Source organism: Lipophrys pholis (assembly GCF_963383615.2).
Source record: "Lipophrys pholis genome assembly, chromosome: 10".
In the NCBI taxonomy this organism is placed as follows: Eukaryota; Metazoa; Chordata; class Actinopteri; order Blenniiformes; family Blenniidae; genus Lipophrys; species Lipophrys pholis.
Genome location: NC_137640.1, coordinates 18,483,632 through 18,627,810, shown reverse-complemented (window position 1 = coordinate 18,627,810; position 144,179 = coordinate 18,483,632). Strand labels below are relative to the sequence as shown.

The following is a 144,179-nucleotide window of genomic DNA, read 5'->3' as shown; positions in this document are numbered from 1 at the left end:
CTCCAGCATGATCGGTTTGGTGATGGTATGGAGAGGCTTTTATTTGGATGGCTGCACAGCCCTCCATGTGCTAGCCAGAGGAACCCTGACTGCCACTAGGTACTGGGATGAGATCTTCAGACCCATTGTGAGACCAGATGCTGGTGCAGTGGGTTCATTCTGATGCAGGACAATGCCAGGCCTCATGTGGCTGAAGTATGTCAACAGTTCTTCCATGATGAAGGTATTGATGCTATGGACTGACCTGCCCATTCCCCATACCTGAATCCAATCCAGCACATCTGAGACATCATGTCTCGTTTCATCCACCAACAACACGTTGCACCACAGACTGTCCAGGAGTTGACTGATGCTTTGATCCAAGCCTGGGAGGCCATCCCTCAGGAGAACATCCGCCGCCTCATCAGAAGCATGCCCAGGTGTTGTAGGGAGGCCATACAGGCATGTGGAGGCCACTCACACTACTGAGCCTCATTTTGACTTGTCTTGAGGAATTTCCACGTAAGTTGGATCAGCCTGTAATGTGATTTTCCACTTATTTTGAGTTTGATTCCAAATCCAGACCTCCATGGGATAATTTTCCTTTACACAGATCATTCTTGTTTTGTTCTCGAAGAATTCCATTATGTAATGAATAAAGATTTTCAACTGGAATATTTCATTCATTGAGATCTCGGATGCATTATTTTAGTGTTTCCTTTATTTCATTGAACAGTGTATATACATTCTAAAGGTGCAAGCACAGTGTATTGTCCAGGCTGTGAGGCAGCAGAAAGTCACTTGTTTACTTTATACTGTGTATATACGTGTGTGTCTGTAGGAGGATGTGAAAGGGGGCTTGAATCAGTTGGCTGTTGGAAACGCAACAAATTTCCCTATCACTACTTGGCCGGTTCACCTGAGGGTGAGGACCCAGCCCGGAATCTGATTGGACCATAGGTTGGTCTGGAGGGCATAGAAATCCCCAACAGTTGCTGTATTGTTTTCTTTAAACTTCAGCTGGTGGTAGGTTTACTTGGAAGCAGTTTGGGAGGCAGATAGGGGTTGTAAAGAAGAATTTGAATTTGAATGAAACAAACAAACCACCTAATGATGTTTAAACGTACAGGATCTTATTCTACACTAAGTTTGGTTAAGAAGCAAACACCTGCTTGACTGGTTTTGGCTAGATATCATGGCCCTGACAGCAAAACACTTGTACTTAGCCCACACTAGTGCCCAATCCTGATATGATTTCAAATCTACACCATGAAACTATTTTAATTTACATTAATTACCATGTGTGCCCCAGAAAACCACGATGGTAAAGAGGAATGCAAAAAACCCCAAACTGTACAGGGAAGCAGTCGTCGACGGATGTAACTGAGACAAAGACAACAACATGAGTAAAGGAGGCCAACCCTTACAAAAGAGGTATAATTTGTCGTATTATTCACTCTGTCATCAACATCTCCCTGGCTGCTATTTGGCGCCTCCTTCTGGTGGTCTAGTGGTTTGTGGTGGCGTGCGCGGAAGTGTGCGCGCGCCTCTGAGCAAAAAAAGAAAAGAAAAGAGCTTAATGGCTATTTGCCGTCTCGTTTAATTCATGCCAGTCACTTATCAGTATTCCACGAATAGACCGTGCTTTCAAGCCTCTAACAAATTGTCGCTGATTTTTTTTTTCTGAAACACGCCACTTCTCTAATCCACTGATGAACGTCACATCTCGCGAGACTTCAAGTCTTTGCGACCTATCCAACATGGCGCCGTAGGGACGTTGTTATTGTTCCGTCACTCCCAGAAGCTTGATAAAAAGTACCCCGAGAAAGCGGGCCGATTGTGTTCATGTGGGCATGAAAGCAACATTTGGAGACCATGTTAAGGTCCACCGGCTTCTTCCGAGGGATTGAATGCCCGTTTTACACGGACACCAGCGAGGGGAAAGGCGTCCGGAATGGGTGTAACAGACCGTACTGTCTCTTCAGACACAACCACGGGAGTCGGTCCAACGGAGCTCCGGCCCACCGGAGGAAGAGAGACGTCCACTCCGCTCGCAAAGGTGATCCTCTATCTAAGTCTTCGACAAAAATCTGCACGACACGTTCACTTTTCAACATGCAGACTCGGTGAAGTTGGGTGCTTCACATCAGCAGCAGCAGATCTGCACACAGAAAGATTAACGGGACACGAGAAGGATTCCTGCTGAATTCACTGCTCTTTGTAAAGTGATGGATCGTTTAGCCTCATTTTCAGTGGAAAATACAAGACGGGGCCACAATAAATCAGCGGGTGTCCCAACTGCGTGCATTGATTAACTAGTCTCACAATGCGTGACATCAACTGATTTATTGTAGGAAAATAAAGACGCCTAAGTGCATTAATCTTCCGATATTTCCTGGGGAGTCCTTTATTAAGAATACATACCACTCCTTCATAACCAGTGTGGATTAGCTCCAGACCCCCAAGACCCCTTAAGTTGGAAACATAATAAAGAAGATGGAAGGGAAACTAATTCTCCCCAAATGGTCACATGAAAATGTAGAATTAAGTTTTGCTCAATAATTATTTCTTTTCAAACAGCTTTTATTTACATGATTTTAATGAGCTACTGTTGCTGAGTCTTTCTCATCATGATTACTTCATGACTACATGATATAAATCTAATCGTGATTACATCTCTCTAAATTAGGAGTTCAGTAAGTGAGTAAATAAATAAATGCCCAGGCTCAGGTATGGAGGATAGATGAATCCCTCCATAAATGATTAACTTTTAAAAATATTTTATATTTCAGGAAATTGAGTCATAAACAAAATTACCAAATAATACGAATACATACTGTATGTTTTTCTATTATTGTAGGCTGGCACATATCAAAGATTAATAGCAGTTATTAATTTGTAATTTTTTTTTAAATATGTCTTAATTATTATATTTTTGTGCTTGGCCAAATATTCTAAATCAGTGAATAATGCTATTTAATATTAAGTCGTGATTTTATATATTTCATGGTCTAATTGAAGTTTATATTGTAAATCAAGGTCAGTTACAATACATATCAAATTCATTTTAAACTGATGATATGCCACGTTTTAAGTTGCTAAAATACTTTTCCCAGGCTTGTACATGTCAGTTGTTAACAGCAATATTGTTTAATTTGTGTTACTCTCTTCTAGGTCACATGTTACTCTGCATTCTCTGAAAAATAATATCTTCAACATGAAGTGCATAGTGCACATTATATACACATGGATGCTGGAACAAGCATTTCACTAAGAAAGGTAAAGAAACTAGTTAAAACAAACAAAAAAAACTTTTCCTTAAAGTCTACCTTCCTACTAAACCACATATACCACAGAGCTGAAAAGTGTGGACACTGGCACAACTTGCCAATAAAACACAATTATGCATTCTGGTGTATCAATAATGATGAATGATCAATAAGGATACTTGAAAAACAATGAATGCACCAAAGGGAATGTACAAGAATATCAAAAGATACATAATTTACTTGTATTTATTTATTTATTTATTTTGTGAATGATTTAATTAAAAACACAATTTCAATAAAAAAAAATGAGGATATGGACATGTAAGACAATACAAACCTTACAAAAAGCTCAAAAGAATATTAAAAATCATGCTTTTGTCTCGAGAGAACCTAATTTACGTGTCTCTGCAAAGTCTCAGACATTACGAAACATATTTTTGCAAGTATATATGCGTATTATTGAGCCTTACTGTTCATATGGAATCTTCATTTTGCTGCAATTGTAAATACATTTGTGGAGCACAAACCGCAGAGGAAGGCCCACAAATAAAAGTGCAGATGTATTTGAGTATGTAGACGTGTCGTCTGTCTGTCTGTCTGTCTGTCTGTTTCTGCTGGAGCCTTCGGTATTTCTGAGTATCTGCTCACAGTATTTCTCCTTTAGATGATGGATGTTTGTTGCAGTCTGGTGGTGGTGGTATGAAACAGCTCAGACTAATAAGACACTGTCACTGAATTCTGGGTCATTTGGTGCAGAAAGACTGTATTTTATAATCAGGAAGTCATCACAACTGTTATTGCAGATTTATACTGCAGCTTGTTTTATTTGTACTTCTGCGTTTTATTTTCTCAACCGTGTGTCTAAAAAATGAGAAACAACTTCAAAGAACAGTCCATCATCGGTTTTGGATGTGTCTGCCTCTTAACTGCAGTTTTGCCTGTAACCGTTTGTATGTTTCCAGCATAATGTCTGTTCCAATATAAAAATTTTACTTTATAAAAAAGAGATGTAGCTTGTCAATGTTAGTTGAGACATGTTTTTTTTCTTTCTTCCAGTTATTCTAAATCTGTTTTTGTATTGTTTCAGAACAAGGCTATGATCCCTTCTACCCTGAGGTTGTGAGTAAGCATGATCACCAGAATGGCGAGCCATCGGGAGACCTCAGTGGCGAGTTGGAGATGGTCAACAAGGCCATCGAGGAGGTCCGCTGCGAGATGGAGAGGGAGAAGAGGAAGCTCTCTCGGATTGGGGACGAACCGTACGACCCCAGTCAGAGTGCCCTCGCTTCTTCGGTGGACTCCGCTGAGAGCAGGGCGGCGGGTTCACACCTGGCCTATGATCCCGGAAGTTATGAAATCACGACAGCGGGGTACAATCCTGCCCCCGGCTGCAGCAAGTATACCCTGGATTCAGACAATCAGAGGCACAAACTTAACTCCATGGAGTACGTTCCCACGTCCGTTAAAAAGCCTTCGCCACAGAAATCCCCACACAAACTCTCTTCCGCTCTTTCCAGCCAGAAATATTCAAACAGCACTGCGGCCTCCAAGTCTAAATACACTTTAGAGAATTCAAGACCCACCACAGACATGGAGTATGACCCAATGTCCAACTACTCGTCTCGAATCACAGGGAAAAACAAACGGGACATCAGGACCCATCCCGTTAAATCAAAGAATCAAAAGACGCTCAAACTACCACAGACTGATCTACTTGATGGGGAGTGTGTCGTCGCTCCGAAAAAACCTCGCCTGCAGAGCCGCCCCGTAAAGATTTCTGACTCTGATGAGAGCCCTGGCTCGGAGTATCAACCCTCCTCGCTTATTAATTGCAAGCTTAAAAAAAGCAGCGGTTCAGTTGCAGAGACGTCGGGGATGGAAAGGAGAGAGCTGACAGAAAGTATATCGAACGCGCTGACGCAGAGAAATAGCAGAGACGTAGACACCCAGGAAAACATGAAGCAAACGGACAGTGTTGAGAAAAAGACAGTGGAGAATCAAAAGAGTCATAAGTCCGGTAGCAAACATGAAAAAATGCACAAAGCGAAAGAGGGGCTGCACAAGTCGTCAAACAGTGAGATAAGTAGCGGCAGTAAGGAAAGCAAGACGGCAAAGAGCTCGAACAAAGACTCGGCAAAGAAAGAGAACAAGAGGCATGTGAAGGGAGAGGACCAGAAAAACACAGGAAAGGTTGAGACATACGAGGTTCAGAGGGAGGGGAGAGACAACAAGAGAACTGAAAATAAGATAAAAACAGGGGAGAGAAATAAAACAGACCAAAAGAAACGGGATAGAGACACAGAGAACGGTGCAAGGGAAAGTAAGAAAAATAAAGAGCAAAGCAAAGATAAAGACCGCTCGCACAAAAACGGTAAGCTTGAAAGCGGCAAAAGAAGAAAAGACGAGAAGAAATTTAGTAGAACGAGTTCGAGTAGCTCGACTTCAGCAGCCCCGAAAGACATAGTGAAGCAAAGCAGTAGAAGCAGTTCAACTGGGAAGAGACTCGATCACAAGCGTCTGAGTCTCAGCCACGCCGATCTGTTCGGCGACGAGAGTCCAGACGAGTCCAACCCGATGGTGGACTATGACGACGACGCAAAGGAGGTTCCGGCGGGAAAATCGCCCAAAGCTACGAAGGGGAGTCGGCTGAACAAGAGCGCAGACCCCAAATCGACTCGATCTTCTTCTGAGGACGAGAGCGACGAGGCGGCGGAGCGCAGCGTGTTCAGCGACGACAACGGCGTGTTCGACGCGGCTTTCAGCGACGACGATTTGGACTTCAGGTCCGACCCCATAGAGGAGTGCCTGAGGATATTCAACGAGTCCAACGATGTGAAGCGAGAAGACAAGGGACGACAAGCGAATCAGGTGTGTCCGTCACACCTTGGTTGTACCTCAGATACATTCTTTGGCGTCTTTGACCAAAGTCAGAATGTCTGAATTTGAAATAAGCATGCCGTGTTTTGCCCTCCCAGGCCTCGAGGAATCTGGACGCGACGAGCACAGAGAGCACTTTAACGACTCTCTTTCCCGGCCAGAAGAGGAGAGTGTCCCATTGTGTCGCCAAAGGAAACGTAAGTTTCACCACGTCAGTCCCTTTCTTTGTCACACGTGGAGGAGTGTTCATGTTTCTGCTGCAGCTGGATCTTTGACAAGCCATTCAACCGTTTCGTTTTTCTATTATAGGGTTTACCACAACGCCTTTGTCATGATACAAGTATATAAACAATTGAAACGTAAGAAATTAAATGAAGTATTTTCATTCTAAATATAACGCCGTCTGATGCAGATTTACATTTACAAACCACGCTCACGATAGTGTTGTTATATGCTAATATAATGGCTTAACACTGTCGCCCCGCAATGAGAATATCCAAAGTTCTACTCCAGGATTGGGGACCTTTTTTTTTTATGCAGAATTGACACATTCTCCTTATGTTTGCCTGGGTTTTCTCCTCTTACTCCACTGTTTGGACGTAAGTGACAAGTTGATTGGGGTTTCTAAACTGCATAGATGTGAATGTGAGTGACTCACTTCCTGTCTCCATGTTTTCCGTGTGATAGAAAACACAGTCAGATGGAATAACTCCAACCCTTAGATTAGATCAAGAAGGTATAGAGAATTACTATACAACATGTCCTGTAGACTCAAAGCGGTTGTTCTCAAAGAAAAACCATCAAAAATGTTATCACATGAATGAAGAAACTTTGTTGGCGTTCACTCTGCTTTATTCAGCAGCGCCTCAATGCCACTGGACATGTAACACCGGGACTTGCTACTACTAGTACAAAATGATTACAATGAGGCGTCCACAACAATGTTCAACCTTTATCTGGAGTCCCATCACGATGCTTTGCAGTGGATGTGCAAAAGGTGGAGCGACAGAAATGTTAAAAAAAATAAAAATAAATTGGTTAAAAAAAAACATCATGTTGATCAAGAATCAGAAATATGCAAGATGTGAGCTTTTCTTCAACCTTAAGTACAAAGATCTTTCAAAGTCATGCGAGTCACTGGAAAACTTAGTGGGTATTCTGTAGAGTTGTGTATTTAGTGTAAGATACTGGGATTGTAAACAAGATGATGTAGAAGTGCTGAGCAGTAAATAAAAAGCAACGATTGTGAATTCAATTCGCTTTATTTTCACAGCACATTTACACATAAAACCGACCGCTCGTCATCAGGCTGAATGGAAACAGGAGATTAAACAAAGCATAAATACTGATTTAGGATCCTGAGATGATTTTTAATTTGTCATCAATCAGTACTAAAGGCCCGGTCTGTCGTTTTCTCCTGTCGGTACAAATCTTGTAATTCAGTTCAATGTAGAGATTTAGACGTCCTTCATCAGACTAAGTTGATTTATTCATCTCTGGAAAGGAGTGGGATCACAACTGTTTTATTTACATTCACAAAGACTTGGTAACCTGCTTGTGCTAAACCAAATCTATTCTTTTTTTTTTTTTAAATCACACTCATTCATCGGAGTTTGTGTCTTAATCTTTGATATTATTTCTCCTATACACCCAACTTGTATATTTGCTTTATCTAGACAAAGACATAAGGGCCTGTTGATGCCTCATGTCATAAGGTTATTTTAAAAAATATATGTAATTCTATTAATATTTTATCCGTTTTTCTCCTGTTACAGATGTTCTCAATGATGGAATTCCGCTAACTATTCTGCCTATGAGTTCACATTGTTAATGGGCGAAAGACGAACCTATTCAAGTGCAGTTTTTACATTTCATCATTTCGTGGTTGCAACACACAGGGCGACACTTTTGAATGATGACTGTACCTCCTCTCTGTCGGCTTGCTACTTTCCACAGTAAGAGCGCACGTTTTACCTTTAACAAAATCTTTGCTTTTCAGGCTGAAACACCTTCTCAGCCTGGAGCTCAGCCACAGAAGAGACTGTCTGCCCAGGAGGTCTGCTATCAGCGGATGCAGAAGGCGCAGCAGCAAGCCGCTCAGCTGACGGCCTCGGTCAATGCTCACTCAGACGCCTTGAAACAAGGTTTCGCCGGAGGAAAAAAGAGAATAGCGTACCTTCCGAGCTCGAAGAGGACTTCCTCTGAAACAAGTAAGAGGGCCTCAATCTGAATTTGATGTTTTGATGTGGAGCGCGATAACTTTCATCAGCTTGTTTATGTAGTGATTAGCTGAACTGAAAGGCGGTCTCCCCAAACAAAGACATGGGACTGTTGCATTGCTTGTCGCTTTACTGCAACTGTCTTATTGTCCGTGTCTTTTGCGGACACGATTTCATTTGCAACCTGTGCTTATGGAACTAGGTTCTGCCAGTGCCAGACCTGATGCCAGTCGGGTTTTATTCCCGAGTCAGAACCACCAGATTGTCAAGTCCCAAACCACGGCGGGTATTTTGTCCAAGACCTCGTCGACTGTCACGCAAAAGAGGGTGGCACACACGCCCACCATGAAGGTACGTCACCATTCAGTTTGTGAAGCCTTCACCTCATGTGTCTCACTCTCTCGCGTATGGTTGTGTGTGTTACCTTGATGGTTGACGGCAAAGATGTACTGAATGTTTTATCGATTCTTTCTGTAATGTGTGTGTTTTTTTTTTTTTAAAGAGTACGTCGCTGAAGCGCCCAGTCATCCCATCTGAGTTTGGGGCCAAAGTTCCCACCATCATCCGCCAGCGCTACCTTAACAATTTCATAGATGAATGTGTGAAATTCTGCCCAGCGGAGGAAGCTGCTTTCAACATGGTAGGAATAACGTGACCAGAATGAAATGTTGAGATGGGATTCCTGATGTTATAAAGCGACGTGTCTCTGCAACTTCGCTTCATTTGGCAGGAACAAGTGTTTTTATTGATGGTTGGATAATGTTCAGATAACACTGACATCATATATCAATTTCATACAGGTTACAGCAAAACACAAATAACAGCAGACAAAATGTGTCATTATGAAGTTCGTGATGCAGTTACCGTGATTGAAGTTTCAGTTATTCTCAGCTTGTTACTTTTATACATGGAAACAGTTTAGAGCTGCAGGGCTGATGTCTGATTTTCTTTTTTCTCTAAGTTAAGTGCAAAGTTTAGCACAAGCATTATGTGGTGTTGTCTCCCGATTAAGAGAAGCGCTGTTGCTATTTTGCTTAACTGAAGGAATGCCTCATCATTCACAACTAACGGCGCACTTTTAAATTCCAGTAACTTGTAAAATATCTACGACTACTTTTAAAATGTAACTAATTGATCTCATATCCGGTACCGTGCTTAACACGGGTGATGTGTTCCTGTTCGTTGGCAGACCCCTAAACCAAGTTGGGGAAATGATTCTAAAAAAGTCTTTTTTGGGACAAAATGTGTTTCCGAAGGATTTTCGGATGTTTTTTCATGCACACTGAAGTGTAGTTCTTTCCCCAGGCTCTTGATGAAGAGAAGCTGGTGTATGATCGGAGTAGCACGAAGAAGATCTACCTCAACATTGCCGTGAACACGCTGAAGAAGCTCCGGAGCCAGGGCAGCGCCATTTCACTGCCTGCCCCGAGTATGTCCTCTCAGGCCCGGGACAACACAACATGCACACGATTGGCTTCCGTTCTCACGTCTGCATTTCCAAAGAAGATTGATCATTTCTGTGTTTGCCTTTCCCACAGACTCTCGAGCTTTAGTTTGTAAAAAGAAGCCACAGTCTCACCAGGACGTCCTGGGAGGTCGACTCGCTGCCACAACCAGCTTCACTCTAAACAGACGGGGCAAACAGCAAGAGGAGAAACTCGCAGGTGAGCAACCAGCCGGGTGTTTCTTTTAATATGTACTATCATCTTCTTTTACGTTGATCACCCAATTCAATTCTTCACAACAACAAAAACATTCATATCAGAAGAAGTTAACGAAAGAGAAAATAGAGTTCACATTCGTGTAAAAACCTGTAGACGGTTGTTTTCCCTCTGATCTGTTCAACAAATTTCACAACCACAGTCAGGCTGTTCAAAGAACCATGTGAAAACCCCAAGGCATTGTTTACTGCCGTCCAACTGCCTCAGGACCAGGCATGTGATGGGGCAAAATTCCAGTTCTACCTAATGGCCTTTTGAGTGTAGAACTTTACTGATAGTGTCCTGGAGTTGGAGGATGGAGCACGTTGAAACTCCTTGGTGCATCACAACTGGGGGCAGCAGCAACATATTTCTTGCTGTTTATCGCTGGTACCCTCAACAGATTGACACCATGTGATCTGAGTTGATTTTTATTTTTTTTCCCATCCACTGACGGGTTGGACCTTGCTTTCTCATTTGGAGTTGAAAGCAAAAAGAACTGATTTAAAATTGATTGAACTGACTTTTGCGAGGTTTCTCCGATTCCTGAGGTTTTTACCAGCGTGGCCCAGATGTGAGGTTTCCATGCCAGTGACTCAGGACCTGAGTTGTGTCTTGCCATTCATTGGCATTCGAAGGGTTAAAAACATTGTTTCTTTGGTGCGTTTGGATTAAAAGCAGCATATGAAACGTTTTGTGATCAATTCAGTAAAGAAGCAAAACAGAAATCAGAGCAGATCTTTAATTTATTTTCTTTACCTCACAGCACAAAGTCACTGCTCATGTTTCTGTGTGTAGGAGCCACTCTATACAGAAAGCTGAAGACATACCTGATGACAGACGAGCAGCTCCAGGAGCACGGGTACCCGAGGCTGAACCCCGAGGCTCCGGGCCGGGCCGTCATCAACGTCACGGGCAAAAAGGCCTCCTTGGACCGTGAGTAGCAACGCGGGCTCTGAGATATTCTGAGCTCCAGCGTCTTTGACCTCACGGCGCTTGACTCCTGAGTTGTTTTTTGCAGCTTTCACAAAGGTCTGCTGTCGATGTGGTGCAGAGTACAAGATTAACATCAACGGTAACTGTGTCCGGAAAGAGGAATGCAATTTTCACTGGGGGCGTTTACGCCCACATAAAGGTGAGATTGTTCTGTTGTTGTTGTTGTTGTTTCTTTTTTAATGAAGATAAAGATGAATTTATCGTCCCAGTTTCTTTATTATTATTAATATTCTTATTATCATTACTACCATAAATTTCTGCTTGCTCTTCACTAACAGTTTCTTTTGTCTTTTTCCTGATTCCTTTCAGTTGCGGGAGGCTGGGAAAGGATGTACAGCTGCTGCTCTGCAGGCGTGGGCGTCCCAGGCTGCCAAATCTCACAGGTATGACACTGAACCACGCAGTATCGAATAACACACTCCCTGATTGGTTTCTCTTGTCTAGGTGCAGTTGAATGATTAATCAAAGACGTCCACATTACTGTATTTAGACATTCTCTGAGTATTACTGTGCATTTGCAGCTTTGAATCTTTTCAACACTTTTTCAGAAATAAATGGTGTCTTTAAATCGTACGTTATATTGCACCCGTTAGTATAATAAAACCGCTACTGCTTTTATTACTACTGTTGAAATTTGCTATCTGTTGGCATTTATTTCCACTTTGGTCTTTCTCTTTTATTACGTCGACCATGAGAACTACTATGTTCTTCATTGATCTATCTATACATTTTATTTTTAAGGTCTTTTACTTTTTCCTTTTTTACATTTTACATCATGTCAGCATGAATAATGGGACAGCCACGTTCTGAGTGGAATAAAACACATTTATTGCTGTTTACATAGGTTAAAATCTTCTGCAGTTTTATGTGACAGACCAGGTGAACCAAAAAGAGCAGACAGTCATTGAACACATAATGTGTCCATCATGGTCCATTTTCTTTCAGCATTGTTCAATGAGCAGTGTTCACAGATGACTGAGAACCATAGACACCTTTACTCAGGAATCTGCCAGCAGCCCTAGCATATATTGAATTAATATTGGCGCTAATCCTGCACGGTTTTAAATTACAAGATGGTATTTATTAGAATATTTAGGTTTTCATTTCCACGTTTATTATCACGATGTGTTGTGATCCAAACTCCTCAAAAAGGCCGTCCGTTTTTATAATGTCGGAGTTTTCCTGTTCGATTTTTAAGTGCTTTACTAAGATTGTTTCCTTGATTCTGAAAAATGACTCTTCATTATTTCGCGTCTTATTGCTTTAACCAATTCTTTATTTGTGCTTTACTGTTAATGTTCATTAATCTCAGCCCTAACAACGTTTTACATTCCCTCAGCAACATGTTCAGGATGGGCGTAAAGAGTCGCTCGATGGCTATGTGTCGACGTTCAGCAAAACTCTGCCGCCAGATGGAAACGGAGGCATGTTTGCGCTGGACTGCGAGATGGTAAGTTGGATGATATGAAATACTGAAATGGTGTGAATTCAAATTTGGCTTTTCGCTGCTATATGGTTTGTGATTCTTCTCTTATAGCTATTCTCATTTTAGTCATGATCTAATTTTTTGATTGTTTTTTTTTTGCTTTTGCCCGCAGTGTTACACGAAGCAGGGCCTGGAGTTAACGAGGGTGACGGTCATCAACTCAGAGTTGAAAGTTATCTATGACACTTTTGTCAAACCTGACAGCAAAGTCGTCGATTACAACACAAGGTGAGTTTCTCACCTTGATCTGAGATACTGATGGAGGTAAGCCTGTGGGAAAAACTCTGGCTTGTGTGATTTTTAGACGATTCAGAGGTGACTAAAGTACAGAGTTTTAGAGCTAAAACATAAGATGATGCAGGTGGTGAAGAAAGTAAAAACTATAATGTAAAACCAGCACCATAAGACGATTGTATGCGACACATAGTTACTGGTGCTTTATAGGTGTTTGTTGTACCTTGCTGCCTCTGGAAACTTCTCCCTTTGATACGGTCGGCGTTGCACTGATGAGATTGCTTTTCTGATCTGCAGATTTTCCGGGGTGACGAAGGAGGACTTGGAGAACACAACCATCAATCTGAGGGACGTGCAGGCGGTTCTGCTCAACATGTTCAGTGCTGAATCCATCCTCATGGGACACAGCTTGGAGAGCGACCTTGTCGCTCTGAAGGTGAGACGATTCCTCATTTCAACAGATACGCCATGACTAAAACTGCACTAAAGTACTCGTACAATATTCAATGGAATAAGGATCAGTGTGATTAATCAGACAAATGCGCTTCTCCCCTGCCATTTTTTGTTTTACAATATCGCAACTGCGTTAATGCAGGAAAACTCTCATCTTCTAACCTGCCCATGCAGCTTTCCTGTCTTCTATCGCTCGCTCCACTTCCGCCTGTCACATTTCTTAAGAGGGCTACACGCACTCATGACAGAAAGGAAAAAAAACAGCCATGCCTCTCTCTCTCTTGTTTAATGTCGTTTTCCTCCAATAGAGGCCAAATTTAATTCAGGTATTTTTCCGTCACAAAATCCATGTTTGAATTCCGATTATGACCGGTGCACTGGAAGGGTATTGGTTAGTGTACTTGATTTTATAGGTTCAATTCCCGGTTGAGGCATTGTTTATTTATTTTTTTGATCAGATATACCCCTGGTAATGGAACGAAGAACCATTAATGTGGCTCTTTGATACTGACAGTGGTGTCGGCAGTCGGGCTGCTATTGTGTCATTCAAAGCTGGGGTTGATGCGGAGAAGATGTCCTTTAGCCTATGGATGCACAGATGCAATTTTATTTATATATATATATATATATATATATATATATATATATATATATTCAATATATTGACCTGATTTTATTTGTATGCCTAAATTGGAGGATTTATTTCTTTCTCTTTGTTTTTGACTTTGATTTTGCATTAATTGCAATGTGTTTGATGTTCATCCATGTGAGACACTTGATTTGTGGTTGAAATGATATTCTTACAAAAAAAGCCTGTGTTATTTGTTCTGTTATTTATTATCAGCTAAAATGAAAATGAACACACGCTGACTTAACTATTATTTTTCAGCTCATCCACAGCACAGTTGTCGACACGGCCATTGTTTTTCCTCACCGCCTTGGTCTGCCCTACAAGCGTGCGCTGAAGAATCTGATGGCTGACCATCTGAAACGTATCATCCAGGACGATGGTGAGCGAGCTCAGGCTGGAAATCAGCTGCGTTGTTGCTTTTCAAGACCTTTTAAAAAAGGTTAAAAAAATTACAGTCATGGCAACAAAAATCTGAATTATTTCTGTTGTATACAGATTGTAAAATTTCTGTACATTTGCAAGGTGTCCAAAAAATTTGACAAAACCACTCTAGCATATTTATGCTGTTATGTTGAGGTAATGATTTTCATCAAATTAGCGATCTCGTAGCGTTTGAGGAGGTTTGATGGACTCAGCAGCTGCAAATCACCACCAAGTGAAAATTCTGACACATCCTGGAGAAGATGTAGAAATGTAAATACTTACTACTAAATACTGTTTCAGCTAAAGGAAAAATACTTTCTCTAGTTGGCTTTATCCTTCCATCTTCTATATCAGGCGGGCTCGAGCCGATCCCAGCTCACTGGGCGAGGACAGGACGCACCCTGGACTGTCCATCACAGGACTAACACACACAGAGACAGACAACCACACACACTGGCATTCACACCCAGGGGCAGTTTAGGGTGACCAATAAACTTCACATGCATGTTTTTTGACTGGACTAGATGCTGAGTCCCTGGAGGAAACAAACACACACACACAAGTAAAAAACATGTAAGCTCGACACAGAAAGGCCTGGCTGGTATTTGAACCCATGACCTTCTCGCTGTGGGGCGAGAGTGCCAACCACTGTGCGACCATGCAACCGAGCTTTACACGTCCCTTTATAACACATTTGTTGTCTCGCTGTTCATACAGCCTTCACAACAACAAACCAACCGATTAAAATGTGAGAGAAACATTAAGGACCCTGGAAAAAATGACAAAATATAAAACCAATAACTGAAATGATAACTTACCTCAGATTTTGTGACTACAAAATGGAAAGGAGTGGCCAATCACAAAAAATATAGCAGATTTTATAGCTAAAGACCTATAATGGGAGTCGAAACAGTCAATAAAACACTTTATTAAACCCAGTAAAAATACAGTGAACAACTAGAAAGTGAATCTCATAACTTCCACTTCTCATAGAAGTGTGTGGCCTTCAGAGGAAGCCTGTGGCTCATAAATGAATCCTTGTCATATCTGATGATCCACTAGTGATCATGAAGCACTTTAAATAAAAAAAAAATAAAATCTTGCGTTTAACTGCACTTTAGCTGTGTGGCCTGCAGGGGTCACTGCTGAAGTCCATTTTCAGTTTCCAGAAAACCCTTAAAGCTTCAGACAGACAGCAGAAATGATGAATGAAACAATATAAAGCTTTGTGTGTGGCTGGAATAAACAATTTCAGAGACACTGAAGTTTAAGATGTTTTAAGAAAACAGCCTTCGCTAATTTCTCCTCCACGTCACACTTTCACCTCAGTGTAAAAATTACTTCCTGTCATTTATTGTGACATGTTACGCAGCAGTGTCACAGGTTCTAGTCGTTCAGTCACAGAATGGTCTAATACCTTTATGACTAAAAGAGTTCTTTCTGTAATAACGTGTATACTGAATATTCTTTCTGCTGTGACTTTTAACAAGGTGACATTAAAGGTAAAAATCAAAGAGATTGACGTATTTGTGCTTGTGTTTCCAGTGGGGGGCCATGACTCCAGTGAAGATGCTTCAGCCTGCATGGAGCTGATGATCTGGAAAATAAAGGAGGATGCAAAAGTGAAAATGTCCTCTACAACTTGACCCCCTTCAGTGTGACCACCTGCCTTCGTGACGAGACTCAGAAGTTCGAGGAGGTGCATCGACGCTTCCAGGAAGCCGCCTGAGGGTCGACGCTCCTTTTCCCACAGTTTTTAACAACTATGTGGAGCTCAGCCTCGTTATCATCTGCTGTGTGTGACGAGAGAGCCTCAAGCCCCTTCAACGCATTAGTTGTCTAAACTATGTTTTCACTTGCTTAATGAGGTTGCCCAAATTCTGAACGATTCTAGTTACAATTGACTTCTGCTCATTTGAGTGACATCTGTTTAAAAAGTACAACTTATAAGTAGAACCAACTTGAAGCATCGAGGCAGAGTCCGCCCAGTAATGATACTACGCTCGTGTCAGGCTGCCTACAGCCTAAATTGCACTATAGAAACGCTCTTGTTGTTTAGGGCCCGAGTCTGAGTACCTCATGTGTGGTTTAAATCACTTCATATGAAAATATGGGCTACTTCTTTATTCGTGGAATCTTGCTGTTGGATTCAGTCTCTCACGGGGTTTATTTTGCTTTTTTTTTCTTATCTCGTCACTGCTAAGAAACCCTGCTACCTATTTGAGCACAGTGATGTAATCTATATACTTCACTGGACAGAAATGCCAACTATTTTCAACTGTGGGGAGATAATGACAGCAGCTCTCACATGATATTCTTCAACTAAACAATACCATTAAATTGAACTCAGTGTTTACTTAGATCTGGGCTTTTTAATGCAAAATAGTTAATTAGTTAACCTGTGCTATTTATGTTAATATTGACTGAATATAGAGCTGTAAATGTGCTCTGAGCAGGTTACATTTTGTATTTGTCCTTTGGTTTTAGTATTGTTGGTTGTTTATTTTTTCTAATAAATCACATATTCAAAACTCTGGGACCGTCTGCACGTGTAAATCATTTTAATCTTCTATTTTTCCAGTGATACAAGAACCTAGTAAAGGTTATTATGTGTACAGATCTATACAATATATCCTAGTTTTGAATTTCTTGTCAGCAAAACAATTAAATGCTAAGGAAGCTGGGACAGTGTGTCCTCTATCAAGGTGGTGCCTCCAAGGTTTTGTTAATTAGTTTCATATATGGATCACAACAGATAATTTAAGGAGCCTTGTCAACTCATGGTCACATGGTTACCATTCACCTTGGATCTTTGGATTACACACAAGCACCTGCACACAGGTGGGCACCCTCCCATCAGCAGACAATGTATCTCAGAATAAAATATAGAAAAAGATAAATGACAACAACCAGTCTGTCTGTAAACCATTGAATTAACGGACCCACTCTGGGTCTTTGATGTCCCGGTTGTTAACCTGTCACTGTGATTATGAGTTTGTGTAGCTGTCAGTCTCTGTTTTTTCCGTGATGAATTGATGTCCTGCACAGGTCCAGCTGGGTTCAGCTCCAGCCAAGATAAGTTGGATAAAGGAGCATCAAAGATGGATACTAAACCATGTTCTGCATATTTTACAAAACATTTTATTGAATGAGTCTGGATGATGGCATTGACCAGCATTAAGCCATTAAAAAACATCATCTGGTGCAAAATTTCAAAGGCTTGAATGGTTAAGCAGCTGAAGACCTACATCGTGTGACAAAAGGAAAATGTTTCGCTGTTGGGCTATAATTGTTCTCTTTTGTTTTTTAAGGCCTCCAGAGTGTTGCTGGATAAAAGTCAAAGCAGTCCCGGCTTTTGTTAGATGTGCCACTGTTTTGAAGGTTTAAAAAAGAAACTGTTGTTTAGTGTTTTTTTTCTTCATTTTTAATATCTAAATGGTACCCAAGGTTTTCATTCAAATCTTAAACCAAAGCAAAGAAAACATATCATTCATTGTGTCAGTCGCAGGTTTTGTCGGTCTCAAAGTTTTACTTTTATTCTTCTTTTTTGGAGTCATGGTCCCTTTTGAATGGTTCACCTGCCGTAGATATGTGTTCACTCTTGTCGGTAATATTAGTTCAGTCATATATCTGAACTCTTCTTTTTCCACTGCCGCACAAATAGTTTGTGACAGTGTGACAGATTTCTCTCTGTACAGGGCCGGGCCTCTTACACTATCTGTCCAGTCAACAGCAGGTGCAGCGGGTGTAAATTCTCTTCTCAGCAGATGTGTAAATTGTGAAAAAGAAACAGGAGAGAAATGCTAAACTGAGAGGCCCATCCTTTCTTTGGTGTGTTTGCCTATTAAGCTTCTCACCGTCACATGTCAGTATGCATTTCCCCAGGCCAGGCCACGGACCCCAGGTATTAAGAGCCAGTTAGCGGGGATCAATACCTACACAATGTTGCACTGACAGGGAGGGGGGCTTCCTAGTGTTTATTGAGTGTCCCAACGATTTCCAACATGTGGAGAAAAGCAGCTTAGCGGGGTCGTCTTCATTATCAAATTCGATCAGTGCCTCTTTTTGTTTTTTCCCCCCTCTTACCCATGGTCACCTTTAACTAGAGGGAGACACGAGGGGGAAACTGTGAGTCGGAGATCCAAAACTGACCACATGCTGGGAGATAGAGAGATGTATTATCTCCACAAAGCAAAGACACACTCCCCTGCACCTATCGTGGAACTGAAACAATGAGAAGAGGAACAAGCAACAAGTTTATCATCGATTAATCATCACATAATCACATGATTGCTTCAACTCTGAATACTTTGCAAATTAAGTATTGGAGACATTTGTTTTGATTCATAACATCTGCACCTTGAACTGGAAATATTTCACTGCTATGCAAAAATAGCTGATGCTGACATATTCAAACGTCACGGTGTTAAACGGATACCAAATTATATAAATTTTACAGTTTTGTGCTAATATTCAGGAATAATTATGTATGAAATAACAAAACAACGGTACAAATTTCTGATAATGGCTTTGCTGCTACTTATTACTGTGATTGAATATTATCACAAATAATTAGAAATTCATTTGATTGGTCATTTGCTCCTCCAAGATATCAGAAAATTATTAAAAACAGAAATAATTATTTTAGTTCCTATCAGCAGTTAAAACATACTAACAGAGAGATAAAACAATAGGAAAATGTTTGCATACCCACTTGCTGAAGGCAGAGAGAGTGATGAGAAAGAGTAGTTTTACATCAACATGTCGTAATTCAATCATCTAGTTGTTGTCGCGCCAAACACATTTTAGAGACACTGGTGTTTTGTGAAATGTACAAGTCTCTAAAAGATTATTATTTTGATATGAGAATTCCTCACTTGTCACATTATTTGTTTACAGATTGATTACTAGTCACAGCAAATTAAAAAAACAACTTTAATAGAGGGAAAGTGACACTTATAACTGTACTCCACAGCGTGTCCTGTCCAATACTGTGCACATAGCTCTATGACTGTCGTCTGCCCAGACACATTAACTGAGCAGCAGTGTGTGGCTCAGTCTGATGACTGATTCAATCATTAGGGTCAGGTGACGTTATATAAACTGAAAGAAGAAGGACCACATTCAGAATGGAGTAACCTAACAATTGTTTAAGGCTGTGAACGCATCATAGGTATCGTGGATAATACAGCCTAATGTTGATGTCAATTACAGTCTTCCACGTTGTTGTCAAGAGGGCTGACTTAATGCGACGCTCCTTCAGTTAACTGGAGCAAACAGAAATAGTAACAAAGCTGCTCTCCAGTGGAAACAACCGCTCTGTGCAGAGAAAAGGAAGCTGCAGCTCTACAACTGTTTTCATCTGTGAACAAAAGTAACAAGCTTGATGAAACGTCAGTAGTTTCAACCACAATATTACTTTATTACTTAGTTACTAAGTACTACCAAAACTATCTTCTTCATAAGTCATCATTTTCAACGCTGGTCTTGGATTATGTAAAATTAAAGTCTAGGGAAAACTTTCACATATCCTGCTTTAGTTTTTCTTGTTCTTTACCAATCTACCCTTTTCAGTGTGACGTCGATCTTCCTCAGCTCATATGAAGCACAGCTTGAGTTGGAAGCTGATCAAAGTCTCTGTTTACATAGTGTGTGTTGTCTTTGGGCTTTTAGAAAAAGATGTGTGTTTAGCTTCTCGGTCTGACTGAGCTCACCCTTGCCCCCCAGTCCAGCCCATTGTGGGTGCCTTTGACCCCGGCGACGCCCACAGCTGCCCGTCGTTCCCCATCGATCTTTAATCTGTGGCACTCTCCCCCAATTAAGAGTCTGATCTTTACTCAGTCTCTTATATTGATCTGCTGCTGTGTTTAGCTGTTCTTTGATTTGATGTCAAGGGCTGCACAGGAGATCACAGGAAGATCATTAGAATTCAACAGCGGGGAGTTCATGTTGCATCTCTCAATTTTACATCAATAGAATTGGACTTAATGGCTCTGTTAGTTCATTTAAATGTTTGGAGTAAGCTGTCATAAAACCGGAGCCTATGACTATCTTTGCATCTGTATTGGAGCTTTATTTCTGTGTTTGAAGGCAGGTCAGTGTCACAGCCAGTGTCAGGCCTCACAGCATGAGCCGTGCTTAAGAAGACCTGCTGCTGCCATCCCTCTCTCCCTCAGGTCAAAGGCCAGCGGGCCCTATCGATTCCCCCCCCGATGATGAAGTCTTTAGATCCTCTGCAGACCCTACCCTCTCTGGCCCACATGCTCCCAGACTAACATTGCAGTCCCTGAAGGCCTCCCAATTGTTCTCAGCGTGCCCATCGATCTACTTTGTGTTGGAGGGGCTTTTCTTCAAGATAACTGACAACTACAAAGACCCTGTCCTGACAGGCCCTTGTCAATACAAATTTCGACTATTGATAAGTAATTAAAGAAAGACTGGCCAGCTCTATAAAACATCTGTTTAACAGGAGACATTAACAATGACTCCGAAGTGATACAAAAGAAACCAAGACAATTTACAGCCTTTATTCCCTCACTTCCCTCAGCTGCTTCCCAGCTTCCTTCAATGAAGGTTGTATGTAGAGCCGAGCTTCAAACTATCTAATATTTGATAGATTTTTCATGGGAATTTTCTCTTTTATATATATATATATATATATATATATATATGTTTCTTGCCATAACACTTTTAAAGGCTACAGAACAGAAACTACATTTTCTTTAGAAGAATTACACAATTAAAAACAATGACATGGAATGACACAAAATAATATTGTTTTGTCAGAAAATGAATTATTCAAGATAAGTAATTATTGGATAAAAATATAAAGAAATAAAAAAAATAAAGCTCGGGACCTCTAAAAAAATTGTTTGCACACATGATCATTAGTGCTCCATACCTCCAATTCCTGTCTCCCACTGTATTGTAAATAATGGTTACGAATGCTGACAGTACTTGAGCCACGTTACTCTCGTAAATACTCTTTTCTACTTCTGATAGCTGTAGAACACATGTCAACACTTAAATCACAATGTTGCCTGATGTCATGCGTGGAGTAAACAACAACGATTTCAATCAATTATACAAAAAACAACAACAACAACAAACAATCACCTGAATGTTCTGTGTTTAGGACAATATTAGGATAAGACAACAAAGCTGATCAACAATAACATTAGGACCACAGACAGGTGATTTGAATAACATTGATCATCTATTCATCATATCCTGACCCTATATTTGGTAGCAACTAACTATTTTAGCGACAGAATTGATGTGGTAAGAGGTAAAGGATATAAAGGAGTTTTACAAGGAACACATTGTGATGGACGACTCGGTCAGAGCATTTGCAAAACTGCAGTTCTTGTAGGGTGTTCTAGGTCAGCAGTAGTCACTGTCCAACAGGGGCTTCAGGAAGATAAAGCTGCAACAATTAAAGCTCTGTAGTGCATGGGGGGGGGGGGGGGGGGGGGGGGGGGTGAAGCTGACCTAATATGGTCTAAGCGAACAGGCAAACACTGTAGCCTCAATTGCTGCTGCAAAGTTAACTTTGGAGACATAAAGTTTCTTCTCCTCACATCTCGGTAGCAGATACCACAGCAGAGGCTCAGAAATTTACTATATTTCATGACTTGACAGATCAAAGGTGTTTTGGCAACACAAAAGGGGACCTGCACAATATGAGATAGGTAATTATAATGTTGTGGCGAATAATGGATCAATCAATCTTTATAGAGTATTTTTCTAACATTATAATGCTGCACAGGCTGTTTGACATGTTCAAACCAGAGGCCCTCCTTTTACCCACAGACACACGGTCCCCCGTGTCCCCCGTGTCCCCCCCCCCCCCCCCCCCCACCCCCTTCCCATCACCCATCCCACTCTCTCAATGTCATATGAAACAACAAAAATGGAACTATATGGAAATGGAGAACGCAAATGTCAAAGCCCGATGTGTATAGCTACTATAGGTCCTTTATAAGAGAAAGTCATACAAATTTGAATTTAGACTTGTTTTTATGGATTTGTGAAAAACTGTTGCTCGGATCCCTGAATGCTCAGACATCAATAATGATCAATCATCATCATCATCATCATTGAAATAAATGCAGTACATGGTTTTTTTTTATAATTGGGTTGCTAACTAATTTCCATAACACTTTTTATTAGCTAACAATAAGTTACAGAGTTAATAACTTTGACTTGACAGTTCCTGTTTATGCTATCCTTTACTTAGTTTCAGCAGAGCAGTGAAGTCTCAGTAATTCCCTCTGCTATTTCACAACAGTTTTTAAACCTGCATAACACCTGCCCAGGGGTAGCACTGTTGTCAGTGATGTGCCTCGCCTTTTGTCTTCTAGTCGCTGTAATCCGTGCATGTGTAAGTGGAACCTCTAAGAGCAGGATAACTCCTACTAAGCGGTTTTAAACACTACGGGAGGTACCAAAATCCACTAACTTCTCCTTTACCTCTTTACTTCACTCTTAAATGTAAGATACTTATGTCCTGGTGATTAGACCCACTGCACCAGCTGATTAACATGAAGGACCGATGGAGTGTGATACTGTCTTTCGAAGATTCCCACATGTTGAGAGGTTTGAAGACAAAGTGTTGCATGGGATTGAGCCAAACGAAGTATAGGACACTCATTTCCAGTAAATCCTGGATGTCTTGCGGGGTCGGAGGTGAACCTGGACGAGCCCCGTTGGCCCGCAGAAGGGGAAATGATCCGGGCAAGGGGGTAGCAGTGTGTGAGTTAGTTGTGGCGGCTGTGAGATGGGGAGGGTCACACACAAGCACACTCTTTGTGTGCCTCTAATCCCCCCAGCCAACACAGCTTTGGCCAGGTTTCATCATGAAAGTGCCATGAAATAACTACTTTTTTTCTCTGCTTGCAGTAAATCTCCCCTAATCCTGCAGGCTGCGGAGACAAAGGCCTCTGGGACCTAATCCTGGAGCTTTTAGTGAGACTGAGGGGCTGGCCGACAGAGCCTCTTCTAAATGACTTATTTCTATCGGACACTAATATAGCTTGACAGCCAAGAACGGTGAAAGGAGGAGGAAAAAGCCAGGGGAAAAAAAAAGAACACAAACATTTTCACATATTTTGGGAAGTGTGAGCAGCTGATTTTGTTGTGTGAATGTGAACAGAAGAAGTGCACTAGAGTGATTGGTCTGCCACTGTGATGCAGACACAAACCACATGTTTATCTCATTAGGGGAGCTGCAGCTGACCCTCGTGCAGGAATGTACCTGTGGGAACTTATTTTTGTATGAAATTGTGTAAGATACAGACAAAACCAACTGCTCCTACAGTGCATTGTGCTCAAAAGGGAACAGTAGCAAAGCTTTCAGGATCATTTTAGGGCTCAAATTGTTTATTGCATCCTAAATACAGACCCACAATTCCCTTGTGGTCCCTGCTTTTGTGGTACAGATTAAAGTGGTTAAATGATATTGGTCTTTGACTAACACACTGCTGTACCTGTTGGATATATATTCACAGCATATTGTGTTATTCTGAGGGGTTTTTCCTTTAACTTGAGTGTATTCAAATACATGTATTGTTGTACATATTGTAAAGCCCACCAAACAAAGCCAGTGACTTTGTTCTGCATAAAAAGTGACTTAATTTCGGTGGAATGCACTGTTTGTTGAATGAAATATCGTATTTAGTAATTTCCCGCCTTTTTTTTCATTGAATCCTCCCAGATTGATTTCAAAAAAGGCTGTTGATTCCCTTTCACTTATAAAAACAGGAGCCACCCATGTTTTCCAGGTCTGCTTTCGAGCCTTGAACGTGCATTTCTGAGGTTCTCTTTGATATGAGCAAGTCCTACTTTGACAAACTCACAAAAGCAAAGACTCAGCCCCCCTCTGTAATCTCTAGCACCCGCTAAAGGTGTCCCACCCACAAGCATGGGAATTATAAGTTTGTTGGAAAAGAGGGAACAAATTAAATCTATCTATCTATCTATCTATCTATCTATCTATCTATCTATCTATCTATCTATCTATCTATCTATCTATCTATCTATCTATCTATCTATCTATCTATCTATCTATCTATCTATCTATCTATCTATCTATCTATCTATCTATCTATCTATCTGCAGTGCTTGCAGAAAACCTACATAAGCGCAGGGAGAACTTGCAAACTCTTGGCCAATTTTACTGTAATGTGGCACTGAAAACCACGAGTCCAACATTGTCACCAAGGGAAGTACTTCTGGTTTTAAAATATCACGTTCTTAAGCATTATAAAGCAAGACAAAACACATTTATTTAGCTTCCATCACAAATGTTTTATCTGAGCATGCTGGTCATGGTTCAGTTTGTCTCAGGAAACTCAAGTTGGTCTTTAGGTAATGGAAGCGCTGGTAAATCTATCCTTTCTCATCTGGACTCATCTGCATATCATCATCTGTGGCTCTGAAAGGACTTTCAAATGCATAAATTTCCATTTTGGATTCAGAACTTCGACACTCACACATAAAAGGACCTCGAACCTAATTTGAAGAATGGAAAGAAAATGCGAATGAAGAAACATGAAACATTCATTTGATTTTCCGGATTGTGTTCCAGACTGGAGAAAACTAAATTGTCAGGATTGAGCAACATCTTGTACTTTCAGCGTGGTTTTCTAGGCAAGGCAAGGCAAGGCAAGGCAAGGCAAGGCAAGGCAAGGCAAGGCAAGGCAAGGCAAGGCAAGGCAAGGCAAGGCAAATTTATTTACAGGGTACCATACAAACACTCTTTTCAAAGAAATAACGGAAAGACATAAAAGATTGACAAAGAAATAAAAGACATATCAATAAAATGAATACATTAAAACTTTAAAATAAATACAATAAATACAATAAAGTAATCAATGTGAAGAATCTTAATCTTAATCTCCATATTTTTATGTATTTTACCGAGTCTTTCCCACAACCAATGACCATACGGTCACTTTGGGACCAATTAGATCCTTAGGATCAACTTTACTCTGCTCTAATCCCAAAAGGTATTGGCCGTCCCAAATCTCCGACAAATAATAATAGTGATAAATAAATAAAAAATTCTAAAACTATAACCATCAGCGAGATATAATCAGATGAACTTTTATTCATCCATTCATCCACTGGAATAGATTTTGGGAATTGTTCATATTAACTAACAATCCATCATACTTCACAAATGCACAATAAAGAACGTAAAAATGCAAAAAGTTTAATTGTGAAGTTTATTGTCCGAATATGGTCCAAAACTGACATGAAGGGGCTTTAGAGTCTCTGTTGATTTGATTTCGCTTTTCTTTTTTTCTTTTTTCTTCTTGACTCTGCTCCTGAGAAGATTTCTAATTTAGCTCAGCTGGATCTTAAAGAAATTGTTCTCTCTGAGTGGGGTTCAGATTAACTTCACATGGTGACAGCTCATAGGCAAAATATGGTGCCTGTTAGCAAAACAAACCCTCAGAGAAAACCCCCTCCGAGGGGAGACTGTCAAAACCAGCGGTGTGGGAGAAAGAGGGCTGGGAAGGGGAGGACAATCAAAGGCTGTTATTTTAATCTGTGCTGCCTCGGAGATTAGCCGACCACATTGTTTTAATTGTTTTAACGGGGAGAATGAAACGCTCGCTGATAGGGGGATCCTTGGCATAAATCTCTCAAGTTCAATAGTTTCAAAAACTTGAGCTCCTTGCAGCCCCCCTCCCTTCCTTCATCCCACATAATCCCAGCTAATACCTTTCTTTCTATTGGCTAATGGCTGAGAGGAGCCTGGGTAAATGCTACTTAAATAGTCGTGGGTGAGAATGATTCCGGAGAATTAGATCCGTGCTACGACAAAGAGTGCTAGTGTGCGAGGATTCGAGGCCCAGATTGGACTAAGAAACACTGGACTACTGCTCCGCTGCCTGTGTGGACTTCTGTGCGTAAAGGCGCGCCTGGATCTCACTCTCCAGGCTCCGCATTAAGGAGCCGTCCTTCAGGTAAGCACCGGAGGAAACGAAAATGCTGGGCCAGAAGTAATTTTCTTAAAGCTGATTCAAATCCGAGAGTTCTTATTAATGAATTCACTCTGGGGTCTAGATTTGCCTTCTTAACAATCAATGTATGCATTTCGGACACACATCTAAACAGCTGCAGTGAAAATGTGGCAATGCGTCTGCCCAAACCTGAGTTTCACTTTAAATATTTAGGGCCCACATTCCTTTAGGGGCCACACAACATCACTTTTAAACTGTAATTTATCTAGAAATTTACATTTAAGAATTAGAATTTTTTATTTTTATTTTTTTTATCATTTTTCAACCAAAATATTTGCACCAATAAGAGCTAGGAAAAGTGACTCCCAATCACAGTCACCGGTTTCACTTCATGAATTTAACAAACATAGACTTTCTCAATAACTCTCACCCAATTACATTTCCTTGTTGATGTTTAGTTACAAACTAATGGCACTCGTGCAGAGACTGCTTCTCCGGTGTGAAGAGACAGAGTGTTTCAGTTCTGTAATAAGATCCACAGTGTCGTGCACCACCATGAAGTGAATGACCACGAGCTTTTCTCTGTCCTCAGACTCGGCATGAACTCGTTGAATTTCTGCGGGACGTCCGGCGGTGCGGTATATCCGCTGCACGGTGTGAGCTCTGCGCTGTTCGACCCGCGCCACCAGATGGCGGAGCAGTACCACGTTTATTCTGCAGCGGGCCCCACAATGCACACCTTGTCCGTGGCGGAGAGGTTGGCAGGTGGGTCATCATGGTCACCCATGGGTGTCACAATTTTTAATGTATTGTTTTATCATTTATTTCTCTGATCATTGAAGTTATTCTGCCCACCACTGTAATTATAATCCGCAAATAATAGCTTTTGATATTAATCTGAGAAACGTGTTTGCTTGATCCTCACAGTGTATGCAGCTAGAATGCAATTGTTCCATTTTTTAGCAGCTGAAAATATTTAGCTATAAATGCATCTATAACCACATTCTTTTCAATAGTGTTAACTGGAATCCTCAGAAAGGTAGTCTTGGATACGTAATGCTAAAATGTTGCTGTATTCCTTATAATGATCCCTGGCAGATGTTATAATTTACCACAGATAAAAACAAAATAAAAGAACAACAACAATTGGTACCTTAATTCCCTCTGCTTAACACGGAACATGATTCACAATATTCACTTTAAATGAAAACAATGTCAAGTCTGTTTCTTTTATAATGCCTAATTCGTACCTTGTAATTGCTTTATTTAATGTCATATTTATTAAAGCTTTCCTGTGCATGATAACTTCCTTTGTGACTTTGTACAGATTGTTTGAGTGAACTGCAAAACCACAAAGGAATTAATTATAAAGGATATATAAAGTAGTCTGAACTGCAGAAACTCCCTAATTGTTTACCACTAATTCATTTCTGTTTCCATTTCATTATCTCTTATTAATCAATCAAGCTTGATTTATATAGCCCTTTTAGTATAATAAAATGAAGCATAAAATGCTTTACAGGGTAAATACAAACTAAAATCAGAGTGATACCCACCCATGCGCCCACTCCCTGCCATTATGAATACATATCAAAGATGAATAAATGAAAAAATACAAATTCTAAAATCCTACAAAATGTAAAAAGTGGACATTAGTTAAAAGCCTTTTTTAAAATGGACAGCGCCCTGAGTCTGCTTTAAAAAACACATTCTCTGCAGCCCTCAGGTTATCTGACACCCTATTATATAAACTTTGTGTGTAGTTCTGGAAAGCGGCCTCACCGTAGCTTCTTGTATTAACAGTGAAATTCATTAAAAGACTGGCGCTGGAGAACCCGAGGGTTTGCAATGGTTTGTCAAGGTAAAACTAAATCTGTGTGATAAGAAGGAGCATTAAGACCTATAAAAACTATAGATACTATAACTAAGACACGGGGAGCCAATGTAATGCCCCCAAAATGTAATGTGCTCTCGCTTTCTGGTTCTTGTCAACACACGAGGAGCTGAGTTCTGGAGAAGTGGAAGGCATGAGATGCCAGTCTCGCACCTTGGGTAAACCAAAAAGCAGGGCATTATAGTCAATCTGCCTTCAGACAAAGGCACGCACCAGTATCTTCGTGTTGGCCTCGAGAAAAAAACTCTGGATATATTCCTAAGATAATAAATACCTGTTTTAACCACATGCTTCACATTTGGAATAAAACTAAGCTCAGAGTTGAAAATGGCGCCCAGTTTCTTGACCTGATCTAATGATTTTAAAGACTGTGCATGTAACTTTGGCATATATTTCGCTCTCTTGGCCTCATAGGACCAATAACTAAGACTCATTGGCTGAATGTCTTGTACGACGTACAGCGATGTGTCATCACCACAGCTGTGAAAATCAATGCCACGTGTCCTTATGACAAGTTAAAAAGAATTGGGCCTAAAATTGAGCCCAATGCGTAACTTATATCTATACTTACCAGAAATCTGTGAAGTAGGCCTTTATCCAGTTAAAAACAGTGCCAGAGAGACCAATCAGTTGCCGATGTCTATTTAAAAGGATTAGGTGGCCCACTGTATCAAAAGCTAGTTCCAGTAGCATCTGGACTAGGAAAGGTGAGTCAAAGTTGCATCTAAAATCCTTCCCAATCTTTAATAGGGTTGCTGTATTGTGGTTCATCTGAAAACCAAACTGAAGTCTCTCTCTCCAACATAATTTCTTGTTAAAAAAAAAATCCTTCAACTGAGTAATAATGCTTTAATTTCTATAGTTTTACTTTAAAATGGTAAGTTGGATACTGGTCTATAGTTACTAAAAACATTAGGATTCAGATTGCTCTTCTACAGAAGCTGTCTTAAAGCGGTCAAATGATGTAAAATTCACTTCCCATACCTGGGAATGACGCCCCAGAAGTGAAGAAAATCTGTCATCTCACTTCCCTGGCTTGTTTAATTTTTAAAAAGTGTGTGCTCCAATGAGTGAATCAGAACTCAAACCCTAAATAGTGTCATCGGGGGTTTAGCCAATCCCAATCAAGGTTGCCCTCTCTTAATTAGGCAGCTCTGCTCTGTCACTTGGCACCATGAGGGGAGGTACTGCCGCCTCTTCCCAAGATGGGCATGTGTGGGCAGAGCCAGTCCAGCTCACACAGACACAGCAGATTGTGAATGCAGCTCATATGATCCAAAATTCAAATGCCTGAATATCAAGGAAAAGCTGGATTTGGGGTAATAAACCTTGAATACAACGTTTTTAGACCAACGAGACCCATGTAAAAATGTTGAAAAGTTGTATAATATGACCTCTTTAAAGGCAGAAACAAAGACATTCGCAATGTTTAAACTCTCACCCTGAAAGGATCCATAAAAGGTTTTCAAAAGCAAAGTGTGAGTAAAAGGCAGGTGGTTGGATTTACTTGGTTGCAGAACCTTTTGTCATTGTTTCTAAACTGTTTCTGAATATTCTATATTAAATTGCAGTAAATTCTGTAACCCTGAGGTCAGTATTATCTTTCACATAGACTTTTTTTTTTCTTTAAAACTCTTTGTTTATGACAGCCCAACAAAGGAACTCATAAAATACTGTCAAACTTTGGGAAACCTCCTCTAAATCTATGATATTACATACTGACAAAAAAAATTTTTAATTTTTTTTTCAAAAGCACCTTGTAAACTTTTTTTTCTGTTGTTTTTTGCTTCCAGAGCTCATCTTAGAGGCTCGCTATGGTAACCACCAGAAACAGCGCCGCAGCCGCACCGCGTTCACAGTGCCGCAGCTTCAAGCCCTGGAAAAGGCCTTCCAGCAGACGCAGTATCCAGACATTAGCATGAGAGAGAGGCTGGCGGTCTGCATTAACCTGCCTGAGGCTCGCATCCAGGTGAGAGGAGAGCTCATCGGTTACCTAATCACTCACCGCCGTATCCAAAATGAACATCCCTAGAAAGGTGGGACAGTGACGAAAATATACACAAAAACAAACTACTTTAATGTAAAAATTATCATTCCATTCATTTGGAGGATTTTAGAAGAGTTCTGCAAAGGCTGGTGGAAGTCTGCATGTTTTCAGTTCTGAGAGACTTCTGCCTTTTTAGCCTTTGACAAGATTATTGAGATGTGTTTTCTACGTTGTGTGTGATTTATTGTGAAAAAATTCTGAGTTGTGAGAATGTCAGATCACTTCAGCTGTCTGTCTGTCATCATGTTTTATTTAATCTTTTGTGTAAAAACTTGATTCCAGTTTCTTACTGTTCTGTGAATGAGTTTTTGGTGGTATAAATAAGATTGTCTTCTGCTCTTCCTATTCCAGGTGTGGTTCAAGAATAGGCGTGCAAAGTTCCGCAAAGGTCAGAGATGCCCCCCTCTCTCAAAAGAGCACGGCCTGGAAGAAGCTGCATGTCGTAGCAGGACAGGAGAAGAAGACGTCACGACTGACAGACAAGACATTCCCACATCATGCACTGACAGAAAGATCCATCCTCATCCTCTTCCTGCTGCTCCTCCTCCTCCTCGCATTGATTTAAACAAGGAGTCAGACTCTGATCCTTCACAGTGCCCCCACCAGCTTCACTCTCCTTTGCTTCTCCCGTTCATGGCGGGAGAGCGTCACAAACACCCGCTTCATCAGCCGGTTGTGGGAGTGCTGTCGGCTGAGTTTGCCCTTCCCCCTCTCTTTTGGCCCATCTTACAGCAGCATCAGGAGCAGCAGCAGCACAGCTCCACCTTGGGAATCCCTCCATCATCTGTTACAAAAAACTGCAGTCTCTCCCTTCAGGCAGCTTTCTCCAGCAAACCGGTACATCACCCTCACCTGGGTCTGTAGCTGAGATGGACTTACATGCATCTTCTGTGCACTGGGAGGGTAGCTTTGTGTGGGAGATAAACATGACAGCAGACAGTGCACAAAATATGTGTTATTTTTATTGCGACCATTACTGAACACCTCTCTGTCAAATGAGATGAAGAACTGCACAGCTGTTTCAGTAGTTGTCACAGTATAATCTGAATCTGCTTTTATTACGATTCTGAGTTTTTGCTGAGCATTGCAAAAGGGCAGTCACATTTTGGCTCAAACAACCTAAACACCACACATTTAAACAAACTTGTGTCTTCAGTTTGATGGGTCCGGTTGCACTGCCAAGTGTTAATTGGGAATATATATATATATATATAGACACACAGACTTTGCTTTGAGAAAGGTTTTTCACTGTAACTGAGTACTGGGACATTATGATGTGAAATAAAATTATTTTGCACTTTTTGCTTAACTTGTTTCATTAATGTTATGGCTTATTGATATGAACGACTAAGACACAAAATTGCAGTTACGATTAGTGTTATGCAATACCATTTGTGATCTTTCTGATATTCAGGTGGTCAAATAACAAGACATAACACAAACTTTACTGCACCCAAGAGATGTACATTTAATGAAATGTGCATAGCTATATTTAATGTAAAATGATGGTATTATACATAAACCGTATTTATGTATTGATCGATCAATTATTCGATCAATATATTTTTGGTTGCCAAGTGGTTTAAAAAATGGTCAGTGAAAATATTTCTTTAAATGTGATCTAAAATAAAGAATAAACAACACATGGCCAAAAAAGAAACTAAATAATTATTTAGAAATTAAAAGCTACCACGCAAATATGTAAAATGGCCCTTAGTTAGATACAAAACTGCCAAATGGCACAAAGTAATGTTAAAAGATAAAGAGAAGCAAAGAGCAGCAAAAATACCACAGAGAAATGCAAGAAGATCGTCATAAAACAGTTATTAGGTTTGTCAGATTACCTTAAAACAAATAGGCCGGGTGAGGTCATGTAGGTGGATGTAACTGATACAAATCATGTTTTTCTGGTCTTGAAATGGGCATCAATCCTCGTGAGCATAATTAAATGATTCATTGACCGCTTCTGTGATTTCTACTTGTTGAATGGCTTTTCAAATATTTCAAGGAGTTCCTGGCTGACATGCAAAGAATTAAACCACAGGAAAAAAGTAATGTATTACAGTGGCGGCTTGAGTACATTTCTCTGGGCTCTTTGGCCTCATGACCTACCTCCATGCATGTATTTGTTGTGGACTATTTGTACTTTGTAGTTGCGCTATTCAAGATGTAAACACGGAGATCCGTGTCAAACATGCTCTACAGGGTAGAGCTGTTTGCTTAACCTCAGCCCGTCTGGACTTAGCTATATAAAATCTCAAGTTTACCAGAGAAAACTCAGCCAGTCTACAACAGAGTTGCGTATGTCGGCAACGCACGCCTCTTACCACTGCTATTCACGAAAACCTGTTGCGGCAGTTTCGTTGCGCAGAGCTGCGCAGCTGAGGGAGGCTTAAAGAGACAACAGTGAAATCGTAGCAACTTCGGGCACAAGAACCCAACCGAGAAAGACCAGGAAAGACACACAACCATGACGCCCTCTGCATGTCGATAGCAAACCTTTAAAAGGTAACAAGTTGTCTTTTCGGTGACCGGAATCCGTTTGGAGCGTGTGTGTCTCTTCGGTGGATACACGGCGTCGAGGTAGATTAGCGCTTTCGCCGCTTGTTTCGTGTGCTAACATGCTAAACGGCTAGCCTGTGAGAGCCGAGAGATCCCAGGCTGCTGCCGTCCGTGTGCAGTCGCTTGTTTAGGATTAAGGAGTTGCCCGGCAGTGCTTCGGGTAATGGCTGGAGCGGGAATCTGCTCTGGAAAACTACGTTCACTGGTGAATCCGGCATCTCGTATGTGTTGTTGTCCCTGCAGTCGACAACATCGGCAACCGCGTCGCTTGGGATGCTATTTCTCATTTATTAAGCGTTTACTAACTAGCCAGGTACGTGTAGCATGAAGAATGTCAATCAATGAATATTTTATGCCCTGTCCCGCTTTGGCTTGCTCAATTTTCTTCGATTTATATAATGTGTTTATTGTACATTAAAAACAACAACAACAACAAAAACAAACAGTCGGTAACGGATTAGTTGCTGTTACATCGATTTTTTTTTTCTTTTTTTAAACAAGCAGTAGGAGGAACCGTGTTTTTTGCTCGGTGGCCAGCTCGGTTTAATTCCCGTAACCGTGTAACATCTCGGCTTCACACCAAAATATTCATACCGGTTCAAATATTACATTTTCACGACCCGGTCCGCAACTTTACAGTTACAAATTGGCTACGATTGAACGAAAAAATGGAGACAACTTGCGCTTCCTAATCGTCGCAGCCGGGGAGTATCTGGCCTTGTCCGCCACCGATCGGGCTAGTCTGAGGATAGCTACAGCTCCTCCACACACACACTCACAGACGGTACATGCCAATAAATGTATACATATATTCGCCATTTCTCGTCCCAAGTAGGAGAACAATGATTATAACTAAAGGAAGTGGCCGTTTGTGGATCGGTCCAAGTCAATGTTAAGCGACAGCTGTTAGGCAGTATCCACTTGCCTGCTAGCCTTTAGCATTCATCAACGTAAGCTTAAAAATAACAGGTACAGGGAATAACTGGCAGTCCACTCCATGTACAGCTGTTTATTTTGTGTTGGATCCTAAGTGTACGGATTGTGATTGTTGTTCAGAATTGACAGGTTCATTTTATGATTGAATCTGTCCTACGTCGTGCTGTCGAGCTTCATTGACTGTAACTGTAGTATGCTGGTAGTGTTGTGTGAGAGATAATGTTTCTGTGTTATTATTAGTCTTTGTATTTTCAAATATAATGACCGCCCTGCCTGGGATGCATTGGCCTTCACTTGGTACACTTGGCAGGGCCATAGCCAGAGTTTCAGAAATACTGAGGTCCACCACTCATAGCTACCGAAATGAAGACCATCATATTATTTAAAATTGAAACATTTAAAACAAGTGATTTCAATATATGTTGTGAATATGTGTGTGTATCCAGTCATAAAACTACCTAGTTCCAAAGCATTGTCTTAACAATTTTTAATTCCATACACATTGGAAAAAGACCTAGGTCTAGACTTCGGTGTCCTCAATGGTAGCTACGGCCCTGACACTTGGTACACTTTTGTTACACCAGAACTTTCAATGTGGATTGAAGCCTAAATATGCCCAGTTTAGTAAAGGAACAGTTCAAATTTAGTTAGTTTTTTCCCTCTCTGATGGATGTTTGTATTTACTTTTGAAAGGTAAACAGTCACATGAGTTTATATTCTCTCAGTTTTTAAGAGCCCAAGGTATCAAACCACATAGTTATGATACCACTGGCTTTCAGGAATTGAGGAAAATTGAGCAGGTGAACTATGGAGGGGTGGAAAAGCATGTTTGTCCAAGCATTGCCCCAAGGGAAGGCTCACAGGCTTTAACAGACAGCTAACATGAAAAACCACACAGAACTTCCTGATTAGCGACAGACAAGACTGAAAGAGCAGGTTGTTTAGGTTATTTCTGCTGTCTCCAGGAACAAACTGGTAATGTTTTAGTTTGAATACACCTGGGCTCCTATTTTATTTTTCATTTGGGTCACCTTGACAAATGAAGGACTTCACAATTTCAGGAGCTGATCATTTGGCATGTGTGCTCTAATGGCTTTCACCCTTGTCATTTCTTATCTCGTGACCAGGTAGACGAGTTTACCCACAATTCCTACAAGTATCGCCATGTTTCATGCAATAAGGAAGACACAGCAGTGTAATGATTGATACAGTGTGGCATACCTGTATTAGTAGTGTGTGTGTGTGTGTGTGTGTGTGTGTGTGTGTGTGTGTGTGTGTGTGTGTGTGTGTGTGTGTGTGTGTGTGTGTGTGTGTGTGTGTGTGTGTGTGTGTGTGTGTGTGTGTGTGTGTGTGTGTGTGTGTGTGTGTGTGTGTGTGTGTGTGTGTGTGTGTGTGTGTGTGTGTGTGTGTGTGTGTGTGTGTGTGTGTGTGTGTGTGTGTGTGTGTGTGTGTTGGCCCTTGTAATGAAGAATGGCAGGCTCTCATAAGTTTAATGTGGATTGCTTTTGTGAACTGTCTGTTTATTTACTCCCTCAAACTGTGAAAACATTTCAGGCTTAGATAATATTTGTAATTCTAGATGAACTTAGATTGTTCTCACTAGTTAGAGTCTGAGGAAATAGGAATAAAATTTGGGCTAAGCAAAAAACAAAACAAACAAATGTTATCTGGTTCACTTTCAACCACATTACTACCAGTTTCCCCTTTCACAGACATCACATTCAGGAGGCAACGTCTCCCTGAAATGAAGCTTATTGATTTATACACAACAGCTTTTCTGTGTTTTTATTCCCGTTAATTAAAGTTGTAATGTTGCACATGCAAAAAGTGATGGAATTAATTATTGAAATCAAAGGAACAAACTTCCTTTTAAAAAATGTGTGTGAACATTTTTGTTTCAAAACGCAGCAAGCAAAAATAAACACATTTTCAAATACATGTATGTTGCCACCAAAACTAGTATAGCTTTTGTACATTATAAGTTTGTTCTTGTGTTTATTAATGATAGATTTGTCCTTGCAACCTTTGGAGTTGTTATATAATTATGCACACAGACACACGCATGCAATATATGTAGAATATGCAAGAATGTTCTCACATATGGCTGAGTTAGCTTTAGAACAGACTATATCCCAATTCTTCAGATAATATGCCTCCCAGTGATGTAAATGTTATGAGGTAAGGCATTACAGCAGTTATTGATCCATGTAAGTGTCTGTCTATAGGAAAGAGTGGCTGTTCATTGCTATTGTCTGCATTACCTGCTCGCTTCAGTATCAGCAGCTCCTTAGATCATGGACATCAGAGAGATAGGAGAGCGACTCTTAACAGAGGTGTCTGTGTGGTGTTGTTTGTAAAAAGCTGCTCAAAAACAGCCAAGTTACACAGTTAGAAACTGAAATTATAGCTGCCGCTAATTCCCAGTTTTGTTTCTGTTGTAGTATGTAGGTTACAGTGAAGCTCGTATAGAAAGAAATCAACGTTTTCTCATCCTACCCTTGTGTATTTTCCATTTGGTCACTTTCCCTGAGCTTTTTCACTGCGGCTCTGAAGAAGTGCACAACTGCGAAAACAGTGGCCGGCTCGCTCAGTGTCAGACAGTGAAGCTTACCTCAGCTGTGCTTCACACAATTAAAATAGGTAATCCTGTGTTTAGAAGAGCTTCTTTGTGATCAGTTATTTTCATTTTTAATGGAATATAATACACAATCCTATGGATCGCTGTGCACGTAAACGTCAGCTGTGGAACAGCCACTGGAGACATAATTAGATTTCCAATAAATTGTTAGGTTTTTGAAAAGTTTCATCTCCTCATGGCCTTCAGGTGTGTAGGGACAATGGTTGATTTGGGATGCTTGCTAGTGTTTGGTTTGCAGATTGTTCTATTGCTGTTGTGCATCACTGTGAGCCTTTGTTGAACTTTAGTGCCTTTTGGTATCATCCAGCCAAAACATTCTGGAAGGATAAGTAATGGCTTAGTTTGTGTGTGACATGTGACCCGGGTGGTTGTGATGACATAACATAAGACTGTATCAGTCACAGTGAACTAATTTCTGTCTTGTTTTTGAATTTGCAGATAACCAGCTGACGTCAAACCAATCCCGTTCCCCATCTGGCACATTGCTGTTTTTCGGTCTCCAGTTGCCTCTTGTGCCGCGGCCCTGCAACATGGAGAGTGTCCAGTGTGTCACTGAAGGCTGACCCGAAGGAATGAGGCACTTCAGGAGATGTTCCCAAGTGGCCTTGTGGATACAGTAGCTGGGTTTTGGAGTGCATCTGTATGACTTGCAGTGTATGTGCATCTGTGGGCACGTCTTAGCACAGCCTGCCTAATCGTTAGGCAGGAACATGCTATTCGGAGATTAGAACTGGAGGAACAAACCAGAAAGGAGCCCCTCCGTTAAACCAGGAGCACCACCAAAATAAAAGGGAAAAAGCTGTCTGGTTGACACACAAATTACTTCAGTGGCAGTTTTCACTCGTTTAAGTGTCTTTTGAGCCACTGCACATTTTTGCAGCAACACCTTTCCTCTGTCCAGCGAGACGTTCGCCCTCCCCCTCCTAAAAGTCTCCTCCATCGTTGTTACTGGAGTTTCTATGGTTTGCATGGCTGGAGAATAACCGTGGAGAGGCCAGGGTATCACAAGCTTATGGATTTTGACAAGAGAGGGGGCAAGGGAGAGACAGAGGAAGGGAAAAAGATGTCTAAGACAGCAGGCAGCAGGACTGGACATGGGGGAAGGAGTTCAGGAACCAATTCTGGAGTTCTTATGGTTGGCCCAAACTTCCGTGTGGGTAAAAAAATCGGCTGTGGGAACTTTGGAGAGCTGCGGCTGGGAAAAAATCTCTATACTAACGAATATGTGGCCATCAAATTGGTAAGTGCACCCTATTTTCTGAGATTGCATTGCTATTTTGCAGTTTTGTCCCTTTGGCACATTGTTGTTTTGCATCAGCTTCACTGAGGTGAATTATTGGATTGATGTTTTTTATTAAGAAGGGGAATCAACATGTTTTTGATCACTGTGTTCTCATTGTCAAATCTGTGGGTTTCTGCTTTTGATTGGATGCCTGATTTAAGATTATGTTTTATTTCTAAATGTAGAAGTATCTCAGTAAATGCTGCACCAACTGTATTTCAAGCATTTATCATTTAAGCAAAATAGACTCTGACATAGGGCTTGGGGATTTGGAAACATTTTCTGATTGTGATTTATCGGACAGATATTGCGATTAAGATTTGACTTGCTATTTATTAATTTTTTAACATTTTACCTGGAGACTTTAAATAGATTGCAGAGTGAACTTTGCCAGTCAAAAAAAAGGTTCTTGTGCTAAGATCAAGTCCCAGTAATGCTTACATGCTATTTATTAATGCAAATATGAGACCTGGAAATACAAGAATGACTTTAAGCAAGTATTTATTCTAACTGTGTCTAAATAGTAATAACTGTATTCAGTGCAATTATTATTTCAAATATCGGTGAAAAATGTCTATACAAATGGATAATAGACATCCACTTTCTATACAACTCTGACTCTGAAATAAGTTAAATTAACAAATGAAAAACACTCAGAAAGCGAAATTAAATCTTCTAGACGTTCGATTTACATTAAGGAGAGGCCTAACGGCTGGAGTTTCCTTGACTACTGGACATGACGACACAGAAGCGTCAGTCATGGAGTTACCGACGGGACAGTTTTGCCTTATTGTGCTGTTATATAGAGCAATTAAAAACCCTCTCAATGAGGAGCAGCCACTCAACTGTTGGTGTTTTTTAACACAGGTAAAAACTATGACGTTTTCCATTGCACCTTTTTTGTCGAGTGTCTGTTGCCTTTAATCTGAAGCGGTTCCAAATAATATCTGTACTGTGTTTCTTTGGTATTAACTTGAATGGCTGGCCTGCCCTGCAGACCCAGTTATTATTCACACTGTTCCCCAGCTTGTTCGTTGTTGGTGGGCAGATACACATGTGGTTTGTGTGATGGCGAATGATTGGCCAGCAACACACGCACTCAATCCACTGGTTAAAATGCTTTATCACTCAATGTATTTTTGGCATTGCAACATCTCGAATTGCAATAAGACTTTATATACGTTTTTCCGGTGAGAAGTTATGGTACCACGCCAAATACAACTGATTCTGCCTTTGCATCTTTATTATTTCTAGACTTGGGTTCATGCCAACATATTGAACTTTTTAACAAATACAAATCTGGATTATTATTTATTTTATTTATTTTTTAGGATTTTCAAGGTCATTCAAAGAGGAAAGTTGAACATGCTAAATAATAATATTAATAATAATAACTAGGAATTTTAGTGTTGCTGATGTTGAGGTAATGCATCTGGTGGTATCAGTTGTTTTCCATCTAACATTAGCTTTCTCTAAATGCTCAAATAGTTTTAAAAAATACAATTCATTTGTGATCTCTAGTTTACTGAACAAAATATTGACTGTAACAGTTCAAACAGTTGGAAAAAATATGCATTTTGTTGATGGGATTATGCAAACATGGGGAAATGCACTTGCAGTCTGCTTCATCAGTTGTACCACATCAAATACTCATGAATGCAAATAGTTAATCAGCCAATCACAACAGGGATTCAATGTATTTAGGCATATAGACATTGTCAAGATGAGCTGCTGAGAGCATATTAATAAGGGTGAAAGGGGATTTCAGTGAATTCGATTGTGATCTGTTTTGTAGATTACGGATGGGCTGGTCTCAGTATGTCAGAATCTAATGATCTACTGGAATATTTATGCACAATAATTTTAAGATTTAAAGAGAAAGATCTGAAAATACTTATTGAGTAGCACTTCTCGGTCAGATTGTCTCGTTGATATCTGACAGAGGATCAATCCAGAGTTGTTTGAGGTGACAGAAAGGCAACAGTACCTCAAATACACTCTCATTGTTAGCAAGGTATGCAGAAGACAATCTCTGACCAAGCAACACGTGGAACCTTGAAGCTGATTGGCTACAGCAGCAGAAGATCACATTGGGGCGTCATTCTTGCCAGCTATGAACACGAAATCGAGGCAACAGATTGCACCGGCTCACAAGAAATATTATACAAAAGTAATTGCATGTTGTCTGGTCCTATGATTCTCGATTTATCCCGGCACTCATTCAGCTGGTAAGGTCAGAAGTTGTCAAAAAAAAACCCAACCTAAAAGCATGGATCTATATCCTGCCTTGTATCAATGATATGTTCTTCTTGGCACACTATGACCATTATTCAGACTGTCCAGTCGTCACTTGTTGGGATTGCTGATGCTTGATCTGATCGCCTCTTCCTCAGTTACCCTGTTACCCTATTGTTACACTGCTGCAACCATATAAGTAACTTAACAGCATAATAGAATTTAGATTTTGAAAATCTTAGTGATTTCTTCTAACAAAATTAATTGATTTGAACATCTAAAAAAAAAAATGTTGTGCTCTGAAAATCATGATGTAACGCTGACACAGACCTCGCATGTTGTTGCCGTTCAGACAATAGTGCTGCGGGCACTATCGCTATGTTATATTTACAGTCAACACCTGACGTCAGCAATGACAAGCTAAAACTATGTATCAATTAAAAATCCAACTAAAATACTTTTTTTTTAATACTTTTGGGTCATTTTCTAGAATAAATATTTAGACACTTTCTACTATTACTGATGCATTTCATTGCTGCAGTACTACCAACTGTTGCATCTGTTTATATGCTTCGATTTCTGACATTACATTTCACTGATAAGTCCTGTGAATACTGTCTGTATTGAGTTCTTGGAGATTTGGGCTTTCACTTGTCGGAGATCTAAATGTGGCAGCAAAGTGCTCATTTAACCTCAGTTCGATTCATTTTGTTCCAGAAATGGACAGCAGTTCACTTTTTTCTTTTCTTTTTTTTTTTTGCAAACTCAGCATTTGAACTCTGACAAGGCTCAGCTGTGAAGTTTCAGAATTTCAGGTGACTACCTCATGAAGGGTTTGCAGCGCTGTCAACAAAGCAACTTTGAGGAATCTAAATTATAAAACATGTTTTGCGTTATTTCACACTTTTTGTTGTTGTTTTCTCCATAATTCCACATGTGTTCATTCCTAGTTTTTGATGCTTTCAGCAAGAATCTGCCATGTAAATAGTCCAGAAAACAAAGAAAAAAACCATTGAATGACAAGGTGTGTGTGTGCACATGCACACACGCGTGTTCACTTACTGTTAATGAGACACACTTGCTCTTCATGTGTTTGTAAAAGAGGTACAGGATCTGTATTGGATAATATCTACACACACACACACACACACACACACTTACACTTCATTGTGCCAAAATAATTAATGCAATTTCTGTGGTATAGTCACCCCTACCTTCATACTCTACCTTCGTTTTAGTGAGTACAAATGTGCATGGACTTCTTCTGATCAATATTTTATTGTGACTTTTTGTTTAAGGTCACCATGAATGTTTTTCTCTGCCACAGGTTTTGTATTTCCCACACAGGCTGTGACAAACAACACAAAACGTCAGGGACTGTTTGTTTTCAGGTCGTTGGCTCCGTTGGGCCAGATACTCAACAACTGCTCAACAATTTCCTCAAAATATTAACTTTACTCCCGTCACATTCTCATCTGTTGCCACTTTTACAGGTTTAATAACAATGTACACTAGTGTAAGACAAGCCTGATTCGATTAAGTGTTCGTACTGAACGTGGTGGCTGCTCTTGAGTTAGTGCCGTAACTACATGGGTGTATACAAGATCACCCTCTGAATTTCTATCTCTTAGGAAAGTCATTATCTCTCAATGGGCATTCACCAAAGACTTTGATAACCACATAGAAGGCAGAGGTTAGCAAACAGCTGTAATTGCAGTTCTCCTCTCCTCTGAAATCTTTAATTGTGCTTGCTGCCTCTCCCCTTTTGCCCGTGCACCCTTCCATCTGTTTGGATATTTTTATCCCATCGGTGTCCAGCTATATCTGGATTTGGCATTAGGGCTATAACACTGCTACATGGATCCAGCATTTATCTGAAGGTTTAATAGCCAAAGGAGGAAGTGTGTTAAAGGTGTAATCAAGCTGGACAACGCCCAGCTAATAGCAGGGCAAGAACGCAAGGACTCTGGATGATGTTAGATTTTATTTTTGAGGACTTATTTCAAATGAAAAATTAAAAAAAAATGTTCTTCTTTTTAATCGCACGTTTTGAATTACAGTTCCGGCTCCTTTTTTAACATTCAAAATAGTCATATTAATCACTTTGTTTTAAATAAGACATTTTACAGTTATTTCCCTTGCAGGGTTCAACCTGCATACGAGTGTTGCGGAGGTGGACGTACAAAGGGCTACTCCCTCATTGACTGTGGAGCTAACTGAGGCCTTGACGCATTTTTCGGTCCACATGATTCTGTCTGTCCCTGATCTCGCAGCACCCTGGGGGTAACCCAGTGAATGTCACTGCCTGTTGACGGGAGCTTCTGTTTTTTTCTGAGCAAGCTGTTGCAGAGCTTTTCCTTACAGACTAAAACAAGCAACAGCCCTGTTATCTACAACCACCTGCTAACACATGCTTGACATGAGTGGTTCATCCTTCTTTGTCTGTCAGTTACTTCAGGGATCACTTCCCACTTGTAGGGAGAATCTGGATTAAGTGTTGCAAAGCATACGCCAAAAATGACTGATATCAATCAGGAAAATAGTGACAATTGCTTACTCAGTGAGGATCATAATATATCTTGTGTTCAGTTGATGTACTGCTGCAAATAGTAGACAGTGTTTAGTGTTGAAGGCTTTTTTTTTTCTCAACTCATGACTTAAACTGGTGGACTGGTTTCCAATTAATTTCATTCTTAAATGTCTAATATGTGTTTAAAAAAAAATAAAAAAATTTTAATTTTCCCCCATAATTGATTAGCAACACTAAAACTCATTCCATTTCAGATTTATAATGAATAAACTTATATACTGCAAGCATTTATATTTTTAAGTGACAAAAGTGAGTTTACATGTCATAGGTATAGGAAGCTGGAAAAAAAACAAGCAACTATTGAATATTCTCGCTTCTTCAACATTTGTGCTGATGACGTTTTTCTTAAGAGATCTGATGTTGATCTCAGTGAAAATCTTAAGAATTGTGTGAATAATAACTTTTTGTCCATGTCAGAAATGTTTATTGATCTGCCAAGAACCCAATGAGCCATATTTTTTGCAAGGTAAGCGTGATGTGATTGATTAGAGTTGCTCTTATCTCACTCCTTTGTTGTACCGTAATCAATTCTAAATGGGGACCTGTGAAGGACGGCCCGTATTAGTGATTACCTAGTACTCAGCTGGACGTTTAGTATTGTTTCAGGGATGATAGTGTCTCCTGCTTGCACCTGGTACTGAGGCGACTACCAGTGTCACCCTGCTTTGCTACGTAATAACAAGTGCAAGAGATGCATGGCATTTCAAGGCACGAGAGCCACGGCCAGAGCGGCTCAACAGAACCGCTGTAAATGTTAGCCGCAAAAAGCAAGAAAGAAGGGGGAAACTGCTTATCGCTGAAAGGTTGTCTTTGTTGGCTGGCCTCGTCGAAACACAGTGCTTCAGTCTTTGCTTCAGCTGGGAGCTTTCTCACACTGACAAACGCCTGTGTGATGGAGGCAGGACTGTATAGCCACTGCTGTAAGTGCACTGCAGGCCTCGCTCCTAAGGGGAGATCCCAGTGTCTTAAAGAGACAGTACAACAGTACAAACGTGTCATATGGTTGTGACTGCCTGTGGATACTCCAACTGAACAACACCACCAACTACGTTCATTGTGTCGGACGACTGAGAAAATCAACAGCCCATAATGCATTATTATACATTTCTGATTAAAAATAAAACCACTTGCTGTTTCGATATTTCAGTTCCATGTCTGATTAAGGTCATCAGACTTCCATTATCCCCATCCCTATTTTTCACTCCCATTCTCATCAGTTCTGTTTGCAAATCATTTTCAACAAATGACAAATAGGAGGTACTTGTGGTGCTTGTAACACTGGTATCAAAACAAGCTGAAGACTCCTCTTTGTGAGATGATAACTACATTGGGCTGTGACAAGTGGATGTAATATCATCCACGCACAGGAGGGGAGTAATAAACAAATGTTATGGTGTTGGCACTTATTGTACAGCATGGTGACTCCCTATAGCTCTGTGAGAAGGGGCTGATGTTGAAGTTACGACCAGGGGAGATGGATACAGTAAACAGAGAGACCTACTGTGCATTGTGTGCCAGTCGTATACATGCAGTGCTTGTTCAGTGTGATGACACTTTTCAGATTTATTTTGCCATGAAAGTGGAATCTTTTATTATCCAGACTTGTTATTTTTGCCCAGCTATTTCAGTTACTCTTGATAAAGTGGCACCGATAAATCAATATATATATGGAAATGTTAACATACAATTGGACAGATTGGTTTGAGTTGAAAAGTGGCTATTTGTCTGTCTGCTGATTATAACAGGCAAATGGTAATTCTACTAATACTGGAGCTGATAGCCATAGCTTTTTGAAACTGAAATGTGTTTATGATGTTTCAGCCTTTTTCCAAACCCAATTGGCAGAAATGATATTCATGTATCAGGCCAACATGGTAATCATCCCGTGTGTATGGGGAAGCGTGGAATGACTCTGGTACTTTTTGTATTGTGTGGCTGACTCATGGATGCAGAGGCAGCAAAGTGAGTAAGGTGGTTTATGCAAGTGAAGCCTCTCACAGTGCTGGTCAGTCGTGATACTCTGAAAGAAATCTGAGGTGTTGTATCCAAACCTGCTGTCTGCCTCCCACTGAAGCATGATAAGCAGCTCTTGTTGCAGTCTCGCTCAGCAGCTTCCACCAGCTCACCATGAGGCAGAAGAATTGTGAAAGCACAAAAGCTCTATCAGCATGTTTCGCTGGAATTGAAGTGACATTTCGACGATGTATGTTCTCCACCACCTTTCTTGGGCTCTCCAGAGTGGATGCTGGACAGAATGAATGAATAAATCCTTGCATGTCAACAGCACGTAAAAGCCCACCTTCAGTCAACTAGTTAATCCCGTAATGAATCAGTAGCCAGTCGCAGCCCAGTATGCTCACACAGTTGCATATTGTTTTGTCGGGATCTCGTCGTTATCATAAAACTTACACAGGTTTGTCTTATTTGTGACTGGAGAGTCATCAAGAAGAATGTGGCTGTTTTATGTAGAAATAATCTATAAATTGTGAATTGTGTGTTATCGTGAATGGCATATGCCTTTAGGACAGCAAGTGCAGTGTAATTGTACTTCTATTCTTGTCTTTTGCACTTGTCATGTTTTCCATGTAAGAAAGGAGTTACACATGAAATTGCATCGTCTCATGTGAGTTTCAATGGTATTTCATTTGTCATCCGTGCTGCAGCCTCCAAGGAGTGCTACCACAGGTCATTCATACATGCCTCAAACTGTTCAACACTGATGGTCCAACATAATCCACTTAGTAAATTACTGTAAATATGTATATTTTTCCCTTTTGAAATGGTTTCCAGTGTGTTTGTTTATTGTATATTGTAAATACTTGCATGTTTTTATTGTAAATTCTTCTTTTCCTGTTATAATTCATAATGCTTAAATATCGTATGGAATATTCATAATATGTAATTGAATATTTGCAAATATTTAATAATATATATTATCTTAACTATTTTTGATTATAAATATTTGTGCCATAATTTAAAATTTTGAATAAAGTGTTATCTTGCCAAGAATTTCCACTTCTATGTCACACTATTGAATCGGAGTGGTAGAACTACGGTCAGAATAACCAAACCCGAAGTAATTTGAAGTGAGCTGAAGCCAAGTTGAACTTAGATGTATTTTGAGATTTTTTTTCTTCCCCAGAGTAAAGAAAAAAGTTTTGAGGTTTGAATTGAGACGGTTTGATGTTCTGCAGGAAATTCAAGCATTTTGGTACACAGCCAGGGCTTTACAAAATAAGTGGAAAGGATGATTAGAAGTGTAGCATTGTTTTTGTTTTTGTTGTTATATTAACTGATTTGAAAGCAAATGACAGTACATTTCAATATCAAATATTATTTTTCTAAAAACAAAGTGTTTATTTTTGAAGATAAGATATAATTGCATTATTCCATTCAGCTGGTCCAGAGCACTTTTTATGCCCGGTATGCTGCCATTTTTGAAAAGACGCCGTAGTAGCACAGCTTACTCTGCATCAAGTAACAATGCTGTTTTCTTATTATCTTTTATATGAAACTGTCAAGGTAGTTGAACAGTAGTTACAAAAACTGTTTCTTTTACAAAAACTGTGGTGTGACTGTATTTGTCACAGTACGAGTTGTCATTATGACGACTTCGTCTGACTTGAGTATTTAAAAAAAAAAAAAAAAAAAAAGAAAAGTCCTCTCCTCCGTCCAGGTTGTGGTAATGAACCTGAAAGCTGCCATCAACCGTATTTACAGAAGAAGAAGCAGCAGCACTTACTAAAACAGACAAAGAAGGAAGGTGAGGAAGAGTGTGGAGTTAGAGTTGCCGAGCCGCTGGCTTAGTTTAAATCAGGCGTATGGGAACACTTCGGCTTCCCAGTGCAACATAATGGCGTTGGCACACGAGTGGTGGACCGGACAAAGACCATCTGCAGGCGATGTTTCTTGGAGGTGCAGCGGTATGTCGCTGGAGACGCATCAAACATGCACATACGATGGCATCACCCCGATATGTCTATCACTGGCGCCAGGGAAAAATAACTTGTGTGTAACAACTTGTCTCCACTGCTTTAAAGCAGCCTGTTGACATGAACACAGACGAGACCAAAAACATCACAGAAGCAATTGGCACATACATATCCCCTACAAGAAATTGTCCTTTTCTCTATATGAACAGAATGAATGGCATGGGAGCTGTCCTAATGGATATTTTCAATGTTTTAGTCTTTTTCATTCTCTTCTTTTTATAACAGGAAATGGTATTTAGTGTTGCAGTCTGTTCAAAATAAATGGGAAAAAGCTACTCATGTATGTCTGACTTTTTGTTATGTTTTTCCCATTGAACTGAACTGTACTCCCCCCGCCACACACACACACACACACACACACACACACACACACACACACACACCAAGGTACATGCAGAACCTTGACTTGTGTGGACCGTTACGCCCGTAGTATTCGCCACAATGCGTGTCACCGATACACATCTACAGGCAACTGACTTAACCAGGTGTTCAGTTTTAGCTGTAGTTTTATTGTCTTGGCAAATATGGAAGCAAACAATTTATGGTTCAGTGAGGCCATAAGTCATTCATTGTTATAGAAAATACATGTAAACACACCAGTGAACTGTAGGTATTGTCGGCATTTAATTTTCATTTGTCCTATAGAGGACACATTGTCGTTGAATTAGAGTTTTTACTCCCAATTATGTCAAGGAGGCAGGACTCAGTAAAACAATTTTTATCGGTTATTACCAGAGTTAATTTACCAGGAAGTACACAATGTGACGCATTGGAACATCGCCACGCCTCACTCTTCTGTTTAGTGACAAAAGAGACTTGCCTCTTGTGTTCATGCGAGTGAAAGTTCACATGGTGGCGTGGATCTCTGGCAGCCTTGTTCACTGTATTTGCTTTTCTGCGACTGCAACAGCACCTTCTAAAGATTTCCTGGTATTTTTGGGGAAACCTTGTAATTTTGCTCTGTGCATTTGTTACTGGAACAATAGTAATTCATTTAATAAATGTATAGTCTAAGGAAGGCAGCGAGAATATCTGCTCATTTTAAATGTAGATATTATCTGTCGATACTGAACTTTGTGCCAATCCCTGGTGGACGTTAGTTATTTACATATTGCATCAGCAGCATATTTAGTTCAAATATTTTGGAATAAAATGTCTAAGTTAGTAAGCAATTGATTTGATTAATATCATACATTTACCAGATTGTAACTTGATAATAACCATTTAATGACTTTTAGTACATAATTCGACTAATCAATTCACCTATCATTCTTGATTCGCTTGGCAGCTCTGCTTTAATTGTATTTTAATAGCAATGTATTTCGTGTGTTTTGACCAGTCTGCTGGTGAAATAGCTTTAATCACTGAGAAGAAGAATTATAAAATGAAGAGTGAACACACTCTTCCCAGCAAATTGCACTGTGCTTACTGCTCTGCTGGGCTGAGTAAGTGTGAGGTTGAATGGTGCTATTTTGTTCTCGCGTGAGAAACGAACCTAAGCCCAAAACTTTATTAATGAATAAACATGAATAAATCCATCCATCTTTCATAATGTTTTATCCTGTGCAGGGTCACGGGGTGCTGGGGCTCCTCCCAGCTAACTATAGGGGAGGGCAGGGTACACCCTGAACAGGTGGCCTGTCCATCACAGGGCAACATGAAGCTGCTAGCAGGTCTAGTTAGCCACATTTAGGCTAATTTGACATTGTTTGTCAGTATAAGCCCTTTTCTTGTGTAGTCTGGGATGCCAATATAGCGCTCCATAACCTTAACTTTGCAAGATCTACAACCACTTACCTTTGCTATAGGTTAAGACTTTGGGGAATATTAACGGGATACACCATGCAGGGACCAAAAAAAATAACCTCCAGAGTACAGCACAGCACAAACTGCCTGAAGCTGCAGTAGAGCTCAAACTGCCTTAAACTGCAGTAGACTTCAAAAGCCAATTTAGTTGTTGAAGACTGATTTATAAGGCTTCAGAGGGCTCTTTATATATACGATACCTACCAGGGATGCAGCGTTTCTCTGTAAAATATTGAACCGTTTGTTTCACCCCGCACGGTTCAATACGCCTTTATAGACGGCGGCCTTTTGGTTTCGCAATCAATTTTGCATTATTGCTTTGCGTGTACGCCTGTCTGTCCACAGACCGAGTCAACCTGCTGCTACCTGCTGCCCCCCCCCACATGTGTTGTCAATGTCCAATCACTGTTGCGACTCCGCCCTCTCACCCTTTCCACCTTGTCTTTTTCTTGACAGCTGATTGTTGCTCAGCATGAACGAAAAGTGGTCCATTCAGGTGATACGGGGAGTCTAGCTTGTTGTGGTTCAGCCTGGTCTCAGTGAGCAGAAAAACACAGCAATTCCTCGTGTGGAAGTTCCGTCTTAGCCTGAGTTGATCGATTTTGTTGTCCATGGAGTGGACATTAAGATTGGAACAGAGTTGGAAGAGCAGGACGGTTGTTGGCTCTCAGCCTGGTTAGCATGCCGGCTCTCTTCCCCCTCTTCTGCCGTCGGACGCACCGCTGTCTCCTTCCCCGCCGCTCTTTCCTAAATTAGCTGTCTTTTAGGAGTCCAAATCCAAGGACCTCAGGAGTCCAAACGCTGCCTTCATATGTGGTTCCAGCTCCACATTATGGTTCCTCAGAAGAGGTCGGTCATGAGCGCTGTATTTCAGCCTCGAGCTGCTGCACAAACTGGTGGTAAAAGTACAGAAACCTAGCAAACCAACCAGGAGCTGAGAAGCCGCTGCACCACTGCGCGCTGCTGTCTGAAAATAAGTGGATGAAAACAAGTTGAGAGACGGAAGTTTGAAGGAGCACCAGCTTCAGAAAAATCTCTGGCGTGGAATCATTTTGGTTTCGCTGTTGAATACAAAGACAAGGGAGTGAAAATGGTTCACTGAAATTTCACTCTCTGCAAAGGTTGCTGACATTCGAGGACTCTACAAGATAACACCAGCGATCTTACACGAACCAAATCCGTGGCCCAAAAACTGAGGCTCTGACCAAACCGTGTCCTTCCTGTATCATTGCTTCCCTGATACAGTATAAACTATAGACATATGTACTACTAGTTATGTATATACAATAACTGAGTTTTTACCAGTTTTCCTTTTTAAGTTTATTCAACTTTTGCTAACTAATATTTCTGTTCAGTCACTGAAGAAATTTATCGTCAGGAACAACCCCTGTCTACAACGTAACAATTTTTCATCCCTCATACACAAATACACCCTTAATTAGCAGCTCCAGAAAATTCTCACGAACATAAAAGTTGAGTCGCGATTCTGGCATCACCAGCAGTGCCCAATTATAACACTGGGTTTTCTGAGGCATCTGATGGCTCCATCTGCTTGTACTCAATTTGAGCTGAAATAAGAGAGGTGCTGAACATAGTCCAGCTGTTGCTCCCTGACACCACTCGATCTGTAACACCACACACCTCTGATCAAAACACACACACACACTCTGCTCTCGGTCAACTCCATTTGTTTGAACCCTTAGTGATCTATTAGCGTCATTAAGTAAAGATGCATTATGTTGACATTTGAGTTGCCCTGCCTAAGAAGTGATGAGTCACCTTTCCAGTTGCGTATTGTGAAATATCTCACTGGAGGTCAGGCAAAGGTCAGTGTCTATTCTGGGCCTTATGCATAATGCTGGGTCTGTTCCCCCGGACGTTGCACACATAGGTATGCGTAAGCACTTCCAGAATATCACACTGACTTTACAAATGATAAACAACAAAGATGTTTATTAATGCGTTTCATTATATCATCTCAGCTGTGTGTTACTGTATTTGGCTGTTTTAAAATACACTGTCCTGTTGGATCCATGCAAACGTTATCCATCCATCCAGAGTTTAACCCTTTAAAATTCAGCCTATTTTTCACTCCGTCCATCCGTCTGTCCAGTTTATCCAACTGGATGTTGGTGAGCTGAAGGGCCATTATGGTTAACTATGAGTGAACAGGTTACACCATGGGTAGGTCACATGTCCATCACACAGTGAAATACAATTACACACAGTCTTATTGCTTGAAATACCGGCTGTGTGGATGGATTTGCGTTTTCGCAGACAATGCGGATCAGCAGACAAAGTTCAAGCCATATGCAAAGTTGCCGGTACAAGATGAAATACTTGGGGAAACACGATGAGCCTGGCAGGGCACCTAATAAGTAAACACGACACTAAACGCTACCAGTAGCATGGCTGTCTTGCACACCAGCTTTGACAAGCTTTCCATTGCAAAAACATTGTTTATGAGACACTATAAATGTGATTAAACGTTTACATGTACATTGGTACAATGGCACTTTGAGTTAACAAGTGAACTCTTACTTTAACAAGAAATGTGGCACTTTATAGTGAACAGCTCTATTTTCTTTAAAAAAAATTAATAAATTGGGGGGTTTAAAACGTTTTATTTGCATGTCTGGGAGAGATCAGGAATCTTAAAGTGTCAAATAACATTTTAGTTGCTATTTGAGAGTTGATATGAATGTAATTGTTATTGTTAAATGAGAATTTGATAGATCGTCTTATATGAAGTGCAGGCCCCCTGAATCTAATCGAAATGGTATTGTGGCAGGCTTTGCTATATTGGCGAATATTGTATCGTTGTACAGAGAATCGATTTAACACCGTATCGTGATGAAAATTGTGGTTTACACCCATACTGGTAGAAAGAACTTTTCAACTTAATTTGATCAGTGCGTCATTGTAGAACACTGGCATAGTGCTGAATTACTAGTATTTGTCATTTTCATCACTCGCTCATGACAGGTTAATGTTTAGTTAGCAAAATTATAATAAATCCAGCAGATGTTTGTCTTTTCAGTGAGGGACAATTGATGCGAGTGCCAATCAAAATAGAAAATGTATTATAAAGGTGTAAATATTGTATAGCTATACATTGTATTTGCACAAAGAAGGATCTGAAAATCTTCACTGGTCTCCGATGATTTATTTCAACTTCTATATCAGGTGATTCTTTTTGCTGTCCTTCATGCATATTAAGTGTTGGCGCTGTGCTACACATGTAATACAAAGCTTTTCTACGTGTTACTGTCGTTGCATGGCTCTTGTTCAGTATGATTTTGTGTTTTCCTGATTACATCTATCAGCTTCCTTTTCATCCTCTTGACTCGTTGGTCATTACTATCTTCAGTCACTGAGGTCAGTGATTGAAGGGAGGACAGAGTTTTTTTCTCTCTCTCTCAGCTGTGTTGAGAGATCAGATTTAGCCCAGATGACATCATATGCAGAGTTGGTTAATCCCAGGAAGTGGACTTTGTGTGGCGCTGATGGCTTGCTCTGTCCACACAAGTCTTTGGAAGCTACCACAGGTTAAAATGTAGAAACCACTAACTAATCCATGATGATATAACCACATTTTTTTCCCAGGCTTCAAGTGTTATACTCCTATGATGGAGCCTTGAAATAGCATGTAACAGTTCACCCCCCCATGCTGTGGTTGATACAGGATTTGATCGTACATGGGCTGTATTTGGTTGTAATGGCAATATCAGGAAATCTGTATGAATCTAAGCAGTGGGCTGGGGCAAGTGTTTATATTATAATGTTGCCTATTTAATTGTGTTGGGCCAGTGATAGTTGGTATCTACTTAAATTTGGTGCTTTTAGTAAACAGTTTTTTTCATTCCCTAAGACAGGCTTGCTTATTATGAGAGACATGTTGATATCAAAGCAAAAGTCTGATACGTGTTCTGTGTTTTTGATTTGGTTAAGAAATCCTTTTTTACCAAAATGGTCCATCTCGTCTCTAAAAACTGTTAAATAATTGATTTTAAAATATATAAACCCGTCATCTTATTTTTTATAAGTCATTGTTTCCATCGACATGCAATACATCAAAAATCCAATTTTGTTTGTTATGAATGAAGCTATTCAATTTCCTCTTATTTTAGGATTTTGCTTTTATCAATCTTCATCTGGGAAGTTTTTACAACCGTTTTTAATATCACATAAATCATCAGATTAAATAAATTGGTGTATCTTGCTTTCATTTCACATTATTAAATAGCAATAAAAAAGCCTTTTTGAAGGCTTATGGACAACTCCAATATAATAACATATGGATTCTTCCTCTGCCTTATTCAACTCTCAAATAGTCACATGAATATGCATTTTGATTTATAGTGGCACAATGTTCGTAGGGTGCACAACTCCATCCATTCATCCATCCATCCATCCTGCAACTTTTTGTCACATATTGCTTCTAGTGTCATGGCCATACACAATTATTAATTTAGGCACCCTGAAGTGATTACATTGTGCATCTTTTCAGTGAAGGTGTCACACTACTGTGTAGTGGTGTATCTAAGGATTTATATATGTTCGAAAATGTATTTGTTTGTCAGCATTTCCTCCCAATTTTTAATCCCTACATTATGGCCCCCTGTTAAGGGAAATAATAGAAAAATAATCCGATGATATTAGAGCTATTGGATCGAGCAGGATGAAAGATGATTTATATATATAAATTTTTTTTAACTCATTTTAAAAAGTAAGTAAGTTTTAACTACTTGAATTAAATTATGAGACAACTTTTTGTTTGTATTCAAAGTTTTTGAGATGCACAAATATCTACATGCTTCATTTGTTGCATTTCGCTTAGATTTCTTGACTTGAAATTTTGTTTCTGACCTCACACAGACACCCACCGCACGAAGGCAATGGTTTGAAATGGGTCAAAGTGAATTCCATGGTAACACATATGGCTGCAGTGCAGAACAGCTGAGGTGGAGAGGTTACTGAAGCAGCAGGTCAGACAGAGAAGGGCCCTTATGGCCTGTGGGTCAGCTGTCATGGACACAGGCCACCACGCTTCTCAAAATCCTGCGCCACTGCATGACACCAGACATATTGGTAACCACATCCTCCACTCCAGTTTAGGCACAACAGCCAAATTAACAGTGAGATTCCTTAAAGAATTATCATAACTATATTATTTCATTCCAAAAAAGTAGCTTGTATAGAAATACCAAATATTGTTACCAAAAACATTTTCTTTTTTTTTTTTTTTTATATATAAAAGTTGATCACCCGGGATCTACCAGTTTGTTCATATTTGTATGTATGAATATAACAAAACACAATGTAAACATTTTTTGTGTTGTATTTGTTGTAAATATATGGAGAGAAATCATAACACTTCAATACTGCTTGCCCCCACCACATTGATTTTGAAGTGACTCTGTCCTCATGCCACCGATAGGCTCCCACTCTGAGCTCAGGGAGCAGATCAAAAATATCTGATATGTGAAAGGGGCTGAGAAAAATCCTTGTCATATGCATAGATGTTACATCAGACATTTGTAGCTTGGCTCTGGTTATTTACACGGCCATAGCTTAGCCCATCTGCTGGGAAAAGAGATGACTCTTAAGTACGTAAAGCTGCCATAAGCCTCTGTTTCCTATTGTAAGCTGTTTTAAAGGGTCCTGTGGTTTGGTGCCATCTGTTTTTACTCAATATTTCCATATTTAATAATTTATTTCCCTCTCCTATCCTCCATGGTGTGACTTGCATGAGACTCACTGGTAGTCTGTGTTCATGTGGGAGGTGAATGATGCTACAGCAGCAATGCGCTCCACCTCTCAGACCGGCCACGTGTTCTCCTCCCACAGGCTTCCACTCCTCTTTGTAGCTTCCTGCCATCCACTCCCTCGTTCTACTTTCTTTCTTTTGCAGTAGCTTTTTTTTTTTTTTACCTCTCAGACCAAGCTCTCTGTCGGTCAAATTAAGAGGGAGATCGTGAGATGTTTTTTTTCCGATGAGGGGGAAACACAAAATCTTGCTGGCTATACGACGTCGTAGAGATCACCCAATGGTTTTAGTTCATGTGTTTTCCATAATCATGAGGATGAGTCTGTTCCTTTTCATGTTGTAGTTTGATGAGCTTTATTTTTCTACACTTGTGACCACATCACGTATACAATGCTCCTGGCAACCTGTCGAATAAATGAAAATTTTACTAAAGGCTACTCAAAAAAAAATGTTTGAAACGAAATAGTTCAAACATCGTATCTGGAATGTATTGTGTGTATTCAAAACTTTTTGAAATCTTTCATCACAGTCCTTAACAAGTACATCAGATTTAAAAGCTGCTGAAGCATGCACGTTGGACCCTGCAGTACTCTTGAGCAGGGTTTGGGATTGTTTCGAAAATGTAATGTTACAATTACAAATTAGTGTTGTTTAAAAAGATCATCAGTAACTTGCTCTAACTACCACAAAATTCAAGTAATGTTCCAGATGACGTTTTGTTACTTTTGGACTACTTTAATACGAAACATAAATAAAGACAGAAAAGTAAAGGAGATTTATCCCTTGCTCAGTGTATTTCTTTCAAGAAACATTTAGCATTCCTAAATCAGGTGTTACTATATTGAATTTAAAAAAGGAAAAAAATAAAACCATGAGTTTCTAAATGAACTTTTAGAATGAAGGCTACTCATTCGAGGCAATGTGACCTCAGACCAATGGTGTGCAGGCCCCATTGGTCCATATTTCTGGTGCTGACCAGCCAGGAGGCCAGCATTTAATCCATGAGCCAATAGTCTTGCACATCGCTTATAATATAGCCAATTATTCTGTGGCCATCTTATAATGTATACATGATATCAAAATGAGTCAGAGAAACAATTTGTAAAGATGTTTAAAATCACTCAAGATGACAAGCAAGATTTAGTTTTGGTATTGTAAGTAAAATGTGTACTGTGACTACTTCCCCAGGTGGCTTCTCACTATTGACATGCTTCGTGATAGTTTTACAATGTATGGAGCTGGTTTATTTCTGGTTTCATCTATAGATATATATATATATATATATATATATATTTTTTTTTTTTTTTTTTTTTTTTTTTTTTTTGAAGTAATGTTTATATAATGTTTTAAAGTAAAACCTAATGTGTGCATTGTTGGTTGTTTTTTGTTTAGTTAGCATGTTGTCCCTTTGAGAGTTTTCACTGGATAGCCATGTTTCCTCTCACAATCTGACATGCTTGTTAGTTCAAATGGAAACTCTGAATAGTCTCCGTATTAAAGTGAGTTAGTCCTGTGATGGACTAGTGAACTGTTGGGACGTACCATGCCCTTCGCCTTTTGTTAGCCGGGGTAGGTTCCAGCACCTCTGTTTAGATTAATGAGAACCTTTTGGATGTTCTCCAATTAAGAATTTACCGGACCATAGCTTTGTTTCACACTAATATCACCGACCAGAAGCCAGTAAATGTTATAGTCAAAACTAATCTATTGACGGAGAAAGCTGATCGAGTGGTATTAATAGTTTAGCTCTTTAGTCGTATACAATTTTGTGTCTTTTCTCCATTTAGGTGGAGCAAGCCTGTACTTTGTGGGTCGCCTTTCAGCACACAGTGAACACGCTCAATAGTCCTCTGTTAACCACTGCTGTAAAGCATATTAAAACTCTAAATGAAATCTCCAAAACATATTTATTGGACTGAAAGTGCAGTTTTTGTAAGATGACGGAAGGTGCCTGCCTGGTGATCATGGTTCATATTTGTTGTCTGTACTCCTATGTGCAGAAGCAGTACAGCATTGAAGCTCAAAACGTTTGATTTAATAAACGTATAATGGAGGGAATGTGGAAGCTTAACAGACTCAACTTTTAGTTTATATAATTTGTCATAGAGGTACTCAGAAATTAGTTGCACATGGAAATAAACTTGTAAGATTCAATCTTATTTGAAACGCATATCAGGATGTTGCAATGCAAATTTAAGTTTTTGGTACTTTCAGATTTTTCTATATAGACATGCAGAGTTAACAATTGTAGCATGCTTTGAATAATCCGATTTTTCTTTCTTTAATTTCTTTGTTATATGGGCGATATAGTCTCAAGATAAAAGGACTTGCTTATTTGAGGTTTTGGCCCCCAACATTGTGATATTTGATTGTGCCTATGCCATTCAACCTTTTAATATAATGATTGATCATGTGTGAAAAGTAGACTGTATTTTTGCAGTGTGGGCGCTGGCATTAGCACAGGTTGTGTCAGAGCTATTGAAGATTAAGAGAAGGAATTAAGTTAGGTGTCTGTGTTTGTTTTATCCCCTTCACGTTTGCCCATAATGCCTCTGTCATCATGGGAGTGGGGTTAATCAGATTAGGTTTTAGGTTGTAATGCCAGTGCTTGCAATATAATGAACAATATGTCCCGGTGGGTTGATTATCAGCCATGTCATCACAAACGGCAGCTGCACACCAGCTGCAACTGCTCTTTATCCTCTCACATCCCACAAGTCCAACCACAGCCCTAATTAAAGCTTTATTAAGGCATTGGAAATAGTCAAACCTTGTAATGAATGTATTTAGTTAAGTGCAAGGTAACCATGTTGATGTGTATTCGGCATTGTCACTTACAAACTGCTCTCTCCCTATGAGACCAGACAAAATACATTTGTGTCTTTTGTGGTGTAACAGTAAATCTGTCATATTTCTTCATTCCGTGAAACGCGTGGGTATTGAAGGTTCCAAAATTGAGTAATGAAGCTGTATTCAGAACTAACTGAACCAAACGAACAACAGATCCCTATGCTTAATCATCTCACATTATGCCTTCATTTATTTGAGTGCTGTCTAATATTTCTCTCTTCTCTTCTTGCTTTCAGGAACCTATAAAGTCCAGGGCACCACAGCTTCACTTGGAGTATAGATTTTACAAACAGTTGGGAAATTCAGGTAAGAAAGGTACAGTGTATGTATTATATTTTTTCTAATAAACAGCACATAAAATTTGAAGCAAATAAGAATGGAAATGGCTGATTAATAAAAGAACGCACTATACTTCCTCCTGCTATTTAATTTTTTTGTGGTAAAATTATATTACCCAAGACTACAACAACCAGTTAACAATATTGAAAAAAAATTATCCACAAATGCAGCTGCCAATAATATAAAATGTAAATGATGGCAGCTAAACATTCTCACTGTATTAAAGCATGCCTCCCATATCTGTGCAACACCATTCAGCTGGATCTTCTACCAACCTACTTTAAGCCAATAACGGATGAAATGTATGTTTAGAAAAATGATCTTGGTTTTTCATGGGAGTTTGTCAGTAGTAGCGCTGCACATTATTTATCCTGATTTTATTACTAAAATCTCACATTTGTACCAGAGATTTCCAGGTACTCATAAGGAGATGAAAATATTTCTATCCTGAGTCCTATAACTGTAGTTTCATTTAACTTGGGGAGATTTATTTATTTTGCGTCAGCAGTAATCTAATATCGGCATATATAGATATATATGGTATATTCATGATATGTTTGGAGCAAATCTTATTTTTACCCATTATTGTTTCTTGTTTTGAAAGTTTCCTTTTATACAACACATTATGCATTAATTGCAGATAAATGATGAAGTCCTTGATACGTCACTGCAGAGTCATTCGTTTATTTGCTTGAGCAGAAACACAGTATACTGTACTTGCCCTCCTCTCAGTTTTGTTGATATCCTCTCACCACTACAACTTCTATTTTTCAAATTGATCTGCTCTACTACAGACACTTGATCCCAAGCCTTAAAAATGATTCTGCTTGCTGCCTAATTTATCTGCCCTCGTTTGCTCATCGCTCTTTATGGACCTAAAGGATGCTGTTAGAACCTTGTTCTTTTATCCTAATCACAGTTCAGATGCATCCCGTGTTTCCTCCACTCCCAACACTCCCTAGAACATATAAATGTGCTGTGATGCATAGCTGTGGCTTCAGGACGGCCGCGCTTTGATCTGGCCTGGCTCGCCAGTCGCCACTCGGTTACACCGAGTGAGAGAGGCAGCAGAGGCAAGCGGTTGGAAGGAACTGGGTCTTGATTCTTTTCACAGCAATCCCTGTCTGTAATGTTGGCTTACTATTCTTAAAGGGTCTCTGTCACGTTTGTTAAAAAGTTTGCTGAGACACACAGGCTGATTTCGCCATGTCATCATTTTTCATGCCCATGTATTTCATTCAAAAATCATATGCAAACATATCAGCAGAATTCACACTGCCAGGAACAAAAGGTGCCAACAAGGGGTCTGCACAGTCTCCTACTCCTGCAGCTTTGTATGTACTGCAGCCACCCACACCCACATGTCCCTTTCAGTTGTTTTGTCCCTGATTCCAGACTGAGTCATCTATAATTCAGTATATACTGACATTCTGTCCTCATTTGCATTTTATAACATAGATTACTTAAAAGTAACTTACTTCCATGACCTTTTATGGTTTGCAACTGGGACTAATTTTGGTTTTGGATCCTTGTTAGAACAGTAGGGCACACAGATATCACAAATATTAATCCCATGCATGCATTCATGCTGATTGTTGTGGCAGGGTACGGTTGTAGAAGTTAGTAAGCTTCTGTCATAGGATCATCCAAAAGATACTGTCTGTCTACATCTCTTGGTCATTTTAAATGGCCAATTTATTCATTTTATTTATTTTATTGATTAATTTATTTGGATGCGACAGTGCATATTGAAGAACAGGCCATCTCTTCATGAGGTTACTGTAAACATGCCGGATTTAGCACAATGCTAATTTCCATCTGTTGTCCCACATAAAATCATACAAGGTTACAAACATATAAAAACAAAACGGTAAAACAAAGACAAAGATCATAAAATAATTCTTCCTAAAAACCTACCATAATTTGAATGCAGAATGAGCAAAATTAACATGCAAAACCAGGACGTTGTCAGCACAGCAGGGCCCACTTGCGATTTATCTCCCTTTAATAATTGAATTAAAGGTTTTAAAGGATCCAAGTAAATGGATCTTGTATAGATTAGATGATCATTAAACGATGAGCTATATAAAGTCTCATCTCTTGATGTGAAAGCATAAACCAGCCTAGAAGATTATGGTTAGACTCATATTTGTGCATGTGTGTGGTCTTGCTGTTACAATGCAGTGATTTTCCCCATGTGCGTCCTGGTCTAATTTTGTGACACGTGCCACCCTCTTGGCTCCTTATGCTGGAGCAAAAGCCCTCCACTGTTGATAAGGAGGTGGGGCATTAGGGCAGTCCTTGACTATTTATAGCAGGCCCTCTACAAGCATTCGGGCATTATGGTGTCTACTTGGATAGTTTCCCTGATCTCATTTCTCACGGCGTCCACTGCCTTGCTGGCTACAGATTGTAGGGAAACACCTAAATGTACGTTTCTGAAACGGTAACACATGTTTTCTTTATGGCTGTCAATCTGAGCATTCAGCCACACTCGCACAATGCATACATGCAGCAACTGTATTTGTTGCTGAGCTATTTCCTCTGATGAAAAGAAAGGATTCCTCCTGCTCTGGCATGGCTCTCTGTCAGTGTGATTGTTTGCTCAAATGGAATAAACACACTTAGACCATCTTTTCCTCTGACACCATTGTAATCGTTGACGTTTACTTTTATTGCCTGATGTCTGTAATCATCTTGTATGCTGGTAGTCTTTAGCTCTAACACAGAACAACCCATACAGACGTGTAATGAAGACATAAAGGTGTGCTTTATGATGTCTTCAGCTCATTACAGTAGTGGTGCTCTGATGAATCGGCCACTGATCATTATCGGCGATTTCTGTGAAAAGGTATGTAATCTGCATATGCCGATCAATGGCTTTTTTTATTGCCGATCGCAAAAACCATTCACCTGTAGCTCATACTTTGCAGCCTGCAGCGGCCCTCTGTGTGCAGTGTTGTGTCCCCCTCCCACTTTCCCTCACACTGCGCAGGTGCACTGCGGCAAAGCCCAGCAAGCATGTCTGCCCTGTGGAACTTGTATACAGTCTGTGACTGTGAGAGTGATGTAAAGTTTGCATTCTGAAAAAGTACCTCACGGTGGAAGCACATTAGGTATCGTTGGCTCCGAGCAGCCGGTGGCCGGCCGCAACAGCTCACAGAGGTGGCATTGATTTGCAGTTTGATGCGTTCAAGATCGCTTTGCTAAAATTGTGTATTGGGCGAAAGTAAATCTCAATGTTCTCATGAGTTCAGTATAATCTTGTAAGATTTTACTTTTGGACAGAAACTTGAGTGAAAGGCAGTTGTTTGAAGGAGAGATTTGCCCCGTAAACATCAGGCCAAGTGAAGGGTCGGGGCTGTCGATCTGAGCGGGCAACGTCCCCTCATGAGGCTGACTGTGCTCACAGCGGAGAATGAAAAGAAAGCAGTCGGAGCAGAAACAGACATTACTTGATTTAGGCAATGTTGTGAGATATATTCCCTTTTATGTATTTGACTTTCTATACTATTTGGCCTGTTGAGAGCTGTAATGTTTTCAATCTGTTACAAATTGTGTTACTGATAGCAGGTAGCAGATAAATTTAAGTGATTCTCAGTCGTCCTTCTGATTGAATAGTTGCTGCATTGTGCCTGCGAGGTTTTTGTGGGGGGTTTTTTCTCTTGAAGAAGTAAAAACATGTTTTTTGTATAAATTAAGGTGATTTTATGGTTCTTTTTTTCTATATCATGTAGCCAGTAGCACTCATCATAACTAAATAAAAAAATGTACAGCCAATCCACGTGATCAGTATTGGTGATCAGAATCAGCAGCATAAAACCCTACATATCCCTACTTTACACTATTGTGTTTTTAATTGTGAATAAGATGTGAGTCTGCTCTTAGGTATTGAACAAAAGTGGGTGACAAAGTGTAATAAAAATGTTTTAAAACTGTGTCAGCAGAAACCTTTACTAGACTGAACCATGTGCCATTTGCCTTACAGAAGTAGATATTCATTTAGTTTTCTTCACAGAACCTTGGCTTGTATCTCTAAAACCAGTGCAATATTAGTGTTTTCACACGGACCTCAAATTGTTCATTTTAACATCACTGCTGATAGGAATTTGCAGGTCCATTTCTTGTAATCATAACTTCTACACTGATATATGAAGAGAGTTAAAGAGATTCATTGAGGTGGCCACCAGGACCTCCATGGAATGATTGTCTAATCACAGACGTGAGTCACATGAACTTCTAAGTTCTGTCAAAAATGAACAGTAATATTGAACCAACTGGTATTGAAAGTTAGTTATTTTATAAAATGTGGTAGAAGCAATTCTACAGCCCCAAAAGCCAACGCAATCCTCAGTTTCCTAGGCATGTGTGCGTTAAGAGTCCATTGTCTCCGTTACCTTGAGTTGAGACCGATTTGTTTTTTCCACAAAGAGTTCGAGTGGCATGTCACCTATATGATAATTTAATATTTATTTTATAGATTTAACAGGCAATAACAAATGTACACAGTGTGCCAAAAGGAAACAATTGATAAATCAATCAATACTTAAATTTGTCTTAAAAGTCTTTAAAAACGGTGATGACTGTGATCGTTGTCAAGTCGGATTTAGTTTTTGTTTTTCTAATTGTGTCATACTACAGAGCCACACCATTACATTACTACTGAACAGAGGCCTGGTTTCTAGTGAGTGACTGGGCACTCCATGATGTTATGACAGGACTCACTTGACTGTCCAGTATGGGAGGAATCAAGGCGATAGATTAAATCTACTTATGTTGTCAACTTGGCTAAATGTGAACACGTGACCCTGTTAGTCCTGCCCAACGCAAGAGCCTCAGCTATGTCACAGCATGGACTACTCAGCGCTTAACGCCCAGTAGGAGCTTATCTGCACACTGTTAATTCTCTCTTGTCCTGAACACATCCCAGCTGTTAGAAATCCTCCCTCCTACTGAAGACATTTCTGTGAAAATGACAATTGAGCTGGTATTTCCTTTACTCGTGTATTAGCCTTGGAAGCAGCCATTAATGGTTGACTAAGGTCTAGTCTTATCCTACCACCCTGCTGCATCTTCTGTCACTTTGTCACTGTGGTCGGATGAATACGTCTTGCAGGTTAGACAAGATATCATTTAACGAAGCTCCACAGACTGATTTAGTTCACACAATCTCATATCTGTAATTGCGTGGATCTCCGTGTAATTAGTGACATGTATGCGGAGGTCTCCTCTCAAATATTATTCAGTAATGGGTTCAGCATGAGTATGAATATTCATGAAGCCCCATTGAGCCTATTGTTGGCACAAAGTGCCATGACAGCAATGCACAATCTGCATTAATCATAATTATTGCGTGCAAGTGATGGAACAGTCAGTCTTACCTTATAGATGCCACCCTCTCACTTGATTCACATAATTTCCTGCTTTATTACAGGTTATCTTGATGAGCTATACTGTATTCTAAAGAGAGTTTAAAATGAGGTGTTATTCAAAAGCTACACTGCAACCACATGTAACATACTTCCATGATAACTACCAATTGGTCACATGTGTCCAGGGTGTCATAGGAAATGGAAATAACCCCCCCAAAACTTAAACTGACTAAAATTAACGATCAAGAAAATATCCTTCATTTTGGTCCGTGTAATTTGTTTCTTTTTGGTAGATGTGAGATACACGTTCTGAGCTCAGCTGTCATTATGCAATGTGTTTATGCGGTATGGCACCGTGCATCTTGTGCTCAACGTGCTAGTGTATTACCAAGAAATGTTTGGACCTTGAAGTAATTTCAAAGACTAGAAACTGCTTAAAACCATTCATATTTTTACTGGATGGTCAACTCTGTTAACATGAAATAAGTATATCTCTTTGACTTTAGTTATTCGATTATCAAAATATTGATTACCAACGTTATATTGATGATCAGCGCATTTGTTTATATACTGCGCAGAATTGTCGAATTCACTGTGTTATTTGAGAAAGTATGTTGGAAGGGGATTGGATGTTATTGAGTGTTTTCATGAGTCACAGTTGGAAGTTTCATCGATGAAATAAGCCTGAAAAATTATTGCTCCAATGGCAAAATATGCATGTACCAATTTGAAGGTTTACAGGATTAAGAAACCATATAGTATATCGATCATTTATTTCAGAAGGTGAACGTGTTGTTGTGCGGCTAAGTATTTGCGGGCATGTTTTTTGGACCGTGGCATTTTTCGGCAGATGTGGCCGTATCAGCTTTTGTCTTATTCCATCCATAATATAAAACACCCTACAAGCAGGAGGAAGCTTTTCACATTAATGTGAAGCAGGACAGCATTCAACTACGGTAGCTGAGTTGCAGCTGTCCCCCCTCAGTGTTCCACCAGATAAACGTGCACTTTCAGCGTTTAATTCATCTCCTGCATTCACTTTATGTTTTCAAACATAACGTATCGAGCGCTGTAGTCAGCTGCAGTGATTTGCACTTCCGATACAGTTCTTTATGTTGCTAAAAGAATCAAACCTGAAGTCAAGAAAACAATGTTATTTGTGTTGTTATAGATCAAGCTCCTCACTGTTTCCATGTTTCATGAATGAATTATGTTGTGTGCATGCATGTCTTCAGTCTGTGGACTATGTTGAATTTTCAACCCGAACCCTGTCCACACGAGAACGCTGTTTCATGTAAACGCATCATTTTTAGCTGATCGTCCACACATGTTTTAGGAGACCAAAAAGGGTTTTTTTTTTTAAAAAAAGAAAGAAAAGGGAGTTCTAGAGTGGGGAAATTTTATAACGCCGCCTCGGCTTTGAGGTGTGGACGGGCAAAGACGCACATTTGACGATGGTACGATGAAGTGCAAGCGGAGCTTATCTCTAGCAGTAGGTAAAAGGCAGGGCACACCTGGAACGGGTCCATGAAAGGGAAAGCACGCACACACAGACACACTCCGCCCGTTAACATGTACCGTCTCCAGATTGTTTGAGTACCTGGATAAAACTACTATTGCCTCAACTAAACGTTTTTTTATGACATCGATAATTTAAAAACTGAAGAACATAATAGAACTTAATGACACATTGTGCCATCTGCTTCACCATTCAATCGTCACGAAGCAAAAGATGCACTGTCAAAAAGCGGATTAGGCTCGCTGCATATCTTAACATAAACTGCTGCACTCCTTTACAAAGAAGTTACTTTTTGGTGATAATCTTATAGACTACAGTCTAGATCAGGGGTGTCCAAGACATTTTAGTTCAGGATCCACATACAGTCCAATCTCATCTTGAGTTGGCTGGACCGGTAAAATATTGCCATAATAACATTGAAATTCAACCATTAAACTTTTTCTATGTTGCGACGCAGAGTATACATGATGAAAATGTTGATATTTTCACAAAACCAAACAATTAACAATGAAACCTTCTGCAAAATACTGTGAAAAGTCCAAAACACTTCTCTTGTAGCTGTTGCATTATGCATGTTTTTACAAACTCAGCCTGACAGTATAGCTTTGAGGCTAGTTTGCTCGCTTTCATGGCAGCATCACGGATATCTCGGCTCGGGTCTCAGTGTTTTGTTGTGTTCGCTACTCAAGAAATTTGTTTAAAAAAAATGTTTCGTTGAAATTTTTAGTATTTCCTTGGCGGTTTGGTGGATTGGAGCCTCTTGCAGGCCGGTTTTGGCCCGTGGACCTTATGTTTGACACCCTTGGTCAAGACCATTTGACTGAGAAGTGAATTCAAGCTTCTTGTCACCAGTTTTGTGTGCATGAAGGCAGAAAATCATGTTTATTTAAATGGAATACTGCATGCTTCTTCAAGCTCTATGAAATAAAATGTTGACTGAAATGTTAAAAGCAACAGATAAAATATAGAATACATAAATAACGTATTAAAAACGAGTGGTGTTGTTTTAACCCTCCTTCCTCTCGAACTATTGATTTTCAGCCTCAGGCATCTTGTGAGATATGTGCATTTGAGCCACGTCGAATTGGTATTTGTCGACCCCCGGCTATCATCAGATTCCCACATTTTGAGAACATCTCCTCATCACAGGATTTAATGGTAGTCACTCCTCCTTCTCTCTTACTCCTCCTCTTAGCACATCACTCCATAGTCTAAATCTTTAATACAGATTCCCTCTTGACTCCCCTCCTCTGTGGCCGTGGCCTCTCCTCTTCGGCTGTTAATACTGGCATTTCATTGTAGGGCAACATTGTCTTCAGCTATCATGATGCAGCCCTCCCTCTCACTGTGTTGCCTGAGAAGGCCTACACATATATACAATGGAGTGGATTGTCTCAAATTGTCAAGACAGCAGGGGTCAGAGTGCCACTGACGCTGGCTCGCACTGAAGGCCGGGGCATTTCCCACAATTATAGGCGTGATTTTTATATGACTTTATATAATCTCTAGATTACAGAAATTCATTTTAACAGGGCCTTTTTAGCTCACTTTTTTTGTCTGCTGTCGAGAACGAGGGATTAAATGTCTGCATTGGAGAGTAATTTTGCAGTTTTCTATGCTTAAGTTAGTGTCCGTTATGTAACATTCATTTTCCACAGCTATTGTTAGAAGGTTAAGCTGTGACCTTTATTAAAAATAGGACTAAATTTGCCCCAATTTTGAGCTTCTGGCATTTACGACAAGATCTTTTCCAAAATGGTGCTTTTGGTTTGCTCAGACACTGATCTACGATCACGTCTACCAGCAGAGAATTATAATACACTCGGTGTTCTCTTGTCGTGGCTGTGCTTTGAATGCCCTCCAGATTTGGGCCAAGCTTTGATGAGTCAGCCTCCCCAGTGATCTCTTGTCACTGCCTCATCTGTCACTGGCATTGCCGCCATCAAAATCCCGTGGACTACAGTACAGACAGGTGTGTGTCTGTCTGTGTTTGTATCCAGTGTCAGTTGCCTTCTTTGTTGCAGTGTTGACTGTTCTGAAGACTTCCTATGTCAAGATAGTGGTCAGCCAGTTGTTCTTAAATATTAACCAATTTATGTTACGTGTTTGTCATTCCCCAAATGATCTGAGTTTTTGTCACTTAAATTTTTTGCACTCATGAGCTGGTATTTTCTTCACTCGTGTATTTGTCTGTTGGATTGCATGTTCTTCCTCCTTTAGCTCAAACTGAAATGTTTATTGTGTGCAATGGGTCTTTGAAAAGAGCACCAATCTTCACTGTTGATTTCAGTCCTTGAGTCCCACAAAATAGTGGAGATCGCAGCTGCCTGGTGGTAGAACATACTGGGCCAGAGATGGTTGTGCACAGTGTAATTTGCACCAGTTTAAAGTCTGGTAGAATTTTAGCAGGCTTCAGCACGCTGCTTCAAACCTGATTCCAACCCGATGGGGGAGGCAGCTTTTGTCTGTGAAGTTTGTGTGTTCTCCCTGTGCCTCCCACAGTCCAAAGTCGAGCTTCGGGGCAATTAGTAACCTACACAAGCTCAATGGTTCTCAAAGTGGGATGTGCCCGCGAGAGGGGCAGAGATGATTTAAAGGAGGATTTGCTTTTTGCAAACATGTTACTGGATAAGCCATTGAAGATGAACTGTTTAAAGTTGACACACTTACTTGAGGTGGATCTTACATGGGAGGACTGTGTGTGAGTCTATTTGGGTGTCAGGCAATGGCTGGGAAACGTGGCTGGCTGTACGCCTTCATTCTGAGGGTCTCCACAAATCCTCAATGGACACATTGCATGATACATAAACAGCTGAGCCCTGAACTGGACAATGTAACGACCCACATGGTCACCATAGTAGACTGCATTAAAGCACAACCTATCGAAGCCCGCATTTTCCTGCTCCATGTGAGGAGATGAACTTTGACCACACAGTTGTTTTGTGTCACAGTGAGTCTTGGTGGCTGTCACATGGTAAGGTCTTATTCAGAGTCTTCAAACTGATTTGGTCTACGTCTTTCTGGAGTAGAGTATTCATTTTTCCCTCAAATTTGGCAATAATTACAGTTCAGAAACCCAATGAACTAAATCTGCAGGTACAGGGAACCGACATGCTCCCCAGATCTCTCGGGTAAAACCTCCTCATTCACAAGAAAACTAGAGACGTGGGGGCAGCTAGTGACACACACACACACACTTCATGTGAAGTTAATTTGAGAATCTGATGTCATTCATCCAGGACAAAAAGCTGCAAAACACTGTGATCCTTTGTATGAAGGCTCATATATATGCCCTTCAGAAACATTTGTTAAAAAAAAAAGTATGACAGGATTCAAAACCTTCCCAGTGCACCACCACTTGGATAGTTCAGCTTTCCTGAAGAAGAACAATTTGTTGATATCCCCCCTGATATAACACTGCAATTCAGAGGCTGCAATTCAACTTTTGGTATGTCGAAAAGAAGGGCTCAGAAGAAAAACTTGTGACCCATTGCAGTAGCTGCAGGTAACAGTGTGAAAATGGGAAATTGTCTGACTCAGCCCTGTGATGGACAGGTGTCCTGTCCAGGCTCGCCCCTTGGGCTGGGATGAATTCCAGGCCTCTTTGACCTCTGACGACTAGAGTGTTTAATAGAGGAATAGCTTGACTTGAAGAGGGAGAGCAGAACAAATCACCTGTTTCAGATAAGTAGTTAGATGTTGAGTGTAAAGCCTGATTTATGCTGTTGTTGTACAGAAAAATAAATACACATGTTTCAGGGTTGTTGTTCTTCTCGAGATATGGCTTATAATTAAGCTACATTTCAAGAAGCATACAGTCAGATTTGTAAGATTAACTGAATATCAGAAATATACTAGATAATAAGTCTGGTTGTTGTTGGTGCATTCAGTGACTCATCTTTTTCTTCCAGTGACCTGCGTGCATCCGTGAGTGTGCGTGTGTACAAGATATGATGCTGCTTACAGGCCTCAGCACTTTTGTTGTCGTAGCCTGCAGATATTGGGGAAATAGCAGCAGCAGGTCACTGTGAATCAGCCTGCTGTGGTTGTTTTTCGTTTCAGCCACAATTGAACATCTGAATATCGCGTCTACTGTATATTCTTTTTTTTTTTTTTATTACTAATTTATTGTTACTATGAGTTTTAGGCCCGTTAACATGACAACGAATACAAGTGTATCCACAAAACTTTCCTCACTTTTGGGGGGGGGGGGGCGTTTACACGAGACCGGATCCACTGTCTCCGTGAAATTTTCCTACCTGCTCCCAAGGTGGAACGTTTCTTTCACAGTCGCGATACTCCCCTGCAGAGACTGATGGCAGCAATGGAACGCTGTTACTGTGCACGCGAATTGTACTCTACACACATGCCTGAGTGGTTTCATTACAAGAACAAGCAACAGCGCCCTCCCGTGACCCGGCATACTAACTACATCATTGTCATTGTGTCCGCTGCTGCAGTGCAAGCGCAACACTTTTAAAAAACGGATTAGGTGTCACATGAAACGTTGTCCTGTAAACGGGGCTGAATTGTCACGTTTAGCCTCACCCGTGTGTCTCGCTGTGAAAACACATCTGCATCATGATATGTTCTCAAGTTGATCCTTCCACATTCTTCACAAGTCTCCATACAAAACTGAGATGGGTGCGGTGGTGTTGACGGCGTGCCGTTCTTATTCATTGTGGTGCCATTGCTGCTGAAGTTTGTCTTCAATCACTGCAGGAAAAAAAACCCAAAGCCACTCCTTTTTCTGACAAACCTGTTGATGCAAACTGACTTTCATGTTGTTGTAGCGCCTCCTCCTCTAACTTTAAAAAAACAACAAAAAAAACCTGTCACATGATCAGCAATGGTTGCGTTAAACAAGTTTTTGCTTCTTTTTTTTCTTCTGAGGGACGGAGAATGACATAATAATAGGCTACTTTGACATATTATGTTACTGAGCACAGATCTTTTCAGTGTTGCACACTGAGACTTGTCGTTGCAGTGATAATTAAATCTATTGAGGAAGAGCAATGGTTGAAAAACAAGAAATTGATTATTCCTAAGCTGGTTGACTGTAGCTAAAGCAGGTCATTATTACATTATATTAGGAAAGTTTTCATATTAAATTCTAATATATTTAAGAAATACTGGGGTACATCTCGGTGCATGTTCTTTTATACTTGATTAAAATAAATTAAATAAACACTTTTTAGATTGTTGCACATAACCTTTTATAGTACTGTTTGCATGAATAATGTGTATATTTCTACCACTTCTCATAAAAATGCAGTAATGCAGTTATCTACGATTTTCTGTGTGTGTGTGTTTTCTCCACAGAGGGAATCCCTCAGGTGTACTACTTTGGTCCTTGTGGGAAATACAATGCCATGGTGCTGGAGCTTCTCGGGCCCAGTCTAGAGGACCTGTTTGACCTCTGTGACCGCACATTTTCTCTCAAGACCGTCCTCATGATAGCCATACAGCTGGTAAGGCCCAAAACAGTAGAGTAGGTAACGTGTGTATTGATCAGCTTACTTTTGTGGTGAAAACAAGCCACAGAAAGTATGATGCTGTTTTGAAAATAAGTTTTTTTTTTAAACGTGGCGGTCTAATCTCGCAGAAAGTTAGTTCACCAACTACTGACTCCAATTCAGAGATGGTAAAGTCAGGCATTTGGGCTCTATAAGAGCTTTTGAAAGACCAGAAACGTTTAATCAATGCAGATAAAAAGAGAGCATTCTTTTCATCCCAGTACAGCCAGACATAATAATGTGTGACACTGCACATTTAACCGACGAAACCACACTGTCAGCCAGAGTGAAGCAGGGTCACTAAGTTAACCATTACATTTTACACAACTTGTACTTCACTCATTTATACCATTTGTCAGACCTGAACTTCTTTAATGGATGACCGGATTTTCACAATGTATCACACATTAAATAATTAAACGTTCATTTTAACATTTTCACTGGTACGTCACAGTAAGAAAGCATCTGTAATTAAAACTAAAGATTCCGTTTATAGACAAAATATTGGACCCTCTGTATCTGTTGGAGGAATATTGATTTAGGGTGATTCGCTGTAGTGTGGTGAACATACAAGCTGTCATTAGGCCAGATAGCTGGTTTGTAGGTTTAATACTAAAAGTAAACAAATAAAGAATATCAACTTGTGAACTTTGAACAGTTCACAAGTGATCCCCAGAAATGTATGCATCCTACAAATGGATTTACATATTTATACGTCAGTCAGTAATATTTTCTTAAACGGTAAATTCTGTGTAGGAAATCTGATTTTCTACTGAAACCATGACGGTGTGATTATTTTGTCTAGATAACAAGGATGGAGTACGTGCATACCAAGAGCTTGATATATCGTGACGTGAAGCCAGAAAACTTTCTTGTTGGGCGGCCGGGAAGCAAGAGGCAACACACCATCCACATCATCGACTTTGGTCTGGCCAAAGAGTATATAGACCCTGAGACCAAAAAACACATCCCCTATCGGGAGCACAAGAGTCTGACTGGGACAGCGCGCTACATGAGCATTAACACACACCTGGGAAAAGGTAAAAGGCATTCTCTTTGGTCTGCTCCTGACAAACTTTGCATTGAAATAAATATAATCTTTAACATGAACAGGTACATTGAACAAAGTGTATCTACCTGAGCTACGGTACAGTTATTTGTTGAATCATTTCCAATGAATTCTGGTATCCTTTAGCCTTTTCTTTCGTAAATAAAGTTGATTTTCTGTTCTGCATGTATTCTTTTTTTAATTTGATTTTGAAGTGATTGCTCCTTATTCTGCCCTTTCTCTCTCTGTTGATAGCTAGCAGTCAGAACATTATATGTTTAACCAAATGCATCAGGCTCAGATTTCTCTTATTAGTTCTTCCCTCTTCTCTAAAGAGAGCTAATCAAGAGAACGAGTGCTTCATTAGACTGGAAGCTTGAAACTGTTGGTTCCTTGTGACACACGACTGACCACTCTTTCTCTAATCATATGCATTTAATACCATCCACAGTTTATTTTAACTGCAAGATAATTGACCGTTTGTGTTTTTGGGTTGTTTTCTAGCCAATTGCCTGTTGTCTCTGCCAGACTAGTTTTGAATGAATTAGTTTTTCTACAGCTGAGTGTATTGTTAAACCTTTCTTTTCATTCCAGAGCAAAGCAGAAGGGATGATTTGGAAGCATTGGGTCACATGTTCATGTACTTCCTCCGAGGGAGCCTCCCCTGGCAGGGCCTAAAGGTATCGTAGTGTAGTAGTACTAGAGTTGACTAGCATTATCCATGTGATGGCATGTCCTGATATAAGTGAGACTTCTGTCATCCTCTTAATGCTGCATACTGTCGCTTGTTGCGCTGCCTAGTCCTTTATCTGTTCATAACTATCACATCTCACATGACCTTAGAAAGAGACCGGGCCTGCTGTTTACAAGAGCATCCTCTCACACTGGTGACATTTCAAGGTCTCATTGGTTGGTTTTTTTTGTCTATTGTGCTGGTCTTACTCGACAGACAGAGAAGCATTCTCATTCGCACACACAAACAATTTCTACCTGTGTGATATTTTTTTTTATTTATTCCTTTTGCACAGAACAAATCCAGAGTTATACAGTGTGATGATGTGGTGCTTTGATGTATATGACAAGGCATTGGAGTTGGGTATTCACCTGTAAGGGTTTTTATGTATACTTATCAAGGTACTTTCCAACATTGTTTCCTTGTTAGGACTGGATTGATTTAAAATGTGTGTATAAAGCAGTAAAAAAAAAAAAAGTGTCCTTTCATCTCATTAAATTTAGGCATCGAGCCTCATTTCCCAGTGAGGATAGGTTTAAGACTAAAATCAATCCTGAAATTTCAAATACTGACAGAAAATTTATATTAAATACAGTGAATGGAGAGTAAACTCCATTGTCATTGGTGGCCTGACAGCAGATGACTGAATCAGCAGTAACAGTAGATGACCTGCGAATCATTGTGGCCTCGGAACAAAGTTGGTAATTCTACCTGATGTAAAGCTATCACTGCCCAGCCAGGTGTATCTTCCAATGCTAAGTGATACTGAAACATGGCTCTGAACTAAATAAACCAACTTCATCTCGTTGCTTGTGGAAATGTATAATATTATTTATAAATCATGTCCTCCAGACTTTTAAGAATTCCAAACACTGAAGACTTTGGTGCTACATTGAGCAAAGTTATTTGTCATCATAATTCAAGCAAATAAAGTTCAAATTTTTCATTAGAAGAACTTTAAAATTGGTTTCAGTTGGTATTTTTGGTTTCACATTGTTTATCCCATGTGCAGCTTTTTTCCAGGTGAGATGTTTCATAGAAATACCACTAACTAATAATTAACGGTTATAAAGTTGACGGGATAACTCCAGTCATCAGTCAGATAATGCAAACATATATAAATGTGTTTCTAACAATCTATTAATATCTACTTTTTCTGCCTTTAATTGGCTTTATATCATAATTTTTTGTCCAATCACAATGTTGTGGTTTGGTTTTCCTTCAAGCTCTTACAAATTTGGTATTCACAACCTCTGTACAGAAGAGTTTTAAAATTTCTCAGACTTCCATTTGTGACATGAACCATTATATTGAGCAGATGATCAACTTCTACTCCTATTTTATATATGAACAGTTGAAAGAAAAGAGCTTAAAGCACATATAAAAAGTCCCTCAGAAACGTGTGTCTTGGAGTCGGACAGGTCACAGCAAAACAGCTGAGTTTTTTTTTTTTTTTTTTTTTACCTTAAAGACATTATAAAGATGTACAGAGAAAAGACGAGGAGACAAGGCACCTCATCTGAACATTTGCTGTGTGGGAGGAAGCTCTTGATAGATAACTGCGAGGGATGTATAAATGTGGGGGATGTTTGATGGTTGAGGCCAAAACAAGCCCTCACTAACATGTAACATGAGAGTTAACATCACAATACAGAGCAGCAGTGCAGTGATGAGAGATGAAGTCACACATTGTTGTTTTCTGTATTGAGAGTGATATTTTCCCATATGTCAAATGTTTTTAAATTTGTGCTGCACCAGTTGCTGCCGTAACATGTACTTGTTGCTGAATATGAAACATGTTATAAATGTACACCTCTCAGCAGATATAGGAAAATGCCTCAGTTGACTTTGACACAAAGCTTCAGGCTGATACTAGTTATACAGAGTAATCACTATTAGGATCTTTCAAACAGAATTTCTGACCCCCAGTGCTAACCTTATTTCATCCTGATCATTTACCAATCTGATAATTACATTACTTGGTATTTTGACCTCCAAAGTGATTTTATGTCATATAAAATGCAAACGCGTCTTTGAGTGTCCTGAAAAGCGCTATATAAAACCCATGTATTGATAAAAACATTGCTCAATTTAACTGAAAAGCGGTGAAATTAATTCAGTTTGAAGTCATTTTCAGCGTGAGGCAAACATTGGCGCTCCAGAGGTCTGTAGTGAAGCAAATAGTGGTCACTTCTTGTTTTAATTTTTAGTGATCTTGTATGTTGTCATATATTTCCTTGTACAGCTCCAGTTAGGTGACGTTTGATATATGATGTTGAGTTGGTATTACATACACTGGATTAAAAAGCTTTGGAATCACCATGTTTGTGGCACCTCATGTAAAAAAAAAAAAATTCTGTTAATCAATTAAAAATGCAGGAATTGACCCGGTACTATCAGGACATCCCTCCTCACAAGAACTTTTTACCTGTCGTCAACTCAGGTGTTCTTGTGAAAACATGCTGGAATATTTCACCTGCTCATTTGCCATGCTTGTACTTCATTTACATTAAGTTATTTGTAAGTATAATACGTCAAAATGTCTTTCCCGTCCAGGCTGACACTTTGAAGGAGAGGTATCAGAAAATAGGCGACACCAAACGAGCAACTCCCATCGAAGTGCTGTGTGAAAGTTTCCCCGGTCAGTGAAACCCTCCGGCATCTTTCTTTTCGTGTTCAATAATTGTGTTCCTAATTGAAATTTGGTTTGCTCTTTGTGACGGTCTTTTGTTCTGTTACAGAAGAGATGGCCACCTACCTGCGCTACGTGAGGAGGCTGGATTTCTTTGAGAAGCCTGATTACGATTACTTGAGGAAGCTCTTTACTGATCTGTTCGACAGGAACGGCTACGTCTTTGACTATGAATACGACTGGGTCGGCAAATCTCTCGTGAGTGCCTCTTACTGAAGCTCCTTGTGTCCCCCCCCCCCCCCCCCCCCCCCCGCCTCCTTTCTCACTGAAACTGCTTTAACTATCAAAGTCCCATGAATGCTAACGATTGGTTTATCATTTGTAATCACATCAATAGACTATGAGATTTTTTGCTGACACTCAGTTACCTGAGAAGGGCTGCACACACCCACATAGCAAAGCACATTTCTCTTATCTCCACACCTTAAAGCACAAGACTTCAAAATAAAAGCATTAGGTTGTTCCGCAGGTCTGCCCTGTATACGTCACCACAGATTTCCAACCCCGGCCCCAGTAGTCAACAGAACTGTACGCCTTCGACGTTCCCCTGATGAGTTGTTCATTTCTAGGATTTCTGGTTTTGTCACTTCACAAGATTTATTTTTGTCTGAGCAGGAACACATTAAAAGAAATAACACAGACGTGTTGAATTTGAGTCATGAAGACTACAACGTGCTGAATTACAACTCAAATTCAGCACGTCGGCTGTTAAAGTTTTCTTTGAAGATAGCTTTAGGTTTCCCTGAACCAGTATTTGAGATCCATTTCCGAAACTTACTTTACTATCGGTCATACGAGTGACAGAAAAGTAGAACCCTTTAAACTAAATAACCTTGATCTTCTCTGAAACACTGTCTACTGGCTCAGGTGACAACGTCACTTTATTTGACCTTTATTTTACAGGCAGTTGCTTGAGTTGAAATATTCTCTTTTACAAGCAATGCCATCTTAGAATTGTGAAAAGAAGCCAGAGCACCTGTAGAAAACATCACAGAAAACCTCACCGAAAGGCGTGAATTTTCTCATTTGTCCAAATTTGACATATAAAAGCATATTTCCCTGTGCTGTGGCTAAGTTTGCACACGATGCACTATTTTCCAAGAAGAGTCCAATTTCCCTTTGAATGCTGTTCATGTGGACACTTGAGGTTGCTTTCTTGTTTTGCTCACAGCCCACGCCGATAGGCCCCATCCCCAGTGACACGCCCCTGCCGCCCAGCAGCAGAGACAAAGCACAACAGCAGACCAAAAACCAGGTGAGATTATCAACTCTGAAACACCACACCCAGCCAGCAATCTGTCTGCAGACTGTCCGATCAACCAACCCTGCCAGTCCAGTCAGCCAACCTCATCTCATGTTCAGTCCAACTGTGAACAAACTGTGGTGCAGGGAAGTGGCTGCCGTTCAGATCAAACTGTCATTCAACTTGGTTACTGGCCGGTTTGCGTTGATGTCAGTCTTCACCAGAGCACACATCCAGCAAAAACAAAAAGATGACCCCCCCTCGCCCCCAGTTCAGTGATATTTCAGCCATGAGGAAGCCAGGGAGACGCTTCTGTCCCAGCTGTGAAACAAAGCAATAGTTTTGGCTTCACTAATTCTTTACGCCTTGCCACTCTAAGCTCTAGTCATTGCATGCATGACTTGAAAATGCTGATCGCATTTTTCATACCAGTAATGACAAGCTTACGTGCTTAGTGTGTGACAGTGTTCACTTTTATATTTTCTTTTTGATAGCATGTTTACCGAGCCTTGTTTTATTAAAACTGGATTCCAACCCATATAAAGCCATCAATAAAGGACTTCTGATAGCCGCAAATAATGATACTGATCATGTTGTTGCACTTCAGGAGGCTGACTCACCGTTTCCCATAAAGCTGTAGAGGCGATGCGTTTGATTTTATGATTGACTTATTACTGTGGACTCTGGCCTCTTTTTACAGCCTTCCATTTAGCATGATTGGCTTGGTAGCAACTGGCCACCTTTTAAAGCTCATAAAGCTCCACCTCCTGTCCGAGTAGATTACTCATGACTGTAAAAGAGACACAACATCCTGGCAGAAAAAAAGGGCTGTATCAAATAGGGCTTCCTGGATGGTTCTTTTGTTGGACAGAAGGTAGTTAACAAGAAAACAATGAAGAAAATTGCAGCAAGAGTGAGAAAAACGTTTTTTTTTTAATGTACAAACCTTATGAAAGTCACCCAATTATAGCAACGAATAATAAAAGTTACCAAACAGTAATTGAATGCTTTCAAAAGGCTCATTTATGCTCTGCGGTAAAAACACACATGGATACGCACAAAGCCACGCGCTGCGTTCACTGCACTCACTACATCCATATTTCTGCCCGTCTCCTGGAAGATCACAGATTCCTATCAAACATTGAAGTACTACCTGATCTACTGCTAGTCGCGGGGCGGTGTTGGGATTAGAAGTAACTAGTAGAAATGTTTTCAAGGAGCAGATATGCGAGTTGGTAGGAAACAACCGATGTATTTAGGATTTGTCATGGATCAGGCACTGGGACAAGCAGCTTTCAGACCAGCTGAGAGGGGATTGCTCGGGAACTGCACCTGAGTTGGGTGACGGCTGACGTAGCAGATGAGGATGATTAGTTTTGTAAGGTTAGGTGTAAAATGTGAGATGTTGAGCGTACTATTACAAATTGAGATCTGTTGTAAAACTAAGGAAGAAAAGCTGCTGCAATGCAGTAACTAATGAGGATTTATCTAACTATACTATTAAATTATGAATAACTCGCCACCTATTGATTTTTACTAAAAGAAACTTCAACGTGTCTACCCTTTGCCTTAGCCAACAGAAAATAGAGAAAAGACAACTGTCCTCACGCTATAATCCTTTTAGTTCTGCTTCAATTACATCAAGCACAGGCATACAGGCCACTGAAGTGACAATCCGCTATCCCCCTCCTCATCCTACTACAACTCACTCATGTTAATCAAACTAAACCAAGAACTGGACCAAGTTGATCTGGTAGGAGTCCCAACATGCTCTCTGCATTCACCACTTCCCTCAGTATTCCTTCACCTTGCTCAAGGTCATGTGAACATGAGACAAGTACACAAAACATAGAACAAGTACGGCTTTCCTATGGATGTTTTCATTCTTCACCAAAGCATTGCAGTTATTATGTATTGAAGCTGTACAAATTGCAGTCTTATTCACTGATTATTCAATAAGACATGTGCACACACACACACACACACACACACACACACACACACACACACACACACACACACACACACACACACACACACACACACACACACACACACACACACACACACACACACACACACACACACACACACACACACACACACACACATAGAGCAGGACCAAATAAAGATATCAGATTCCAAAAAACAAGAATCTCCATTCCTCCATTATTTCCTGCACCAGGAAATTACAGGGTTGTGCCGCACTGAATCACCGCATCCTCCCAAGTCACCCTTATTTCATCTGTCATTAAATAGTCTTTGAGGTGACCTCAACCGGCCATGCTGTCCTGTGTTGCTCCAACAGCTGTAAAGTGCTGATGCTGTATGTTATGTAGGGTCGCGTTTCCTCAAACCACCTGTCTCCAGTCACCCGGTGCACCTGAGTCTGTGAGTGCATTTGGGTCTTGTTTTCTGCCTCTGACTGGTACTGTTCTGCACCACAAAGGTAGTTTATATATGGTGTTGATGTATGTCATCACCAACTCGCTGCAAAAGTGTGTGAAAACCCCCCCAAAAAAAGCCTTCCGCGCATCTCGACTGGCCCACAAATTGCAATCGTCATAGAGCTGATGAGTATGACTGATTTTCCCTCCTGTGAAGATACATTAGGATTTATTACTCATTTTGTGTCATAAATTCCAGCATTACTTCACATCTGTGCTTCACTGAGAGATGAAAACAGTACAATTGTACTATGCTCCGAACAATGCACTGAAACACGTCAATATATCGAACACCTCTTACGATATTATGTCTGTTATTGTAAAGAATTTATTGAACTAAATATCCTTCCTTCGGCATTCTCTGAAGTATGAAATTCATAATGTGCACACCATTACAAGCTCACATATCTGTTTTTATGCATACCTGGACCATAAATGAGCCTTCATCTAGTTTTCCAGGCTTCAGATATCAGCGGTTGTTTCCAACATTTAATTATTCTTTTAACAAATTAACTTTTTCAAGTTTAGTCAATTACTGTGGGATTGTAGGGAGAAAACAAGGTAACGTCTTGTAGAAAATATTAAACGTGCCCCCCCCCCCCCATTACAAAATCAACTCCAGGTGCTTTGATGCACAATATGTAGAGTGAGATTTCTTTTTCACTTGTTATGCTGTAGACCACCGAGAAAACAGTTTTCTCATTCAAAATATAAGAAAAAGTCAAATACAGTAAAAACAAACAACAACAACAACAAAAATATATATTAAAAGAATATATGTTGTCTGGTGTAAATAGATTATTACATCTAATGACACATGAGAACTTGATGTCAAACCCTCAAATGTCATTTTGTAAATAGATTTCAGATGTTTACTTTGTGTTTCAAAATTCCTCAAACACTTCTTTCAATGTTGGCTCATTCCAGATATGATTGGAGCTAACAACAAATGAACCGTAGAAGACATAAACATCAGAAAACGTGTCCTTTATGTGTGGCTTCCTGCATGAGGCCCATTGTTGGACCAAAACCAACTCCTGAGTCTAAATTGAAATCTCTTGCTCCTCAGAAACCAAACTGTTGACTATGTTTAGAGTTTATGCAGAGCTGAAGTTATCAAGGCTGTTTTCTTTTACTCCTGCATGTCTTTATTAGTGTGTTGATCTGAGCTTCACACAAAATTTTTGCTTCCCTCCACTCCTTTATTAACATAGTTTGTCTTAACAAGCCTGCTTCTGCTTGGAGATGTCTTCTATAATTTTTTGGTTTTATATTCACTTCCCCGTCCTTTTCCTCTTCTTCACTCCTTCCTCCACACCACTACCCCACACCCTCCTCCAACACATCGCCTCTCTGTCTCTTTCTCTCTCACTCCCGATCCCTCACCCTTCCTCCCCTCTTCTTGCCACTTCACCACCACCCGCCTCAACCCCTTTTTTGCTCCGTGTATCAAGTCACCTGAGCCCAAAGGAAGTGAGTCTCAGCCCACTCCAGTGACCAATAAGGAGACTCTGGGGTCGCACCTCACAGCTGAGCGGCTGGGGGGCTCTGTTCAGGTACTGCTGCTGCTACCGCTGCTGCTCACATGGCTCCTGCATGAAGCCATGTAGTTTATATATGTGTCTGACTCTTCCCTCCGTCTCTGGTACTGACTCCATCCTGCCTGCCTGTTAGTTGCTCTGCCTCCACTCCGGTGCCTTTGCATTAGACAGCTTGAACCCCTGTGTGTCGGCGCTCTCTGCCTGCTCAACTCCTCCCATCTGCTACTCCGCTGCTCGCAGTACATGCCTTGCAAAGATGACATCCAACAGTATGCAAACCTTTTGAAGTACACACTATTATTTGTACTGTATATCTGTTCTGATGCCATGGGCAAAAGCTCACGAGATTTGTTGTATGGAATGGAAAATCTAAAGTACAAACTGTAGTCTCCCTGCTATTGTTTTTGTGTTCACTATCTCAAAAAGCCGATCTTATTTCATCATGTCAGAAGTCTTCATTGTAAATGTGGTGCAAATACGCCATCCAGTGTTGGCTTATAGAGTTGCAGCTTTTTAAGGACATTCACATTTTTGTCTGAGGCTGTGTTCACACTTGTAGAGTTGTTCTCTGGCCTAAATTAAAAAAAGAAATAAAGGAGTACTTCTCATTTCAGACTAGTTAATTTGCACTCATCATCGCATTTTCTATCATCAGAACAAAACGTGTCCTCTGATGGCATAGAGCTCTCATCAATAGATGTATGCAAAGCTAAGTGCTAGGCTAAATGTACTTGTGTACAGAGAAGTATTAGGGCCATTCAAGGAAACAAAAAAGGAGTTCAACATTTGTTTTCATTGTGCACTTTGAGAAAAAAGTCGAGATACATTGTCAAGATTGTTTTGTTTTGTTTTTTATCGCGCATTCCCCCCAAATATAGAACTACAAACTGGAAACATCTCTTCTAGTCCATCCCTAATCATTTGCCCGTGGATGCTCAAATAATTACACATAATTCGGACAATATAGGGTTGTTTGCTGCTTCTGAACATTGATTTTATTCAGAATTTCCTTGTTTGATAATAATTTGATAACAATACATTTTACAAATAGCCTACGAGCACCTCGAGGTCGCTGCCCATGTGCCTCGTACTCCGGAAGAAGTCAATGAGGAGCGACAAACACTGTTTCTTTAAAGTCCTAATACTAATGATAACTGCAGTGTGTTTATGAGCTAAAGCCTGTTCTGAAGCAGTTTCATCTGTTTATTTAACTGCCTGCAATGCATTTTGTAGAAGCAGCCGCATGCGCTGGTTATTTAGACTTTCTTTCAAAATGTATTATGAAAAAAAAAATCTCTGCATCAAATTTCGACTTTTTTTTCCGAAGTACATGATGAAATTTTTTTCCCCTTTTTTTCAACTTCCTGTAATTTTGTTTTCTTGAGTGGCCCTAATACTCTTCTGTAACTTGTGGGATTATTGTAGTGATCTTTTCTTCTTTCTTTTTTTTATTAAATCAACTTCTACCCAAAGATTACATATAAATGTTTATTGAGGTCCAGTCATTCATAGAAATCCCTTTAGCAAACAATTCAGCAAGCGTCAGCTGCAAAGAGGCTGCGGTTCCCGTTGGTCTCTGGCTCACGCTGCGCTGAATTGAACTACAGTTGAATCTCCAGCAGGGATTGGGTGACGGCTTTCTTGCGTCAATGAACTGCACGGATGAAGTTATAATAACGGAGTTTACTTTTTCCAAACAAACTTGTGAGTGTGACCACAGCCCCTGTTTGTACAATGCTGCTCTTATTCCTTCTGTTGAATTTACTCTTTCTATTACAAATTGATTCAATAAGGTGCATAAAGTATTTTCAACAATTAGCCGTTTGAGTCTAAAATGATCCTTTCCATGAACACTATTTTCATGCACCAGAAATGCTCTTCTTTGAATAGTACCTTAGACAGAGCTCCACTTCTCATCAGTTTGAATAAACAGGAGGCATCATTGCAGCAAGTAAAACCTTTCTCTGTATACATATAAGCATCTAGAAGTTTGGTGGAAGGGAGACGGAGGTGAAGGTTGCTTTAGTTGGCTTGAGGACCAGTATTTCCTGGTGCATTTTCCTTTATTGTTTTGGCGGCTGCTCATCTCCAGCTTGTGATCAGTGGCTCTGAGTGTTTCTTTCTGTGAGCAGTTTGGTGTCCTTCTCCAACGCTGCAGGTGATGAGCTCAACGAATGGCGAGTTGAACACTGATGATCCCACAGCCGGACACTCCAACGCTCCCATCACTGCTCCCACCGAGGTTGAAGTGGCCGACGAAACCAAGTATGCAACGGCCATTCACACCCACAGAAAACCTATGCCGGAACTTTCCAGTGTTGTTTTTTTTGTTTGATGACACTCATTTACATCGCCAGCCGTGACTTTCATTTCTACGTCAGTTTGTTCACATGCTGATATTACTTTCACCAGTCAGCAGTCACACATGAGGTCAAAAACACTTCAGTCACAACACCTCCACATACACGTTCTTGAAACCAGGTTCTACACTGAAAAACATCGCTCTCACAAAGTCAATATCTGATTGTTTCTCATGTAACCCCGTTGAATTGTTATAATGGAGAGACTCGGCGACGGAGATTTCAGTGATTACACTGTAAATCCTAAACGTTCTAACTGGATGACCACACAAGAGGCTCGGGCCAATCGGAGCCAACGGAGACCGAAGTCAGATCCTGTTTCCGTCACACCTTGCAGCTTTCATTACACCACCACGGTGCTCGGAGTTGCCCAAAACGGAACTTTTTGAAAAATGCTTCAGACTCTATGTGTAAATAGAGAAAACAGAACTTTTCTGAAATGCTGCCATTGAATATGCACACTCGTTGAAGTGTTCACTCTTATTCTTTATGGCGTACTGTTCACTGCATCCTTATGTAGGTGGTTTCATTACATAAAAACAGCACCCACTAGTAACCCCTTGCCCTCTAAAGGAGATGCAAAGAGGATGCATTATCGTGTAAACGGTGTCTCAGGAAATACCCATAAAAGAGTAAATACAGAGCGACAGACAGCTGCACCCATACAGCTGGTTGAATATATTTGTATATGCCTGCTAGTCAAAAGTTTTCAGGGATTATGCTGCTCAGTTGCCCGAGGAAATGATTGGAGTCTGGCATTTATTGAAGATTGTAAATTTTGCTGGAATTACACTGCGTGCGTGCGTGCGCGTCTTAAGATTCCTGTTCATTTTTCCTGCTTAATCTGTTTATGTGTTTTTCCTGCAGGTGCTGTTGTTTCTTCAAAAGGAGAAAGAGGAAAGCCCTCCAGAGGCATAAATGAAAGACGAGAACCGAGAGAACTTGAACCATTGTGATCACTGTCAAGTTTTAAATGGAAGCAACTACACAGGCACCCCACCCCGAACCCACTTCCTTATCTCTTTCCAGCTCCCCTCTCCCCCTCAACCTCACACCTTATCTCTCCAGTCACCTCCTCCTCCTCTCCTCACGCTCTCTTTCTCGCTCTCAACGCTCCCCGGCTGCCGGCGGGTTGAAGGAATGTTGCAGTCCTACTGACTCCTCAACAGACTCTTGATTCCTTTAATGGACGGAAAATAAACGTCCCCACTTTACATCGCGGGGGGGCCCAGGAGGGGCTTGAGAGAAAAGTTTTAAAAAGCTGTAACAATGAAACTCAAATTACCGTGGCGTGAGTATGAAAAAAAAGATACTGTTCGAAACAGTTGTTGTATTCTAGATTTCATAAAGAGCGTGTCAGTCAGCTGTTGATCAGGGGAAACCGTTCAAGTGGATCGAGTGAAAGAAATCTGCTCTTAAGGAACTTGTTGGTATTTTATTTTTTTCTTTCTTCTTTTCTTTTTCTTTCTTTGGTGTTTGTTTTGGGATCAAGGTAAAGAGGAAACGGTAACTATGCTGATGATTAAATCTGAGAGACACAGGAAGCATTTCATCTACAAAACAAAATCTGGACGGTTTTTATGTAAATTTGTTTTTTCTTCCTTTTTTTTTTTTTTTGTAAGTGAATCCTCAAGTTTTTCGACGTCGAATCCCTGCATTGAAAACTTATTTTTATGTTGTAGTGTTCTGGAGTTCAATTCTTTCCTCACTCTGGCTTTCTTTTTGTCTGTCGACGTGGACTTAGTAGCACAGTCACTGGTCTCAGGTACTGTGGAAGAACGAGAGAAACCGATATTAAGCTCTCTTATTATTATTGCACTTTTGGGGAAGAAAAGAAAACAATTACAGAGGAAAACTTTAGGTTTGAAATTAACAATAAAGAAAAGAACTTAATAAAGACTGATTTAGGAAGAGTCTTTCACAATGCTTATATTTGAGTTATGGCTGAAAAAATGTTGATTTTGATGAAAAAGCAAAAAAAAAAAAAAAGTTGTCTTTTGATTTTCATTTCTTACATCAAAAATAATTTACCAGGAAATCATAGTTTGTGCCTTTCTAAGTAAAATGTTTAAAAGCTGAAGTAAGTGTCCCACTATGACATTTTATCTAATCTGACCCAAATGCTCACTGGATTAATGTGTGCGAGTGTGTGAGAGAGAGAGAGAGAGTGTGTGTGTGTGTGTGTGTGTGTGTGTGTGTGTGTGTGTGTGTGTGTGTGTGTGTGTGTGTGTGTGTGTGTGTGTGTGTGTGTGTGTGTGTGTGTGTGTGTGTGTGTGTGTGTGTGTGTGTGTGTGTGTGTGTGTGTGTGTGTGTGTGTGTGTGTGTGTGTGTGTGTGTGCGCGCGCGTCTGTGCCTGTGCCTGTGAGAGTTTGCAAATCTGGAAAGTGAATGTGTGTAGTGACGGCACCTCCCTTGCCATCACCCGTAAGCAGCACACGCCTGCACCTTGGCCCCCCGAGGCCTCTGCTGTGACGGTCGGCTCGTCGGTTACAGCGGCGGCGTTTGGTTTGAGGAGCGATTGAGGTGCCGTGTGCAGAGTTTCCACTGAAAGCTGTCTTAACCGTTGCATTTCGTCTTGAGGTTGAACATAAATCATGCGGCTCTGCGAGGTTTTACTTTTAATAAATCCACAAGTGTCCAATCCAGCTGTTCTACATGGGAGGAGAAAAAAAACAAGTCACTTACTGTATCAGGTTTTGAATCTTTCCCATCTGCTGTCAACAATGGTTTTTGACGCCACAGAAAGTTCAGACATGATGGCCTTCAGTTCTAATCTAAACCATTAAGTTCTCTTCAAATGAATTTGGATGTCATGCTTCACTATCCTCTGAATAACAGATACACCTGCACAATGAATATGTTACTTTCACTACAAGGAATTACAGGGACATTTGGTGCATATTTCAATAATAAACCCGAAATAGTTGACCCAATAATAATGATTCTAAATGCCTCTTTGAAACTTCAGGCCATGTTTTTATTATACTGATCAGTTTTTCAAGCTGTGCAAACCTCATTCTTGGATTTTAACTCAACTCTGTGTGGTGGAGTGCTCCTTTGAAGATCCACCTGAGCCTCCTAATCTTTTGTTGGTCATCAGACATAAACTCGGTTTTCCTCCTACACATAAGATTCTGTCACATCTGTATGATCGGACCCTTTCTCTGTCTAAATTTGAGATTTAATGTCAGTTCATTGTTAATAAACTGAAGGAACGCCTCGGGTCACATGTGACTTGCACAAGAATTAATGAACTTTTAATGAGTTTACAGCTGAGCTTCTCATTTAAATCAAACCTGAAGCCATGAAGGAAAGCTAATGTAATGGAAGGAAAGAGGAAGCAGTTGTACCTGGTGACAGTATTGTGAATCATGAGCTTCTCGCACCGTCGATTGAATTTGCGACTCCACATGAGGCGCGTGCGCTGCAGAGCTGTATGTTTGCCGCTGTATATTAACCCAAACTCGTCTCCAGATGTTCCGCGGACCACGCAGGACGCTCCTGTGCGCTTTTGCGCGCGGGGCCGTCGCTGTCCAAAGAGCCGAGAAGAGTAAGGAAGGAAGGAAACTCTTTGAAAGATAGACCGGTTCAGCTGAGCAGCAAAAGGACCCAGCTTGGCTTAACCCATTACATTTGCTTTATCTGACTTATATTTTTTTCTCTTTTTGAAGACGCGCAGACCAGAGTTGAACTGTGTTTCTGCTCTCTTAGTGTAACTATTTGCAATATGTATTTGTAAATATGACAGCGACAGATCACTAATTGTGAATAAAGGAAGTTTTATCACAGCAGTCAGTCATGGAGCAGTTTGTGCCTGCGAGTCGGTCCTTGTCAGTCTGCAGGTGGCTGTTAGGGAGGGGGACATTTCCTCAATGACATTTGTGCCTCCACGTGGTTCACATACCTGCTGGTCTCCCTCAGCTATGACCTCGACTCCAACGCCACAGGCGTGCTGCAGCTGATCGGACGAAAATTGCACCCCGTTGGACAGCGAGCATCCCAGGATACAGCAAAAGGAAAACGTGGCCTCTGCTGGTAAAATATCTCCTCATAGCATCTGCCCATCTGAGACAGCGAAAGTAAAGTGGTACAGTCCAATGCAACAATAACAATGCAATGAAACCCCATTCAAAATTACTTTAAAGAAGAGCAACATAGTTTAAATTGCAATATTTCTGCAGAGAGCATCCAGTGTTTCCTCATTGTATAGTTGGAATGGCAGCTCTATTAGTCTCTACGATCATTAACATGTTCGTGTCATCCAGAAGCAGTTTGGCTTTGAGATGATTCTCTGAATTGTCTGATAAAATTGAAAAACTCAAATATTCGAACTCTGTTTAGGTGAAAGATATTTATACCAGTAAATTTCAGTGGTTGTGATAGAACGTAAATAAATGGCAACAAAAGGGAGCAATGAAATGCATGTTTCATTAACAATCTAACAACACATCGGATGCTGAAAGTGAGATATTGGTCATTCTGTGAGAATATTAAAAGCTGTGAAGTGCAGTCCCTGGTTTCTAGTCCGAGTTGGACTTGAAGGCTTTCTGTGCAGTTTGCTGCTGCTGCTTTTGCATGTGTGGGTTTAATCCTCAGTTCCAAAATATAATCGTGAGGATTCTAAAATGACCCGTAGGTGTGGGTGTGTGTTTTGTGTAAAAGAAATGTCACCAAATCCTGCAGGCTAAAGAGAAGCAATTGGAACACCTGCTCCTCTCTTTTGTAAAAGTCCTTGCAAATTTAAGCACGACAACCGACCACACACCAGATCCATCATCACTTCACAGTAGAACATTATAGTTGCTATGGCCTGCATGACACAACATCACTCTACCAACAGAGAAAGACTTCTACACAATGAGTCTGTCTCAGAAATTACACTGCCATCACCTGTTGAGGCACTGCAGGTACAACAAAGTTAACTCAAATCCAGCTCAGAGAATCATCAATATTTTATTTAAAAAAAGTTAGTTCATATAGTCCACAGGATGGGGGTATAAACCAGTAGACTTTTTTCCTCTAACCCTACTTTTTTAACTGCATTATCAACTGAATCATCCATCCATCCATCCATCTATCCATCTTCTTAACCCCTTAGTCCGTTTGGGGTCACAGTGGCAGTACAGAGAGCATCTCTGTCCCCCACGACTTCCTCCAGCTCTTGTGGGAGGACCCCGAGCCGCTCCCAGGCCAAGCCGGAGATATAATCTCTCCAGCGAGTCCTGGGCCGACCTCAGGACCTCCTCCTCCCAGTTGGACGTGCCTGGTAAACCCTAAAGGGAGGCGACCAGTGGGCATCCTAATCAGTTGCCCGAACCACCTCAACTGCCTCCTCTCAGTGTGGAGGGGTAGCGGCTCGACTTTGAGTCCCTCCTGAATGGCTGAGCTCCTCACTCGATCACGAAAAGTGACGCCCGCAGAGAAAACTCATTTCGCCCTTTTGTATTCATGATCTCATTCTTTCGGTCATTCTTTTGGTTCATGACCATAGGTGAGGGTGGGGATGTAGACCGACTGGTAAACAGAGAGCCCCCTCTTCACCACAACGGTCCGGCCCGGTTTTCACACCAGGAGTACAAAGACTAGATTGCCCACAGCAGCAGTTCCGCTTCTCCGTACTCCCTTCAGTGAATATAATGGAAGGCATGGCGGCACTATGGAAATGGGTGCAAGAAGCAGAATGAGGGTGTGATGAGAAGAAAGAGACAGGAGTAAACACTAGCATGAGATGGTGCAAGGTTTCATGTTTAGGCATTCCATTGATCAATGTTTCAGTTTATTATAACAGTATATTAAATCACTTAAAAAAAAACAAAAAAAAAAAAAACACTGAACACATGCTGTCGACGTCAGTAGAAATCTCTGATAATTTCACGTATCAATTTTGACACGGATATAAAATCCTGGGTGGATGGATGGTTGGATGGTATTATTGTTGTGTTGCTGCAGTGACTCCCACCGGCTCGTGGTAGCAGAGAGGTCCAGGAATCTGATGGCTTTTCTGTGGGTAGTTTGCAAGTTCTCTTAGTAGGGTTCAAGTGTTTTAATTGGGTTCTCCAGCTTCCTCGCACACAGGTTGATTGGTCATCATACGTCTGTTAGCATGTCCCTCTTACGTGCTGAGCGTGCATTCTCCGTCATTACTTCAAGTAGTTCAACTGGGGCTGAAACCTCATGCGACATTGTCAGGATGAAACAGGTCTAGAAGATGAAGGGATGGTTGTCCCAAATACTATATCTGTCCCTGGGTACACTGTCGCTGTGGTGGATTGCAGTGAACATTGTCGAGAACATTGCAGTGCACTCTGTGGCCTGGCTGCTTATCCACTTCCAGCATGACCACACCAGAGAAAACCTGAGGTTGGGGGGGGGGGCGTTCCTCTGTTCAAGACGAGATCACAGTCGTCCTGGGAGGTTTCTGTACTCAGGACGCAGGATCGCCTCTCTCAAATGACCTCTCTCTTTGATCTCAGATGCTGGATCTCACGGCGCTGGAAACCGGGGCTTTGTTCTCCTTTGTCTTCCATGTCAGAACAAAAGGGGTCAGTCAGTCTCTGGGGTCACGTCCTCCTCGTTACAGTCATTTCCTTCTCTGGTATCTTGGTGGAAGCACTGGCCGAAGGAGCAGTCATCCTACCAGGTGACTCTGTTTTCCGAAAAAATGTCTCTTCATATTGGCCTCACCATGAAACCTGAACAAAAAAAAAAAAAGTATTGTTCTACGGGCTAGGCGATTTTTAAGATATCATTGTCTGTATTTTGCTGCATATTATGATAAGACATTTTTATCAAAACAAGGTTTAAAAATGTTTATTTGGCAAGAACATAACTCATTTTCAGAGCTCCATGAGAAGTGATAAATGAGTGATGGAAATCTCACTGAAACTGACGATGATGATGATGACACTGCTGCTGTGTTTTGCTTTGCCTTATTAGCCTTTGTGGACAATGAAATCAGGATTTCGAGCATCATCTGGTTTGGAGATGGTAGAGCAATCATTCTACTCATGACAACCAGGCTCATCAGGTGTTTAGACATGCAAAGAAAGATGCATCTTGATTAATAAAAGGATAACTGAGATGGGTTAAACCTCGCCATAAGTCCGATATAACAGCTCCTAAATGTTGAGTCGGTGTCAGCTCCACTGCCACAGGAGGCTTAATAAAAGATCAACCATGACAGCTCTATTAATCACACCACTCAGTTTTCTCTTGTGCCTCCGAATCAGAGTCTTGTCCGAAGCCATGAGCTGTAAAATGAACCGGGAGGTGTTTGATTGGAGCTGCAGTGATGAAAAATGTAAGTCGATTTTACTTCCTCATGCTTCATTATTAAACTACTTTATGAAACAACTCCGGTGTTGACAGCTGACATTTAAATGTGGGAACATTTGTATCCTTCTTATGTTTACTCTTTGGTGACATTTAATGCCATTTAGAAGTGAAGATGCAGATTTAAAAAAAAAAAAAAACAGATTAGAGTTGATTTTCACCAAATAATGGAAACACGGCGTGCAGGAAAAGAAAGTAGTATTGTATATCCTGTTTTAGAACTCCTACATCTGCAGCAGTCACTGCGAAACAAAACATAAGTTACACATTGTCCTGTTGACAGTAAATCATGAGTTACATGGCGTCTCTTCTTCAAGGCTCCTTGAAAGGAAAACATAAACTCTGAAACAGAGTCATTCTCAAGTTCTGGTGCTCAGACATATTCAAAAACTTTCAACTTGTTTCTGCAACTAATTACACCCACTGCACATTTCCAATGAATTAATATCTTTTTAAGACCTCTTCTTTTTTTTGATTTTGTTTGTTTTTAATTGAATTTGCAATGTAGGCCTGGAGATTGTTAAAACAGCAACATTTCATTGTTAGTTACATTTTGATTCCTGTGGTGCTCTGTCTTCAGTTAATGATGCTTGTTTTACAACAATTAGATAAACACACCTCAGTTCTGTTTGCATGTTGAAATAGATCCCACAATTAAAATACCAACACTTTGGGGATTCTACTCTTCGCAAAAGTCAAAGGGGGTCTTTACATGCATAGAAACAATAGCCACTGATAACAGGGATTAAAAAAAAAAACCTTCAGTGTGACGTCTGGATTGGAGTCTATTATCAACTCACACTGACGTTTTTGTGAAAAGAAAAACATTATTCACCCCCCACATTGATTTTTCTTTTCAACAAAGCAATGGTGATTACAGTGGTACATTAGTTTGATATATCCAGACAGTGATTACTTCGATGTGTCCAATTACTTTAGGTTTTGATCAGAATATCTTTGGTATTCTATGATATTCTGCTGCCACCTGATGGCCAACTAGGTTACTACATTTTTACTTGTATCGTTCAGTGGCCTAAATTATTTTCAATCTGCAGACATAATAGGAAATTTAGCCTAAAGATTAATTATGTTTGTTGATACACGTGAAGGTCTTTGAAGGAGATATCATAAAATATGTTTTAAAAGCACACAGATTAGTGAGTACTGCAGTATCAAGCCATACAAGTGAGGTAGGCTAAGATCACCTAAAAGAATGTTGTCATAAAATATTTTTTTACAGCAGGTAAATAACTTAATCTTATTTGGGGATTTAATATCTGAAACATTCATATGTGCCTCAGCTTGGTCCAGGCTGAGGATGAAAGGTGAAGGAATGCATCATGATGTTGTGCTCACACACCAGGTACATTTCAATCACCATGTCTTCATACTGTGACACCTTCTGATACGGTACGTCCCTTCACACAGTTTAATACAGTTATAGATCTAGATAGCGCCACACAAACACACACACAGTTTCCTCAAAAGATGTGTCTTTGGATTGTGGGAGGGATTCACAGGGAGAACATGCAAACATGCAAACTCCACACAGACAGGAGATGGCCAGCGACAAAACCCAAGTCTTCTGTGCACGATGAGCCTCTGAATGGTTCACTCTGTACTGTACCTTTACTTCCTTGCCTGCTTTCTTTAGTTATTGTCGTTCTTGTGCAACTTTATACAAAGAAAGTAGTTTACATTTGACAAATAAATCCTCATGTAACATGTACAGTCACTGTAAGTTGCTAAATGTGTTTAATAAACTAAAGTATATTAAGTCTGAAGAAAAAACACATGGGAAACAAATGGATGAAACACAAAAATAAAGAGAAACTAATGGAGAATACTGAGAAACAATTAAGTGACAGTGGCAGTGAAGTCCAAAGAAATTGAGCTTTATAGTAAAAGGGAGATTTCTGGGCACATCAGGTGTCGTTTCTTGTTTTGTTGGAGAAAAATATACTATTAGAAAATATTTAATCAATAATAGGGCCATGTTACAAGAAGTAATTACTCGTAAAATAAATGGCAAGCTATAAAATCTGCAGACCCCCACAGCTACAGGTGAAACTAAATTGACCAAATGTGACCTTCTAAAGACTGTAAAGGATGCAACCTGCATTAAAGCACCAATTCATATCACATGGATGAATCAACATTCAGCACTCAGTTGATATTCAGAAAAATCTGATTTGAGGATAGAAATAACAGCGGACACTTTAAAGAATGTCCTCTGCAATCCAATGTTTGTATTGTTTGAGATGGGGCCCCAGCCCTGACTCCAACTGGAGACCTTCACCCTATGAGGTGGGAGTGGGACCCACTACAATATTGTACTGCCCATGAGCCTGTTTTCTTTCTTTGTCAGGTTACACATGGAATAAATATGATGAAATAAATGAGCCTGATTCAACAAGCCAACATTAACAATATAGAAATACAGTAACAAATAAGTGTGTTTTGTAAAGTCTCTGTTTATACTGGAAGACAATTCGTTCAGAAATGAATGAAGGGTGGAGGAGTGAACTCTGTGGAGTCTGTAAGAAGGGTGGAGGAGTGAACTCTGTGGAGTCTACGAAGGGTGGAGGAGTGAGTTCTGTGGAGTCCATGTTGAGGGATGGAGCAGTGCCCCCTGGCGGCGGCCGGCCAGTGGTGCAGCAGCGGGCCCCATCACGGTGGACAGGCGGGACAAAGCACTTGTTCACGGGCTGTTGGGACCGTTTAGTCCAGAGTCCATCCCGGACTGTTACCTGAAGCCTCCGCAGCGATTCTCCAGACGAGACTGTGAATCAAAGTGAGGTTGAAACAGACTCACGGTTGAACGTGTGTTTGAACGGACTGAAGTTTTTGGTGGAGTTTTCTTTTTTTTTTTCTTTTTCTTTTTCTTTTTCTTTCTTTTTAACGGAAACAGGACGAACGTCGGTCAAGTTTTTAATCCCCCGCCAGGGACCCGCAGGTAGGAGCCGCGAGGAAGAATGGGCTGGTAGTTTTTATAACGTGAACGCCTTTCCACACCGCTGATATTAAACAACCCGACCGGGACTGTTGTTTGATGAAAAGCGACTGTTGGTGGAAACTAACGGGAGACGTCGACAGGTGGTGGCTCCTCCTCACCCACGGAACATTTAAACCTTTCAGTTATTTTCTGCCTGTTTTTCCACACAAACCATCTCTAACCCGTTCCAAACAGAACAAGTGATGGCCTGCGACGTGGATGTGGTTAAAGAAAAAACACGTTTTAAATGAACAATAACAGTAGTGACTGCAGAGATTACAGCAACCTGCTATTAGGAGTTGTTCATGGAGGCTGTGAAGCTGTTTACATGAGGGGTGTATGTAGATACAAGTCAGGCAGATTAAAGCCTATAAATACTTGTGTTAACCATATTTATGATTCATGTGTTTGTTTGGTACATCTGTGGAAGATCACTGCAATATCTTATCCAACACCCCCGATTGTCCATTTATTATCTAAAACCAATTCAGTCAAACCCAGTGTAATCTGGCCTTCTACCTTTATTAGAATGATCTTGTTTACTTTCTACCATATAATGATTCAGTGATATCAATGAAAAACAGGCATAAAACAGGTATAAAACAAAATACATTTTTACAAGTTGTTCGAGTCTTTTAGGAATACAAATATCAGACCCAACAATCTGCTAATCGTTTGATAAGATTCAATGCGTTGCCTTTCTTTATCCACCAAGCTGTAAGAGTTTCAAAATAAAGGATGAAGAAAAACAAGGTTCTGAGGGATTTAGATATCACCAGGTAAAAACAAACAAACAAACAAACAAACAAACAGTAAACAACTGTTGGAGCAGCACAAATACACTAAAGCATCTTTTTCAGATCTTAGAAAGTGGTAGTGAGATGGAATGAAAGAATTTGTGATTTGAGGCTTTTCAAACTACACTGGTATTTGTACATGGCAGATAAGATAGAGATGAATCACATATTTGATATCATTCTGGTATTTCACTACAGTCTGACTATTCAATCAACCAATCTGATAACTGCTCAGTTAGAGAGTAGACGGTTCTCTCTGCCTGTCAGATAGCACCATGTTCCTAAAACGGCTTTAGATTTTTGAGTTGGTGGAATAGTTTCATATCAGCGTTGCTGAAACATTAGTAAACAACTTATTAGGAACTTTCTCCTTGAAGATTTTCTGATTCTTCAGCTGGGTGTTTTTGGGACAGGAAGTCTTGGCTGACTACTGGGTCCCAGCATACATTGGGCAGAGGCTAATTGTTTTTGACAGATGTAAGACATGTGACTGTATAACTGGAATTCCATTATCAGCAGCAGATGATAGAGTCTCTGTGTTGCAGTGGAGCTCCGGCTGCGGCTGGTGGGTGTCTGACCTGACCTGTGACTGTGGTCCAAACACTGAGCTCTCTGCCCAGCTTGAAAATGAGACGTGTGAGCCAACTTTTTGACAAAAACATTGCACTACTATTCGTACTATAACTACTACTGCTATATTCCTACTATACTACTGCTGTCAAGCGGCAGCTACACAACAATTATATGAGTAAAAGTCAAATTATAATGTATTCAAACATTTTCTTGTTCAGGGTATCATTTTGGTGGCAGAAATTCCTCATACACTATCACCGTGCAGTTTGTACAAACCCAGGATGAATATTCAACTTATTATTTTTTGGATGCTGAATAAATCTTGTTATTTAAAAGAAGTTATTATTGACTACTCGACAGTAAATATGGCAGCAAAGTCTCAAAAGACGTATTTGTTCTAGTTCTCACAGAAATGTTTACCTGTGTTTCAGACAGACTCAATTCAGGCACATTTCTTCTTAGACTGAGATTAAAAACCCGTTTAGCTCATTGGTGGCGTTGTGACTTCTACCCTCAGATCTATGGTGTGTCCTGATACATAAACGGGTCAAAACTGTTTGAACAAAACGTTTGAGGAACTCCTGAACGGTGTGGAATTTAGAATGTCCTGCCTCTGCTCTGGCAATTTGTTTTTTAAGAATTGTCTTTTAAGAATGATGACAAACTTCCGTGTGAGAAGTGTATTTAGTGCCGCACACAAGATTTTCTGAGAAACGCTTCATCCAAAAAAGCCTCCAGTGTTCCATCTCTATCGTTCTGTGACTTGATATCAGATCATTTCATCCGTGTGTTTTACCAATATTTTAACAGCCTTGAGGGGTCAAAATATCATCTATATTTCTGACAGTGTGATAAAAAAAAGCTGAACCCTTGTGTTGATTCTGATTATCAGGTTAGTCAAAAGTCATTGACAAACAGCCTATTGAGCAACATTAAAGGACACCTGACACTGTGGGGCACAAAGTACCGTCCACCTGTCCTCCTTCCCTCTGTTTTCTGCCTCATTCCGCCCACGAGCAGCACAGAGGGGCCCTTGTTTGATCCACCCTGGACAGTGCCTCACTTTTTTCTTTCTTTCTTTCTTTCCTTTTTTTTTTTTTTTTAAACGCGGACTCCATGGCAACACTGTTCCCGTGACGAGCAGCCTTGACTTTTGCCCCTCCTGCTCCCGAAACAAAGGCAAGAAGTTATGGAGGGAGGGAGACAGGGGGAAGAGAGTCAGGGGACAGGGCAATTGTTAGGGGGGATGAAAGATATGGAGGAATGAAGGGACGGCTGTTATGGGAAGGTGTCTGGGATGGAGGCTCCGAGGCGAGACCTCGAGGCGAGACCTCCTCGGCTATGTGTGCCGAGTCTCATAAAGAAAGGAGAGTTATTAGGCTGTGGGCCGTGCCAGGGACTCTCTGCTGACCCATGGCTACACTTTTAAATGGCTGTTCTCTTCCACTAAGGCCCACCAAGAAACCAGACCTGCTGAACGTGGTTTACTGCTTAAAATCAATGCTATGGAGTTCAATACTTGGCAAGAATCTTAATTATTTCATTAGAGTTAATACTATATCTCACCAGCGGCTGCATGTAGGAGTTATGCTTTTGTAAAATAAAAAAAACAACGACAACAAACTGTCAGTTGAGTGAGCCGTTTCAATCTCCTGAAGCAGTAACCTACCGGTCGAAAACTAACAGAAGCAAAGCTTCAAAAATCCAGAGAAAGGGATTCACAGTCAACATGTGATGAGCTCCAACAAGATCATATTTGGTATTTTTGCTTAAAAGATGAAGCAATGAATAATCTATTGGTCTGTGGATAAAAGATTAATCAGAAGCAAGTTTTCCCCCCTCTATTATCTGTTTGCATATGCTGTTTTTTTTTTCCAGTTTAATACTACTGTACAGTCACACAAAGAAATTGAGGTTATGACCTTGAGCTCTGGAGCTGTACAGGGTTTTTGTTATTTAAAAAAAAAAAAAGAAACAGCTAAATACAAAGAATACGGAATTGTTTGTTATATTCTTTCAGACTACGTGATATACTGTAGTCCCATGCGTGTTCAAGGATATTGCCGTCAGAATTGTGTTTTTGTCAAATGAAGACAGTTTGCAGAGGAAATACAGATGAAATATTTGAATCGCTGAGGATCCCATCTTTGTGTTTTCCAAAGTGGCCAAACATGGAGGCTGCCCACTCCCTGCAGAGGAATGAGCGTTGTTAGGGCCTTATACGTTGTAACCTTGATAACTCTGTAAGATTTGTAGCAGAAAACACATTTTTATCTGGATGGCGGGGAGAGAGAGAGAGAGAGAGAGAGAGAGAGAGAGAGAGAGAGAGAGAGAGAGAGAGAGAGAGAGAGAGAGAGAGAGAGAGAGAGAGAGAGAGACTCCTACAGTCTCTGTGAGCAAGCAGGCAAAAAGGAAGTTATTGTGGATCGGTGTCCACTCTCCCTGGTACCGATATCTCCAAATCGGTCTGACTGAACCAGTTTACAGACATTAAAGTCAAGGTCTTTCCTGCAATCTTTGTCAGTTCTGTTGACGTAGGAAAAGCCAGTTCTACTCTAAATAAGATGAAACATTTAAATGCGATGGTCCGAGGAGCACCTCAGCTTGGGGAAAAGACAATTGCACAAGCCAGCTTTCGTCGAGTCATCATAAATCGCTCTGCTATAGAAGTTGTAAAACATTTACGCTGTTCAGTTACTGGACGTCAATACCAAAGATAGTCACGCCTATCGTCCATATCTTTCCTTGTAGCTTCACTCATATCAGTGCTACTTAAAAGCAGCCCTTCTTAACCATGTGAGATTCTCTTCGCCTGCTCACTTGTTCAGACTCTTTCTGTTGTCTTCTTTCTGCTTTCAGCGATGTTTGACAAACAGCATTACGAGAGCCCACCTGTCTACAGCCCTCCTTTCACCTCTCCCTCCAACAATGGCTACGGTCCACCGGGGAGCTTCCATGGCCCCCAGAGCGACTACAACGCGTACCCGCCTCCACCGGGATCCTACTACGTTGAGGATAAGCCCCAACACTTCTACAAATGGCTGTCGCCTCCCGGGATCGTCAAAGCCATGCTGGCTACCGTGATCGTGCTGTGTTTGGCCATTTTTGCCTGTGTTGCTTCCACACTCATGTGGGACATGCAGTATGGATATGGCATGGGGATGGGTTATGGCGCCGGTATGGGCTACGGCAACGGATTCACTGGGGGCAGCTATGGCTCAAACTATGGCGGCTATGGAAACTACGGAAACTATGGGAACTACGGCTCCTACATTTCGCCCTACTCGTCCAAAACAGCTATGATTGCCATCGTCGCCATTAACTTCGTAGGGGCACTGGCCTTCTTCATCGCGAGTTTCTCGAAAGCCAACATGTTTCGCGGGAGGAAGTTCTTCCTGGCCATCCTGATAGGCAGCGTCATCATGGCCATACTGCAGGTAATAATACTCATATCACATCTCAGCACCAAACTTGTTTCATGTGATTACTACCTTTATGTGGAAGGTGCGGGCCTGTGGCCTCATCAATACCTTGAGCGAGGCACACTAAGAAAATTGTATGTTTCAAATATTTTTAGGGCGATTTTTCAAATACTGTAGTGAAAATATGAACAATAATTCATTTATAGGAGGAGGGGAAAAAAAGCAGATAATGAAGAAGACGCAGACAATCGTTCAGACTCAAACTCCAACATATCATAAAGATAAAACGGGAAACAAGATAACTTAACCCTTCAGTGTGTCTCTTGGCTCCACGACCTTGAAATAGTTTTAGTTTTGTCTTGGACATTATTCTTTATATATTTGGCTGGCCCATGCTCTTTTATCTTACTGAGTCGTGTGTAATAGTTATAAGAGAGTTGTACTCTCACTGAAAAAAAGAAATCCTCCCAATCTTTAAAAGCTCAGCTATTTTATCTTCATTTATATCTAAATGGAATTTAGATTCATGAGTATATATGTAACTTGCTCTTGCATGAACAGCAAATATTACATTTGAAGTATTGTTTTAACTGAATCTTTGAGAATTTGCTCGATAGTTTTCATCTTGTAATATTCCCAAAGTGTTCGGTTCAGAACATTCAGTCACATGATTCCTGCTGACTTGTTGATGACGCTGCCTTTCTCATAATTGAATACTGATAAGGAGTTCTATTGATTGATTTGAGTAATCAGCAATATTGAACGCATATCCCATGTAGATTCATCAGTGTGACTAATTGTGCTTTTTACAGGGCATCATTAACATCGTGTACATTGTTGGAGTGAACCCAATGGCGCAGGGGTCCTCCAATATGATGTATAATCCAATGCTCATGATGTGCCAGAGCATGTACCAGACCGGCTACTCCCAGATGGGAGGAGTGGGAGGCTTCCCCATGTACAATCAGTATCTGTACCATTACTGCTTTGTGGATCCACAAGAGGTTTGTTACTTTTCCCGGACACCGTTTATTTTCGGGTTGTTGGATTTGTTCAGGCTGTAAAGTCTTTCACCGAAATACATGATTAAGAAAACTTTCATTATTTATCTATTTTTAACCATAAATCTATGGTGTAATATACTTAATATCACTCAAGAGTCCAAAAGCAAAACATAGGAGTTGGCTTTTGATGCGAGGGGTCGCAGCATCTTTTCCTGCCAGTGAATGCAGTTGAATTTGTACATACAGTGTGCTGTCCCTTTGTCCTGATTATCAGCTGATCCCCATAGCATTGCAGATACATGATTGCCCTGTCAGGTACATAGGTTAAACAAATAGAATTACCCTCGGGAGAAGTACACCACTTCTGTTAATCTCCCTCGTCCTCTTCATATCGCTAGATAAGCAGTGGACGCTTAAATCACGGACCGTGTTATAAGTTGCAGCTAAAAGCCTCCTGATATTCTCCCTGCTATAGACTGGCGAGGCAACAAAGTGGCAGGTTGTCCTTCCTTGCCGGGACACCTCCACCCACGATGCACTTCATGTAAAAAAAAAACAGTAGGATGGAGGTTGAAGAATGTGTCATGTTTTAAACAACTTGCGTCAACAGAAGAAGACAAGTACAGGGGAAAAATGAAGACCGCACAATTTTATAGTGGTGATACTTTCAAATCATTTTTAGTTATCTTATCAACATAAACTCAAATAGACAATGTATCACATGATAACAAATAATAGAGTAAACAGGAGAAATAGACTGGACGCCAAAGAAACTGGTTGTGATTTAAACTCCTTCAATATGAAAAAAAAACTAAAAACAGTTCAGCTCCTTGTGGATTATTTGTTTTATCAGTTATTATTATTTAATATTATATTAATAGCAGACTCTCTGGTGTTATGAAATGTGTTACCTTCATCTTATTGATCTTTTTTTGTAACAATATAAACATATTTCTGTCATGGACATTTTCTTTTTTTCTATTTTTAGGGAGTTGCTATGGGGTGTGGATTCCTGGTCGTCATCGCCTTCGGTGTTGCTGCTTTCTTTGCACAAAGAACAAGAGGGAAGATCTGGCGCTACGGAAAGCCAAACATTTACTGGGACGCACCTCTCGTTGGTGGGAAGGCCTCAGAGGGCAGAGATGTGGAAGAATGGGTAAGAGAACGAAGGACTATTGACCAAATTTAATAAGTCTGGCTTTACATGGGATTTTGAAAAGGGGTGATGGAGAATTACGTTTTGACCCAAACTGACCTGGAGGTTTTGCAGGCAGTGAAACGAACAGGGTCACACAGAAGCTAAATCCAGCCTGAGGGTAGAATATAATGTGCACTCACAAAATTGATTAAACTATGACATTTTTCACTGCTGTTATTTTCTTCTGCCATGAAGGACTTAAGCACCAAAACCGACTGATAGATACTTTATAATGATGTAACTTGCTGAAAGAAATCAGTTCTTTGGCTTTACCCTGTTTGCTTCTTGTCCAGTTAAATGTTGTTATTGCTTGTCTTTATGTGTTCAAAGTCCACAAGAAGCTTTTGTTTAGAGATATTTGTGAGGGATACAATCACACTGCAGCAACAGTGCTCCTTATAACTGAGTCACTCTGTTCAGGGTCAGGCCTGATAGCAGTAACTGGCTGTTTGTTCACGGTCTATGACCTGGTTTCACTCTGAGTAATCATTAACCACCTGAAGGAGAGTGAGCAGGCAGATGGTTTATGGAGAGCCGATCTTGGCCTTTTTCAAACATCAGTAGCAGGCTTGTCACGGGAAGTTTGAGTTGATAATTGACTTGACCTGTCCCCTTTTTGAATGATGCCTGTTTTATGCAGTGACTTTCAATACGTGAGAGTGTGGTAAAATCACAGCTTTAATACCTCTTCGCTCAGGTTCGTAGATGTAAACAACACTCACAGGATAGTGTGACATTTTGGTTAACTAAACAACATCATTACATTCAAACACACACATTTGAATGGAATGATGAAGTGGATTTTCTTTTTATCTACCGCAGTACCAAATAAACACACATCAGTACATTTTACCCACAGCTAATATTAATGAAAACGTGTCTTTTAATGACCAAATGAGGCAGTAAACACATGTAGTGTTCTATTTTATTATGTAGTGCTGTGTGTGTGTGTGTGTGTGTGTGTGTGTGTGTGTGTGTGTGTGTGTGTGTGTGTGTGTGTGTGTGTGTGTGTGTGTGTGTGTGTGTGTGTGTGTGTGTGTGTGTGTGTGTGTGTGTGTGTGTGTGTGTGTGTGTGTGTGTGTGTGTGTGTGCGTGTGCGTGTGTGTGTGTGTGTGCCTGAGAGAGGTAGCATCATCCACACAGAGGTCTACAAGCAGAAAAGAGTAAATGAGGCTATTGCAGAGTGAGTCGTATGACAAGCACCAGTGTTTACTAATGGAGTGAGGGTTAATGATGTCATCAGGTCTACTTTATTTATTGTCTCTCCTTTAAGGAGCTTAAAGATTTTTTTTTTATTATCTGCTTTCATAACAAAGCGTCTTAACCTTAACCCTTAATGTTTCCATTTTTATGGCATTTGGTATTTTTGATGAGAGCCGGGTTATAGCACACAGTGAAAATGCAGCTGCCTGCCTAATCAAAGCCGAGAATCACTTCGAACAGCTTCAGGACATATGTGATGATATGGTTTCTCCCAACAAACCTACAATTATTCATCCAAAGTTTAAGGCATATTCCTGAAGTTGAGTGTGATGTTGCTGCACTACCTGCATTTGTGAGCCACAAAATGAGTCATCGGCCTTGTTATTTTCCCTAAACACTAGGCCAGTGACAGTCTGAAGCTGTGGTTGGGTCGTGATTGGACCGTCTCTGTTGCCGAGCTCGAGTAGGCCCGGCTCGCTCTGATGACCTCACACACAGGCTTCATTCAGCTCGCCAAGGAGGGCTGCATTGTGTCTGCTCCATGAGGTCATCAGAGCCCCTTTCTGCAGCGCTGTCTGTGTGCTGGAACCACTGCAGGGCTGCATAGAAGGAGATTAAAAGCATCCAGAGCTGACTTGTTACAAACGTCCAAACAGCCTGTAGATATTGTTTGGATATAAAAGCGACATAAAACACTTTCAATGCTAGTTTTGCTCATGTCAGGAATTATCTAAACGTTAGTATTATCCATTTGAGATAATCCCGTGATTGCAAATTTATTTTTGTGACATGCAAAATAGGCTCTGTCGTGTGAATGTTTTTCTGTAGTAGCTTTATTTTACGCATTTACACGGTCTACAGTTTGTGTCTGAACGATTACTTTACATTATACAGCTGGTAAAATGAGTAAAGGGGTACTTTTTGTTAAAACTGTGGTTAGGTTTGGTAAATTGCATTGTTTGTACAGATTTAGACTCGACTGGGAAGTTTACCTGGTTTTAGATTAAATAAATCAGTCACTGTATTATCAGTGCCGTCACATTGAAGGAAAATACAAAACGTTTTCTCAGATATTCAGGCAGACGTTCTTACTGGCGGCGTGTTTTTTTTTTTTTTTTTTTGCCAATACTCTAATGCTCTCTTGCTAGTACTCATTTTTTCTTCTCCGTGTATCACCACATCTAAATCAAAAAGTCCCCCACTGTCTCAAAATGTTCCACCGCTCTCTCTTCATCTGCTAAATTTACTGGGCTCAGGACCGTCGGGCGTTCTCACTGTGTTCATAGTCTTCCTGCTCATAGTCCAACTGCCTGTTGTACTGCACACCGAGAGGGCATTGTTGAGATTCTTGCATTAACTGCTTTCTTCAAACACAATCCTCCTGCAGCTGCAAGTAAGGCAGCTCTTTCCCAACCAAGCGCTCCACCCACCAAGATTATTGTTTTTTAGGGGTAAGGCTGATGTTTGGCTGTGCTCCGGCACTGTGAAGACTTTTGAGAGAAGAGCAGTGATTGTACTACGCCCCAAAGCAAGAAATACTAAACTAGAGAAGTACTAAACTCTCCCTCTAGTCAGAGTCCAGTGTCTGCTGAGGAGCTGATGCTTCATGTAGCACTAATAGAGTAGGATGTGTCCATTAATGTCCTTGCTCTGTGCATCATTCCTCTATAAGACCCCAGACGACTGAGAAATGCCTTGGATGAAACACTGACCAATCCCAAGTCCTTTAGTGTGACAAATCCATACGTGCAGATCCTCAGGCCTCATGGGGAAAACTAGGAAACGGAGATTAGGGATGATGTTTTTATATGGGAGCACCTCTTTTGTTTGACGACAGAGCAGATCCGTTCCAGATGCTCGTGAAGACAATAACAGCAAGGCTGGAATCATCATTCAACCTTTAGTATGTTTATAGTGACGCGATGACTAATCACATTGGGTCTCAAGATAATCACAGCGAACTCATAATCGAATTCCAGATTTAGTCAAATCCTGTAAATGGGAAACTATTTACACTGCAACTTCAAAGATGTAGTTTTATTTGAGACTAGTCCTTTATACATACTTAGTTAACCTCTTTCCCGTCTTTGTTTTTGTTATCTCGACCTTTTGAAGCATTGAACCAAACAGAAAAGCCTTGTTTCATTGAGTAGTTGGATTGTGACGTCCAGTTTCAGGGTTGACTGCTCACTCAAACTTTAACCACTAATTACCATACTTCCATTGAAATCCCTTGTTGGAGCCTTTGCTTACCTTCGAGTTTTCTCAGATTATATGTTACAACTAGTTTTTCCAAACTAAACTGATGCTGAGAACAAAACAAACATTCAGTTTAAATGAAAGTGGAAATTAAAATAATGGCCTATTAAAGTAGATATGAGACAGAATAGGAGGACCAGGGTTTGGCTTTTGTGCAGATTTCAATTGTTTCATTTGTTTGTTTGCGCTTGTTGAGTGTTTTCCTTCTGTTGTTTCCTGCCTGCTGTAGGTGAACAATGTGGAGGAAAGTCGCAGCGTTCAGGATGCCCCTACCCTGCTGGTTTCAGAGAAGGGAGGCGGTCTGCTCAACGCCTCGGCGAACAGTGTCATCTCCTGCCCCCCTGCCAAGGTGGACAGCAGTTCGTACAACGAAGACGCCTTTGACGGCCACGAGTAAGTGACCTACTGTTTTCAGCCCCTTTTTCATTCAAAAAAGAAAATCTGAGGTTTTCAAACTTCTATTTTTGTGAAGTTGAGTATCCGCACTCTATTTCTTTCTCATTTCTAGTGTATAACTTTACGCTTAAATGCACTTGCAGAATAAATGTAGAAAAAATCCAACAAAGTCAAAAATATTACTGTTAGCTGACGAAACATATCTGAGATGGTTGCTCCTGATGTTTGGTCGGAGCAGATGGAGACATGCGTTTTGCGAGGTACACTTTTCTAGCTGTGCGGATGGTTGGAGAAGCAGCAACTACTGTGAATAATTCATTTTCATTCAAAAAGTACCTTCAACGTTGGATTCTGAATACAGCAACGAAAAGCCCCCAACAAATCAGCTACGAGACACGTGACTCACAAGAAATATCTCATCACAGTCTCTAAAGCCCATGAAAACATATTGCCCTACCCAAGAGAGTTTACTGGGTGTGTGTGTGTGTGTGTGTGTGTGTGTGTGTGTGTGTGTGTGTGTGTGTGTGTGTGTGTGTGTGTGTGTGTGTGTGTGTGTGTGTGTGTGTGTGTGTGTGTGTGTGTGTGTGTAAGCCCTTGCTGGATTAACTCTCCCTTGTTTTCTTTCTCCCTCATTCCCATTCAACCCTCTGAGGAGGAGGAGAAAAGACAGGATGTTTGTGAACAATTGTATTTGATTTTTGTCAAAGCTCGGAATTTCTGGAGAACTTCTTTTGTTTGTTGTAGAGTCCACAAATTAGGAATGTGTGTGTGTGTGTGTGTGTGTGTGTGTGTGTGTGTGTGTGTGTGTGTGTGTGTGTGTGTGTGTGTGTGTGTGTGTGTGTGTGTGTGTGTGTGTGTGTGTGTGTGTGTGTGCAGAAATGGTGTCCCGTACACTTGATTTTTATAGTCTCCTAACATTGACACGGGCACATGTCATCTGACTGCCAGGAGGTCGAGTCGGTTCAAAGTGCAGACTATTTCAATGAGTTCCTCTCTCGCAAAGTAAACACGGCGAGGACTTTCATGAAGGAAAGAATGCCAGCCTGAAGACCTGCCATGTGTTGTGTCGTTGACATAACTCAGCCTTTTATAAGAACGGGTAATATCTGTGCCGTTTGATTTAGATTCCCGAGCAAATCCCTTCAAACCTGCATGCTTCCTTCTCCACTTGTAAATAGCTGCACCCTCCCCTGGTCACGTAGAGCCTCTCCGTGGCTCAGAGCCAGATTGAAGGGTGTGAACAATCATTTCACGGGTGGTTCAGATTGTTCACTATTGTCCATATAGTTTCGTTCTGGGTCACTTTAATAATTCCTGGTGTTATTTAGATCATGGTGGTTTCGGTACCTAAATGAGCGTTCAAAAGAATTACTTCATTTCTTTATTTAGTTGAAGCTCATGCTGTGTTTTTATTCATGCACTGTTGCACTGTAACAATCTAGATTCTGTGTCTCACCTCGCAGGGTTAATCTTTGTTTTGAATAAAAGCTCAGTCCATTAAACACTGCTTTTAAACTCTATCGCTGTAGTATGCGGAGCAGTAATGGTGCAGAAAATGTACCGCCTTAACTGACAAAGTACCAAAGCAGGATTTAACATCAGGTGTTTGGACAAAAAAAAAAAAAAAACAATATTGGAAAGATTCACACATTTTGACAAATCACTGCTAACTGTATGATTGTTTGCCATTAGATAAAACTATCATTATGTTGTCTGTGGACTGACATCATTTCCTTCTGGGCACTTTGATAGTTACAGTCAGCTATGTTCTGCGGTTATCCACATTAACATGGTTAGTTTGGTTTTTCAAAACAGCTTGGTTCCTTTGCACTTCTAACCAATTCCTACTTTTTGCTCAAAAAATGTATTTTCCTTATGTTTTTGTTTCCGTCCTGAAGATACCCAGCGAGAACAACCAGCCGTCCGTCGGAGGTTTTTTCTCACGGTGGAAGGACAAGCTCCAGCCCTTCAGAAGAGACGGGCGGCGGCCGTAAACCCTCTGCCAACAGGGGCAAAAGACGCAGGCGTAACCCAGAACTGGATGAGTCCCAGTACGAAACCGAGTACACCACAGGAGGAGAGACGGGCAATGAACTGGATACTGAGGAGTTGGAGAGGTGACTCTACTATTTGTGACCTGCTCACATGCGGCTTGGATTAGGGATGAAAATGTCATTAACCAAGAACTCGCGATGTAGATTGCAGTCAAATACGTTTGCTCTCTTGAGACCAGACCTAAATTGTGGTACTTGAATAGCCGTAAGCTCAGAAAATGAAGCTCACATGAAAATACTTTCATCTCCAGGAAGCGTCATTTGGTCTGAAACATTCTAATTATAGAGCAGTAATGTAATGCATGCTAAAACATTAATGTTTGGAATAGTCCACTGGCCCGTTGGTTTATTCCGTCCAGGAGAGTAGTTAATCCTCTCAGGCATGCCGGTTCACATGAGTTTTACTCAGGAATAGTGAGAAAACTGGACCAAAGGTGGAGAAATACCACTGTAGAGACAGTACTCTCCTCGGGTTGTGGTTCACTCAGGTCCCAGAAATATCACGGAGCGGTTAAATACACCGGGATTGTAACCAAAATGGGCTCAAATTTAGTCTTTGAAAAGTGTCGCTATGTTACAGTAACACGCCTCAGTACGTTTGTCATTCCAAGGCTTTCTAATGAAACAAAAGGTTGTTAAGTTTGTCCCTTTTCACAACGCTCCCCTCTTTCGCTCCTGTCCTCCAGCGTGTACCCAGTGATCACGTCGGATGCTCAGCGCCATGAATACAAGAGGGAATTTGATGCCGATCTTTGGGAGTACAAGCGCCTGTGTGCCGAAATGGACGACATCAATGATCAACTGAACAAACTGAGCCGACAGTTGGACACTCTGGATGAGACGTCTGTCAAATACCAGGTCAGAGGACACGCCTCAAAAAAGACAAGACGGGACGTCGCACGTGTATTGAGTTCTTTTTTAAACCACCTGTGTAATCAGAATGACAAAATGAACGTAATCCAACTGGGGCATCACACACCCGCGCATTTTATGTCACGTACACACAATATTTTTTTTTTAACTAGAAATCCATTTTATTCTGTTTATGAACGTGCAATAATCAGCATGTGCATTAAAAACTCAACATGAATATTACCTCCCCACATGACTGCACCTCTGTTTGAAGAAGTACCTGCTGCTAGCTCTACTATAGACTACCAATACAGGTAATAATTACCACCCACGGGCTCACTATGAAGTAAAAAAAAAAAAAAATAGTATGTTGTTAATATTAAGTAGCCTAATATTAAGAAAATCATTCTGCTAAAAGGGGAACAACGTAAGCATCAGAAAACTCTTCCTCTTACTTTATTTACACTTTATGTCGACTCTGCGAAAGTCCAAATGACAAAGAAAGAAAAGTGAGTCCGAAAAATTGAAGGTTGTTATCGAGGACGTCCTCAGACAGAGACCGTCACTGAACATGTGAAACAGAAAGGATGTGAAGGATTCTGTCTTCAGTTTTTCAACATCTCACAATGTTGATTTCTTTCTTTCTCAGGCTGCAGCAGAGGAATTTAACCAGCTAAAAGATTTGAAACAGGTGAGGTGTTTTTCCCTAGTAAAATGTGTTTCAAAGCTTCGTCAGTGTACAGAATGAAAATAAAGTTTCTGCCGGGTGTTAAGAGCTTTCTCTGCGCTGCTTTGTAGACACCAGACTACAAGTCTAAGAAGAAAGAGTGTCGCATGCTGAGACACAAACTGTTCCACATCAAGCGCATGGTGAAGGACTACGATAAGAACCACTGAAGAGTCTCCTCAGTCCGACTCGGCTCTGTGGTGGACACAGCAAACACTCACACCGGGGCCAAGATACACTCCAGAACGCGACCAAGACTCTGACACACTGGGACCAAAGTTTCTCACAGAACACGCACACACGCACACACACACACACACACACACACACACACACACACACACACACACACACACACACACACACACACACACACACACACACACACACACACACACACACACACACACAGAGGAAACATACACACACACACACACACAGAGGAAACATACTGTAAGCTAATAATAGTAACGTCTACTTGTTTCGTTTTCTGACCATTTACATATAATCACTCTGATTTTGGAGCTCATGAAGGCCCCTTGCAGTTCCTTCTAGAGTAAACTGCTGCTTCCTATGAGGGTCAGCCTTGTATTTGCAGTGCGCAGCCGCATGCCAGGATCTGAGGGTGTGGTTGAGGAAAGGTTGCTTAAACGTCACCTGATCTTCAGTCACACGTTATAAGACTGAGCTCAGTTTCAGTGATTCTGTTTGCTCATTAGATTGGCAACGTTCCTTTGTTTTATCTCAGCAGATAAGAGACGGAGCAGTATTGTGGAGAACATAGTAAGACAGCAAGTTTTCTATCTCTTTGACACTTGACATGGCGTTTATCTTTGTCTGCAAGTGATCTTGAGTTCCACTTTTCTCACATCTGTGTCAGAATAACCACCACAAACATCTGTCTGTGAGGTTACCAGTGTTCTAATGGGACCATGTCTTTTGTTTTTGTATTCTAGCGGCTCAGTATCTCCGTGAAGATTTTTATGATGATTTGGTACAAAAGCAATGAGACCAAAAAGCAGACACACTAGCCAATGAAATGTGTGGCGTTATGGTTTTGTACATATTTATCATGGACACTGTTTGTACAGCATACCAAGAACAAAAGTAAAGTTTACCTAGATATAGCGGTTCATTAGATTCTCTAGCGATTGTACTCACCGAAGACAATAAGTAACTTGTTTTTTTAATCATTGGTCATTCAAAATGTGCTTGGGGCTATGTATGTTAGTAGATCTAGCCAAGTTAGTTTTTTTTTTTTTTTATCAACACACTCCTCAACAGACTGTAAGGCATTCCTGTCTCTATGTTAAGCTATTTTTCCATTTATTTCAAAAAAATCTGTGATCAATTGTATTAATCCAGTTAATGTAAAAAGAGTAATGGTCCACTGTACATTTTGAAGGCGTTAAGACAAAATTTTGATTGTTGTGTTGTATTTTTATGAAGAACATTGTGGTCATTTTACAACCCAGTTGTGAGCCATTCATTTTGTAAGAATTCATATTCATTGATGCTATTTTACAATTTTTGTAACTGAATGCTTCCATAAATTATGTTGTCTAAGAAGTATTGAATTTACTGAATAATAAAACTGCCTAATTCTGTTAAAGATGATAACAAGTAACTTGTTGCCCGTTGGTTTGGAGGTGAGAGCCCCTGTTTGCTCTTACCAGCAGCGTCCAGCAGGGGGAGCAGGAGGGCTTTGCTTTCTCAGCGGAGTCCAGTGTGGGCTGCTACTGCCCTCTATCGGTACAACTCTGAAAACACTTTGCAGCACTGTCTTATCCCTACTGTTTACCACGTGTACTCCATGCAGCCCTGGTTGTTTCCAGTCCATGCACTAATATAATTAGCATTATTCACTGTCTGCAAAGGCGTTGGCTTTTACATATTTTATCAAATTTAAATCTGAAATGAGTTATCCTTATTGGCAATTTGTCCAAATATTCGAGAAATGTTGATCATAGTTTTCACTCATACACAAGTCACACACCACAAAGAACATGTACACTTTTATTTCTTGCAATGCAAAAATAACAAGTGAGTCATTTTCTTTAACATATTTTTTTTTTTTTCAGTTTTGGCATGGTCATAGAAACAAATCTTTTCAATGTAAAGTTATACAGTCAAAATCACTATAGTTTATCAATCTGCAAAAATAACACAAAGTGATGAATTAACGTGACTGCATTAGGGATCTTGGTCGTACTTCTTTTCCTTTGATTTTTGTAAATAACAGATAATACCAAAGTTCAATACAAAAACAAACAAACACCATTGTCCCATAGTACATTTCTTTCGTTCAGTCAGTTATTTTGGCAAGACAAACATTTGTCACACTGAGCCCCGAGTTCACGACACATGCATGAACTACTAAGTATTCCATAGCTCAGTACCAACAAATACTTTTACCTTTACATCTCACCATCAGAGTACCAGACGCCTCGGTCCATGACGGTTTTCAAGGGGCTTTTAGAAGAATTGAAGATTCATCTTCTCCGTCCGCCTGAGCTGGAGTCACTCAGATGTGCAGGTTTGTGATCTCTCAGAGTTTCCTCATACCCACAACTTCACATTTGAAAAAAAAAAATTCTGGCTCAAATTTGGTTTGCTGAAAGATGCTCAGGAGTATTTGACTGCTTGGACTTCAGCAACGTGACGCCTTGATCCCTTTATGTTCAATGTGTGAAAACGTGTCCACTTTACAATCACCGTCTTCAATGTATAAAATATGAGGTAATAATGTTACACATGGGTGTGACTGTCTGAGAAGCCAGGACGTGTTTTGAGCGAATGCATCTCTGTTTTGTTTGCTCGTTTCTTCAAGGTAGCTGTTCCTACATGTTTTTTAAATAAAGGAATAGTTAAAGATTTTGGAGAACTTTGTTTCTGTCTGTGGATTTAAGAAGAAGGTCGACACCCGTCTCCAGGCTTTAAACAGCAGTGTGCTAAAGGTCCTGAAAAAGACCGGCATGATCCCTCATGCTATTTAATGAGATCTCAAATTGCTGTATTGTGGATTTGAAAATAGGTTGACTGTCCTCCCAGTTTTCCTTCTTGTTTCCAGTCAGTGTGCTCAGATAATACAACCAGCGCCGAACTCTTATTTTTCAATCACAACTGAGAGCGCAATACATCTTATTATTCTCTTTCAAATCAAATAGATATGTCTCAAAAATGTTTGACTATTCCTTATGGCGTACACCACAAAAGCAGTTTTTCATAAATCACAAAGTATAACATGAAATGCAACACACATGCCTTTTCAGTTTCGCTGCAGGCTTCACAAATATGTCCGTTAATAAGATGTGATAACTTAGAACATTCCAAGGAGAATGACTTAAGGAGCATTAAACAACCTTCATATGAGCTGTAGGTTTCCAACTGTGACACTAGAAAGCCCTGCCAGTGAAAGTGGCGCTGCTATGGCTTCATTTGGGCTTAACACAAAGCAGAGCGAGAGTACACATGCACACACAGCCTGGGGTCAAACTGAGTCACATTAGGGGTAAAACGGGAGGAGGTAGTACTGGCGCATGGCCTTGTGGAAGAGTCTGCATTTTAATGAAAGCCCTGTTCATCCAGAGTGAGACGGAGGGCTCAGACTGAGGGAAACGCAAAACCGACGATTGCCGCACACATACATAGATAATCATATGACTTGTTTCCCTGAAATCAGCTTTGGTGTGAATGCAACCAAACTATACACAAGTGATGTGGCAAGAGAATTTCCCGTCCCACAAATGGGATCCGGAACTCCAGTAATCACAGTCTGTATTCACAACATCCCCTTGGAACTTAAAGGAACTTTTCTCTCAGTCTGGTTTCCGTCTGTCTCACTCTGGAGCCCATCAGGAGGGCATCTACTGGCCAGGGACGTAGGGCCAGCTGATGGAGCTGCCCGATAGCTGCATGTCTCGGATCAGCGTCTCGATAGGCGTCTTTCCCACTAGCCGCATGAAGAAGAGCTGAGAGATCAGGTTGGCCGGCACCGCGCGCAGGGCGGGGAGGCGCAGCAACAAGCGGCCGAACCGCTGAGGCTGGTTGGGGTATTGCAACCTCTCATACTCGGTCAGGGCGACTTGCACCTTCTCCTGCAGTGACTCCACATGGGCCGGGTCCGTCAGGCCACATGCGTCTGTTAGGACAGACAAACAGACAGAACATCACTACCCGAGCTTTCTTTTTTTTTTCCACCCGTGTGTTCATGAGTCATATATGGTCTCTTCGGGGAGGAATTCTGAAATGGTTTCAATCAAGTGACAGAACAAGACTATTCACCCCTCCATGTTTTATACTGTTTATTCCATTCAGGGTTGCTGGAGCAAATCCCAGCTCACAATGGGAGGGTAGACAACTTAGTATTCCGTCACAGGGCAAACACAGAGAGGCAGACGGCCACACACAGCTCACACATTCTGGCAGTTTAGGGTCACTAACGTCACACACGGTTTTTGGACTGTGGGAAACGGGAGCACGCATGCACAGGGAGAACATGCAAACTACACCAAGAACAACTACACCTCCACCTCTCTAGCAAGACAACAGAATAAAATCATGTCATGTCTAGCCCTGTAATCGGTGTGGTATTACAACCAGACACGTTCATTGTTTTCTTATAGAGCACGTTCACCCAGAAAGACCAAACTCACCGGGAGAAAAGAGTGCAATGGCTTTGAGGCAGCTGTACTCGGCTGAGTCCACCTGCAGCCTGTTCAGCTTGTCCACCTGGTCCTGGAAGGACCTGACCTGGTCCATGAAGGACACCACACGCTCAGCTGACATGGGGGAAGAATGAAAGCCAGCGGCAGCCAGCAGAGGAGCCATGTGCAGAGGGAGAGCAGACTGAGCCGCATTCAGGATGAACAGCTCGCTCCAGCTCAGCCTCAGGAGCGCCACCTATGGAAGGGATTATTATGAAAAAGCCACTTGATATTGTAGAAATGGATCAGGCGTATAGTAAAAGGTGCATTCCGTCACCCAGCACATGGCTACAAGTACCTTGAAGCTCAAGCTGCCAAATACGTTTGAAGGGGGTTTCCCACTCTGACATGTCAACATATATACAGCTTTTATTCTTTTTTTCATCTCTTCAAGGATTTAAAAGTCAATCCCTAAAAAGAAAGAAGCCCAGAACATCTTTGGTTTAATTGTCTACCTTAGTGCAGTAACTCTTGCTATCGTTATTTCAAGTTGTTGGGGTAAGGGAGAGTTTAATAACTGATAAGTGAGAAGAGTTTAACACCATTACAGTGACATGGTATCCTAGATTCTGAATAATTTTTGTTATTTCAAGTCATGTGGAACCTTTACATTTTGGAGGTTCGTTGCCTTTACTCAAAACTATCAGATGTGTTTTGTCAACTAAATTTCAATGAAAGAAAAAAGAGTGAGGCTCAGAGTAAGTAGTAGTAAGTATTTAAATGCACACATGCACTTTAACAAGCGTCAAATAACAAAGATCGCTGGACTAACTTGCTCTGAGACGGGGAGTTCTGGGAAGTACGGGATGTTTCTGGCCCACTCGATGGTGCTGAAGAGGAGACGAGCCGCCAACTCGCAGATGCTGTCGATGCCCATGACGGAGGCGCCGCTCGCAGATGCCTGTATCTGTGCCTGGCTGTATGGGGCCGAAAAACGACTGCTGGGATACGGCTCGGCCCGCAGGAGCTGGGTGATGAGCTCTGACACAGGCTGGCCATTGAAGTAATCTGTCCCAATGTGACCTGGACCTCCGACCCCTCCCGGCAGGGAGTTGGGACTGATACCTGAGTGAGACGGAGGGATGCGGCCCCGCTGGACTGCTGCAAAGAGACAGACACAGCAGAATGAGACCAATGTAGTGACTTACTGTTAAAGGGTCTGAACGGTGCACTGTGCAAGAAAATGGACCGGACCTTTCACAATCAGAATTACATAATTTGCTTGAAACGACTCGAAGGCAATCTGCATGGTAGAGCCGAGGTTGGCTATCTCTCCTCACAGCAAAAAAAAGTTGTGTTGAATGTCTGCGTGAAGTTTGCATGTTCTACCCGGGTGTGCGTGGATTAATCCTAACACTGTCCAAAAAACATGCAAGTGAGGTTTATTGGTGACTAAATGGCCCCGAGGTGTGAATGTGAATGACAGTGTGTGTGGTTGTGTCTCTCTTTGTTTGCCCTGTGATGGGTGGGTGACCTGTTCAAGTGTACCTTCCCCTCAAACATAGTTATCTGGGAGAAAAGCCATATAGATGATTGGGGGGGGGGGGGGGGGGGGGGGGGGGGGTAAAGTTTCACAACATTTAGCAGGGATTCTTCATCTGTGAGGAAGAGAGCATGTTCAGGAAAGCTACTTTGTTATACCGGTTAACTGATTGTTTGATATGTGACGACGGCTCAGCTACACACCTCAGTACACCAGGAGGCGCTGTTGTTAGATTTTGAGAGAGAAGCCAACAACAGGGCTTCTGAAAACAAATACAAAACAAGCCACCTTTTCTTAAAATTGCAAAAATTTGGAATACAAATAAATGAATGAAATCCATCAATGTAAAGATATAAAAAATAGACTCGATGAGGATGTTAAACTATTAAAACCTTGAATATTGACTGAACAGCATTTAAACAAATGCTTTGCCAACATTTGTTAATTTCAATTTAGGCTGTTGTAGATAGCGCATTATATACCTAATTATCGTGTGTTATTATTATTATTATTATTATTATTATTATTATTACAGAATAAAGAAAAGAAAAAAAGGAAAGTGTTCAGATGTTCAATACAACAGGGACAGACATATGATATTTTTTTTCAAATAACTACAACCCAGAAAATGGAAATAATATAAATACTCTTCAACAGAAAAGTGATCCTAGAATCACATCAGTAAGTGAGGAAAGTCCCAAATACATGATTTATGTCTGCCTCGCTGAAGAGAAAACGCTGTAGATTTCTAGTTCCATTGATTGGTTGTTACTTCTGCCAATCAAGCTCAGAGCCAATCAGAGGTGGGAGGCAGATTGTTAAACCCGCCTCTATCAGTGCCGAGGGATCTGGGTTGCCAGGTTCGCAGGTTTCCCGCACTTGATTTGGCTTCATTTGAAATGTTGCTCTGGGTTAAAATGTTTTGTCAGTTGGTTATGTCTGTGAAGCTCTACTTTTCATAATATCTATGATTATATGTCCTTATTTAGGATGAAACTGTGTTTGAAATCGTGTCAAATGATCATATTCACATGTATTACAGGCAGGGCCTGTGGCCCACAATCACACACCTGCAGACCGTCGCTCATCTCAGTGACGCTGACCACCAGCAAACTGCCAACAACATCCAGCCAGTTAATCTTACAGGGAAAAACTATCAGGTCTGGTAAGTAAACAAAAGGGTTGTAGGAAGGCACATAAAAAGAATGGGAAAGGAAGATTTGAAATATGTCTCAGTCTCTATTCTCCATATGGACACTGACAAAGTTCTGAATTGGGGACAGCCCTGATAAAAACTCTTAATGCAGGACATTTCTGAAAGCAGGAACAAACTGTTTTGGGGGGAAGTTGGCAAATTATGGGCTCATTTTGGTAAATAGATTTCACTTATACAACACTTTCTTCCCAATGCTTTAGCAATCCCAGAATGCTTTTGTTAATCACATTTTCACATCCACGTGCATTCACCCAAACGCCTCTGGACAGAGGGAGATGGGGGATCGAACTTGCAACGTTGCGATGGAAAGATGACCCCACAGTCACCTTTGGAATTGGCAGAGATAGCAAAGCTATTGTGTCTTTGTTTTGTTTTCCATTTGGCTTGAGATACTTAAACAATACCTAAAGTGTATTCAAAGATACATATATAGAGAAAATGCATTTGTGTAGCAATAAAATATGGCTCTGACCAAAGACACAAGTGACAGAAAGTCACACACACATTCACACCTATAGCAAAAAGGAATCATAAAATAACTTTAAACACATGTTTGTTTTGACTGTGTGAACAAACTGGACTAAAACCCAAGTAGACGCACATCAAAACATCCAAACTGCACACATACATGTCTCCCTCTCCACCCTGGACTCAAACTTTGGACAATCTCATCATGAGACATGGATGTTTACCACTCTTAGTTTGGTATTTTCTCTGGATGCACAAATGGCTCATGACATTATGATGATGGTTTTCATCAATACTCCAGAGTGTTCCAATCCGAATGCTTCCTCAGGAAGAATATCATCCATTGTTCTTAAGGTTCCAGATTGAATGAAGACAGTATAATATTTTTGTACACTTAAAAAAGTGTTTAGAGTGAGGAGTCCTCATTTCCCTCTACTTAAATGTAGTTTCGTAATTTGTATTGACTTCTTTACTGTTCTTGAGTCAGGAGTGCTGTTAGTCTTCTGAAGGACTCAAATTAAAAATGACCCCTAATGCCTTTGTCAGGTAAACACACAGCGGCAAACGTCTGGTTTGAAATCCAGTGAATAAAATCCAGTGGTGTGTGAACTCTCACTTTGAGCTGACTGCTCGCTGTAGTCTGAGTGGGTTAAAGGTGTAACAGATATTTCCAGGCAACCTGGAAACAGAGCAACCCGCGTCACAGCCAAGGTCAGCAGGGTTCATTAATGACCAGGTCCCATGCTATACCCTGAGCACACCGTCACTCCTGTGGCACTGCATAGCAGAGCACCTGGTGACATAACCTAAAATTCAAGTGGGACTATATTTTACTACGTCGTAAGGTTTTGGAGCAAAGTTTTTATCAGGTGCCTTAAATACGAGAGCAACCTTGAAAGGGTTTGTGGCACGACCTGAGGCTGAAGTTGGTAGAAATGTTCTTACATGGTTGACATCCTATTATACGATTTAGAAGAATAATTCTTCCATATTCTTGTTCCATATTGTGATGTTACATATTACTGACAGTGCAGACAGTGACACAAAATACTTTGCTGTGCATGAAGTAAAGTGAACTAGACAAGCCTCTGGTGGGGTTTTTTTTGTTGTTTTTTTTCCTGGTACATAAACTAAACATGGTTGCCTTCAGCCTTTCAAAAGCCCCACAGCTGCAGGGACTCATGCAGCCAAATGAAAACATGGTTTGGTTGACAGTATAAATATTGTGCTTGGATCACTGGCAAATGTCAGGGGATGTTTGTCTTGAATTCAGCACTTTCTCTGTGAATCACCCATTTCTGGTATTCGTGTTTGTGTGTTTCAGTGTGTTTCTTCACAGTGCATGACTCTATTTGTCGGTAGATAATGAAAACGACATGAAGGTTTCGGACAATAACTGAATGTGTATCTTTTCCGGGAAATTGTGCTCAATAATAAGTAAAGGTATGGGTATTTTAAAGTGCTTCCTACACTTATTGCGTATTTAAAAAAAAAAGAAAAGATATGTTTTGGGGGTTTTGATCAAGTTGAATTCTACAAAATACAATAACAATATTAAGATAAACATTTGATATTATGACACTTCATTTAAATTTGTCTCCAAAACTCTTTAAACCTTTTCTCCAAAGCGGCCGTCTTCGCACTAACATATTTATATGTGTATTTTCTCGTATAAAAGTAAACAAAACAATGCTGTAAAAAGCGTGTTGTGTATTATCAGATGTTACATTATGTCCACTTCTGCTGGACGTAAGGGGTGAAGCAATTCTTTTTTTTTTTTTTTTTTTAAATCTATGTCCCACAAAATATTTTATGCTATTGTATGTTTAATCTAACTTGGATATTCACAATGGTTTTTTTTTAACAATTAGATCCTTTTGCGTGTAGACATTTGCTGACCTACTGAGATACGTTACTGTAAAAGGAATTATTTGAGTGCAATACTCATGTTTTGTTCTCCACAAATCAAACTGTTTGGCTCTTGAACAATTAAATAATATATACATGCGAATACACTATGATTAACTGTCTGCTGTTTAGTTTTCGCTCGGTCACTTTATCAGCAGTGAGACTGAATAATGTCAATAACAGTGAGGACAGACACACTGAGATAAAAGGAGTTAAATGCCTGAAGAGACTGGCACAGATGTGTGGGAAATTCCATCAGTTCCAAATGACCACGCTCACATCACCTGACCTCGTAGAGCACCTCTTAAACTGCAAGCCGTGCACAATTCACTTATGGATGAGGCTTTCATACCTTCTTTGCGCATTCCAACGCGGAAACATTTCTTGAGACGACAGTATTGGCACTGGTTGCGGTGATGTTGGTCGATTTGACATTCTCGATTGGATCTGCACCGAGAAAAAAAGGGAAGCGCAATTTAAAGAAGTGAGGCAAAATGCTCCGGTTGTTCTTGCCAGAAGCCAAAAATACCCTCAGTGCTTTGAATATTTCCAGCAAGGAAGTAGAATTAGCATTTTTATGTTTTTCTCCCCCTCCAACCTCCCTCTCAAGAGTGAAGTGTCTGAGCCAGGGGAGGTTGAAAAGCTATCAAGGGTGTGACCTTTGTAAATCATCAGCTCTGCATGCCCTTGTGTTGCCTTTTACAGCAGGTTGATGTCTGGCAACATATCAGAAGAAGCTCTTTTCAGTCTGGGATGTGACAAACTGACTAAAGAGCTATGCTCCATTCAGAGTTAAGACATTATTATGTGGAAGAAATACTGTGTTCAGCAGCTGAGAGACGTCTTGGTAAGAGCAGAGAACTGAGCTGCAACATTATGTTCCTGTGGTGAAGAATAATGGGAATGTTGACCTTCTGAGACAATCCATCCTCACATGACTGACCTTCAGGGCTTTCATTTCATTTCTGATCTTTTTCCTTTTTTTCATTTTCTCGGCTGTTTGTTTGAGATGTAACCAAGGTTGGAGCATTTCATTCTGGAGGGAAAAAATGGACTATTCTGCTGTCTCCTTTATGAATGTTAATGGCTATATAATGGTTTGTAGGATGAAAACAAAACGTCGCCCTCACAGCAACCTTGTTTATTTAGCTTGTATAAGAAATGTAAAAACATTCAGAACAGTTCAAAACATAATCTATTCATATTCTGTCCTGGCATAAGAAATTCTTAAGATGTCAGAGCTTGTAGCTTCGTCTCAAAGACTTTTTTCATGTCGTCACAGAAGCATGTTTTTTCTTCTGGCCTGTATTCTTAGTCCGTGTGTTTTTGCTTCAGCATCATCTGACTGGTGCTCACATGAGGATTTATAATGGGCCACTGTGTATAACTAAGAACTAAATAGGATTTTAGATAGATTCTGGTGTTTTACGACAACGTTATTACATGTAAGACAAACTTTAAAAAGTTTAACAACGAAGAAAATAGTTTAGGCAGCGAGAGAAACAAATGCAAAATGTGTTTTAAATTTCCACCATATCGCATGAAATGACACATGTATCTCTCTACAGTTCATACCGGCAGGAGTAGCTGAGGTTTCTTCTGATGCTCCTCTTGAAGAAGCTCTTGCAGCCCTCGCAGGTGAACACGCCGTAGTGCTTCCCACTGGATTTGTCTCCGCACACCACACAGTCCACCACACAAGCTTTGTCCTCATCTCCAACTTCCACATCACTGCTGCCAGCCTGGGGCGATCCTTCTTCTTCATCCCTCCTCAGGTAAGCTTTCTCACCAAGTCCATTAGTGTCCCCGTTGGGGTTACCCCATCCCCCGCTGACCATGGCCATATTCTCAAAGATTGACTGCCCAGTGAGTGGATCATACACAGGACCACCCTGTTCCCCAAGTCCTCCAACTCTTTTCAAAGTTTAAAAAAAAAAAAAAAAAAAGTATCCCACAATCAAGGCCAGTGACTGTATTCAAGGCAGATTGTATTGACAAAGTTCCAAAAGCAGATTCAAAATCAGTCCCGGTCTCATGTGGTGACCTTTCTCCCCTTTGTCGTCTGGTAGGGCTGACCTGGAGGTCCTTCCACTGCTGTTGTCCTCTCTTCTTTAATCCCCTCCCCTCTCTGTTCTTGTCTTCACCCTTGTATTTTCTGCTCTGACCCCTGATCGGTGGCTGCCGAGGTCTGAGAAAACTTCAGAGACACATTGAATGGTTCAGAGTTCAGGCAGGAGAAAAGGGTGCAGCCTTTGCTCTTTTCACAGGAAACAATAAATTACACTTTGGCTCCCTCTCTCCTTCTTCTTCCCTCTCACTTTTTTTTCCGCCACCCCCCCTTGAAAGGAAGAAAGAAAAGCCTTACCTATCCCTCAGCACTGCAAGGAGGGACACAACAGGGACGCTCTTGAAATGAAAAAAGACGTAGTGATTCTCTCACTCAGCACAAAACTTTCTACCAGAAGGACAAGCAGGCACAAGGGAACGCAGCCCTCCTTCAGAAGGGTTAAAGTGCCCTGCCCTCTCCTTCAACTTATAAACTAGTCCGACCAGTTCCTGTCGTGCTGAGGTGTTATCTGCTGATCAGAGGCAGTTCTAGTCCAGACTCAATCTTGACTTGTCGAGGCTGTTATAAAAGCAGAGGTGATAGTGATGAAGAGACAAAACAGGACAATCGTTTTACCCTGTGAAAGCCGCTTCACACATGCCAGAGGAAATAGAAACTAGGGAAACTAGATTTTCTTGGTGGTCTGTGAAGAAGTTGACATACGAGTCACTTTAGCATTTATGTTCAAAAAGTATTCTGGCTCAGGAGCAGTTTTGTAGCTTGGATCATAACCAAAACTTTCCAGAGTATACAAAAAGAGATTCCATGCTTCATATCAAAATATAACTGGTTATTAAAAGGCATTAAGCTCATTTTAATCCAAAAGCATTAATGTTCTCCTTCAGCAGTGGTCCTCAGGGTGTCCTCCTTTTCATTTTTTTGTCCATAGATGAGATTTTCCTTTGCTTCCTCTGACTCTTTCAAAGTGGCGAGGATCAAATGTCACAAAACAACAAAAAACAAAACAAAAGGAAAGAAAAGAGTCGGATCTCTTCTGAGTCACAGTTCTCTGTCTCCTCTCCAAGCTTGCCAAACTGTTGTCTCTGCCTTGGTTTTTCTTGTTTTGTCAGTGCTTGTCCATCCAGCAGTAACAACCAGAGGCCAGAACCTCTCCGCATTCCCTGTCAGCGAGTCAGGGTGTACTGTTGCACTCTTTAGTGTTCGGCCCGTCCCCGTCCTTTTTTCTTTCCCTCTCCGCCTTCCTCTCGGTTGGCCCCGTCAGGAATAAATTAGGCAAACAACCACGGGAAAAACACAGTCACAGACCTTTCAGTGAAAGCCAGACGCTGCGGCGGAGAGCAGCCCAGAGATAGCCTCGCTCCTCTCAATCCCCTCTCTGTGTCTCTGCCTCGCTCCCTCCTTTAGGGAGAGTGAGCGTGTGTCTGTGTGCTGAGGGATTTGACACTGCTATTCAAGCCCTGCTGTTGCCATGGCGCTGGAAGCCTTATAAGGCCAGTGGAGTCAAAGAGCACAGAGCGGGCTGCAGCCACACATAAACACACACATGCACACATGCACACAGAAAGAATGCCCCGCTGCCTGACTGGCTGCCTGGATCCCCCCTGACCCCGGCCCTGGCTGTGAGCAAGGGGGAGTTAATCTCACACCACCAATAGACAAAGAAGGGGGGAGCCTGGGTTTGACCCGCAGTGAGCGCATGGCACTCACACTCATGTTCTCCACTCCAATTTAATCCCGACGACTTCCTCTGACTTTGTTGACCAGGTAATAACAGGGAGCGCCTGTTGTTGTTGTTAAGCATCTAGTCAAAAGGTAATATGAGACGGTGCTCCTTTTCACACCTGCTGCATGCACTCACAGGTCTGTGTGGAAGATGAGACAGCTCAAGTGGCCCGAGATGGGGTTTTGGGGCATTTGTGTGCATTTTGTAAGGGGTGAGGTGGTGGTGCTCTTTGTTTATGTGAGGGTTGTTGACGCATAAGCAGGACTTACAGAAATGTCACATGTGCATGCAAATGTGAACTCACTCAAAAATATCAATTCAATTTCTTTACTGAAAAAAGTATTTAAATAGTACAAGCTTTACAATGTTTTCAACAGATATAAGTGCAGAGTAATGCAATGAAGGGCTTCTATTCATCTGGTTCCTTTTTCAGCAGCTTCGTCATCAGTACATTTTTTCGTTCATACAGACCCTTTGCGTCACGAGTCCCTCACTCAATGTTAGTTTTAAAAGATTCACACAGAATTAAGCGAAGGCCACCCTTTAATCCATTTCGTACCTGGTTTAGTTGCGGTCACAGGCATCTGGTGCACATCCCAGCTGACATTGTCCAAATGGCAGAATTCACCCTGGACAAATCACCAGTCCTCTAGACAACTAATGCAGAGAGAGAGAGAGAGAGAGAGAGAGAGAGAGAGAGAGAGAGAGAGAGAGAGAGAGAGAGAGAGAGAGAGAGAGAGAGAGAGAGAGAGAGAGAGAGAGGAGAGAGAGAGAGAGAGAGAGAGAGAGAGAGAGAGAGAGAGAGAGAGAGAGAGAGAGAGAGAGAGAGAGAAGAGAGAGAGAGAGAGAGACAACTGCACATAATCACACTTATTTAGGGCCACCTGTCATCCATCCATCTTTTCTCCATTCTCTTTTCTCCAACTCTTGGCAAGGTTCTGGAGCAAATCCCAGCTGACTATGGCAGTGGCAGGGTACACCCTGGACAGGCCAGCCGTCAATCATCTGGGTGAAAACTGCCACATGCAGAAAGAGAACATGCAAAATCTATAAAGAAAAGCCCTCTTCTGGAATTGAGACCACACAGTTTGTAGCTTTTAATAGCAGCAGCTTCCACAGAGGCAGAAGTAACATAGGTGCTACACATATCTCATTACTGTGTGTGTGTGTGTGTGTGTGTGTGTGTGTGTGTGTGTGTGTGTGTGTGTGTGTGTGTGTGTGTGTGTGTGTGTGTGTGTGTGTGTGTGTGTGTGTGTGTGTACTGGTGCTGTGCAGCTTCCCCTTTCACACAGACACTGTTTCACCTCTGGTGCAGCACCATTATCACCCCCAAAGCCGGCACAGAGGACCACCAGAGGTTGAACCAATCAATCCCCTATTCCACCTTTGTGCCATTCAACAGACAGCAGGTCAACAGCCCTGGAACAAACGGTCTGTGTGAAAGGAGGTTAATGTTATCACTTTCAACCATGAAGCTCGTAGTTGTCTCTGACACAGACCTCACGCTCAATGGGAGGTTTTTTCTTTAAGGTCAAGTCCGTCCTTTTGTCTAATTTCTCTTTTACGTCATTGTTTTCTTCAAATTTCCGCTGCATACTATGTACGGATTGAAAGACTAAGGGCCCAGCTTTTCATAAGCCATCATCCAATTTAGTTAAGTTGAAATTAAACTTATTGTGGGAGTTATGCAAAGATGAAAAGTGCTTCTTCTTGAAGGCAAGCTTAAAGTGAAAAGCATAGATATGTGTTATAAAGCAAGATGTTAAATTCGTCATATAAATTGTATCTTCAGTAAGCTGCATACACTTAAACAATTAGGTTTGTGTAGTCAGGTATTGAGTTGGAAATCTGATGAGTGGATGCCTCTTTCTACAAAACCTTCAAATCACAGTCGGTGTTTATTTCATTTACCTCACTAACTGCCGACAGCTCAGTGTTTTTTAAATCTTGATTATAATACACGTGTACACGAGTAGAGGCAGGAATTTCTAAAAGTGTTCGCAGTCCCTGCACCAAGATTTTTTGAAATGTCATCCCAATATTGAGCTTTTCTTTTCTTGTGATCAAATTGATTTAACCTTAACAGTTTAAAGTTGAGGATATCAGCGCTTTAGCCAGGATAACCTTGAAAACAACCTCACCCGCCTCATAGTAAACGGGGTTACCCACTCTCAACTTTTTTCAAAATATCTGAATTTGTGAAATACTACCTGAATTACAGATGATGAGCATTTAGCAGTTGCAGCGGTTAGTAGTTTGCAAACTCAATTTGCATCGAGACAACCTATGTTTGCTTCAACACCACAGACTTTCTGTGCAAAATTTGCATGTTCTCCCTGTGTTTGGAAGAGTTTTCTCCGAGTACTGAAATGAGGATCCTATGTTGGCTGTAGGTGTGAATGGTGTCCTGTCTGCAGTGTGCCCTGCCCTCAGCTACAAGAGACTCTAGGTTGAAATACAGTGACTTGGATGAACTGAGGATGAACAGATGGATGGAAGACTTTAAAACCAGAAACTGAGGTTGGCACACTGAATCACACCAAAGAAATTGTGTACATTTACATACACCTACTTTATATTGTGCAATTATCCCTCTATCGTCTTTGCTCCTGCAGAATGTCTGGCATGCTTTCTCCGGCATACCGACTGCATTGTCATGTGAAGGTCTCCCTGAAAAGGGGGAGGACAAAACAAACAATTACCGCCTCCATCCAAGGTTTCTAATAACGCCCTGAATGGAAAATAAAAGCCCCCACCATGCAGGTACTGTATTCGCTACTGCTTCCAAAGATGCCTGTTTAAAGAGGCTCTGTGCATGTAAAGTGTGGATTCATCGCATGGCTTCCACAGGAATTCCCCTGAATGACAGAACAGACTATAAATGTTGTCTCTGTGGTCTTCAAAGAACAAAGTGTCTCACATACGATTTACAAAATAAAAGCAAAGAGATAACATTTTAATTGAGGGGTGTGTGTGTGTGTGTGTGGGGGGGCAATATATTTACTATTTTTCTGCCATTTTGGCTTCTTTTTCTGTTTTGTAGATGTTTGCATTTGGTAACTTTAATCTACATCTGTCACAGCGAGACTCCTTGTGCATGGATAACCCTTTTGTGTGGTTAAGAGGTTATCAGGGAGCTTGTTAAGCTGAAGTAAGTTGAATTAGTGCTTTCCTTTAAGCCTCAGAAGTCAGACCTCTGTGCCAGTATTATTATATAGATCTGTTCGTGGAACACACTTAGAGAATCACTTATCTTAAATCTGATGTTCACATGTTGTCTTTGAACATCCAGTCATGGCATAGAGAACAGTTGATCTTTTAGAACAAGAGAATCTTCATCTCTGCTTCTATGGGGACAACTTTTCATAAGAATTGTCGATTTTGTGACTCTGTAGAATCTGATGTTTGATCTCAGGATTTGAAGTGTAGTTCAGTTTTGCTAAATGACAAATATACTTCAAGTGCTCATGTACAATTCAACCTATGATTATTCCAAACTATTGTTGTGAAAAATGTCACAAAATAAATAACCATCAATTTAATGATTAAAGTTGATGACTTGGGCAAAATTCTTCTATTAAACATTTTTTCACTACGTGTTGAAAAACGCACATGAGATTTGCATAAAATTCTGTTGGATTATCTGTGGCCACAGGGATCTCCAGTTCTCATGTCATGTAATAGTTAAGACTCTTTTATATAACTCCTTTATGGATTCATCTCATGAAAAGACAATTTTATGTTTTATTTGATAATGGTCAGTGTACATTAATTAACCTTTTTTTGAATGTCAATGAGCCATGCTGAAAGAGCTGCTAATACACACTAATTTGGTCTCCCAAAAAAAACTATTTCACAGATTGGAAGAAAAAAAAAAGAAAGATTATAGCAGTGATACCAACTGCTAAAATTATACATTGTGTTTAGCGTGTAGTGAACTGCAATGTGGATGATGAAGAGGTCAGATCGTTAACCTTTCTGTCGTTCTGTGTTTTTGTTGGCTGGCAGAGTGTGAATCCGAAGCAGGAACACTTGTCTTTATTGCTGCTGCATTGTTTCTTTCTGTGCTTGTATACGTGCCGCAGCAGGTTTACAAGCAGAACTATGTCTTTGAATGTCAGCGGCGGTGCATGTGCAAGCGTTGCCCTTCTGCATAAGTGCAGCACATGTACCTCACGTATCTTGAGTGTGTGTTTGCTCTTTGAACTGCAGGTCATGAATGCAGCTGCTCTCAGTGTGAAGTCTACTGTGGCCAAGTCTGTGCATTCTCAACACAGTCAGGAGTCATCAGCGTGAAGCACACTAACATTACCTGAACACCATGAAGACATGAAAATACCTTTGAGCAGCTCAGGACTACCTTCATGTTTTCTACCACAGGTACGCTGGTTTTCTCCTGCAGTCCGTGTGTGTTTGTCCCATGATGTCCAGGAGGTACCCTGCCTTCACCTTCAGCAAAAGTCAAGGGGGATCGGCTCCGGTTCCCCCAATAACCCTTTATTGGATAAAAGAACAATAGAAGATGGATGTCTGGATGTGAAAATATTTGCTTTTAAAAGCAGTTGTAATCTGAATAAAAGCATACCATCATGTGGTTCCAATGATGGCAGCGTTGAGGAAAGACAACCCAATGTAGTAAAACATTCCATGTATGGGCCCTTACATGACCATAAATATGTGCTTGAGTCATCAATGACCTATATTAGGGTACAGATTTAAAGATGTTTGTAGATCCAGATAATGTGAATTATGGTCGAGAGAGATGCACTTTCATCATGTGCAGACAGGCTTTGCAAGTTGACACCCTGAAGGCTGTTAAGCCTCTTGAACTGCTGTCGGATCCTCTGCACATTTTCCCCCATAACCTCCTTACCTGAACAGACCAAGCTTGTACTAGAATGTCAGTCTCCAGATGGTTATTTTGAATACACTGAAGTAGTTCCCGCTCTGTTGTAAAGTAAATCAGGGGGATTTCCACAGCAGCCAGCGTCTCGTGTTTTATTTCTCGTCTTGAACATGGACTGAGTTTGACCCCAGCTTGAGTCCATTCAGATGATATTCTGTGTTTGTTGTTGCCTGGCAGTGTGTTAACTACATTAGTTATAGTGTGGAGGAATTTGAAAACTGAGGTTAAATTTTAACTCTGGGGAGTAACTCCGGGTGAACCAGTAGGAGCACATGACTCCTTGTTCCTTCCTCATTAGCCCTGCTGACCTTTGGCCCAGAGGCCAGAGGGAAAATATCATCTTCCCCTCTCCCTCCCTTCTCTCCCTCTCTCCTTCATTCTCACAACGTTCCCAGTCCATCCGTGAGCCTTTGACCTTAAGCGAATGACAGAGCAATTTAAAATAAACAGGGCAGTAGAACCCGCCAAAGAAAAACATCTGCTGGGGTGACTCCAAAACAACACACAGTGTCCAATCAATATTTGCCCTCCTCCGCGCCCAGGACCTGCTGGAGGTGGTGGGAAACTTCCCACTCTACGTGTTTGGTTGTCATTTAAATCGGATATCTTGTGTTCACTGTGAACAACGTGCCAATCCATTGTTGGTCAATTTGAGCAGTTTACTGTAGCGGCAGCCAGGCCTTTTCGCCCGTGTGTTTGCTGTAAAGATAAATGACCTGAAAGCAGTTTATGTTAAACTGAGATGGAAACAAGCCACAGCTTTAGTCTGGCTCAACGACTTTGAACCCTGGTGTTTGCTATGTTCCTGGTTTGTTTTTCTTCAGCTTCAAAGACGTTGGAGTTTCTCTTCTTTTTTTTTTGGTTAACCCTTGATGATTTATTTGATTTTATGAATTGAATTCAAATTTTGCAGAATTTATCTTAATTATGTAAGCACTGCAATGTTTGGAGGTAGAGTTTCGGGGAAACAATGTTAAATATTTGTTTCTTATTTATAGAGGAACAAATATGGGGCCAAGGTGCTGTTCACACGGAAAATACCCGCAGCATTCAGTAAAGAAAGAACATTTATTTTGATGAGTCATTTCATATATAAACTATACATATAAGATACAGCATGTGAATTCGACAGGTTAAATGGTGTTGTATGTATGAACCTTTTTCTGTTTTGATTTAAATAAATAGAAAATACAAGTTTAACTCTAATGTTTCTAAGAACGTTGTTGTCAGCTCCTCAGAGAGTATATAAATCTCTGAATCTGATTTTACAAACTAAACAATCATCACTTCTTGACCATTTTAATAAATTAACTCCAGATCAAAACAAAAGATTCTTTTCAACTGTTTCCCTTATTTGGATTTGTTACAGCAGCGTTCTCTTTCTTCACTTATGATTAGTTATCAGTGTCACACTTTGGCCAGAGACATTATGTTTTGGGACAGTCACACATTGGTTGTGGTTGATTCATTGCGATGACTCAAGTCTGCCTTGAGGAAATAAAAATTTCACTCTGAGCTTCAACTCCAAAATAAGCTCTCAGTTTGGTCGATTATAGACATTATTACTTTAACTCATTATCCCAGGAAAGTCCTCGTCCTTATTTTACTTAGTTAAAGTTTCCTGACTGTGTTTATTACACACATGAGACCATACAGATATTAATTCAATTAAATTTAATTTCTATTGTGCCAAATACAACACAGTCATTTCAGGACACTTTTACACAGACAAACTCAACAAATCCACGTGAGCAAGCAGTGGGACAGTGGAAAGGAAAAGCTGTAGGGGTAAACTGTAGAACTCGACGCAGAGGTGGAGACTTTCTGTTGTTCGGGTTGGGATGGGGAGGGATAGAGGACAGAAATGGATAGGACAGACAAACTAGATTATTAGGAAGGATTCAGATTCTGGATTGGGTGCCTTCAACCTGACAATCTTCCATATAATCTAGTCCAAGATTTTCAGTGTTTTTCAGTGGTAAAAAGAAAGACAGTTGAAGGGTTGATGATAACTATATGGATATGATGCAGAGTTGTACTACAATATTTTGTGGTATTTTTTTTTGTCTTAATTTTTTTGTAATTAGATAAAAAACAGAATATGCATGAAGTTATCATCCACATACATTTCAATCCACATTATTCTGCGGCCTATCTCTCCCTGACTGATTCTGACCTTCTGTTCTGCGCAACATGAAGCTGGAAAGGTCTGAGGAGGTTTTCGCTGTTTCGCTGCTTTAGCTTCCTCTTAAGACCCCAGTGGTCAGCTCTGCTTTATGCTTTGTCGTCTTGGCCTGATGGTCATAATCATAAATATCATAATAAATTCGCTCACGACCTTCATGTGCAAATACATATGGTGGCCTTAAAAATCCACACATCACTGTGTGGTTTTGTTATAAAACTGTGAGCCAGTGCTACCAGTTTAGTTGAAGCATTAGTCTGAGGAGGCTGATTTTACCTTTGGGAAATATTTAAATTGTGTTTAGATAAATGTTTTGCACTTGGTTTAAATAACTAGCATTGGCAGGTTGTCAGTTCATCATCAGCTCATTTTTGAGCTCATCCCTGTGTATTCATTCTTAAAAGTTAACAATTCGAGGCAGGGATTTGACATAATGCTCCGAGCAGCCACAACAATTTGATCATGTTCCCAATCACCTTCTGTAATTGCTTGTAAATCTGCGTCCAATCTGTCTCTTCCTGATTTTGGCCTTTGCTATTAGCCAGACAGCACCAGTAGGTCAACTAAGGTGCTTAGAAGGACAGAAAATTAACCTAATAAGCTCAGTGAAGAGGACTCAAATGCTTTAACAGGATTAGTGGAAGGCCACTCCCCTTGCCATCTTTTCTCCCTAATCACCTTATTGTTGTAATCTACCTCTCAACAAGCTAACAAGTTAAGTGACCCCATTAGCTCCTCTGCTCTGCAGAGTTCTCAGTTTGCCCGATCTGTACAGCTTGCTGACCTCTGCACAACAACAAAGAGGTTTTATTGTGCGCCAGTGTTAAAGGACCCATCATGTAGAAAAAGGCAGTTATGACCTTGTGCCCGTGGGATGATGGTTTAGTTCACCTCCAACAGGAGGAGTATGATTGTATTGCTTTGGGTTGGTTGAGTTGTTTACCTCAGTTGTTTGATCATTCAAAACCTTGTTGATGAATTTTGAGAAATATTAACAAACTCAGACATCCTATGCCAAGAGAAAAGATGTCACTTAATTTTTACCTCGCTGATTTCGCGGCGTGGTTAAAGAACCACCCTCTTCAACTGAACCTGTAAAAGAATAAAGTGTTTGTCATACAATGAGTCATTCTGTGCAACACTAAATCAGTAACCGGCTCAAATCTATTAATTCTCCCAAAGGATGCCAGTAATGTGGGTGTTGTCATTGATGTCTTTCACATTTTTCCTGTACAATATCAAGATTGTGAAAAACTTTCTCTTTTAACATTTAGTGCAGCAAGTTGTTACGCCATGCATGGACTACCAAAATTCCCTTCTGGCAGGACTGTAAGCATGTCTCTTCAAGATGCTCGAGAACTTCATGGCCTGGACTTTAAACAGCTCACATGAACACATGACTTTATTCAGGGCGAGACTCCTGCTCTGCTGACCTGACTATGCTCTAATCTGCCGCATTTACACTACATGGACAGAAAATAACCACTCAGCTTAATGTGTTCACCAGGGTTCCCCCAAATCAAGACAGTCCTTTTAAAAGATGAAGTCCTGTGCTTGAATGTATTCGTTTTCCATAACATACGCCTGCCCATACCATAACCCCATGCCACCATGGGCCACAAGTTTTTTAGGACGCGTGCAATTGGCATGCTGGCGTATGTTATGGACAACGAGCACAGGTGCATTTTTATTGATGGAATTTTGAACGCAACAGAGATACCGTGACGAGATCCTGAGGAATGGAATGGATTATCTCGGCAAAGGAGAAGTGCTCACTAAAACGGATGTAGACAAATCTGTCAACAATATCTGAGAGAAATAGGCCTTTTGCATACATAGAAAAAGTCCTGGATCTTTGAGTTCAGCTCATGAAAAATGGGAGCAAATACAAAAGTGTTGCGTTTATATTTTTGTTCAGTGTCGTACTCTGAGGAGCACAATGACTCCAGCTGTATCTTTCATGTTGGGCCATTTTTCTTGTTTACCATTATGCAAATTAGTCACAGTCTTACAGTGTTTTACAACAAGAGGCTCTTTGAATGTTTCTGCCTGGCAGGTCTCTTTAAATCAAATATGAAATACCATAAAAAGAAATCATCCACTCTGGTGTCAGTTAATCTGACAGGGATATGTTTCAGACTGCTATCTGTTTAGAAAAGGCCTTTAACTCCCTTAATAAATATGTTTGGAAATGGTGGAAAAACTCTTTGGACAGTTCTGGTCGACCTGTGTCCTTTTTCCATCAATGTGTTTTTTGATAGTGAAGAACAACACAGCAGGACACCTAGTGAAAAAAATGCACAGTCAAATATATTGGACTTCATAAATTACTGTTAGTTCTCAGGAAGTCCCCCACTTGTCATTCATTGGGACCCGTGTGTATGGTCGACGTAGCCAACAACAATTTTATCAATATGCGTTTGAGTATTGTTTGTATAAAGGTTACCATGGTATTACTAATTACATCAATCACAAATCACTCATTTGCTTTCACTCTCCTTGTTAGAATAGCTGTGAAGACATCTCTATCTGTCCCAAGTCTACGATTTACACATAATGAGGGTAAACTTGTAAAACATTATTTCAGACGTGTGGCACGGGTCTTTTTTTGTTGTCCATCAAACAACTCTTTCAACCGTTTGAACAGGCCTGCCTGCAGTCTTTAAATACCCATGGAAATCACCTTAAGCGGACTGATAATATGCAGCAAGCTTTCATTCTTTATCTGCTGCTGAGAGTAGAGAGTTGGCCTGATGGTCTGAGCTGTTTGCCGTCATTATCCGAGTGGGCGAGTGCACAAAGCGGATGTGATTGAGGTCAAATCTCTTTCACGCTTCTCGATGCCAATAGCGCCCTTCCCATCATCCTGACATCTCCACGGGTCGTGTGGTGTCAGAGAACTCAGCAGAGAAGTGTCAGGTCAGCGAGGTAGCATCCAACAGCAACGAGCGGCGAATAGAGGGATAAAGCCAGGAGGTGGAGATTGGGCCTTGGGGGTAGGGAGCGGTTGTGATAGGTGAGCTAATGGCTTTGAGAAAGGACGCATGCGGGGTTGAAGGTGCAGGCTGTGATCTCTTTATACAGCTTACACAGGGACGACTTATTAAAATGAGGGTGCGGAGGCAGGGAGTAAATGAGTTGACCTTAAAGCCGTGGGTCACCCAACCCTCTCTGCATGTGCGCGTGTTGATTGTGTCCACCCCCACACTGATTGACAGCCGTTGTCGTCCTCTAATAAAGGTCTGGCCGTTTTTCCCAGGCACTAAAAAAACTTTTCTCTCCACAGGCTGGAGTGAATCCTGTGACATGTGGGGGAGGAAGTGTATCCAGAAATATGAAGCCTAAACGTTAACATAAAAGAGTGTCAGTAGTGCTACAAGTGCTTTAGATGTGTTGTGTTTGACTTTCTTATCTCCCATTTATTCATTTATGCACATTTACAAAATTGTGTATATCAACACACACATATCTACCTGGGATTTAATTTAACTCAAAGTTCAAATATGGAAAGTGTAACGTGGTGGTGGAAAGAAAAGGGATTGAAAACCAGTTCAAAGGGTCCATTAATACAAAGTTGTAATACCTCTCATACGCATCCACTCTGCTAATACGCTTAAGTGCAACATCTACATTTTCTTCAAGTCTCAACTGAACATGTACCTGTGACTTTATGGTTGAAACGTCACTCCCAAATATAGTTTTCTCCACCTGAAATATAGGCTTAACCATGCAGCTTAAAAGGAAGACAAATGGCCATGTTTGGACAATAGTCAAGATTGCATTTCTCCAAATCCACAGTAAGTGTTATTTTTTCAAGAGGAGGAGACTTAGAAGGAGAATTAGATCTCATTAAACCAAGCCTGAAAACTGTCTAATGTTACTTTGTGCAGATAATTCCATGAGAATAGAGTAACTCATAAGATGACATGAAGTTTATTTTATTGTTGTCAGAGCCGTTACATTTGGTGCTAAAAGTGTGGTATGCTTGAAATATTCTCAATAACCTGTGCTTTTACTGGTTACTTGATTCAAAAGAAACATTGTGATGCAGATTCACTGTTTCACAAATGCAGATGGAAACAGAATCGGCTACTCAGCAGAATATAATTATAATTATTTTTTTTTAAAAAGGGGAAAAGCAGTGCTTAACGTGGATACACTTAACTTAAGACATAGAATTCATTGTACTGTGACAATTTTGTATTGGAGTCCTTGGAGGCACTGAAACAAACGATCTGATTTTGGTTTCTTTGAATATTCAGTTCAAATGCAAATGCACTAAACCATTCATGTTCAAAGTCTGTGAGCCATCAAAGATGAAAAACACATTTTTTTTTCTCTCCACAACACATTTTGTCTTTGTTGTGCTGCTTCGATACAAGAGTCACCCCAAGGTTACAACACTCATGTTTCCTAAAAAAAAACGTTTGATGAACTCATGATCTCGACACAGATCTCTGAAAGTGGCAACACACAATGGAATGATAATTGTATCATCTGCTCTAATGGCAGCGATTACAACAATGGCGGTTGTGACCTGGAGGTATGGATGGAGCAGGAGGACGGGCTGTCTGCAGTGACCCCTGCTCAGGAAAGGGCAAGCTCGGGCAAGAGTCAGGGCGTCAGAGCGAGCCGCGTCGTCTGGCACTCTGAACCCTCCATTCACGGCCTAACACAACAGCCAGGCATCGCTGTGACCCTGTGGGTGTGACACTCAACCTTTGCCTTAACCTCCTGACCGCCGGTCACAGCTGCAGCTGACCGGCTTGGGTAGGTCAGGGCAGCGGGTCGACTGCCGAGAGGGGGGGGGGGGGGTGACATGAGCAGGGAGAAGATTTACGGGGAGCAAAGACAGCTTGGTCAGAAAAACTGATGTTTCAGTGAGTGATGAAGAGTGAAAAATGGACCGATTAGGAAAAAGTGATTAAACTGGATGTCAGCCCAGTGGAATTGAATATGATTTGAACTGTTTAAATGTGGCTTTTTAAAATAGTTTTTTGTTTGTTTGTTTTTGTTTTTAAATCCACGCTCAACAAATAATCATATGAATGTGTTCTGGAATCATTACACAACACATTGTCTTGAAAAGAAAAGTTCATACATTTTAAGGTGATAGTATTTTTAATATCATTACACGTGTGAGAAGAAGGATGTTTGCAGCAGCCCCGTATGATCAGGCCCTTGAGTCAGTCTGAAAATGCTGGCTCCAAGTAAAAGCAGTTTTGGGATGAGAAGTTAAGAAAAGTCAAGTTAGTTGATCAGGAGGAAAAACAACAAAATCTGAGACACTGCAATCGACTTGTGTAAATAAAATATCTATTGTTGTTATCATTAAGCCTGAAAATTGCAAAATAAAGAAAAGAAAAGAAGAAAAAGGTTTCCTTAAAAAAAGCTTCTAACAAACTCAGGATGGATTTGCTCATAATTATTCTACAAATTATTTCAGTGAAAGTGAAAATATGTTTATATGGCCGGCTCTCCTCGGGGGAAGTTGTGTTTGCTGTGAGCTGTTCAGGTGGTGTGAAAGTCAGTCAAAACACAGATGCACAAGCAGGAGCACAAACATAACATCTTAGCTGTTATTACTGTTATTGGCCAGCAAGTGTTAATCTTAGTTTGAAGATGATGACATAACTTACATTTTCTCAATGCAAGAAAATATGTTGTTTCTTTAGAAGTGATCCAAACTCACTATCGGCATTGTGCACTGCAGTAGGGTGACACAGGTACTCAGGAGAAATGTGGTCATATATAACGATAGTTGTTTACTAATAGTAGAGCCTCCGTTCTCATACAGCCACCACCCCTGTTTAACTGGTCTGTGTTATTTTTGTGATATAAAATGAGCAACGCAGCAAAGTGCCGCAATCTTGCAGCACTCATGGATGAATTCAATTACAGCTTCTTTTTTTTTTTTAAATCATCATTTATTAATCATGTCAGTTCCGGCTATTCATACAGCGTTTCTGACCCTATCAAGAAATAATAAAAAAAATCTTTGTAGAACTCATGCCACATGTTTTTTTTTTACTGGGTGACACTGGATAACAATTTCACCCGTCAACCAAGATCTGAAGTGTGAAAGCCATTGAAACCAAAGCCATAATGGTGTGAAGCAAGTGAATAGGCTTGTTGCTCATTTGTGTGCACACCAGCCATTGTGTAGCCCTCATCCCATCCCCCTCTTCATAGGATTGTCTTGACAAGGCAGCCAGCGCGGAGTCGCTTTATAGAGTCAGTTTTTACAGCAACATGGACATATGCGCTCCCGAGGTCAGACCCAAGGTGTTCAGTGGGGTCGCTCCTTGAATCAGCCTCACACATTCATGAGCGCGTGACAGCTGCTCCTCTGGAATAAGGAATGCGTCTTGTGATGTGTGAGTCCTGTTAGACAAGTTAAGCTTTGGAATCCGATTCAGTGAATTGGGTACTTTCACTGAAGCTGTATAGGCAAAGGTCAAAGAGTTTTTAATGCTGTTCAGCCCTTCAATATCTACATTTATGTCTGAAGAGCCAAATAATGCTGTAAGTGACTACGATGAATAGCAAATAAATGTATAGGAGTATATTTTTCAATAAACTACAGATGTGAGTATTGCGTGTTTATGTTAAGCAGGTTACAGCATGCTTAACATATGGCATTTAAATAACTCATTGAAGTATTTGTGTTTTATAAAACTGTCTCTTCCCTCCTCCACTCCAAGGCTTCTCCTGCTGCTGCTGCGTTCGTCGCTCCACCATGGTTGACCTGGCTCTCCGTCATGGCCGCCACTTTCTGCTCCAGCCGCCACACCTGCTCACGATACTTCCTGCGAATCTGCCGGTACGAACTCAAAGCTTTACTGGAAAAACAAAAACACGCATGAGATCTGATTCAGTACCTGGACATTCACACCCGAGCTTTGTCCTCAGAGGTGGGAAGTTACAAAGTCAACGTACTGAATTTGTCCTCATTCACCTGTGAGCTTGTGTGAGTCGAGCGATCTGCTCTTCATTGTCCCTCCGGTGTGAGGGGCTGTCTGAGTCTGCTGCGCTCAGTGAGTCATGGACCAAAGCCAGTCTCTTTTTCAGGGCTTGCTCTCTGAAAGCAGGAGAAGCTGTGCAGTCAGCAGGGGGAACACTTGGCCAAGCTTAAAGCAGCAGACGTGTTCACTCACAGAAATCATGCAACACCAATACAAAGTTGTTATTGTGTGTCCTTGGCTTCAAGGATAATGTGACATTAGGTCAGAGAGTTACTTCAGTTTAAACATTTTATTTATTGTTGGTTCATTGCATTTGTTTCGAATCACTCAAGGTCGGAGGAGGTAAATGCAGCTCTTCTTTGGGGACAAAGACATAGAAGTTCTTTACATCCATCAGTGTTCCTAAGCAACAGCCTGGCAGCCTTGAATCCATTCATCAAATATATCATTGTATCTATACACAGAAACCCTCCGCTGATAATTCACTGCATTTCCATGAGACAACGTGTTGATGACTCTCAAACATCCTCGCACTGCAATACATACCATGTCAGCTCTCCCTTTTTACTGAATGTTTCTTCTTCTTGTATGAGGAACAAATGTTTTTGATTCATAAAGACAGATCTTAACTTTTGTGTTTTATTGGCTTAAGGATTAAATCTAATTGTCTTACCTCTGAAGAACGGCCTGCAGCTCTTTTAGGATGGGTCTGGTTCGAGGACCAGCAATGTCTCCGTCACAACTGAGCTTCGCTGCAGTCTCGCACAGTCTCTGAAATATAATGTTCAAAAAAGCTTATTCTCTCTAAATTCTCCTTTCTTTATTCTAAAATGTAAGCTTTACATATAGTCTGAAGTTTATAATCTTTTGCTTCAGCCTCATTGTTTAACAGACATATGTTTTCTTTAGCCATTTAAAATAACGGTCTTAGAATTCGAGCAGACAGAATAATACAAAACAATACATTAATCATACATATTTTCAGTGGGATTACACAACAAATTAAAAAGGAGAACCTTGACAGAATATACAGGTAAGTTGGACATGGCTTTTTAGCCAACCCCAGGCGGCTATAGGCAAAGGCAGGACACACCCTGCACACACACCACCAGTCCATCTCTGGACTACCACACACACTCACACCTACTATGGGAGGAAATCTGAAAACCTTGAGAAAACCCAATGACACAAGAAGAAACGGCAAACCCCCCACATAGAGGGTGAGGGTTAGAGTCCCTCTTCCCAACCTGGACTCGACCCAGGGACATTCTTCTTTGTGGTGAGAGTACGAACCACTACACCCCACGCAGCTGTCAAACTCCATCCATGTAGTGTCACTTCATCCACTCCCTTGTCACACTTCAACACTCTTCATACAAATTATACAACTTGTTAAAAATTTAAATGTAGTTATCGTTTAATGATTTTATAATGTTATGTAGGTGGTGTACAGCACTTCGGCTCCCTCTTGGAGTTTTTAAATAGTTTTTTTTTTAAAGATGGATGAGATTGAGAGCTGCACAGTGGAGCAGTGGTTAGGGATCATAGGTCATGGGTTCAAATACTAGCTGGGGTCTATCTGAGTGGAGTTTGCATGTTCTACCCATATGTGCACGGGTTTCCTCCAGGTACTCTGGTTTACTCTCACAGACCAAAAACATGCATGTGAGGTTAATTGGTGACCCTAAACTGCCCCTAGGTGTGTGTGTGTGAGTGTGTTTGCTTGTCCTCCTCGCTGTGAAGCAAGAAGCTCATGTAAATATGTATGAAATGGAAAAGACGTCATGTTTTCCAATTTATTAAATGAGATTCCAGGTAAAATAATGGACAAGCACTCACACCTAACCAGTTACACTGAAGAACAATTTATACTTTGAAGATTTCCTAAGAAGTTACACATTAATATTTATTCCTGACACACAAAATTATTTTGTTTTAGACTTAGTCTGTCTGATGAAACTCAGAACTGGTGGGCTATTGCAGGGGTGTTTTCTCAGTTTGAAAGTGAAGATGCTACTTACATGCTGTGACTCTCTGCTCAAACATATCAACCTGAGCTGTGGGGCTCTTTGCTCTTTGACAGTGACAGAGTTGCGTGGTGAATCTGTGCTGCAGCGACAGGACAAAACCTTGTGGAACCAAAATATCCTTCTTGGCCTGGAGGGATTCTGCTTTGGTGGATGTGTGATTTCCCGTGTGGGACACCCATATTTGAATCGGGTCTGTCACAGTAGACCCTTGTCGTGCTCCCTCTTGCTCGTTTCACCTTGACTTTGTATTATTTGCAGATTAAATTTTTGGTCTGCATTGGTGCTGCAGAGTTCAGTCGTACCTGTTGTTCAGCCCTCCGATCCTCCAGCTCCTCTCTCAAACTCTCTGGGATGAAAACTCCCGCTCCCTCCTGAGCCTTCTGACTCATTAAACTCCACTCCAGACACCTCAGCTCTTTCTCTTTGAGGCGGATTAGAGCCCGCAGATCCGACATCTCCTCCTGAACAGAAACAGTGAAAATACAAATCAACAGAAGGAGAGCGAACGGTTGATACAACAAAGTAATACATTCCTGGATTAGTTTTTATATGTACTTTAAAACTCAACTTGTGTATTTTACCTTATCTTGCAAGCCAACGTTGACTTTATAAAACTTACACTTCTGATTCAAAAGCTAACATGTGGTTGTCAAAAGGTTCATTTTCCAAATTTTGTTTATACATTGCTTCTTTAAGTGTGTAGTTTTTACAGTGGCGCTATTAAGCATGTCCCAAATTAATACTTCAGTTACTCCCTAACAAGTCAAGTCTCAATATTTAATCAGAAATGAAGTCATCAGACCCTTACCTGATTACCCACTGCTAAAAGCCTCACAACTGACAGAGATGAAATAAGTCAGAAATAACTTAAGTAGTTGGAGACATAAATCTTAGTATGTTGAGCAGAAAGTTTAACATTTAATGATAACTTCTCTGCAGATCTCAAACAAAACTGATTATAATCACTTTTCTGAAAGTAAATTTTAGCAAGTCGTTGTCCACTAGAGCATACAAGTGCACCTATAAAAGTGGCAGGTGAGCCATAAAACTAAACATTTTAAAGAGAAGCAACTTTTCAATAAACACCTTGTGTGGCACGCGCAGTGGTTCACAACAGGAAAGCCAATATTCAAACAATAAAATGTTCTTTTAAAATGGGATTGCAAGTCAAGGTTTAACTGATTTTCAGTTTCGTACTCCTGGGAGGATCTTGGCTCTTCAACATGCAACCTTAAAACAATAAACATGCTGCTCATACCCTGACGGAGATAAGTTCATGGAACAGGGAGGATTTCTCCTTCTTGTTTTCAGTTTTGCTTTCTTTATATGGGTGTCCAGATCTGGGTCCAGCTTGGTGTCCACTTTCAGGACTGAGTTTGTTCTCCGCCCCAAGAGTTGGCTTCGGGAGGCAAATGGCGGCCCGGTCTTTCTTCAGGCGCTCAATTTGCTGTCTGAGAGCTGCCTCCTGGTCCACCGTCTCAGGTGTCCTGTGAGGGGTTACAGAAAGAGAATCAGTCTTGAGATGCATTCATGAGTGACGTGGAAATTAAAGATTTGAATGGAATGCTGTCAAACTTGGACCTTCTCACCTGGAAACTGTATTGCTTTGCAGAACTGTAAATTCTGCATCAATAATGTTGAACTACTGAGCATAATGTCGTCTGTTCATATGGTACCATTGTGTTTTGAAGAATTTCACGAGGTGGACATGTTTGTTGTTATGCTTTTCACACGGAAGCGGAATTTCCAGAGATTACTGATTTCTGCGTCTAATTCAATTTCATGATTCTGATTTTAGTAACCGCGTTCTTGTTTCATGTGATGTTCATGTTTTTATGTCTTTATGTCTTCATGCGGTGGCTTGCTCTGCTTCCTAGTAACTCGTCTCATGTTTCATGTGTCTGACTCTGATCCTGCACCATATTACTCCTTGAGAGTTTTCAGATGTGCTTCGTTTACACTCCTGCATATATACACGCGCCATCTTCACACTTTTCAACTGCCAGTTTATCTCTTTTGTCTGTGTCTACTACTGATTGTTCTTGTTAGCCTTTACCTTGCCCTGTTATGTCTCATTATCTTTTATGTAGTGTTTGTTCTGACCTTCACCTGTTTCTCAACCTCACCTCGGATTATCCTTGTCTGTACTTCTGCTCATGTAGACTGCTTCTCTGTGGACTGAATCCTGCTTGTGTGTGATTTTACGTATTCATTTGGATCCTTTAAGCCACCATATATCACATTTATGTTAATACTAAGTTGAAATGGTTTGGTAAAAGTTTTGTGATCCACTTAAAATGATGTATCACAATAATTACAATAATATATAAATGTATCATCATTATTATTATTATTATTATTATTATTATTATTATTATTATTATTATTATTATTATTATTATTATTATTATTAGTGTGGTGACCGCTGAATAAACACTTATTGAGCTGGAACACAAAAACAATGAACAGAAACCTTTAACAACAAACAAACAACAATACAGTAGCCCTGTGTTTTGACGTACTGGTACTATTTTGAAAATTCTCCACTATTTAGAAGAAACTTTAAAAAACATGAACATCAGTTCAGACAAAAAATTTTTTTTAAATTTCTTATGTTAAAGCAAAACACTTGTGTTCTTCGTCATCTCAAATATGTTTTGAAACATGATAGAGTGTCCTTGTTGGTGTCATCATGAGCCATTGCTGAACAGTGCTTGTAAATGTCACCTGTGCTCAGTGTGACTCCTTGCTTCCGTCTCCTCTGTGACCCCTGCTGTTGAGAAGGAGGTGGACAGCTCCTCAGTCCCCATGCTCCTGAGCTGTGCTGATGGACTCTCAGCCTGCTGCCTGTCACTTTCCTGCTCTGATGAGAAGGAAGCTGTGTCACTCAAACTGTGAGTGTGTGTGTATGTGTGTGTGTGTGAGAGAGAGAGAGTGTTTTCATAGTTTGCTAATGTGTACACAGTTTACAAGGTTGATATTCAAACACCTGCTGAATCTGTCTGCAGAGGAGTGTTTTGCAGCTTCTTGGCATCGTAAAGGGACAGCAGCTCGTCGTAGGCCTCCTCACACTCCTCGCTGTAAATCACCAAAACACAAAATGCGGCCTCACTTGTTGAGAATAATTCAAACACAGACAACTGTGGTTTGATATGATGACACACTTTGTTACAATGACAGAGTGTATGCAAATATGTGCCGGCACGACAGTGTCGTAAGTTATGTGGGTGTCAGGGGTACCAGTATCTGAGAGCCGTCTGCAGGGTGGAGCAGTCAGACTCCAGTCTACTCAGGGTGACGTTAATCTGCTCCAACTCACTCTTCCTCCGCTCCAGAGCTGCAGTCAGACGGTCATTTCTGGCTTTCAGCCTATCAATGTATCTGGTACAACAGGATGGATCATAACCAGAATATTTAATTTTGTTAATAATCACAGGAAGAAATCTGTGTTGGAACTTAAAAAGAAATGTCACTGTGTAAATTGTTATGTTTTGGCTTACTTGTGTTATTTCCTTTTTCTTTACTTATTTGATTACTCATTTGTAGACAGGTTAGCAGCCCAAGTTATAAATTATTTTAATGGTTACTTGCCTGTCAACTACTTTCTGGCACACTGTTGCCTGACCCCATGTCATCCTCCCTTAATGATTATCTAAGTCTGTGATCCATTTCTTCACTACTCTGCCTCATGTTTGGTGTGTTGTCTGCTCATCTTTGCCAACTTGGCCACTGTTTCTTAGGCTCTGTTTTATCCTGTTTTTGACATTGCTGTTGCCATTCTCTGATCAACCTTGATACTTTTGACTTTACAGTCACTTCTCTTTAAACTTTCTGTCTAAAGTCACACGACTGAGTCTTTTGATTAACATGTTGAAAATTTCAAATCTTTTTTGGTGGTACTGGTGAAGGTCACAAGCTTGAATGCATCGGTTTGACAACTGAGTTCTTTATATCACAAGTGTTGTTGGAGCTTAGATCTCCCCCGACTTTTGACAAAAGAAAAGTTTTTTTCTTTCCATTTACAGTGTTTCTCCACTGGTTTTTATATGAAAGTCTAAAGATTATTTATTTTCAGTATTTCATTTTTGAAAGAGTTTTTGTTCTCATCTCAATTCAGGTGAATGTCACATGAAGCACTATGAAGGAAATGTCTTTAAAGTTGTATTTTCCCTGCATCAATGACAATCTGTGCATACATATGCTTGTATGAAATCTGTTTCATCTGCTTCATTAAGCTGTCTATATGAGCTGTATATATTTTCATCCATGTAAACAGATAATGTTGTTCCAACAACGTCCTGTTGCTGTTTTCCTGAGCTTAACCTCCAATTCACCTGTTCAGTCGCTCTGTCTCGGCCTCCAGGCTGATGGGACTCGGACAGGGACTGCCTGAGTTAACGGAGCCCAGTGGATCCCCACACACAGAAAGAGGCGGCATCACTCTGTTAGATCTTCTGTGTAGTAAAGGGGAACCAGGGAAGGGAGGAGAGGCCCAGTCTGGGCTGAGAGCTCCTGCAGAGGAGCAGTACGAAGGAGAGTGACTGCCAGACCTCCAGGACTTATGAAGACTGATCAGCTGAAACAAAAAAAGGAGGGTGGTTGCATTTATTCTTTTGAAATATGTTTCTGAATCAGTAAAAGTGTGCAGTTTATCAGTTTATTTAATGTTTTTTCAGAATCTCCTCCACAAATGATTTGTTTTGATGTAATGGACTAAAATATTTGTACGTTTGTCTCGACGTTAGTCATTTCATTCAAAATGAAATCAAATTGTATGTTCTGACATATTGATCAGTCATTTCTTAATCAAGTGCATTGAATTGTTAAAATGTTCAAATGTAACATTGTTCTTTTACCTTGTTTCTCTCCTCCTCCACGAGGCTGAGGGCACTTTGTGTGTCCGGTGACCTGTTTCTCATAACAGCCTCCCGTTTGTCCACATCCAGCATCTCCTGCACGTATTGCTCCTTCAGTGGGCCAAGCGGGCACGAAATCCCAAACTCTCTTTCCATCTCCTCCAGTATCTACAACCAGTGAGTCAAAATTACTGAGGAGACTACTGGGAGTCTAAAGATAGCCTGACAATGACATATTTTTCTTCTAAAATGACTCATTAACATTCAGCCTGCATTTACAAAACTCGTTGTCAAGTCTGGTAGTTCTGTGATGTTTGTTATTTTCATCAGGAATCACCAAACACTAATACATTTAAAATATGACATTGCAGCTGCTACTTTAAACATGTAAAAAAATATCTATCAATGGTGATTGATTATTTCTATCAATTTTATACCGTTGTGGCTTTAACCCAGTTTTCTTGAGCTGCTCTCAGGTGCTCTTTGTGTTTGTCGTGGTCAGATGCTGAGATGGGGGCAGCCCAGGTCCTCCTGAAGCTGATGGAGTCCTCCACATTGGATAAAACCTCCTGCAGTTTTGTCCAGACAACACCAGTGCCCCCTAGAAGACAAACGGGAAGGTGCAGGCCAGTGCTCGCGAAAGCAATATCTGTCGTTTATATCTATGTCTGCATCTTTCATTAGGACATTTTTGGTTCACAGGATCAATATTTTTCCATGATTATATATTCTCTTAATAAAGGCAACAGTTCAAACTCTGCCAAGTGTTATAACTCAGAAGTACTATACAATCATGTGTATTTTTTTCTACAGTATTTAAATTGAAGGATGAACCGCAGGCCGCAGTTGACTCACTCAAATGATGTAATGCATACCATTAACTATGCCCCAGTAAGGTAATTAAAGCCCAAAACACTTCCGGCAGGTGTGAAGCTTGAAAACAAAAGTATTTCTAAGGAGAAATATTTACTCTGACAAGCAACAAGTACAAAAAGAAAAAGAAAAAGATTTCGGATATTTCATCTATGTTTTTAATAGTGCACAATGCAGGTAAGCTGAACATGTAAGGTTGCTTTGTTTGTACCAACCTTGGTCAGTGGCTGGAGCTCTCGTTGTGGCAGTGGAGATGGAGTTCCTCTCTGGGCTGCTTTTCACCAACCGGTGAGACAGAAGGTCTGGAACCAGAGGTCTAGATAGAGCTGGTCGTCTCATGTCGCCTGGATCACTGTCAGAATGACACATGCAACATCCTTTTATTCATCCATTAATGGTTTTTGCCTGTTTTACTCCAAATAAGGTTGCAGGGGCTGTTTCCAGCTAGAGGCAGGACATGCATAGGCACACTTATTTCAGTTGGTCTGTGAGGAGAAGCCACAGTACCAGGAAAGCAAATTCTACATGGAAAAGTCTTGTTCTGAATCCAGGTCTTCTCACTGTGAGGCAAGACAGCTCACCACGACACCATTGTGCCATCCCACAAATGTTCCAAAATTGTGAAAACATACATGATTCCAAAAAGTTTATGATTCAAACCTTTTGATCCGTATGAATCAGATTTTAGTGTTGATAATCAAACACAGTGAATCCTCTCGTCAGATCACATGCTCACCTCGGTGCCTTCAGTGATCCCATCTTCTTGTTGAGTTCAGCGATGATGTTCAGCAGAGTGCCCACTTCTGCTTCACACTGAGCCAGCTCTGCTGGAGTCGGCTCAAGGCTGATGGCAGGATCTGCACCCTGCATATCAATGGTCATGTGGATGTCCATGTCATTGTCATACACTGTCCCTGCATCCAGGCTGTCTAATCTGCCGCGCCTGAGATCCTGCAGAGACATATAGATTAATTTTCAGCAAAGAAATAAAGCTTGTTTTCCGCCTCATGACTTATTATCCAGTTAAAATTGATCTTTTGTTCTGTATAATTCATTCATTTATATGCACTGACATGTATGTGCCAGCTTTCTCCACTGACTCATAATTCCACAAAAAAAAAGTGAATATATGTCCACATCAGATAACTGTTGGGCTCTTGAACCAGAGATCAGGCAGCTTGGAAGCTTTTGTTTTGAGCAGCGGAAAAGAAGGAAACTAAAACATCCTGAGATCCAACTTCCTGACCAGCAAATATTTGCAGAGCATACCATCTATTGTTGTGCTGAGAGTGTTTGGTAAATGTCTCAATCATTAAACAGGGAGTAACTATTAAATTACAGTCATGGTCTAAATCTGGCCTTAAACTAACATATAGTTGCATTGATATATTGCTGAGTTGCTCAATTACATGTGTTTTGTATGCTGTTGGGACCAAAGTTGTCAAAATGCTTTTTCGTCAATGATTATTTTAATTTTATATCTCACATATTATTTTGTGCAGTGGGTAAATCATGCCCTTTTTCACTGTACTGGAGGGAAAAGACAAACAATCAAGTCCATTACTATACTCAGTTTTACATTTCATAACAGTCAAACAAGTGGCAAACCTCAGGAAGGATAACAACTTATGGTGCAAACATAGAAATCTTACCAGCTTTTAATAGCAGCAGCTTCCACAGAGGCAGAAGTAACATAGGTGCTACACATATCTCATTACTGTGTGTGTGTGTGTGTGTGTGTGTGTGTGTGTGTGTGTGTGTGTGTGTGTGTGTGTGTGTGTGTGTGTGTGTGTGTGTGTGTGTGTGTGTGTGTGTGTGTGTGTGTGTGTGTGTGTGTGTGTGTGTGTGTGTGTGTGTGTGTGTGTGTGTGTGTGTGTGCGTGTGTGTGACTTACCGCCATATTCCTTGCTCTTTATAGCTGCAGCAGTGGCTTCGTTAAACAAGATTAAATGTTTTCTTCAATCCTGTGAGTTTTGTGAGGCTGTATTTTCCACTCGTCAGTCACAGAGCTACTGATCGCCAGTCTGAAGTCCCGCATGTCTGCCCAGTGCTGTTGAGTGTGGAAAACACTGGGAGAGACATCCCCACCCATTCCCCTCCACTCTGTGTGCTTTCCTGTTTTGCCCGCTCAAAGCCTCTATGCCTGTTTACCAGCAGACCCATGTTGTGAGCGCCAGGAATTGTTTCTGTTATACATAAGTTTTTTTACTGTGGGATTAAAACTGGAGTACCCAGAGAAAAACATGTATGCAAAGGAAGAACATGCAAACTCCACACAGAAAGTCCCCAAGCCCAGAATTGAACTGGAGATAATCTTGCTGTGAGACAC

General features: G+C 40.8%; 6 protein-coding genes across 19 annotated transcripts; 4 read left to right on the top strand and 2 right to left on the bottom strand.

Moving 5' to 3' along the window:
- Positions 1–1,722: 1,722 nt before the first annotated feature.
- Positions 1,723–16,801, top strand: rexo1 (REX1, RNA exonuclease 1 homolog). Its single transcript, XM_080473186.1, has 16 exons — positions 1,723–2,038; positions 4,336–6,116; positions 6,224–6,322; positions 8,125–8,335; positions 8,547–8,695; positions 8,847–8,984; positions 9,650–9,773; positions 9,883–10,008; positions 10,843–10,980; positions 11,066–11,179; positions 11,350–11,423; positions 12,380–12,490; positions 12,639–12,754; positions 13,058–13,196; positions 14,103–14,223; positions 15,813–16,801. The coding sequence occupies exons 1-16, from the start codon at positions 1,855–1,857 to the stop codon at positions 15,911–15,913; spliced, it is 3,726 nt and encodes a 1,241-aa protein (XP_080329312.1). The 5' UTR covers positions 1,723–1,854; the 3' UTR covers positions 15,914–16,801.
- Positions 16,802–26,837: 10,036 nt separating this feature from the next.
- On the top strand, positions 26,838–31,482 carry dmbx2 (diencephalon/mesencephalon homeobox 2). Its single transcript, XM_080472880.1, has 3 exons — positions 26,838–27,004; positions 29,927–30,102; positions 30,532–31,482. Exons 1-3 carry the CDS (start codon positions 26,839–26,841, stop codon positions 31,042–31,044), a joined length of 855 nt encoding a protein of 284 aa, XP_080329006.1. The 5' UTR covers position 26,838; the 3' UTR covers positions 31,045–31,482.
- Positions 31,483–32,542: 1,060 nt separating this feature from the next.
- On the top strand, positions 32,543–85,442 carry csnk1g2b (casein kinase 1, gamma 2b). 13 transcript variants are annotated; one of them, XM_080473873.1, is made up of 12 exons: positions 32,556–32,688; positions 36,755–37,556; positions 57,078–57,147; positions 69,394–69,542; positions 70,393–70,627; positions 71,230–71,315; positions 73,925–74,009; positions 74,110–74,258; positions 75,232–75,315; positions 79,205–79,306; positions 81,450–81,556; positions 82,519–85,442. In XM_080473873.1, exons 2-12 carry the CDS (start codon positions 37,329–37,331, stop codon positions 82,571–82,573), a joined length of 1,350 nt encoding a protein of 449 aa, XP_080329999.1. In that variant the 5' UTR covers positions 32,556–32,688; positions 36,755–37,328; the 3' UTR covers positions 82,574–85,442. The 13 variants fall into 13 exon arrangements, with proteins under 13 accessions (XP_080330010.1, XP_080329999.1, XP_080330005.1 ...); XM_080473879.1 differs by having other exon boundaries at positions 57,078–57,156; positions 74,113–74,258; XM_080473878.1 differs by having other exon boundaries at positions 32,573–32,688; positions 57,078–57,156.
- Positions 85,443–96,209: 10,767 nt separating this feature from the next.
- Positions 96,210–108,087, top strand: LOC308116185 (occludin; the record flags this gene model as incomplete). The annotated part of the gene is made up of 8 exons (XM_080474215.1): positions 96,210–96,785; positions 97,583–97,774; positions 98,763–98,930; positions 102,664–102,827; positions 104,729–104,947; positions 105,571–105,742; positions 106,386–106,427; positions 106,535–108,087. The coding sequence occupies 8 exons, from the start codon at positions 96,210–96,212 to the stop codon at positions 106,631–106,633; spliced, it is 1,632 nt and encodes a 543-aa protein (XP_080330341.1). The 3' UTR covers positions 106,634–108,087.
- Positions 108,088–108,465: 378 nt separating this feature from the next.
- On the bottom strand, positions 108,466–119,737 carry LOC308115443 (nuclear receptor subfamily 2 group F member 6-like). Of its 2 annotated transcripts, XM_080472955.1 has the most exons (6): positions 118,610–119,723; positions 117,820–118,441; positions 116,597–116,691; positions 111,942–112,270; positions 111,119–111,365; positions 108,466–110,604 (listed from the first exon to the last, which is right to left on the bottom strand). In XM_080472955.1, the coding sequence occupies exons 2-6, from the start codon at positions 118,086–118,088 to the stop codon at positions 110,330–110,332; spliced, it is 1,215 nt and encodes a 404-aa protein (XP_080329081.1). In that variant the 5' UTR covers positions 118,089–118,441; positions 118,610–119,723; the 3' UTR covers positions 108,466–110,329. The 2 variants fall into 2 exon arrangements, with proteins under 2 accessions (XP_080329081.1, XP_080329080.1); XM_080472954.1 differs by having other exon boundaries at positions 117,820–119,737.
- A 12,495-nt stretch (positions 119,738–132,232) lies between these two features.
- Positions 132,233–143,911, bottom strand: ushbp1 (Usher syndrome 1C binding protein 1). Its single transcript, XM_080473620.1, has 14 exons — positions 143,745–143,911; positions 142,587–142,801; positions 142,066–142,202; positions 141,415–141,578; positions 140,978–141,145; positions 140,456–140,697; positions 139,362–139,502; positions 139,111–139,199; positions 138,849–138,984; positions 137,380–137,608; positions 136,424–136,582; positions 134,765–134,862; positions 134,085–134,207; positions 132,233–133,968 (listed from the first exon to the last, which is right to left on the bottom strand). The coding sequence occupies exons 1-14, from the start codon at positions 143,748–143,750 to the stop codon at positions 133,797–133,799; spliced, it is 2,079 nt and encodes a 692-aa protein (XP_080329746.1). The 5' UTR covers positions 143,751–143,911; the 3' UTR covers positions 132,233–133,796.
- Between the last annotated feature and the right edge of the window lie 268 nt (positions 143,912–144,179).

Bases quoted from the DNA above. Each gene is read 5' to 3' on its own strand.
- dmbx2 (XM_080472880.1), top strand. From the start codon at position 26,839: ATGAACTCGTTGAATTTCTGCGGGACGTCCGGCGGTGCGGTATATCCG. The intron at 27,005-29,926 runs GTGGGTCATCAT...TTTTGCTTCCAG, and splicing joins CGTGGCGGAGAGGTTGGCAG to AGCTCATCTTAGAGGCTCGC. The intron at 30,103-30,531 runs GTGAGAGGAGAG...TTCCTATTCCAG, and splicing joins TGCCTGAGGCTCGCATCCAG to GTGTGGTTCAAGAATAGGCG.
- rexo1 (XM_080473186.1), top strand. From the start codon at position 1,855: ATGTTAAGGTCCACCGGCTTCTTCCGAGGGATTGAATGCCCGTTTTAC. The intron at 11,424-12,379 runs GTATGACACTGA...ACATTCCCTCAG, and splicing joins CAGGCTGCCAAATCTCACAG to CAACATGTTCAGGATGGGCG. The intron at 13,197-14,102 runs GTGAGACGATTC...ATTATTTTTCAG, and splicing joins GCGACCTTGTCGCTCTGAAG to CTCATCCACAGCACAGTTGT.
- ushbp1 (XM_080473620.1), bottom strand. The intron at 138,985-139,110 runs GTGTTTGAATAT...CCTTCTCATCAG, and splicing joins TCTGCAGACAGATTCAGCAG to AGCAGGAAAGTGACAGGCAG. The intron at 134,208-134,764 runs GTAAGACAATTA...TCCTGCTTTCAG, and splicing joins CTGCAGGCCGTTCTTCAGAG to AGAGCAAGCCCTGAAAAAGA.
- LOC308115443 (XM_080472954.1), bottom strand. From the start codon at position 118,088: ATGGCCATGGTCAGCGGGGGATGGGGTAACCCCAACGGGGACACTAAT. The intron at 112,271-116,596 runs GTATGAAAGCCT...GTCTCTTTGCAG, and splicing joins CGTTGGAATGCGCAAAGAAG to CAGTCCAGCGGGGCCGCATC. The intron at 111,366-111,941 runs GTTAGTCCAGCG...TCCCTTCCATAG, and splicing joins AACTCCCCGTCTCAGAGCAA to GTGGCGCTCCTGAGGCTGAG.
- csnk1g2b (XM_080473878.1), top strand. From the start codon at position 37,329: ATGGATTTTGACAAGAGAGGGGGCAAGGGAGAGACAGAGGAAGGGAAA. The intron at 69,543-70,392 runs GTAAGGCCCAAA...TATTTTGTCTAG, and splicing joins TCATGATAGCCATACAGCTG to ATAACAAGGATGGAGTACGT. The intron at 74,010-74,109 runs GTCAGTGAAACC...GTTCTGTTACAG, and splicing joins GCTGTGTGAAAGTTTCCCCG to AAGAGATGGCCACCTACCTG.